This window comes from Marmota flaviventris, chromosome 19 (assembly GCF_047511675.1).
Source record: "Marmota flaviventris isolate mMarFla1 chromosome 19, mMarFla1.hap1, whole genome shotgun sequence".
Classification (NCBI taxonomy): domain Eukaryota; kingdom Metazoa; phylum Chordata; class Mammalia; order Rodentia; family Sciuridae; genus Marmota; species Marmota flaviventris.
The window spans coordinates 22,077,981-22,217,853 of record NC_092516.1 but is presented as its reverse complement, the minus strand read 5'-3'; the positions used below and the strand labels follow the sequence as shown (position 1 = coordinate 22,217,853).

At 45.9% G+C, this 139,873-nt stretch overlaps 7 protein-coding genes, 1 long non-coding RNA gene, 1 other non-coding gene and 2 pseudogenes across 13 annotated transcripts; 5 read left to right on the top strand and 6 right to left on the bottom strand.

Moving 5' to 3' along the window:
* Positions 1 to 20,459: 20,459 nt before the first annotated feature.
* On the bottom strand, positions 20,460 to 21,104 carry LOC139702877 (uncharacterized). Its single transcript, XR_011705447.1, has 2 exons — positions 21,031 to 21,104; positions 20,460 to 20,644 (listed from the first exon to the last, which is right to left on the bottom strand). It is a non-coding gene; the product is annotated as an uncharacterized lncRNA (long non-coding RNA).
* Positions 21,105 to 25,633: 4,529 nt separating this feature from the next.
* LOC114103041 (S-formylglutathione hydrolase pseudogene) lies at positions 25,634 to 26,615 on the top strand (annotated as a pseudogene).
* Positions 26,616 to 26,786: 171 nt separating this feature from the next.
* Positions 26,787 to 27,796, top strand: LOC114103042 (forkhead box protein I3-like; annotated as a pseudogene).
* A 5,844-nt stretch (positions 27,797 to 33,640) lies between these two features.
* On the bottom strand, positions 33,641 to 34,580 carry Ahsp (alpha hemoglobin stabilizing protein). Its single transcript, XM_027948617.2, has 3 exons — positions 34,473 to 34,580; positions 34,225 to 34,303; positions 33,641 to 33,991 (listed from the first exon to the last, which is right to left on the bottom strand). Exons 2-3 carry the CDS (start codon positions 34,297 to 34,299, stop codon positions 33,758 to 33,760), a joined length of 309 nt encoding a protein of 102 aa, XP_027804418.1. The 5' UTR covers positions 34,300 to 34,303; positions 34,473 to 34,580; the 3' UTR covers positions 33,641 to 33,757.
* Positions 34,581 to 41,496: 6,916 nt separating this feature from the next.
* Rusf1 (RUS family member 1) lies at positions 41,497 to 54,164 on the top strand. Its single transcript, XM_027948480.3, has 13 exons — positions 41,497 to 41,842; positions 42,247 to 42,361; positions 45,973 to 46,018; positions 47,125 to 47,157; positions 47,248 to 47,353; positions 48,338 to 48,439; positions 50,311 to 50,381; positions 50,461 to 50,645; positions 50,727 to 50,784; positions 51,213 to 51,283; positions 51,911 to 52,054; positions 52,150 to 52,227; positions 52,708 to 54,164. Exons 1-13 carry the CDS (start codon positions 41,546 to 41,548, stop codon positions 52,803 to 52,805), a joined length of 1,404 nt encoding a protein of 467 aa, XP_027804281.1. The 5' UTR covers positions 41,497 to 41,545; the 3' UTR covers positions 52,806 to 54,164.
* Positions 53,130 to 59,606, bottom strand: Slc5a2 (solute carrier family 5 member 2). Its single transcript, XM_071605775.1, has 14 exons — positions 59,481 to 59,606; positions 58,873 to 58,944; positions 58,688 to 58,792; positions 57,663 to 57,827; positions 57,248 to 57,353; positions 56,411 to 56,491; positions 56,041 to 56,270; positions 55,583 to 55,718; positions 55,243 to 55,350; positions 54,946 to 55,096; positions 54,640 to 54,808; positions 54,352 to 54,567; positions 53,443 to 53,572; positions 53,130 to 53,356 (listed from the first exon to the last, which is right to left on the bottom strand). The coding sequence occupies exons 1-14, from the start codon at positions 59,604 to 59,606 to the stop codon at positions 53,130 to 53,132; spliced, it is 2,022 nt and encodes a 673-aa protein (XP_071461876.1).
* A 4,032-nt stretch (positions 59,607 to 63,638) lies between these two features.
* On the bottom strand, positions 63,639 to 69,455 carry Tgfb1i1 (transforming growth factor beta 1 induced transcript 1). Of its 3 annotated transcripts, none has more exons than XM_027948752.2 (11): positions 69,192 to 69,339; positions 67,827 to 67,942; positions 67,661 to 67,713; positions 67,410 to 67,552; positions 67,158 to 67,245; positions 66,936 to 67,041; positions 66,631 to 66,825; positions 65,310 to 65,483; positions 64,934 to 65,015; positions 64,483 to 64,631; positions 63,639 to 64,313 (listed from the first exon to the last, which is right to left on the bottom strand). In XM_027948752.2, exons 1-11 carry the CDS (start codon positions 69,307 to 69,309, stop codon positions 64,047 to 64,049), a joined length of 1,491 nt encoding a protein of 496 aa, XP_027804553.2. In that variant the 5' UTR covers positions 69,310 to 69,339; the 3' UTR covers positions 63,639 to 64,046. The 3 variants fall into 3 exon arrangements, with proteins under 3 accessions (XP_027804553.2, XP_071461500.1, XP_027804554.1); XM_071605399.1 differs by lacking the exon at positions 69,192 to 69,339 and adding an exon at positions 68,852 to 69,177; XM_027948753.2 differs by lacking the exon at positions 67,827 to 67,942 and having other exon boundaries at positions 69,192 to 69,455.
* Positions 69,456 to 71,105: 1,650 nt separating this feature from the next.
* Positions 71,106 to 77,640, bottom strand: Armc5 (armadillo repeat containing 5). Its single transcript, XM_027948373.3, has 6 exons — positions 77,066 to 77,640; positions 75,602 to 75,709; positions 74,716 to 75,502; positions 73,113 to 73,612; positions 72,292 to 72,424; positions 71,106 to 72,191 (listed from the first exon to the last, which is right to left on the bottom strand). The coding sequence occupies exons 1-6, from the start codon at positions 77,532 to 77,534 to the stop codon at positions 71,372 to 71,374; spliced, it is 2,817 nt and encodes a 938-aa protein (XP_027804174.1). The 5' UTR covers positions 77,535 to 77,640; the 3' UTR covers positions 71,106 to 71,371.
* Positions 77,641 to 78,005: 365 nt separating this feature from the next.
* On the top strand, positions 78,006 to 97,073 carry LOC114103099 (uncharacterized). Of its 2 annotated transcripts, XR_011705496.1 has the most exons (3): positions 78,014 to 78,094; positions 87,387 to 87,608; positions 92,387 to 97,073. It is a non-coding gene; the product is annotated as an uncharacterized protein (transcript). The 2 variants fall into 2 exon arrangements; XR_011705495.1 differs by lacking the exon at positions 87,387 to 87,608 and having other exon boundaries at positions 78,006 to 78,094.
* A 4,395-nt stretch (positions 97,074 to 101,468) lies between these two features.
* Positions 101,469 to 102,490, top strand: Cox6a2 (cytochrome c oxidase subunit 6A2). Of its 2 annotated transcripts, XM_071605571.1 has the most exons (4): positions 101,469 to 101,574; positions 101,795 to 101,931; positions 102,048 to 102,163; positions 102,464 to 102,490. In XM_071605571.1, exons 1-3 carry the CDS (start codon positions 101,502 to 101,504, stop codon positions 102,129 to 102,131), a joined length of 294 nt encoding a protein of 97 aa, XP_071461672.1. In that variant the 5' UTR covers positions 101,469 to 101,501; the 3' UTR covers positions 102,132 to 102,163; positions 102,464 to 102,490. The 2 variants fall into 2 exon arrangements, with proteins under 2 accessions (XP_071461672.1, XP_027804175.1); XM_027948374.3 differs by lacking the exon at positions 102,464 to 102,490 and having other exon boundaries at positions 102,048 to 102,175.
* A 474-nt stretch (positions 102,491 to 102,964) lies between these two features.
* Positions 102,965 to 130,237, bottom strand: Itgad (integrin subunit alpha D). Its single transcript, XM_027948706.2, has 29 exons — positions 130,083 to 130,237; positions 127,416 to 127,519; positions 127,210 to 127,280; positions 126,971 to 127,085; positions 123,867 to 123,997; positions 122,449 to 122,594; positions 117,783 to 117,936; positions 117,547 to 117,697; positions 117,290 to 117,363; positions 115,978 to 116,107; positions 115,747 to 115,889; positions 115,439 to 115,582; positions 115,139 to 115,348; positions 114,186 to 114,316; positions 113,906 to 114,063; positions 112,629 to 112,783; positions 112,283 to 112,411; positions 111,067 to 111,140; positions 110,701 to 110,842; positions 108,536 to 108,652; positions 108,346 to 108,425; positions 108,181 to 108,264; positions 105,381 to 105,459; positions 105,114 to 105,221; positions 104,919 to 104,996; positions 104,595 to 104,708; positions 104,357 to 104,458; positions 103,983 to 104,093; positions 102,965 to 103,418 (listed from the first exon to the last, which is right to left on the bottom strand). Exons 1-29 carry the CDS (start codon positions 130,235 to 130,237, stop codon positions 103,305 to 103,307), a joined length of 3,504 nt encoding a protein of 1,167 aa, XP_027804507.2. The 3' UTR covers positions 102,965 to 103,304.
* Positions 130,238 to 139,873: the final 9,636 nt, after the last annotated feature.

Sequence of the window (139,873 nt, the reverse complement as noted above, 5' to 3'; positions counted from 1 at the left end):
TCTCCTATACAGCAACAGACAGGGTAGAGGAAACTTGCCCCTCCAGGCGGGAGACCCTTCCCACCTGGGTTTCCGAGGGAGCTCCTATTACAACCGCAGGCAGTGTAAAGGGGACTCTACCCACCAGGCGGGACTCCTCAAATCTGGTTGTCATGGGAACTCCTAAACTGCAGCAGCCAGGGTAGAGGGGACTCGCCCCTCCTGGAAAGAGACTCCTCCCACCTGGGTGTCAGAGGCGGCTTTTATACACCTGCAGCCAAGGTAGAGGGAACTAGCAACTCCAGGAGACACCCCCCCATATGGGTGTGGGAGGTGGAGCTCCTATAACACTGCAGCCAGGTTACTGGGGACTTGCCCCTCCAAGCAGGAGACTCCTCCCACCTGGGTTTCGCGGGGAGCTTGTATACCACCTTAACCAAGGTAGAGGGTACTCGTTTGTCCATGCAGAAGACCACTCCCACCTGCGTGTAGGCAGGCGCTTGTATAGCGCCTTAGCCAGGATAGAAAAAGACTTGCCCCTCCAGGCGTGAGACCCCTCCCACCTGGTTGTCAGGGAAAGCTAGTGTATCACTGCAGCCAGCATAGAGGGGACTCCCCCCTTGGGGAGAACCCTCCCATCTGGGTGAGGGAGGGGGGAGCTCGTATAACACAACAGCCAGAATAGAGGGGACTTGCCCCCCCAAGCAGGAGACCCCTCCCATCTGGGTGCCTAGGAGAGCTGGTACACCCCTTCAGCCAGGATAGAGGTGAGTCACCCCTCTAGGCAGGACACCCCTCCTACCTGGGTGTAAAGTGGAGCTGGTATACCACTGCAGCCAGGGTAGAGTGGAATTGCCCCACCAGGCGGAAGTCCCCTCCCACCCGGGTGTCAGGTGGAACACATATACCCCAACAGCCAGGGTAGAGGCAACTCGAACCTGTAGGTGAGAGACACCACCCACCTGGGAATGGGGGTAACTCCTATACCACCTTAGCCAGGGTAGAGGGGACTCGCCCCTCCAGGGGGAAGACCCCTCCTACCTGGGTGTGCCAGGTGGAACTCGTGTACCCCTGCAGCCAGGGTATTGGGTACTCGCACCTCTAGGCAGGAGACCCCTCCCACCTGGGTATAAGGGGGAGCTCTTATACCACAGCAGCTATGGTAGAGGGTACTTTCCCCTTCAGGTGGGAGACCCCTCTCACCTGGGTATGGGGGGGGGGGCGGGGGAGCTCGTATATAGCAGCAGCCAGGGAAGAGTGGACTCCTCCCTCCAGGCTGGTGACCCCTCCTAACCTGGGTGTCAGTGGAGCTCCTATACCGCCACAGGCGGTGTAGAGAGAACTCTACCCTCCAGAAGGGAGACCCCTTCCACCTGGGTGTCCTAGGGAGCTCCTATACCGCTGCATCAAGGTAGAGAGGACTCTAGCCTCCTGGCAAGAGACTCCTCCCAATGGGGTGTCAGGGGAGTTCCTATACCGAAGCAGCCAGGGTAGAGGGGACTCCCACGTCTAGGCGGGAGACCCCTCCCTTCTGCGTGTCAGGGGGAGTTCCTCTACCGCTGCAGCAAGGGTAGAGCGGACTTGCCCCTCCAAGGGGAGACCCCTCCCACCTGGGTGTCTGGGTAAGCTCCTATACCTCTGCAGCCAGGGTAGAGAGGACTCGCCCCTTCAAACAGGAGACCCTTCCCACCTGGGTGTCCGGGGGAGCTTGATTACTGCAGCAGCCATGGTAGAGGGGACTAGCCCCTACAGGCGGGAGACCCCTCCCACCTGGGTGTCAGGTGGAGCTCATATACCCCAGCAGCCAGGGTAGAGACAACTCGCACCTCCAGGCTGCAGACACCTTCCACCTGATAATGGGGGTAACTCCTATATCGTCTTAGCCAGGGTACAGGGGACTCGACACTTCAGGCGGGAGACCCCTCCTATCTGGGTATGGGGGGGGGGGGATCTCATATATCACAGCAGCCAGAATAGAGGGGACTCGCCCCTCCAGGCAGGAGACCCCTCCCACCTGGGTTTCGCGGGTAGCTGGTACATACACACCCTCAGCCAGTGTAGAGGGGACTCATCTTTCCAGGCGGAAAACCCTTCCCACCTGGGTGTTGGGGGAGCTCCTATATCGCTGCAGCCAGGGAGAGGTGACTCGCCCCTCCAGGGGGGAGACCCCTCTCACCTGTGTGTCCGGAGGAACTCAATACTGCAGCAGACAAGGAATACGGGACTCACCCTTCCAGTCAAGAGACCCCTCTAACCTGGGTGTCGGGAGGGGCTCCTATACCACCTTAGCCAGAATAGAGGGTACTCGCCCCTCCATGCTTGAGACCTCTGGCACCTGCGTTTCTGGGGGAGTTTATACACCGCCAAAGCCAGGGTAGAGGTGACTCACCACTCTAGGCGGGAGACCCCTCCCACCTGGGTTTCAAGGGGAGCTCCTACACTGCTGCTGCCAGGGTAGAGTGGACTCGCTCCTCCAGTGGGAAGACCCCTCCCACGTGGGTGTCTTTTGGAGCTTATGTTCAGCTTGAGCCATGGTAGAGGGGACACGAACCTCCAGGCAAGGGACACCTCCACCTGGGTGTCAAGGGAGCTCATATACTCCAGCAGCCATGGTAAAGGCGGGTCACCCTTCCAGGCGACAGACCCCTCCCACCTGGGAATCGGAGAGAACTGGTGCACTGCAGCCAGCTTAGAGACCCCTCCCACCTGGGTGTCCTGTGGTGGGGGCTCCTATACCGCTCCAGCCAGGGTAGCAGGGATTCGCCTCTCCAGGGGAGAGACCCCTCCCACTTGGGTTCCGGAGAGCTCCTATACCTTTGCAGCCAGGATAGAGGGGATTCGTCCTACAGGCGGGAGACCCCTCCCACCAGGGTGTTGGGGGAAGCTCCTATACTACTAGAGACAGGGTAGAGGTGTTAACCACTGCAGGCGGGACACACCTCCCACCTGGGTGTCCAGGGAGCTCTTATAGGGCACCAGCCAAAGTAGAGGGGACTCCCCCCTCCAGGCAGGAGACCCCTCCCACCTGGGTGTCAGGGGGAGCTTGTATATCACCAAAGCCGGGGTAGAGGGGACTTGCCCCTCAATGTGGGAGACTCCTCCCACGTGGGTGTCCGGTGGAGCTCCTATACCACTGCAGCCACCATAGAGGGGACTCGCCTGACCAGGCGGAAGATCCCTCCCACCTAGGTGTCGGGAAAGCTTGAATTCGACCAAAACAGGGTAGAGGGGACACCTCTACCTCCAGTCAAGATACCCCTCCCACCTGGGTGTAGGAGGGAGCTCAAATACTGCCGCAGCCAGGGTAGAGGGGACTCGCCCCTCCAGTCGGGAAACCCCTCCCACTGGGTGTCCAGTGGAAGCTTGTACACCACTGCAGTCAAAGTAGAGCGGACTTGCCCCTCCAGGCGGGAGACCCCTCCCACCTGAGTGTCAGGGAGAGTTATTATATTGCCAAAGCCAGGGTAGAGGAAACTAGCCCCTCCAGGCAGGATACCCTCCCACCTAGGTATGGGGGGGAGCTCCTATACAGCTGCAGCCAAGGTAGAAGGGACTCGCCCCTCCAGTTGAGACACCCACCTGGATGTCGGGGGGGAGCTCCTATACCGCCCCAGCCAAGGTAGAGAGGACTCACCAGTCTAGGCAGGAGACCCCTCCCACCTGGGTGTCAGAGGGGACTTGTATACCATGACAGCCAGGGTAGCAGGGACTCTCCCTTCCAGAGGAGAGACCCTTCCCCTCCTGGTTGTCTGGGGGAGCTCATACACCGCCAAAGCCACGGTAGAGAAAACTTGCCCCTCCAGGCGGGGGACCCCTCCCACCTGGGAGTCATGGGAGCTCATATACCCTAGCAGCCATGATAGAGGCAACTCCCCTCTCCAAGCGGGAGACCCCTCCCACCTTCATGGGGGGGGGGGGGCTCCTATACTGCTGCAACCAGGGTAGCAGGGACTCGCCCCTCCAGGGGAAAGACCCCTCCCACTGGGTGTTGGGGAAGCTCCTGTACCTCCGCAGCCAGGGTAGAGGGGACTTGCCCCTCCAGTCAGTAGAACCCTCCCACCCGGTTGACAAGGGGAGCTAGTACCGCCACAGCCAGCGTAGAGGAAACTCGCCCCTATAGGCGGAAGACCCCTCCCACCTGGGTGTCCAGGGAGCCCTTAAAGTCACCAGCCAAAGTAGAGGGGACTCGTCCTTCCAGGCAGGAGACCCCTCCCACCTGGGTGTCAGGGAAATCTGCAATACTCCTGCAGCCAGGATAGAGGGGACTCACCCCTCCAGTCAAGAGAACCCTCTAACCTGGGTGTGGGGAAGCTCCTATACCGCGCAGCCAGGGTAGAGGGGACTCGCCCATGCAAGCGAAAGACCCCTCCCACCTGTGCTTTTGGGTGGGGCAAGCTTGTATACAGCCTTAGCCAGGGTAGAGGGTACTTGCGGGAGGGGTATACGCCTGGGTATACACCTGGGGGAGCTTGTATACCGCTGCAGCCAGGGTAGAGGGGACTTGTTGCTCCAGACCTGAGACCCCTCTTACCTGGGTATCAGGGGAGCTTGTATACCGCCTTAGCCAGGGGAGGGGGGACTCGCCCCTCCAGATGGGAGACCCCTCCCACCTGGGTGTTGGGGCAAGCTTGAATACTGCCACAGCCAGAGTAGAGGGTACTTGCCCCTCCAGTCAAGAGACCCCTCTAATCTGGGTGTAGGGGTAGGTCCTATACTGCCTCAGCCAGAATAGAGGGGACTCGCCCATCCATGCGGGAGACCCCTCCCACCTGGGTGTCTGGGGGAGATCATACACAGCCACAGCCAGGGTAGAGGGAACTCACCACTGAAGGCGGGAGACCCCTCCCACGTGGGTGTCAGGGGAAGCTTTTATACTGCTGCAGCCAGGGTACAGCGTACTTGCCCTTCCAAGCGGAAGACCCCTTTCACGTGGGTGTCGGGTGGAGCTCTTATACCTCTGAGTCACAGTAGAGGGGACTCGCCCCTCCAGGGAGGGACCCCTCCCACCTGGGTGTCATGGGAGTTTGTATACCCCAGCAGCCATGGTAGAGGCAACTTGCCTTTCCTGGCGGAAGACCCATCCCACCTGGGAATCAGCGGGAACTTGTATACCACCACAGCCAGGGTAGAGGGGACTACCCCTCCAGGCGGGAGACTCCTCCCACCTGGGTGTTGGTGGGGGGATGTTGGGGGAGCTTCTATACCTTCGCGGCCAGGGTAGAGGGGACTCACCCCTCCAGTTGGAGAATCTTCCCACCTGGTTGTGGGGGGAGCTCAAATACTGCTGCAGCCAGGGTAGAGGGGACTCGCCCCTACAGGCGGGAGACCCCTTTCACCAGGGTGTGTGGGGGGCGGGGGGAACTCCTATACTGCCATAGCTAGGGTAGAGCAGTTCGCCCCTGCAGGCGGGAGACCCCTCCCACCTGGGTGTCCAGGGAGCTCTTATAGGACACCAGCCAAAGTAGAGAGGACACGCCCCTGCAGGCGGGAGACCCCTCCCACCTGTGGCTCATGGCGAAGTTGTATATCGCCTTAGCCAGGGTGGAGGGAAATTACCCCTCCATGCGGGAGACCCCTCCCACCTGGTTGTCTTGGGGGAGCTCGAATACCGCCTTAGCCAGGGAGACCCCTCCCACCAGTGTGACCAGGGAGCTCTTATATGCCACCACCAAAGTAGAGGAGACTCGCCCCTCAAGGCAGGAGACCCCTCCCACCTGGGTGTCCTGGGAGTTCTTATCTGGCACCAGCCAAAGTAGAGGAGAATCGCCCCACCAGGCGGTAGACCCCTCCCACCTGGGTATCTGAGTGAGCTTGTATACCTCCTCATCCATGGTACAGGGGACTCGCAGGAGACCCCTCCCACCTGGGTGTCGCGGGGTGGGGGTGGGGGCGGCGGGGAGCTCCTATACCACTGCAGCTAGGGTTGAGGGGAATCGCCCTTCCAGGAGAGAAACCCCTTCCGCCTGGGTGTTCAGGGGGAGGTCCTTTACCGCCGCAGCCACTGTGGAAGGGACTCGCCCCTCCAGTCAAGAGACCACTCTAACCTGGGTGTCAGGGGAGCTCCTATACTGCAACATCCATGGTAGAAAGGACTCACCACTCTAGGCGGGAAACCCCTCCCATCTGGGTGTAAGGGGGGGGGAGGCTAATATACCTCAGCAACCAGGGTAACAGGGACTCGCCCCTCCATGGGAGATACCCCTCCCACCTGGGTGTTGGGGGAGCTCCTACACCTTCGCAGCCAGGGTAAAGGGGAATCGCCCCTCCAGTTGGGAGACCCTCCCACCAGGGTTCTGGAGGAGCTCATACACCGCTGCAGCCAGGGTAGAGGGGACTCACCCCCCCCCCAGTCAAGAGACCCTTCTAATGTGAGTGTCGGGGGTGCTCCTATACCTCCTCAGCTAGAAAAGAGGGGACTTGCCCCTCCACGCGGGAGACCCTCCCACCTGGGTGTCTGGAGGAGCTCATACACCGCTGCAGCCAGGGTAGAGGGGACTCGCCACTCTAGGCGGGAGACCCCTCCCACATGGGTGTTTAGGGGAGCTTGTATACTGCTGCAGCTAGGGTAGAGCGGTCATCCCTCCAGGCGGAAGACCCCTCCCACATGGGTGTCCAGTGGAGCTCCTATACCACCACAGCCAAGGTAGAGTGGACTGAACGCTCCAAGAGGGGGACCCCTCCCACCTGGGTTTTATGGGAGCTGGTATACTCCAGCAGCCCTAGTAGAGGCAATTCGTTCCTCCAGGCAGGAGTCCCCTCCAACATGGGGGGTGGGGGCTCATATACTGCTGCAGCCAGGGTAGCAGGGACTCGTCCCTCCAGTTGGGAGACCCCTCCCACCAGGGGGAGCTTGAATACCGCTGCAGCCAGGGTAGAGGAAACTCGCCCCTATAGGAGGGAGACCCCTCCCACCAGGGTGTCTGGGGGAGCTCCTATACTGCCACAGCCAGGGTAGAGGGGTTCGCTCCTGCAGGCAGAAAACTCCTCCCACCTGGGTGTCCAGAGAGCCCTTGTAGGGCACCAGCCAAAGTAGAGGGGACTCGTCCTTCCAAGCGGGAGACCCCTCCCACCTGGGTGTCAGGGGAAGCTCCAATACTGCTGCAGCCAGGGTAGAGGGGACTCGCCCCTCCAGTCAAGAGACCCCTCTAACCTGGGTGTTGGGGGGAGCACCTATACCGCCACAGCCAAGGTAGCAGAGACTTGCCCATCCAGGCAGGACACCTTCCCACCTGGGTATCGTGGGGAGCTTATATACAAACTTAGCCAGCTTAGAAGGGAATCGCCTCTCCTGGCGGCAGACGCCTTCCACCTGATTGGGGGGGGGGGGGCTCTAATACCACCAAAACTAGGATAGAGGGTACTTGCCTTACTAGGCAGGAGACCCCTCCCACCAGGTGTCAGGGGGAGCTCATATAGCAACACCCATAGTAGAGGGGACTCACCTCTCCGGTTGGGAGACCCCTCCCACCTGGGTGGGGGGGGGGGGCTCATATACCGCTGCAGCCAGGGTAGTAGGGACTCGCCCCTCCATGCAGGAGACCCCTCCCACCTGGGTGTCGCTGGGAGCATGTATACCACCTTAGCCAGGTTAGAAGGGACTCGCCCCTCTAGGCTGGGGACCCCTCCCATATTGGTGTCTGGGGGAGCATGTATTCCGCTGCAGCAAGGGTAGAGGGAACTCGCCCCTCCAGGTGGGAGACCCCTCTCACCTGGGTGTCGGGGAAGCTCAATTACCACCGCAGCTAAGGTAGAGGAGACTCGGCTCTCCACGCGGGAGACCCCTTCCACCTGGGTATCAGGGGGAGCTCCTATACCGCTACAGCCAGGTAGAGCGGACTCCCCGCACCAGGCGAAAGACCCCTCTCACCTGGGTGTCGGGGGAGCTCGATTACCGCTGCAGCCATGATAGAGGAGACTCACCCCTCCAGGCGGGAGACCCCTCCCACCAGGGTGTCAGGGGGAGCTCTTATACCTCTGCAGCCAGGGTAGAGGGGACTTGCTCCTCCAGGCGAGAGACCCCTCCCACAGTGGTGTCAGGGCGAGCTTGTATTCTGCCTTAGCCAGGGTATAGGGGACTCACCCCTCCAGGCGGGAGACCCCTGCCCACCCAGGCTCGTATACAACTGCAGCCGGGTACCAGGGACTGGACCCTCCAGGCGGGAGAACACTTTCACCTGGGTTTTGGGGGGAGCTCGTATCCCGCTGCAACCTGGATAGAGGGAAATCGCCCCTTCAGGCGCGAGACCCCTCTCATCTGGGTATGGGGGGCAGCTTGTATACCGCCACAGCCAGGGTAGAGGGGACTCACCCCTGCACGCGGAAGACCCCTCCCACCTGGTTGTCTTATAAGACATCAGCCAAAGTAGAGGGGACTCGCCCCTCCAAGCGGGAGACCCATCCCACGTGGTGTCTGGAGGAGCTTGTATTCCTCTGAAGCCAGGGTAGAGGGGACTTGCACCTCCAATCGGGGGACCCCTCTCACCTGTGTTTTGGAGGAGCTTGTATACCGCCAGGGTGGAGGGGAATCGCCCCTCCAGGCATGAGACCCTCCCATCTGAGTCTTGAAGGGGGAGCTCGTGTACCACCACATCCAGGATAGCAGGGACTCGCCCGGCTAGGCGGGAGACCCCTCACACCTGGTTGTCACGGGAGCTCCTATGCCACCTCAGGCAGGGTAGAGGGGACTCACTACTCCAGGAAGGAGACACCACCCACCTGGGTGTACAGGGGAGCTTGCATACTGTCGCAGCCAGGGTAGAGGGGAATCGCGCCTCCAAGCGGGCGACCCCTCCCACCTGGAGGGGGAGTTCATATACCGCTACAGCCAGGAGAGTGGGGACTGACCCCTACAGGCGGGAGACCCCTCCCACCTGGGTGTCCAGCAGAGTTCCTATACCTCCGCAGTCAGGGTAGAGGGGACTCGCCCCTCCACTCGGGTGACCCATCCCACATGGGTGTTGGGGGGAACTCGAATAACTCCACAGTCAGGGTACAGGGGACTCGCCCCTACAGGAGGGAGTCCCTCCCACTTGGGTGCCAGGGAGAGCTCATATAATGCCCAGCCAGGGTAGAGGGGTTTGCCTCTTTAGGTGGGAGACTCCTCCAACCTGGGTGTTTCTGGAGCTCTTATAGAACACCAGCCAGGGTAGAAGGGACTCGTGACCCCAGCCGAAGACCCCTCTCACCTGAGTGTGTGTGTGTGTCGGGGGGGGGGGGGGTGTGCTTGCATACCGCCTTAGCCAGGGTAGAGGTGACTTGCCCCTCCAGGCGAAAGTTCCCTCCCACCTGGGTGTCTGGGAGAGCATGTACACAGCAGCAGCCAGGGTAGGGGGGGACTCTTCCCTCCAGCCAAGACACCCCTCCCACTGGAGTGTCAGGGGAGCTCCTTTACCGCCACAGCCAGGGTAGAGGGGATTCACCCCTCCAAGAGACAGAGACCTCTCCCACCTAGGTGTAAGGTGGGGGGGCTCCCTCCCAAGCCAGGGTAGAAGGGACTCGCCCCTCCATGAGGGAGACACCTCCGACTTGGGTGTCTGGGGGAAGCTCTTAACCCCCGAATCCAGAGTAGGGGGGCTCGCCCCTCTGGACGGGACACCCCTAGGCGGGCATTCCTCCCAACTGGGTGTCGAGGAGAGCTCATATACCACTGCAGGCAGGTTAGAGTGGACTCGCCCCTCCAGGGGGGAGACCCCTCCCACCTGAGTGTGTGGGAGGGGAGCTCCTATACCCCGGCAACCATGGTAAAGGTGCTCGCCCCTCCAGGCAAGAGACCCCTCCCTCCTGGGTTTGGGGGGGCTCGTATACCACAGCAGACAAGATAGAGTGGACACGCCCCTCAAGGCGGAAGACCCCTCCCACCTGTGTGTCGCGGGGAGCTTGTATACCACCTTAGCCAGGGTAGAGCCGACTTGCCCCTCCAAACAGGAGATTTCTCCCACCTAGGTGTCAGGGAAAGCTCCTATACCGCAGCAGCCAGGGTACCAGGGACTCGCCCCTCCAGGCGGAGACCTCTCCCACCTGGGTGTCTTGGGGAGCTCCAATACTGCTGCAGCAGAATAGAGGGGATTCTAGCCTCCTGGCGGGAGACTCTTCCCAACTGAGTGTCAGGAGAGCTCCTGTACCACCGCAGCCAGGGTATAGGGGACTCTCCCCTCCAGGCGGAACGCATGTCTCACCAGTTTTTCAGGGAGAGCTCTTATACCGCTGCAGCCAGGGTAGAGGGGACTCGCCCCTCCAGGTGGGAGACCCCTCCCTCCAAGTGTCAGGGAGAGCTCTTATACCACAGCAGCCAGTGTAGAGGGGAATCCCTCTCCGGGCGGAAGACCCCTCCCACCTAGGTGTCCGGCGAGGGGTGGGGGGGGGCTCTTATACAGCCCTAGCCAGGGTAGAGGGGACTCACCCCTCCAGGAAGGAGACCCCTCCCTCCTGGGAGTTGCAGGGAGCTTGTAAACCAAGTTAGCCAGGGTGGAGGGGACTAGAGGTACAAATCCCCTCAACCCTGGCTGTGGTGGTATATGAGCTTCCCCCTGAAAGAGTGGGGTCTCCCGCCTGGAAGGGCAAGTCACCTCTACCCTGGCTGTGGCTGTTTTGAGTTCCCCCCAACACTCAGGTGTGAGGGGTCTCCCACCTATAGGGGAGAGTGCCCTCTACTCTTGCTGCTGAAGTATAGGAGCTCCCCACAAAACCCAGGTGGGAAGTGTCTCCCACATAGAGGAGGGAGTCCCTCTACCCTGGCTGCTGGGCTATAGGAGCTCCCCTGAAACCCAGGTAGGAGTGGTCTTCTGTCTGGAAGGGCGAGTCCTCTCTCTACTGGCTGAGGCAGTATATGGGTATACCCATATACCCATAGGAAAGGGAAGTAAGGGAAAAGGGTAGTGCAGGAAGAGGAGGGATCATGGCCCAGATTCACTGCAGGGTGTCAGGATTGAAGAGCAGAGCCCAGGCTGAAGGAGGCCAAAGCCGACAGGCAAGGGGCACTGCTACATTTTCCCAAAGGAAGACCACAGGGCCAAACATCCCAGTTCCAGCCCCTGGCTCTGGTGAGCATCCTGGGAAAGGGATCTAGAAAAGGAGCCCAGCGGGGACAAGGACAACAGGAGGACCAAATGAGGGCACAGCGTGAAGTGCTGGAAGAAGGGTGTTTGTGGGGTGCACGTCAGGACCACGAAAGGATCCCAGGCCAGGGACCTATGTGGGGCCCAGGCTAGGGGAGAGCAGGGAAGGGCGGGGAGGTCAGGCAGGGGCTGCACTAGGGTTCTGAGATGCAGGGAAGACAAGGGGAGGGAGGAAGCAGCCCCAGCGAGGCCCACAGTTCAAGCCCAGGGAAGCACAGAGCCAGAAGGAACCCCAGAGGCTCAAGAGAGGAGCCAGTCCAGGGAATGGAGAGCCAAGGGCCAGCACTGGGGCAGAGGGCTCAGGACAATGGACAGGGCTGGGGAGGGAAGGCAGGGGATACAGCAGGGTGGAGGCAGGCTCGAGGCCCAACACCACTGCCAGGTGTCAGGGTTCCTGGTGCTGCCCCAAGGGCCTAGAGAAAGCAAGTAGCCCAGTTGAGGGGTTCTGTTTCCCATAAGGCGCCCTGGCCCAGATGAGGATCAAGGGCCAGGGACCAGACCAAAGGGCCTGACAAGGGACAGGGGCCAGGAGGAGTGCAATGTGAGGGCACAGTGGAGGGTCGCGGTGGGTGCAGAGAGGGGCAAGAGCCAGGACCCAATCAAGAAGCCCACGTAAGGGACTGACCCTACCAAAATGTATTAGGGACCCAATGATCAGGAAAAAGCGGTAGGAGGAGAGTTAGGATTGGCGCTAGGATAAGGAGACAGAGGCCTGCACAAAGGGCACAGATGGGAGAAGCTTGCGGGCCAAATCAAAGGGCGCCCAGGTCGGACACGAAGAGACACACAGAAAGCAATGCAACCCGAGTAATGCAGTAAGGAGCTCAGGCTGGCAGCCAGGCCAGGGGACTGTAGGGTGAAGGGTCAGGGTGAGTAATAGCTGGGTTTGCTTAGGGACAGCTTGCAAGGCTAGAGGGCAGGAGAGGGAAGGCAGGGGATCACCCAGGGCAAGGTCATCACTCGGCCCATGTCCACTGCCAGTTGTCAAGTTTGGACAGCAAAGGGGGCCCAGGCATGGGGCAGGGCTGTATTGCCCATAGAGATCCTTCAGGGCCCAGAGGCCAGCCAATTCCACTCCTCTGCCCCAGGTGAGTAGATCCTCAGAGAGAGACCACGACCAAAGGAGGGCAATGAGAGGGATACCTTTGGTCCGGGATTGGGGGTTGTCAGTGGGGAGCCAGCAACCATTGGAGGAGACCAGGCTAGGGAGAAGCAGGGGGAGGGCAGGGTCCTGGTAATGACAAAATATCACACTACAAGGGGAACAGAGGGGAAGAACAGGAGAGGGGGGCAAGCAAGGGGCCTGAAATCAAGGAACAGGGACAGGGTCCTCAAGAAGGGTGACCGGGGGCTCCATTCAAGAAGCCAGGCCCAAGAATGGGGAGCCAAGTGCCAGGACCCGGTCCTGGGTCCTATGAAAACAGACGGGGCTGGGGAGGGGAGAAAGGGGAGCAAGCGTAGTGGCTGGTGCAGGGAGAGGAGGGCTCAAGGTCCAGGATCACTGCTGGGTGTCAGGATCCAGGAGCAGGGCCTGGGCAGAGAGAGTCCAAAGTCCCAGGCAAGGGGCACAGCTATTTTTTCCCAAAGGGAGCCCACAGGGCCAAATGCCCAGTTCCAGTCCCCTGGACCTTGTGAGCATGCTGGGAAAGGGATCTTAAAAAGGGGCCCAGCAGGGACAGGGACAACAGGAGGGATGAAGGAGGGTACAGCGTGAAAGGCCAGAGGAAGGGTGCTGATGGGGTGCAGGCCAGGACTCCAGAAAGGAGCCCAGGCTAGGTTCCAACAGGAGGGCCCAGGCCAGGAAAGGGCAGGGAGGGGCGGGCTGGGCAGGCGGGTGACAGTAGGATTCTGAGGTTCAGGGAAGCCAAGGGGAGTAGGGTACTGGCCCCAGAGAGGCCCGCAGTCCAAGCCCAGGGAAGCACGGAGCAAGAAGGACCCCCAGAGGCTCAAGCGAGGAGGCAGCCCAGGGAATGGAGATCCAAGGGCCAGGGCTTGGGCAGGGGGCTCAGGGCAGTGGACAAGACTTTGGAGGGATGGCAGGGGATATGGCAGGGGGCAGGCAGGCTCCTGGCCCACGTGACTGCCTGGTGTCCAGGTTCCAGGTGCAGGACCAAAGGCCCAGAGAGAGCAAGGGGCCCAGGCAAGGGACAGGACTCAGTTTCCCATAAGGTGCCCAGGCCCAGGTGAGAATCCAGGGACAGGGACCTGGCAAAGGAGGCCTGGCAAATGAAGGGGGCCAGGAGAAGGGCGATGAAAGGGCACGGTGGGGGGTCGTGGTGGGTACACTGTAGGGCTAGAGCCATGACCCAAGACAGACCCCCAGGCAAGGGACCCAGCCAACGGATTGTGATGAGGGACCCAAGGAGCAGGAGACCTGCAAGCGCCAGGAAAAAGCGCAAGAGGAAGGGAGGTAGGGGCTGCGTGAGGACCAGGAGACAGAGGGAAGCGCAAGGGGCACCTAGGTGAGCCCACTGGGGGGCCCAAGTTAGGGGCCCCCAGGTCAGACCCAACACCAAGAGACTCCATGCTATGCCATGGGACATGAGGAACATGGTCAGGGGCTCAGGAGAGCGCCCAGGCCGGGAGACTGGAGCACAAAGGGTCAGGGTTAGGGAGGGCTGGGTTGGGGTAGGGGCAGCATGCAAGGCCAGAGGGCGGGGGAGGGAAGGGAGGAGATGGCTCAGGGCTGGGTTGGAGCAAGTCCCATGTTAACTGCCAGGCCTCAAGGTACAGGCAGTGAAGGGACTCAGGTGACTGGCAGGGCTGTGTTTCTCCTAGGGAGCATTCAGGGTGCAGAGACCAGCCAATGCCAATCCTCTGCCCCAGGTGAGCAGATCCTCAGAGAGGGACCTGGACCAATGAAGGGTAAAAGAGGGTACTGTTTGGGGATACCTGGCTTGTGCAGGTTGGGGGGAGTTCTTATATGGCACCAGTAGAGTGGACCCTCGCCCTTCCAAGTGGGAGACCCCTTTCACCTGGGTGTGGGGAGCTTGTATACCGCTGCAGCCAGGATACAGGGACATGCCTGGCAAGGTGAGAGACCCCTCCTACCTGTGTGTCAGGGTAGCTTGTATACAGCCACAGCCAGGGTAGAGTGGACTCGCCCCTTCAGGCGGGAGACCCCCCCACACACACGTGGGTGTCAGGGGGAGCTCTTATACTGCCTCAGCCAGGGTAGAGGGGACTGGCCCCTCCAGGCATGAGACTCTTCAACCTGGGTGTCCAGGGGAGCACCTATACAGCCACAGGCAGGGTAGAGGGGACTCTACCCTCCAGGCTGGAGACTCCTCACACCTGGTTGTCAGGGGAACTCCTATTCCTCAGCAGCCAGAGTAGAGGGGACTCGCCCCTCCAGGCGAGAGACCCTTGCCACCTGGATTGAGGGGTGAAGCTTTTATACCCCTGCAGCCAGAGTAGTGGGGACTTGCTCCTCCAGGCAGGAGACCCCTCCCACCTGGGTGTCAGGGGGAGATCTTATACCACCGCAGCCATGGTAAAGGGTACTTTCCCCTTCAAGCGGGAGACCCCTCCCACCTGGGTGACTGGGGAGCTCCTATGACGCTGCAGCCAGGGTAAAGCGGACTTGCCCTTCCAGTCGGGAGACCCCTCCCACGTGAGCTCTTATACCTCCTAAGCCAGGGTAGAGGGGCTCGCCCCTCCAATCACGAGACCCCTCCCACCTGGGTGTCCAGGGGAGCTTGATCACTTCAGCAGCCAGGGTAGAGGGTACTCGCTTCTATAGGCGGGAGTCCCCTCCCACCTGGGTGTCAGAGGGAGCTCCAATACTGCCACAGCCATGGTAGAGGGTACACGCCCCTACAGGCGGAAGACCCCTCCCACCTGGGTGTACTAGGAGCTCTTATATGGCAAGAGCAAAATAGAGGGGACTCGCCAGTCCAGGTGGCATACCCCTTCCACCTAGGTGTCAGGAGAGCTTGTATACCACTCCCACCTGTGTGTAGGGGGGTGCTTGTATACCATCTTAGCCAAGGTAGAGAAGACTTGCCCCTCCAGGCGTTAGAACCTTCCCACCTGGGTGTCTGGGAGAGCTTGTATACCACTATAGCCAGGGAAGAGGGGACTCATTGCTCCAGGAGGGAGACCCCTCCCACCTGTGTGTCGTGGGGAGCTTCTATACCCCCGCAGCCAGTGTAGAGGGGACTCAACTCTCCAGTCGGGAGGACCCCATATTCTGGGTGTCAGGGGAGCTCCTATACAGCCAGAGCTAAGGGAGTGGGGACTCGACCCTACAGGTGGAAGATCCCTTCCTCCTGGTTGTCAGCGGAGTTCATATACTGCCATATCAGGGTAGAGGGGCCTCGCCACTGGAGGCAGGAGACCCCTCCCTTCTGGGTGTAGGGGGGACCTCCTATACCACAGCAGCCAGGGTAGAGGGGACTCGCCTCTCCAGGATGGAGACCCTCCCACCTGGGTGTCAGGGGGAGATCCTTTACTTCCGCAGCCAGAGTGGAGAGGACTGACCCTCCAGGAGAGAGACACATCCAACCTGGTTGTCAGGGAAAGCTAGTAAATCACTACAGCCACACTGGGGAGAAGCCATCAGTGTGGAAAGGCCTTCATTCACAGTGCAAACCTTATTGTGCCTCAGAGAATCCACACTAGACAGAGACCATAAGTTTGCACAAAATGAGGGAAAGCTTCCACACTCAGCTCAAATCTGATTGTACACCAAAAATATCCACTCCTTAGAAAAAATCTTTAAGTGCAGTGAATATAAGAAAGCCTTCAGTTAGGGCTGACAACTCTCCAAGCACCAGAAAGTCCACATCACAGAAAAGTGCTACTTCTACACTGGGGAGAAGTCCTTTGTTTGTACTGATTGTGGTAAAGCCTTCACCCTTAGTGCAAGTCTTATTGTCCATCAGCAAAGCCATACTGATGAGAAGCCATATGAGTGAAAAGCATGTGGGAAAGCCTTCAATTGTTTTTCACACCTTATTGTGCACCTGGAAATTCACACTGCAGAGAAACATCTTATGACTGCCATGAATATGGGAAAGCCTTCAGTCAGCTCTCTTGCCTTATTGTCCATCAGAGATTTCAGAGTGGTGATCTTCCTTGTGTGTGTAATGAGTGGGAAGGCCTTCATGCGTACTTCATATCTTCACATGTAGTTCATATCTATCTTCAAATGGATTCATCAGAGAATCCATAATGGGGGAAAATTTTACACATGTAACTAATGTGGCAAGGCTTTCATGCAAAGGTCAAGACTTACTGTGCATCAGAGAATCTACACTGGGGAGAAGCTCTATGACTGTGAGAAGTGTGGTGCAGGTTTCATTTCAAACTCAGTCCTCATGTGACACCAAAAAAATTAACATATGAACCCATCTTGTTGCATAATGTTATGGACCAAACTATATGTGCCTTGACAAAACTCCATTTTACCCTGAGACTCCATTTGGTATAAGAATTCTTCTCCTATGGGAAAACCCCACCTCTGCCATCTTCTGCTAAACGCACTGTTTCTCAATGCATGGTAGTTGAAAAATGTTTCTTTCATTCTAATACAACATATTATTAAGAAATGCATTTGTAAGATATTCTCACTTTAATTCCCATTTTTCTTGGGCAGGGGACCGTACCCTGACATGGGTCATTCTGACTCACTTCCTACATCACTATGGTTTTGACTTACTGGTGACTTATAGTTTGGGGCTATAAAAGTGATATCCTACATTCTGCAAGGGGTCAAGGGATGCAGAGGTGACTTTCTTGCTGCCCCTTGTCCTGCCAACAAATAAAACTTCCATGTCTTGCTTCAAGACTGACCTGGTGATTTATTTCAAATGCACCACAACAATAAGAAAGGGTGAGGAAGACCTTCAGCTGCTTGTCATAACATACTACCTGCCAAATTAGACACCTCTTTGCAATTTTCTTTCTTCTTTGTAAAAACATGGTACAGTTTTCAGGAAGGCAGCACAAATAAGAATTTCATAGGTTAATTTAAAGAAATTAAGCAAAGGAAAACTCAGCACACAAAGGCAAGGATTGTGTTTTAACTCCATCCTAAGCAGTTGTTTTGTCTGAAATGGAATGTGGCTTTCTTAGGAATGGGTCATACAAAGGTAGTTGAGCCTATTTGGGAAAAGGTCTTTTTTGCTTAATTTTGTTTTTTAAAACTCTGGTAATTGCTTGAGCAACAGGCAACTTGTTTTCCTTTTTGAATTCTGGAGCTCTGACCTTTGTATTGTAGGATTCTGAGTTAAGTGATGACTCATTAAAGAAACCATTTGGGGTAGGCATTCAACAGTGACTCATCTATGAATATAAGCTTTACATTCCCTAGGTAATTTTTTTTAAAAAGAAAAGAAAACTATCTACAGCTCCTAAAATGGGTAAAAATGTAAAACAGCCTTTTCCTTTGTTGTTTATGCCTCCTGAACCTTGGTATAGTAAAGCTCTGGGCACTTCCTAGGAGTCTCTTCTGAACATTCCCCAGGCTGCAAGGCCAGGTGCTCAAGGATTGATGGAGACAATACACCAGCTACATTCATTTGCTAGGGTTGACAACTCCCATCAAATATTTCCGCCTGCAACCTCCCCACAATTCCCATAGCATTCCTTTTAGGTGAGATGCAACTAGCATGCCCCTTCTCTGATAGAGGAGTCAAAGAATAAAACTCACCTAGAGACATCTTTAAAAAACAAAACAGTCTTATTTGTGCTGCTCATCAATCTGCTATCTGCAGTAATTGGAATCACAGCTGGTTGTAATAGCACCCCACTTCCCTTCTTACCAGTATAAGGTAGGATAGAATTGGAAGTACTAACAATCACAGTTTTGTCCAGACAGATTAGACTGATGCACTCCCAGGAGAGACTAATGTAGAGTTCTAAGTGGGAAGTTCCCAAGACTGGCAGCTGGCAGCTAGCTCTGATCAGAACTTTATAACCTTACCTGGTGGTATGTGCTCCTGAGAGATTTTATCAGCACACTCTAGGGCCAGGAAAATGCAATCTCTGCTGGGTATCTATATCTTAAGACTTCCAAAGAAATCCTTCCACAGGGTGAGGCAACTAACCCTCCACAGATCCACTCCTAGGGTGAGATAACTAACGCCCCACAAGTCTCACCCACCTCAGCATCCACAAATGTGATCTTCTTTGGATCAGATACCAGATGCAATTGCACACACCTGACCAAATTCTGGGCTCTCCCCAGCTGGTCCCATGTGCTGCCAGACCCAAGGGGAAAGCAAGCCACAATCCCTTCCATATCTCCAACCTGAATCTCCTTGGGCACAATCTCCTCTATGCCCATTTTTGTTGGGCCCCACCAGAGACACTCTAGGTCCTGTTGCTGGTGCTTACTGGGACTGTCTAGTAAGACTCTTTATGATCTCCTGGGCAGCTTCAGCAGAAAGTGACAGTTCAGCAACTTCAGGATGGTTTCCACCTCAGCCCTGCACTGGGAAACTGAAAAACAGAGATTTTCAAACACCAGCTCACCACACAGCCTCTGATTCAGTTAAGATTAGACTGCTTTTCTGTTTCACAGGACTACCAAATTTTTTCACTGTGTTTCTCTCCTTTTATGCATGTGTCACCCCTCCTCTCTTAGATAAACTGGAGCCACTGGCACCACTGGCCTGGCTCCAAGTACTTTTTCTTGTCCTATGTACAATGCAATTGGATTTCTGTGTCTCTTCAATTCTTTTACTGTCTGATATTGAATTTCAGTGAATCCCCTCTGTCATCCACCTCACTGAGAAGGTGTACTCCTGCTGCATGAATTCTGAGCCATGAAGCAGCTGTAAAATACACCCTTCCTCTGTTCCACCATTTTTCCTTCTCCCTAAATACAAGTTTCTAAAAATATGTCTTTGAGCACTTATATCATTTTTGCTGCTTGATCGAGTCTATTGTTGAGGCCTTTGGCTGAATTTATTTAACTTATTGAGCTCTTGTTTTCAAGATTTCTGTTTGGTTATTTTCCAAAATCTCTTTTTGTTGAATTTCTTTCATTATCTTTCTTCTAATTTCATCTGTTTGTATATATTCTCTAGATCTCATTGAGCTTTTCTAAAATCATTATTTTACATTGTTTATCAGACATTTCATTCACTTCAGTATTTTGGGGACTATTATTAAAGAGTTATGATCTTTCAGAGGTGCTATGATACCTTGTTGTGGGAAGCCACAATAAATGACCACACCCTTCCAGTCCTGATGCCTCAGATTCTGACCAACCACTGCATTTGCTGTGGCTTGGGTGGGGTCTAGCTCGGATAGTAAGGGGTCTTCCTTGTGGGTATGCCCCTAAGGTTGAGTTACACTCACCCATCCCTTGTAGTCCTGCCCCTTCTGCCCTTTTTTGGATAGAACTTTCTAAGAACAAGAGTTCCCCCAATAAAAGCTCACTTCTGAACGTGTCCCCTCTCTCTCACCAGCCTCTCGTGATTTTCTCTTGCTCTCCCATTTCAGGAGCCTGAGGCCGAGAGTGGGCAAGCTGTCCTGAAGCTTATGTAAAGGCAAATTGTGTCTGTGTTTTATTTGGTGTCCCTGCAAATTCACAAGAGCGATCTTAAGTTCAGCTGTCCGCATGGGGGCAGCACCTTGTTTTTCCATATTTCTTGCATCCCTATGTTGAGATTTGTGCTTCTGGTACAATGGATATTTCTACCATTTTTATAGAATGGCCTTCTTAGTAAGTAGCTTTCTCCTGAAGTTGTGTCTTAGGGTATTGCAATGTTATGTAATGTTGACTTTATTTGTAACTGAACACAGTAATGTAATATCCCTGTATCTTCCTTGACTGTAATCAGTGAGTTTGGACACAATGATTACCATATCAGAATCACCGAGGCCCACTGACTCTGCAGGTCAACAGTAGTACACACCAGAGGTTGAACAGGAGTAAGGTATAGTTGGAGCTGGGCAAGGTTTCTCTCAGCTGGTGTTCTCATGGAAGCAAGTAAAAAGCACAAGGCAAAGCTTATCTCCAGACTTTCTTAAGCTACATACTCTGGGGACATGCCAATAGGCATAGCCACAGTATTGCTCAAGACAGCCCCATAATACCCCTACAGGTGGGGGCAGCAGCAGAACCACAGAGTTTATTCCCTGCCTTATAAGTGACAGGTACCTGGGCACAGTGCTGGAAACAGGAATGAATGGACTTGTGTGGGTAATTGCCCTCAATTCTAGTCACACTCCTGGTCTTGAAGGGCAGGATCCCCAAGCATCCAATTCTTGAGGGTGTCAGCCTCTGTTCCCCTCCCTGTGGCAACACTCATCCCCTACAGTGCTGTACTTTCACTGAGTTTGTGTCAGAGTTGTTCTACTAAGCCAAGTGTATTAGTCAGTGTTCTCTAGAGTAACTAAATCAACAGGTAGTATAATTATAAAAAGGGGATTTATTAGTTGGCTTACACAGTCAGTAGCTGGATAGTCCCCAATGGCTGTCTGCAGACTGGAGAGCTGGAAGAACCAGTCCAAGAGGCTGAAGTCTCAGAACAAGAGGGATCACTGATGCTACCTTGGTCCAAGACCAAAGGCTTCTAGAGAATCACTGGCAGAGTCTGCTTTGGAAGAATGAAGAAGCATGAGTCTGATATCCTCAGATGATCACAGCAGCTATCAAGAACTCTATCAACAAGAATCGAATTTGCATCTGCTGCTGCTTCCAACTTGTTATTTCAACTTTTATTCCATCCAAGCCATCCTGCTATTGGGTGGTGAGGCCCATGCTAAGGAGGGTCTCCATTTCAATTGACTATCCCACATGCCAATCATTCTTAGACACACCCTCATTGATAAACCCATAAACCTCTTAATCATTGGCTTCTCTTAATCAAATCAAGTTGACAATTCAAATTGACCATTGTTGGGTTCCATGAATAAACACTCAATGTCACTTCAGGTGAACTGGGCTGCATGAAATAGTCACACAGAGATAGAGAAATACCTTTTTCTTTGGGTCCTGTGATGGCTCCTTTGACCTTAGAAGTCCATGGAAAGAGAGAGAGGAGCACGTGCTGAACCTTTTATTGGGAAGAAGCCATTCAAATGAGGCAAGGAGTAGGGTTACAAAGGAACAGGTGAGTATAGCTCAACCCCAGCAGGTGGCAGGTGACACTTACACTTGAAGACCCTTCTTGCTACCTGAGCTGGGACAACACCCAAGTCACCACAAAGTATAGTGCTTCAGGACTGGAAGGCATTGTCATTCAGAGTGGCTCCCCACAAACCATTACACCAAGTTTTGTTCATGAAGCAGTTACTCACTAAGCCAGTGCAGCAGAATGTCAGTGGGGCCAGAGCTTCTGAACCCTAGAGCAATCCAAATTCATACAAAAAGTCGTTTCTCAATTTAGTTCTGCTACAAAATCCTGGGGGTTTAATGGGAGATTATGTGAATTCCTTTATCAATTTCGGTAACTTATCAAGTTAAGGTTGTGAAACTTTCCCAATAGTTAGGATTGATAGTGTTTCTGCTGAAAATTTTTGTTGGAGCTATCTCTTTCATTTTTAAAAAAAATATTTTTTAGTTGTAGTTGGACAAAATACCTTTATTTTATTTATGTATTTTTATGTGGTGCTGAGGATTGAACCCAGTGCCTCGAACATGCCAGGCAAGTGCTCTACCACTGAGCCACAACCCCAGCCCTATCTCTTTCATTTTTTGTTTTTGTTTTGTTTTGTTCTGTTGTACCAGGAATTGAACCCAGGGGCACTTAACCATTGAGCCACATCCGCAGCCCTTTTGATTTATTATTTTGGGGGGAGGAGGAGTGGGAGTACCAGGAATTGAACTCAGGGGCACTCAACCACTGACCCACATCCCCAGCCCTATTTTATATTTTATTTAGAGACAGGGTCTCATTGAGTTGCTTAGTACCTTGCTTTTGCTGAGACTGGCTTTGAACTCACAATCCTCCTGCCTCATCCTCCCAACCGGCTGGAATTATGGCATGTGCCACCACACCTGGCTTGATTTTTTATTTAGAGACAGGGTTTCGCTAAGTTGCTAAGGCTCGCTAAGTTGTGATTCTCCTGCCTCAGCCTCCCAAGTTGACGGGATTACAGGTGTGGGCCACCATATCTGGCTCTCTATCATTCATACCCCTGCAAAGGGGAGAATTCCCCTCTCCCAGTTATGGAGCCAGGCAGGGCAGCAAGTTCTAGGAAATTTTATTTCTCTTGCTATTGTCCCAGGACTCTGGATCTTACAAGGTTCCCATTTTCCTCCTGTTGATTTCCAGTTTTCTCCAATGATCACTTATCTCATTATGCTATATACATGACGCTTTGGTTCTTATTTGTGGAGGAGAGGTGTGTGCTAGGTGCCTGTATTCAGCCACCTTGCTTCTCCAAATTACTCCTTTCCACTAGCCTATTTCTCCCTTTTGGATAGAGAATGTTTGTACTGTGCATGTCACACTACTGTAATTTGAAAGCAAAAACTTGTTTTGATTTTACATTCTCAAAACTAAGGTATTTGTCTTAAGTCTCAGATGAGACTTCAGGTTTTTTAATTAATATTCAGTGGGGTGAGCATTAATAGTTAATAGTCTGTGATTACTGTGGAGGCAAATTATTGTATTCTTTATTTTAAGAAGTACCTGAAACCTTGGGGGTCAGAGGTAGAATTTTATGGTTTAGACATGATTTGAGTTCCCCTAAGATTTCATGTGTTGAAATCTGATGAGCTAGAGAAGATCATCTGAGACATGTAGAAAGTAATCTGACTGAATGAATAAGAAAATGTGGTATATATACACAATGGAATATTACTCAGCCATAAGAAGAATGAAATAATGATATTTGCTGGTAAATGGATGGAACTGGAGATGATCATGCTAAATGAAATAAATCAGTCTCAAAAAAATCAAAGGCTGAATGTTTTCTCTGACATAGACATGCTAGCACATAATAAGTGGGGAGAGAAGAACAGAAGTTCATTGGATTAGATAAAGGGAAATGAAGAGAAGGGACAGAGATGGGATTAGGAAAGACAGTAGAATGAATTATGAGACATAACTTTCCTATGCTCATATACGAATACACAACCAGTGAAACTCCACATCATGCACAACCACAAATGGGATCCTAATTAGAGTAAGTTATAGTCTATCTATGTATAATATGTCAAAACACACTATACATTCATGTATATCTAAAAAGAACAAATAAAAAATTCTTGCATTAAAAGCTTAAATTAATGATATTAATTTAAAAAAGAAAGTAATATGACTATGGTATTTGGAGATGATGTTGTTAGGAAGTTATTAGATTAGATAAGGTCATTGGGATGTGTGCTAAGAGCCTTTATAAGAAGAGAGGTAGATGAAGCAGATATAATATACAAACATGATCCCTCTTCTTTGTCATGAGATACCCTGTGCTAATTTAGGGTTCTGCCATCATCAGATGAGACACACAGATGATGCACCTCCAGAACTTAAGCCAAAAAAACTGGGTTCTTTTTCCTTATAAAGTAGCTTACTTTGGGTATCTCATTATAGAAAAAAAAACATATTATACTCTACCCAAAGTGATTGACAGCTTTAATGCAATCACTATGAAAAATTTCAAGGGCATTGTGTTAGTTAGCTTTTCATCATTGTGACCAAAAAACTTGACATTAACCACTTAAAAAAGGAAAAGTTCATTTTTGGCTCAGGGTTTCAGAGGTTTCATTCCATGGTTGGCTGGCTGCAAAGCAAAAACATGGTAGAAACGCATGGCAGAGGAAGGCCACTTAGCTCACATCAGCTGGGAAGCAGACAGAAAGAGAAAGAGAGGAAGATGAAGGGGCTAGGAATAAGATATCACCCCCAGTGACATATTTCCTCCAGCCATGCCCACCTGCCTACAGTTTCCACCTTCTCCCAGGAATTCATTCAAATTATTAATCCACCAAATGGATCAATCCACTGATGAGGTTATAGTCCTCAAGATACAATTACTTCTCAAAAGCCCACCTCTGGACATTGCTGCATTGGGGACCAAGTCTTCAATATGTGAGCTTTGGGGGCACATTCCAGATCCAAATCATAACAGGCTTTTTCTTTTTTTTTTTTCAGAAAAAAATAACAGCAAAAGCAATCCTAAAATTCATGTGAAACTGCCAAAGACCTAAATAGCCAAAGCAACCTCCAGAATGAAAAACAAATCTGGAGGCATAATAATACTTCCTGATTTCAAAATATACTACAAAGCTATAGTAATCAAAACAGTAGGGCACTGGCATAAGACAGACATAGAGAACACTGCAACATAGTAGAGATCCTAGAAATAAACCTACATATGTGCTATCAAGTTATCTTCAACAAAGAGGCCAAGAAAACACAATATGGAAAGCACAGTCTCTATAATAAATGGCACTGGGAAAACTAGATATCTACAGACAGAAGAATGAAATTGGATCCTTCTCTCACACCATATATAAAAATCAACTCAAGTCAGGTATGGTGGCTCACTCCTATAATCCAAGCAAATCAAAAGGCTGAGGCAGGAGGACCACAAGTTCAAAGCCAGTGTCAGCAGATTAGCAAGGGCCTACCTCAAAATAAAAATTAAAAGGGCTTGGCATGTTGCTCAGTGGTTAAGCACCCTTGGGTTGAATCCCCAGTACAAAAAAAAAAAAAAAGAAAGAAATCGACTCAAAATTAATTAAAGACTTCAATGTAAGACCCGAAGCTGTAAAACTCTGGGAGAAAATATAGAGAGGAAAGCTCCTTGATACTGATCTAAGCAATGAGGTTTTGGATATGACTCCAAAAGGTCAGGCAACAAAAGCAGAAGCAGGACTACATCAAACTAAAATTGGAAGAATTTGCCTAGCATAATACATCAGCTAAGGGGTTAATATCCAAAATATATAAGTAACTCACACATCTTAATAACAAGAAAACAAACAACCCAATTTAAAAATAGGCAAATCATAATGGTCATTTCTCTTAAAAAGATATACAAATGGCCAATAAGTATATAAAAATTCTCAACACAACTAATCACAAGGGAAATTTGAAGCTAAACCACAGTGAGATGTCACTTCACACCAGTTGGAATGGCTATAATCAGATGCGAGATAACAAGGGTCAACAAAGACGTGAAGAAAAGAGAATAACTGAACACTGTTGGCAGCAATGTAAATTACTATAGATGTTATGGAAAACGTTAAAGAAGTTCCTCATAAAACTAAAATCAGGGTGGGCGGGGGCAGGCCGGGCCGGGTCCCCGTCGGCCATGTTGAGGCCCCGTCCTCCCCTCCCTGCCGGGTCTTGCGTCCCCACCGGCACCCTTGCCACGGCAAGAAACATGGAGGAATATATGTGTTCTGAAGCAGAAAGTGATTGAAAGTAAACCAAATTCCTATAAATTTGTGAACTTATGGATGAAAGGATATATCCTATGATGTCCATAAACTGAAGAAATAGTAATGTACCAGTGTTGAATAAAAATGAACTTCAAAATACACATCATGTCCCATAGGAATCTACTTGCATTGATGTTAAACTGGGTCAGTTACTGTAGAAATATTAGGATTTGTAAGCACCATCATCTGCCCTTCATTACAGACTAAAAAGCAAGTAGCAATTGGACAGGAAAAGAATGGCATTGAAACAGATTTCCAGCAACAAGTGCTTTGGAGGATTGCAGAACGTATTTGAACATGACAGTGTTGAGCTGAAGTGCAAAATGAAATTTGCTATCTACTTACCACCAAAGGCAGAAAGTGGAAAGTGCCCTGCACTGTATTGGTTGTCTGGTTTAACTTGCACAGAACAGAATTTTATATCAAAATCTGGTTATCATCAAGCTGCCTCAGAACATGGCCTTGTTGTCATTGCTCCAGACACCAGCCCTCGTGGCTGCAATATTAAAGGGGAAGATGAGAGCTGGGACTTTGGCACTGGTGCTGGGTTTTATGTGAATGCCACTGAAGATCCTTGGAAGACTAACTACAGAATGTACTCTTACGTAACGGAGGAGCTTCCATAACTCATAAATGCCAATTTTCCAGTGGACCCCCAAAAGATGTCTATTTTTGGCCACTCTATGGGAGGTCATGGAGCTCTGATTTGTGCTTTGAAAAATCCTGGAAAATATAAATCTGTGTCAGCATTTGCACCAATTTGCAATCCAGTGCATTGTCCTTGGGGCAAAAAAAGCCTTTAGCGGATATTTGGGAACAGATGAAAATAAATGGAAGGCATATGATGCAACGTATCTTGTAAAGTCCTATCCAGATTCTCAGCTTGACATACTAATTGATCAAGGGAAAGATGACCAATTTTTGCTAGATGGACAGCTACTTCCTGAACATTTCATTTCTGCCTCTTCAGAAAAGAAAATCCCTGTTGTTTTTAGATTACAGGAGGGTTATGATCATAGCTACTACTTCATTGCAACCTTTATTGCTGATCACATTAGACATCATGCAAAATACCTGAATGCATGAAAACCTTCTGATAAGAGAATCTCTTCAAGATTATAAAAATTATAATAAAGAGAATTGCAGAGGGAAAATATTTCAAAACATTGGATTTCATAATGCTTAGAACTTCGTTGTACAATTGCATTACCTGAATACATATAAATAAAAGTAAAAAAAAAAAAAAAACTAAAATCAGGCACCTGCCGGACCCAGCCCGGGAGCGGGACTGGTGGAGGCGGGCCGCAAGGTGACCTGCAGACGGATGCTCTCACCTGAGACGCGCTCGCCAGTCCCCGGCCGCCGACATGGACCTCTACTGCGGTGACAACTTCGGTGTGTACTCGCAGGCCACCTGCCCCAACCACCGCCGCCCGGGACACGCCCGGGGCTGCCAGGGCGCCCTACGCGCTGCCGACCGCTGCCGCCAACACCTACTTGTGGCTCTACTGGCCCGACTTTTGCTGTCCGCCTCCGGGGCAGCCGCCTGGGGCAGCGGCCAGACCCTACTTGCAGTCGCCGCCCAAAGCGTCCCTTAGCGCAGGCGTGCGGTCACCCTACTCAACGATCGTCGCCATGGCCCTCCAGAGCGCTCCACGGCCATACCAACGCATCGAGGCTGGCCGGCAGAACTTCATTCGCCACAACCTGTCGCTCAACTGCTTTAAGATGGTGCCCCGCGATGAGGACGACCCAGGGAAAGGTGACTACTAACTCTGGATCCAAACTGCGAGAAGATGTTTGACAACGGAAACGAAGCGAAAGCGGCGCTTCAAGGCCAGCGGCAACTCTGCGGTGGTTGCAGGGACTTCCAAGTCAGAAGAAGGGCTGTCCTCGGGACTGGGAACCACAGTGTGTTGCACATCGGAGGGAGACAGCCCTTCCTCTATGCTTCTGCCAGCGCAGTCGCTTGAGCCTGAGGGCGCTAAGAGCCCAGTGTCCCCTCCGGGTGGCCCGGTGCTGGCCTCCGCCCCCTGCCTCAGCTCCTTCTTTAGTACCCTAAGCGTGGACTGCAGCGGGAGCATCCAGCATGCTGGCCCCACAGCCTCCACCTGGGGGTCCAGGGCCCTCAGCTGCCCTCCAGCAGCGCCTTCCCTGCCCCCTCCATCTCCGAGGCCTCGGCAGAAACCTTATCTCTGAGCACCAGCAGCGGCAGCAGCCAGCGATCTTTCTACTACAGCCCCTTCCTGGCCAGCACCGGCAAGGGCCAGTGCAGCCCTTCAGTAGCCCCTTCTAAAACCTTGGCATGGTCAAGAACCTGGTCTACCCGCGGGAGGGCTCTGAGGTGTAGGACCTTGCTTCTCAGACTTCCACAGCACACCTGAGTTCGGGGTTGTGCGGATTCCCAGTCCCGGGTATGGGGTTGGGCTGAGGTTCTGCATTTCTTTGAGCTCCCGGACGATCCAGTTACTACCGGGGAGGAACCAGGTGACAGGGAACTCCTAGACCCCAGCAAGCTTTACACATCTTCTAGAGATGGGCCTTTGGGGAGAAGTCCACCTGCATTCCAAGGCAGGTAGCCTTAGAGCTCTGTGAGGGCAGGGACAGGTCTGTGGGCTTGTCGCTCCATGCCAGGGGGTGGGCTCAAAAGTGCTCAGACAGCTGGAACAAGCCCTGAAGTGGCTAGGTGGTAAAGGTCAGCAGCTGGTACCTGGAGGTGGTGGCTGGACCCACCAGCCAAATGCTTCCCGAGCAGCTGGCTATCTCCGGTCCAGCAGCTTTCTGGTTTTTCTAGAAAAGCCAGGTAATTTGGCTTTTTATAGGAAATCTCCAACTTTGTGTCCTTGGCCTCCAGTTAAAGTTTCTATGAGTGTGCCAGGAAGCACTACAAATCCTTGAGCTGTGCCCAGCTCACTGTGCAGACAGTCCTAGGTAGCAAACATTGTTCTAGACTCAACAGTCATTAGCCCACAGAATCCTCACCTCACAGGAGTGGCAACAGAGCCTTGCTTTCAATGCAAGGGATGTGGGCTTTTAAGATGAGAGGTGATTTGCCCAAGGTCCCAAAGAAGGCATGGTGGAGCTGGGCCTGGCTCCAGAGCTGGTGCTGGTAACATGTATCCTGGCTGTTAAAACAAACTGCATCATGGGCAGACATAAGTAAATAGGCATAGCAGGAGCTGGATCTCACTTGACCAGAGATTCTGGTTGAAATGGAAGTCCCTGGCAATGCTCCCCCCAGAAGAAAGTGGGACCCCACCAGCTCTGCCTCACTCTCCCTGCCCAAATCCAAGGTCTGGGGTGACTGCTGAACCAATTGATGATGGCAGCCTGGCAGCCTGGCCCTCTTAGCTCCTGTCCTGGGTATTTCATTGCCTAACAAAGTATTGTTAGAATTTTATTAAAAAATAGTTTTAAAGTGGAATTTCATAGTTTTTAATATGATAAACCATTTATGGTCAAAATCTTTAAAACTAATGATTTTATGTATCCCTTTCACTTCCCTTGCATAACTCTTACACTCACTCTTACACCCAGCAGAGACCTGATACATAACATGGCAAACACTTGGTCATTATTTGTTGAATAGCAAATTATTTAAAAAGTACTAATCAAAAATGAATGGTTGTTGTATTCACGGGAACAGTGTTCCATTAATGAGTTGCCTTTCTGTCGTGTTTTTGAGTTTTAGTCAGGGTTTGGAATTTTCTAGAAACAGTACTACATGCACATTATTTTTTTAAAAAAGCTTTTTCCTGAGTATTCTTTAAGATACAATATTTTAAAAAAATTGTTATTTTGAAATAGAGCAAGTAGAAAAAAATATTAGCTTATTGAGGTAAAGATCATGCCACCATTACTTTTTAACCATTATGCAGAAAGACAACAAAAGAGATTACCTACTCTTTTACTCTGTGTACAGAAAACCATTTCTATGGATAATTTTGTATGTAAGCAAGCATATGAACTTTTATAAATATTGTTTCTAGCACAATTCTATATTTGTTGACTAATTTATAATGTGAACTAGGGCAGCAAAGAAAAAAAATCTTGGGAAAGTAAACTACATGATAAGAAGGATAACAAGAAATAAACTCTAAGTTGGATGGGGGAAAAAAACTGAACAAACTACAAAGGATCCAGCTATCCCACTACTGGCTATATACCCAAAGAATATGAAATCGGTATGCTGAAGAGATATCTGAATTCCCATGTTCGTTTCAGCATTATTCACAATAGTCAACATATGAAATCAATTTAATTGTCTATCAATGGTTGAATGGATAAGGAAATGTGGTTCTGATACAGAGTAGAATACTATTTAGCCTTTAAAAAAAAAAAGGAAATCTTGCCTTTGGGGACAATGTGAATGAACCAGGAAGACATTATGTTATGTGAAATAAGCCCATTCCTGAAAGATGCATGCTAAATGATCTCACTAATACATGGAATCTAAAAAATTCAAACTCACAGAAGCAGAGAGTAAATTGCTAGTTACCATAATCTGGGTGAGAGAGGGTGGTTATTGGTGAGATGTAGGTCAAAGGACATAAAATCCCAGTTAGACCAAAGGAATATGTTCAAGAGATTTATGATATGCATCATAATGATTATAGTTAACAACTATGTAGTGTACTCTGGAAATTGCTGAGAGTAGATTTTAAATATTCATACCACAAAAAAATTATGTGTGAGGTAATACATATGGTAGTTAGCTTCATTTATCCATTCCATAATGTATACATATTTCAAAACATTTTGTATATGATACTTTTAAATTTTTGTTATAAAAAATAAGTTTTTTAAAATAATAGTGTTCAGTGTCAGAATCAGTATGATACAGTTTCCAAGGTCAGGGTGAGAAGAAGAATTAGAATCAAGGTTAAAATGAGCTTTGTGGTCAGAGTCAGAGTTTGTGGTCAGGGTGATGGTCAGAGTTAAGGTCAGATTGGGATCAGGATTGTAACATAGTGAGGTACAAGAGTATAAAAAACAGAGTTAGTGTCAGTTAAGGTCAGAATAAGGAGAAGGGTAAGAACCAGGATAAGGGTCACAGCCAGGGTCAGAGTCTGGTGGATTTTCTTTGGAAGGGTCAGTGTTAAAGTCAAAGTTAGAATTATGTTCAGTGTAAGGGACATCCATGAAAGTGAGTGAGCATATGAGTTGGTATCAGGGTCAGGTTGAGGGCCTGAGTGAAAGGTAAGTGTGTTCATCAGCTTTTTGTCACTGTGACCAAAACAAGAACAACTTAGAGGAGGAAAAGTGTATTTGGACTTGCAGTTTAAGAGGTCTCCATCCATGTTTGGCTGGAAGGAAGTGGCAGAGGAAAGCTTCCAGCTCATAGCAGCCAGGAAGCAGAGAGAGAGAGAGAGAAATCAGGGACAAAATATAATCCCCAAGGCTATGTCCCCAATGGCCTACTTCCTCCAGCCACACCCCACTGACCTACAATTACAACCCCAGTAACTCATTTAAATTATTAATCGACAAGTGGTTGATGATATTACAGACATTCCTACATTTCCTAACATATGAGCTTTTCAGGGGACGCCTTATATCCAAATCATAACAGTAACTGGGTGAGAGGGAGAGTCAGGGAAGTATCAGGGTGTAGGTCAGGTTCATGATAAAGTTCAAATCACCAACAAGGTGAATGAGGCTGATGTTCAGGTTCATAGTGTTGCTATGTTGAGCATAAGATTCATGATCAAGGTCAAGTTCTGGAATCAAGATGAGTCATTTGCAGTGTCCTTGCTAGGGTGAGGTTCTGGTTCATGCTCATGGACATAATGAAGGTCAGAGATAAAGGTCAAGGTAATATTCAGGTAGGTGTCAGGATCACAGTCAGGATTAAAGTTAGGGTCTAGTTCAGCATGAGGAGCAGTGTGAGGGTGAAAATAACATCTGTGATGTTCAGGTTCATTGAGGGTAAGGTGTCTATCCTGTTCAGGGTTAAGATCAGGTAGGACACAGGGTGTGAGAGTTGAAGGTGAGGTTAAAAGTGAGTTCAAGTTCAGGGTCAGCCCTAAAGTGAGAGTCAACATCAAAATAAGAATAAAGAAGAGTTATGGCTGTATTAATTCACCTATTATTTACAATCTTATTTCTAGAATTGATTCAGGCACTGCTGTCAAACAAAATAAGCATTATTCTTTTTGCTATTTCTGGTTAATTTTTCAGAAATAATAATGGATTGGGGGTATTCACTGCTTCAGTAACTTTATTTTTATTCTCATGGATCATCAGATCCTGATGATTCATACCACCATTTCTGAAAAGTCAAAATATTCCAAATTTTACTTCTAAATAGGCTTCTAAATAGACACAAAAATAATATGAATGCTAGAATACGCAGAGTCATCAAAAGGTTTTCTGTCAAAAAAGAAACTTTTTGCAATTTCTCCAATTCACACAGCTTACAAACTGTTGAAATAGAGGTTAGATGTTGAATTTCCCACCCGCTGTAAGAATCTTTTGTACCAAACCATTATACTTTATATGTCACTATAAGAAATATAAAATATAAAATTTCATTCCCAAACAAAATATTTTCAAATAATAATTTTTTAAAAAGTATTTCTTGGTCATCTTTCTCTGAACACTTGAGGAATGGTCATCTAAATAGTTCCCAAGGTTACATAGTTCTAAATTTAAGAGCATCTTTGCGAATTGAACCAAAGTAGCTTCCAACTATTCCTTTCAGCTACTCTGCACACAGCAACAGTGTAACTCCAATAACTTTTTTCATATAGTTTCTCCATCGTTTTCTTCCACTCATGCACACTAGTCCAAAGAAGAGGATGTTGACTACGGTCCCAATGAGTGAGCACCAGGTCCCAGTTAACAGACTGAGATTTTTCTGAGGGGTACAGTAGATAGGCATTGGCCCCTGCCTAGGGCACCTCAGAGGTGCTGGCAGCCTCTTTCCATTGGAGGCGAGCATTTTCTGGCAGAGTCTGAGGCCCCCACACATCCACACTTTGGAAGAATGGCTAGGGGCACTGAGCTGAGGTTTGGTTCAGGGTAAACCAAACTGCAAAGGAAAAGAAAAAAAAGAGAGAGATGGGGGTGCACAGATCCGAGAAAGCCTGCTAGTGACAGGAACTGGGGAAGGACGACTCAGCGCGGAAACTTTCCCCACCCAAGAAGAAACACAGAAAACCGAGTGAAAAGCTCTAGGCGGCGCCAAGCGGGATCTGATTGACGTGACCCGCCTCCTCGCCCCGCCTCTCTGCCCCCCACCCCCACCCCGCAGTCCCTAAGGCCTCGGGGCTTTCAGACAAGTTAGCGCTGCAATCCAAAACCTTCATTTCGTATTCGTTTTGTTTTTATTCTTTTTAATTATACACAACATTAGGATTCATTTTGACATAATAATAAAAGCATGGAATATAATTTGTTCTAATGCAGTCCCCAGTACTTCCCACTTCCTTTTCCCTCCTATCCTCCCTCCCCCTTCCCTTCCCTGTACCTTACTGATCTATTTACTTAGAGTTTTGATACTTTTTTTTTTTCATTTCGTTTTTCAAAAGTAATGACCCTGACCCAATTCTGGTTTCACCCCAGAGCTCTAATAGGAGTCAGAAGGTCTGACAGAAAGGAGGAAAGTGACTGAGATGGCTTAAGCAGTGGGAAAGGCTGGCTTCTGATTTTTCCTTCCTGGGATCTGGGTCTGAAGGATGGTGGAGCCAAAGGGTAAAGATTTGGCCATCTGAAAAATACCAGACGTATTGAATGGTTCCCAATATCCTTTCAAACTCTGAGCTCCTGAGGTACTCTGGGGAGTACCCTCAAAGGTATTCTGTAGTAGCCTTGGAATCAGAAAATCCTAGAATATTGTTCAAGTAGGAGCTAAGGGCAGGTGATTGGATAATCGTGGCAGTAAACCTGGCTCTGGTTGAACCAAGGAGACTTGCAACAGCTTTCTGCTAGAGTAACATATCACTGGACCATAATTTCTGGAAGGCTTTTATCTCACTTTTTCTACCACCCATTTCCTCCCAGCACTTTCTCTTTAGTCCCTACCTTCCTGGCCCTTAGTTCAGCGTATTTTAGTATTGCCCAGTGGTTACTTAAAGCTGCTAACCTCTATTACTAAATTAAGTCTCCAAGATCATATCTAAGAAGGATTGAAGAAAAAGAAACCAACTGCCCTCATAAGCCAGGGCCAGACAATGGAAAAAGAGCCAGGAAGTCCAGCAAAACCAGTACTGGTATTTATTGGGGTATCATGAAGAAGCACATCCTGAGTACATGATCTACAAAGCCAGAATTTAAGGGCTTCTTGAAGATTAAGGCCTGGATCTCTGGGCTAGAAGGAAGGAAGCTTATGGTTTGGGTGCTCCTGGGATTTCAGGAAGTCCTTATATTTAACCAGAAAAGATTTTGCCAGAATGTCCAACTGTTGCTGGAGTTCCTGCAGAGCCCCAACTTGTTCTTGCTGCTCCCCTTTCATATGCTGCTTGTAATAGTTGACATAGAAGTTCACCCAGTCATCCACCACAGTCATCATGTCTTCTTCAGAAATAAGAGGATCATTAAAGACCTGGGAAAAGTAGAGAGAGAGTTAGCAAGGAAGAATGTGGTCAGCAATGTGATTCAGGAACACCAGAATAGTCTCACAAACTCTCACATCTCTTTTCTTGGATTTATATTCCCTCTCTTTAGTTCATTCCATTAACCACCATCACCCTCAAGTTTCAAATTATTCTCCCTTCTCTGTCCCCGCCCCAACACACGTACTTCAGGCCTGTCCTTTAAAACAGTGCCTGGGCTTACCTGCTGATTCAGCAGAACATTAAATTCCTTCATTCCCGTAGAAATAAGATCCTTATTAGACTGAAGATGGGCCATCTGCCTGTATAGAGAAAGAGGTAGAATTTAAATATCCCTTTCCCTCACCCTTGGTTATTTCCCTCAGTTCTCTCACTGCCTTTAAAGGTCCCTGGTGCTTTACAGGTACACCTTCTTTCCAAAACTTTTCAAATCTTGCTCTGAAGTCACATTTTTTCCCAAGTTGGACTCACCTTCAGGTCTAACAGAGTCCCTATGTCCTTTGTGCTGAGCTAGATGCAGGCACGAAGTCAAGTGTTCACTTCAGAAGAAAACCCCACATATCTAGGTTCTGAGGGAGGGTGATAGGTCAGCCTAGGGTGGAGAAGGAGGGTGAGGCTTCCCTGAAGTTAGAGAGATAGACAGCCCAAGAAAAATAGATAAACGAAGAGACCCAAAAATTGCAAAAACTAAACCAGGAACATATGTTTGCCCTCTGCCCCTCAACCCAATATCCAATATCCCATCCAAGTACTCAAGAAACTAACATTAACTGAGTCCTTGTTACATGACAAGCACCTTTACATCATCAGCACAATGTGAGGGCAATCCTTCTCCCTATCTATAGATGACATACTAATAGCAGCTACATTACATTTATTCATTTGTGCCAGGCACTATTTCAAACATGTACTATTTATCTTTATTTTGAGGATCCTTTTAGACATATTTTGCAGATGAGCCATCCATAAGATGTGGATCGGGATATGTTCCACAAAAATGGAGATGTATTTATCTTGTTCTCAGACATATCATCAAGTATTCAATAAAGCAGAAATACTTTTTCTTATTTTTAAATTTTTTCCTAATGTTTTCCATTCTAACAGATTATTTGCAAATTTCAAAATCACTACATACTAATCAAAATAATCAAAGAAATACAAAAGTGTACACTGAAAATTTTGATCATTTTGCTGTCCACACAGAAGTAACCAGCATTAAAGATATATGTATTTCCTGTTGTAGTTTTTGCCATTCAAACACCAACATTCAGGGGCTGCTGTTATAGCTCAGTGGTAGAGTGCTTGCCTAGCATGTGTGAGGCACTGGGTTCAATCCTCAGCACCACATAAAAACTAATAAATAAATAAATGCATAAGTATTTCTTAAAAAACAACATTCATAGGCACTTATATATTTATAATGACTTGTTAACTTGCTTTTTGATTACAGTAGTTTCTTAATAAACATTTAACAATATTGACTTCTTTTTGATAAACAGTTTATTAATTTTAAGACTTATATAGGGCTGGGGATGTGGCTCAAGTGGTAGCACGCTCTCCTGGCATGCGTGCGGCCCGGGTTCGATCCTCAGCGCCACATACAAAACAAGGATGTTGTGTCCGCCGATAACTAAAAAAAATAAATAAATATTTTAAAAAGTTAAAAAAAAAAAAGACTTATATAAATTCACATCACTGTCGCCACGATCAGGATATATAACATTTCAATCATCCAAAAAAAACTTCTTTGTGATACTCCTTCGCTTTGTAGTCACCTCCATTCCACTCCTGAACCTGGCAAAAACTAAACATCCTCCATCACTACAGTTCAGTCTTTTTAAAGATGTCATGTCAATGGAATCAATCATAAAAAATGCATAACCTTTGAGACCCACACTTCTTTCTCCTAGTATAATGCCTTTGAGGTTCAACCAAATTGTTGCAAATATCTATAAGTTGTTCTTTTTCATTGCTGAGTGTACGTTGTATGGATGCACCACAATTTATTTATTCAGCCACTGAAGGACATATCAATTGTTTGCAGTTTTGGCAAATATGAATAGAAATTCTATAAACATTTGTGTACAGGTTTTTGTGTGAATATGTTTTCATTTATCTAGAGCAGAAAATATGTTAACCACTAGGAGGAATAGTTACACTACAACTTAACAAAATACATATATATATATACATATATATAGAAACAATAACAAACTCTGACAGTTCAATAATAAAACAAATAACCCAATCTTTCAAATAGTCAAAATATTAGAACACATGTCATAAAGAAAATATGCAAAAAGATAATAATCAAATGAAAAGATGTTCAATATCATTACTCATCAGGAAAATGCAAATTAAATCCACAATGTGTTATCACTTCATGCCCATTTCAATGACTAAAATTAAAAAGACTGGCTAATGTAATTATCATACATTACTGTTGGGAGTGTAAAATGGTACTACCACTTTGAAAAACAGCATACAGCAAAACCAAGTGCCTTCTGGTATAGTTCATTAATTTCAACACACATATAAATTCACATAATTACTACCATAATAAGATACAGACATTTCCATCACCCCCCAAAAAAACTCCTTTGTGTTACTCTTTTATAGTTACCACCATTCCCATTTGGCAATTTCTTTTAAAAAGTTCAATATACACTTATCACATGACCCAGCAATACCCTCATAGGTATTTTATCCATGATAAACGAATATACATGTCTACAAAATTCTTAAATGCAAATGCACGTGTTCATAGCACCTTTATTCATCATTGCCCCAAACTGAACACATTCTAAATATTCACAAACCAAAGAATGGATATACAGATTGCAGTTCATTCATGCAATGGAATACTCCTCAGCAATTTTTTTAAAAGAATAGACTAATGTTTGATAATATGATAATATGAATTAATCTCATAAACATGCTGACCAAAGATGACAGCTATAAAACTACATATAGCATACTATAATTCTATTTGTATGCAGTTCTAGAATAGGCACTATTAATCTGTAATGGAAGAAAGCAAATTTGGTTACATGGAGTCAGAATAAAGTGTGAGAATTAAAATGCAGAAGTGGCTGATTGCCCTTTTTACACACACACACAAACATCTTGATTATGACAAGCAACTTCATATACTTTTAGAAGGAGTATAAATTGGTAAAACTTTTTAAAGGATAATTTTACAATTCTTTGAATTAAAAGACATATGTGCTTCAACCCAATGATTCTGCTTTGGATTCTACCTTGGACTCTACTTTTACAACACATAGATATGCTTGTACAAGGAATTTGCCATCCCAGTTTGTAAAGATGAAAAGGTAGAAATAATATAAAATTTTATCAATAGAGAGAATCTTGAAAGAAACTATGGCATGATGTGGAGCTATTAAAATAAATGAAAGCCAGACAAAGGCACATGCCTGTGATCCCAGTGACTTGGAAGGATAAGGCAGGAGGATTGCAAGTTCAAGACCAGACTCTGGCAAATTATTAAGGCCCTAAGCAACTTAGAGAGACCCTGTCCCAAAATAAAAAGGGCTGGGGATGTGGCTTTGTGATTAAGTGTCCTTGGGGTCAATTCCCCTGTCCCCCCAAAAAATAAAAAATAAAATAAAAAAGTGTAGATACATATGTGCTAGTATGAAATATCTTTAAGACAATATTAAATGAACTATAGTTTGAATAAATTAAACCAGGCCAGGATTACTGGAGTAGGAATTAATTTCAAAACTATTTATGTGTATAATGATAGACTGTTAACTTCTAGAGAGGGACTATTATTGGCTGGGAAAATGGAAAGAGTAATTCTTGCAAGGGAGAATTTGACCTTACCTCTTATTATTATTTGAATTATTTTATAGCAAAAATTTATCTGTTTTTTTAGGGGCTGGGTTTGTGGCTCAGTGGTAGAGCACTTGCTTAGCATGTGTGAGGCACTGGGTTCAATCCTCAGCAGCACATATAAATAAATTAATAAAACAAAGGTCCATCAACATCTAAAAAAATCTTTTAATTTTTTTAAAATTCTTAAAAGTAATGTAAAACAAGAAAGTAAAAGAGGGTATTTTAAAAATTGTTCATTTCAGGTTTGAATACTGCTTCATTTCCTAGCAGATTAATAGCTGTTCACTAAATATTTGTTGAATGAATAAATGAATAATTTTGCCACTTTTCAGCTCTGTGATGTTGATGAATTCACTTTAAATATATGTGTCAGATTTTATTCTGTGAAGGAAGAATAAAATAATAATATGTCTATCTTATAAGAATTATTGGAAAAAAATTCATTCATTCCACAAGTAGATATTTGGCATCTACCTTGTGCCAGGCACTGATATGAAGCAACAAAATATATTGACACCAAAGATAAAGTTCCTGTCTTCTTGAAGCTTACATCTAGGGGACTTGAAGGAATGAATTATAAGGGGCAAACTGTGAGAGGCCCAAACTACAAAGCTTTCTGGGCCATCAAAAGAAGTTTGGGTTTATTTTCAAATGTGAAGAAAAGTCATTGAAGAGCTTCAATACTGAAATCTCCTTCTATAAAAATAATGGAAAGCCACTGAAAGATTTTAAGCAAGGGAATTATAAGTTATGAGGTCTTTGGAATATATATATATATATATATATATATATATATATATATATATATGCAGGAGAAGAATTGGAGAGATCAATGAGGGTAAAACCAATAATATGAGGAGTTTGGGCTATTCTGCCCAGTGCATAATATACTACTTGGTGCCAGGATTTAGGGGCAGGCTACCAAAAGGTAAAGGAAGTGAAATTATTTATTTTTCAAGTCACTGATCTGCACCCTTGGGTCAGGGGAGGTGTATGATGGGTCCTTGTCCTCAAAGACTTAAAGTCCACCTGGGACATGACAGAGATACCTAATAAAAAGAAATACAAAGTGGCTCAAGGCAGCATTTTAAGGGCCAAACATGTATTACAATTAATAAGGACTGCCATGGTCTCTGAGCAGGGATAGGTCAATGTGACATTGGTAGTCAGTAAAGCTGCAGAAGGCCTATAAATAATGCGACCATATCAGTTAACCCAGGACAGCTCCACTTTAGACCTGTTATACCAACATAATTACTAATAGTGATTCTTTCATGACACTCTCAAAAGTCCTGGTTTAGACAATAAATTATACAATGAAACTAATTATGAGTGTCACTTGACCTGCCTCACATGAGGCTAAGGGCCTCACATTGAAACACTTAAATAATGGCTAATGCTTAAATAGTATGTACTATGTGCCATGTACAGTTCAAGAGCTTTACACATGTGACTCACTTAACCCTCATCTTAACCATATGTTGTAAGCACTAATATTGTTCCCATGTTTCAGATGAAGAAACTAAAGAGCAGAAAATTAGTAACTTGTCTAAGATCTCACAGGTACAACCATAGTGGAACAGAACCTGGATTCAAGGTAAGGCCTTTGGATGGAATTCATTCATAGAAGTTGGTCTCAGAGTTAGGTACACTCACAGAAATTAACATTTTAAAAATTAATGAAGCATTTATAACCTTTCAATTTTTCACCAGGAAACTCAATTTTTAAAAAATTAAGTACTTGGGTTTATCTCAGCCTCAGAGAGACTCTATGTAGGTGTTAGATAAGGTGAGATGTGGTAGAAAGGTTTCCATGAGAAGGTGATAATTTGGGAGAACCAGAAGTTTTAGGGAGAGAATTTTCAACTGGGACCAAACTGGATTGAGGGGAGTCCAAGAATGTCAGGTTAAGGAACCAGGATATTTTATTTTCTGACTTAAAACAAAGAGAATGCTCCTGGCAAATTTCTACTTCGTGGAGAAGACACTGCATTAGAAGATAAAAAAGGGAGCATATAATATGAGTTGGAAGGGAAAGAAATATTCTGTCTTTGGACTCTCCTCCCAATTTCATGGACCTTCTCCCCAAATGAACACACAAAAACTTCCTGTTTATCTTGTTATCTGACACTATTGTTGCAATCCCTTGATATTTTTCATCCCTTCAACTCCTTAGGAGGCTTTCAGAAATAATATTCTCCTAGTCTTAGAGATGTCTGAAGGGCAGAGAATTTCTAGTCAAGTCTAGGTGCTACTGAAGCAAATTCATCTACTCACTTGAAAAGTCCCTCTAAAAGACTAATGACTTGAAGACAAATTATTGGGGGCAATGAAAGAGATTTATTTGGAAATCCAGCAAACCCAAGTGAATGGGAGGCTATCTCTAACCAAGACCATCTTACGGAACTCAAGTATGCAAAGAGGCTTTCTAGGGAAGAAAAGCAAGGCAAGGGGAGCATTGTTCAAGAAAGAACTGATGACTAAAGACTTCTAGGTGCTGCTCCAGTGGCCTGGAAACCAACATTATCTTAGTTACTCTTACCTTGGTGTCTTAAGTCTCAAAGACAAAGAGAAAGATTAGGTAAATTTAGATAAAATCAATCTTGTATTATTGTTCCAGAAAAAACATTTCTTAAATGATTAATATGTCAACATGCAGAGTTGAGCAGAAACATTCTAATCCAAAAGTTAAGGTAGCAAGGAGATATACAGTATGAAGGCAGAGAAGCCAAGCCTTTTCATCCTATTTTAGTTGCCAGTCAGATATCTGCAGGCCTAAGTGAAGAGTCAGTGCCTTCAGCAAAAGCAGCCTTCAAGTCTCTGAAGAATAACCTAGGTAGAACTGTTATCATCATAACCAACAGGTCTAAAAGTGTTATCTACAGCAAAGTTAGTGGGAGACTAATTATATATTGCTCAGCTACTGTGACCTCCAAAATTTTTTATTTTTAAGGACAACTAAAAGCAAGTAAAGCTAAAGGGCTTATTTAGGTTTTCCCTGAGTTACACAGGGACACCAGAAGAGGGTAGGGCAACTGGGTGGCTCAATAGGGCCTCAGGGATCATCTTGTGAAATTTCTTCTCTTCATGCATTCATTCATTCATTCATAAGTATCTTTTAGCATCTACTGTGAGTTAGGTAGAACTGACAACAAAAGAGAGAGAGAGAGAGACAGAGACAGAGACAGAGAGAATATTGTCTTTACCCTCACAGCAAAGGAGATCAATTGGAAGGGATTTGAATCTGAAGCCTGTACATCCTTCAAGATGCAGAGAGAGAGAGACACTGATTAACCCAAAGCCACACAGCTAAAAATTGTGCAGCCCCACAAAGTCTAACGATTAAAACCGTTTCCCTAGAGATGACTTGTTTCCTTTTCCCCAAAAGTGAAAGTTCAGGTCACAAGGAATTAAAATGTCTTTCAGGGCCAAAAGCCCCCATTGCTTCTGTGTCCAAATACAATTTGCTACCTCGCCCCCGACACCCCCCCACCCCCACCCCCCACCCCCCACCCCCGCCAAAAAAAAAAAAAATTTCCGGATCAATCCTGCAGTATTCAAGTAGGGTTGCAGAAGCCCGCTGTCAATTAGCGAAAGAATGTTGCCCCTCCGCAGCCGCCGTAGCCGAGCCGGAAGTGTAGCCTGGCCTGTCTTCTAGCAGGATTCCGACAAAGAGGGTAGAGATGGCTGACGTGGCGAGTCTTGAAACCCCACTGTGCTCGGAACAGTTTGGCTCCGGAGCTGCACGGGGCTGCCGCGCCGCCCCTGACGGCAGCCTGCAATGGGAAGCGGAGGAAAGGCGCTGGTGGAGATTCCCCGCCTTCGCGGTGAAACCCAGAGGACGAGAAGGGGACGGAGAGGGGTCTCCTGGGGCCGCTTTACTGCCTCTGTCGGGTCTGCAGGCAGTTTTCCTGCCTCAAGGCTTCCCCGATAGCGTCAGCCCCGATTATCTGCCTTACCAGATATGGGACTCCGTGCAGGTCAGCCCAGCCGTCCGGGGCAGATGTAGGCATATGACTGGAGGTTAGGGAACGGAGCAGGCCACCTCCCTGCTCATTTATAAACAGGAGACTGGCCGAGCCTTGGCGCACACCTGTAATCCCAGCAGCTGTGGACGCTGAGGCTAGAGGATCACGAGTTGAAGCCAGCCTAAGCAACTTAGCGAGCCCATGTCTCTAAATAAAATATAAAAAAGGACTGAGGATGTGACTCATTGGTTAAGCCTGGGTTCAATCCCTGATTCCAATAAATAAATAAACGCGAGACTGGATCCCAGAGCGTAACTATGACATGTACTAGGCCATACACCAAGAAGAATTGATAATAGAACGTAGACCGCCTTACTCCTGCGACCACTTATCACACCCCTTCTTTTCTTCCTCAGGCCTTTGCTTCCAGCCTGTCCGGCTCCCTGGCCACGCATGCAGTCTTGTTGGGCATAGGTGTGGGGAACGCAAAAGCCTCTGTTTCAGCTGCCACGGCCACCTGGCTTGTGAAAGGTGAGCAGGACCCCTGGAGCCTCACCTGTTGCTCTCAGCCATGCCTTTTCTTTGGCCTCCTTTTCCTCCACTGCAAAACCCAGCCCTGCTTTCCCACTTGATCGTGTTTGGACCTCCAGCTCTGGGCTCTGACATGTGTATGCTGCAGGTAGCATACAAAAGCCAAGTATCCCCAGTGCTTAGAACAGCGTTTTATACCTTCATCCCTTACACCAGCCCGGCCCCTGCACTAGTTGCCCATACAAACTGCAGAGTCCCTAAATCATTTGGATCCCAAATCCCCAAATTAACTGCCCCCTCCCCTTTACACCAAGTCTCTGTAGAGATTTGCATGAAAATGTAATTTTTTAAATCAAACCAACCACCTAGGATTGATTTTTTTTAATGGAAATTGGTTAGTTCGTGGGGGGAGAAGGATGTAGTTGGTCCTGAGTAAAAGAAGGTTCTGGAAAGGATAAATGGTATCCTGTATCCTCTAAGATACTAGATGCTGCTGTAGGTGGTAACTATAGTGACCATCTGCTGAGTGTGTACAATTTTTTTAAAAAATCACTGAGGGGGAAAAAAAGATATAGTTTGGTACTGTGTAACCTACAAAGTGAAGTATAGAATAAAAGGGAAACTACCACTCATTCTTCAGGAGTACACATTGGCCACTGTCCTTTGTCCCTCACCTCTATTCCTAATGGATGTTTAAATCAAATCTAAGGGGAAGTGCATTCTCTTCTAGCTTCTGTCTGACCACACCTCTGGTGAGCCTTTCTATATCTTTTGGAGAATCAGGAGGCTTCTGCTAATATCTTATTAATAAGGCTGAGCAAACTGTCTAGATAAGAGTCACCTCTGAAAAACTTTCTCTGATAGTGCATGCTAGTGGAGAGGTGATGGTAATCTGGCTTGTTGTCCTGATTGTCTCTTTGTTTAATGAAAACAGTAAGCTAACAGTGCTTACTGTCAGTCTTTGTATGCTGATTCAGTTTTCACAGTAGCTCTGACATAGATATAGCCATTATCCCCATTTTATAGATGAGAAACCCATTGCTCACATCCAATTTAAGTGGAGTTAAATACTTAGGTTCAAGTGGTAGGGCATGGACTTGAACCTAAATGATTTACCTCCAGAGTCTATTTTCATGTTACCATATCCTGTTGAATTTGAATCTTTTCCAATACTCTCCTGTTGGCTAAGTTTTTGGAAAGCAGTTGGAATTTGGGTCAGTAGTTGATTTTTTTTTAATATGTCATTTCTTAGCACCCCAGTCTCATCCCCTAGTATGTTGCCTATGTATGTCTTCAACTCAGATAAGTTATTAAGAAAAAATAAGACAATTTGAAGGTATGAAAAAAATATCCACTTATTTTACAATCAGTTTTCATGTTAAAAGAAGCCCTGTTAATTAGGATTTTACAAGCTTGTTTCCATCAAACATAAGAAATTTGTATGCAGAGGATCATATAAGAAACTCCCTTGTAATTTTTTGATGTGAACATTTTCAGCTACAGACCTCATGCAATGAGGTTAATTGTTACAATTAGTAATAGTACTACTACTAGAAGCTAATACTTTGACAGCCTACTGCAAGCCAGGTGTTTTGCCCACGTACATGTAAATGTGTCTTAATCCCTGCAGCAGCCTTGGATACCATTATTCATTTTTCAGGTTGGAGAAACTGAGGCACATAAAAGTTAAGTAACTTGTCTAAGTTCACTTAGGGCCAGGATTTGGATCCAGGCTGACTGACGCCTGTGTTCCACTCTTCACTATCACACTGTGCCAGTTAGTATTTTAGAGTAGAGTCAAATATAGTTTGCAGACAGCTGATTCCTACTAGACTCAGACGTTTCTAGATTTTACAGCTCTGCTAATTGTGAGATGAGGAAGAGTAGGTGGGAATTAAGTTTCCTTTTCTGGTGGACAATATTGACTTTCACATATTAAGGGAGGTATTATTATATTATTAATGCATCCTTATGCCAATCTGCAGGTGCTGATGGGTGCCCTGCAAACTGCCTCAAAGAAAGGTAGAGTAGGCTCCCTTTGTGTTAAGTGGCTGAGGAAGATAATACACAATTTGTTGACTGTATAGTCAAAGGAAAGATAAATGGAGTCTGGCCCAGTGGGCTCCCCTCCCTCTCAACCAATAAAAGTGGTTTTGCCATTTTTTAAGTCACTAAGTTGATCCAGTATAAGAATTTAAATGGAACAATGAGAATTTTATTTAGAATGTAATATACTTCAGGGAAGAGGATAAGGTGAGTGACAGAAAAGAGGAAGCCTATAAAGCCATCTTGATGGGTATTACTTCCAGGGTCAGAAAGGGGACAGAAATGAAGTAGAACAGGCTGGATGGGAATGGGTTATATACATGCATCCTCTGAATGAGGTAGCTACTGCTCAGCCCCAGCTGATTGTGATAGTAAGGGAAGTAAGTCTTCCAGAAAATAAGTCATGTCCTCAAAGTCTTCCAGAAAAGCTAGAAATTCAATTTTTCTTATAAAGATATCCCAATTTTGTTCATGAGTCTTCTCTGAACTTCAATGGCTTTGTCTGTGAAAGAGAATGATCCTTCCCAAGTTTATAGGATGAGTGAAAATTGATAGGTGTAGGTATGTCAGGTGTCCACCAGAGTGCTTAACAGTCTCCCTCAAGTCCATAGTTGGTGAAGCATGTCCATTAAAAGACCTCAGTGCCCAAGAACAGAAGTTACTGCACATCTGTTTTCATTGGCAAATGGGGAGGATTGGCCTATGTCACCACCTTTGTATATTTTAGGATGCTCCTAACCTTCATTCCCACAACCTAGTTTCCTTTCTCGCTGGATCCTTCTCTTGAGGGTCTGTCACCTCAAGCTCAAGCAAATTGGAGTTCTCTGCCTATCCTACCTGTCCTTTCCAGTGCCCACCATGTGAGTACCTCCCGGTTATCTGGTTCTCAAACATTCCTTCCTTGTGATCCCCTTGCTGGGCTTAATGGGTGCTATCTCAGTATAAGATATGACCTGAATTAAAAATATTTTCTATAAAGAGCCAGGTGATAAATATTTTACCCATTGCAGGGTGTGTAGTCATAGCCACTCAGTTCAATCATTGTGTCACAAAAACAATCACAACAATCCATAAACAGATCTTTTGAAGAGTTTTACCAAATAGATATATATTCCTAAGCACTATGTGGTTTTAGTTTTAAAATTCTCTGAAAAATTATCTTGTGCTATCTAGGCTTCATGCAAGATTTTAATACTAGTATTCATCTATGTTGATGTGAGGAGTTGGGGTTCATTGTGCATTATTCATATGCCACTGAGTGAACACACCAGAATTTATACATTCTTTTCTCAGTGAGCATTTGCGTATCCCAGTTTCTTGATGTTTTTAACAATGCTGCAAAGAATATTTCTTGTCTGTGTCTTTCAGTGTACATGTGTACATAGTTCTCTTGGGCACTTCTGACCACATCAGACAGCTATGTCTGTTCAGAACTTATCATACTACATGCACCTCCTAAGGACAGTGTGACCCAGGGTGAATTAGCCAGTTCCATGCTAGAGTCTGCCAGGCTCTGCAGCTCCTAAATCTCTTCCTTGTTCCTTACCAATGCCTTTCTTCCCCAGATTCAACTGGCATGCTGGGCCGTATCATCTTTGCCTGGTGGAAGGGGTGAGTTTCTCTTCCTAGGCAGCAGACCTAAAGCAATACTCCCCAGTTGTGGTAGTCATGATAGTAATAATGTCACCTTCAATGATGATTGCAAAGGTCAATGCAATAGTCTGAATGTGCTTAGCACATTGCATGGCACATAATAAGGACTCAACTGTGTCCCATAAGCACTGTATATATTTCTCGAATCCTTATAACAACTTTATAGGGTAGGATTGAATGTGTACATTTTAAAGATGTGAATCATGCCTAGAAGAGGCTTGTTACCTAAGCCATATGATCTGTATTAGTGAAATAGGATTTGAACCCAAAGCATGTACTCTTTCCATGGTATCAACTGGTTTATTGGGCAGAACCCCCGGTCAGGCACATATATTCAGAAGTTCCACTCTGTATTTGCTGTATACCCTACCCAAGAATGCTCTCCCTTTTCCTCCAGGAGATTTCAAATTAAGGTTTGGGACTAATGCTGTAAATTCTGAACTGGACTGAGGGCTGCAGCATTTCCTGCCACTGGGATTTTAGAGAAATGGTATCCAGGTGTTTATGCACAGGCCAGGGACACAAGGACAGAAGAGGTAGCCATCTGTGGTGTCATATAACAGAAATATCCTCTATGTATGTTAGACCCCAGCTCTTTTCTTGGCCTTTCTCCCATCTCCACCCACTGTGGATGTGATCCAAGAGAATTTGTATCAGATATCAGTAACATGCAGAATTATACTGAATTTAGTGTTTACCAGTTTGAAATATATGGACTTTTTTCTGGATATCCTCAATGAAGCAGGAAGGAGAGAGGTGAAGAACCCAGGAACAGCCTCACTCAAAGGATGGCAAAGGTTAGGGGTCAGCCACAAAACAGATTTTTCCCTTGGTAAGTCATGGATTAGTAAGGGGAAAACAGTTGCCTGAAGGTTCTCCCACTTAATGGTCACATTTTAGGCAGCAGTGACAAGATATGAGAACAGATATGTGGCTAGAGGTATGTGTTTTCCCTGAACTCTTTAGATCTTGTCATGGCCTAGGACTCCCCACACTACCCACAGGATGTTTTTTCTCCTTTTTCTCCTTCATTTTAAATTGCAACAACATTTTATTCCCTGCAGGGGCAAATTGGACTGCAACGCAAAGCAGTGGAGGTGAGGAAGGGACTGGGACAGAGAGGAGGAGTTGTCTTCTACTATGAAGGTCTCTTGTCTCTGACTTCTAACCTCTGATCCTTCCACCAGGCTTTTTGCTGACATTCTCAACGATTTAGCCATGTTCCTCGAGATTATGGCTCCCATTTACCCAATCTGTTTCACCATGACCGTCAGCACCAGCAACCTGGCCAAGGTATCCACCTCTAGGGCACCCCTTTGCCCAAGATCCATCTGCCTTGGTAGTGCTCTATGTGGGCTCATCTGGGCCTGTGCTCAAGGTATTTCTAAAAGAATAGAAAGTTAAGATGTTTCTACTCAGACCCAGCCAAGTTTTCTGATCTGTCTCTAGCCAGATAGCCCTACTCAGTCATCAGTCCAAGGCAGTGTTCAGAACCACTGGTGAGGGAGCTCTAAGCTGAGGGAAAGTACTAGTCTTCTGTCAACATTTGGAGACAAGCTTCCTGGCCATTTTCCATTCTTTGAGTAAAATATCTATTGAGGGCTGGGGTTGTGGCTCAGTGGTAGAGTGCTCACCTAGCACACATGAGGCACTGGGTTCTATCCTCAGCACCACATAAAATAAAATAAAGGTATTGTGTCCACCTACAACTAAAAATATATACATTAAAAAATCTATTGAACATTTTCTGTGTGTTTGGCATCTAAAAGGGGCTAAATTTATAGTGAATATAAACATAAAGTGAATGAAGGTGATGAGAGGTCAGGGCCTCTGGTGTAGGTTTTGAATTATCCTGAAAGACTAAAGAGGGCTTAACTGGGACAGAAAGAGTTGAAATGTTACAGGCAGGCATAAAGTTGGAAACCAGACTTGTCTTGGTTGCTTAGCAAGATGGAGGATGTAGCCAAAGTAGGAGTTGGAGGTTGGGGAATATCTGAGCCAAGAATGATCTTTAAGCTTCCATCTTGAAGAAGGAAATTGATGTTCCTGGGGCCAGGTTCACAGGGAGATATTGGCAGGCAGGACTTTAGTTTTCTCCTAGAACAGTACAGGAAAGGTGTACCTAGGAAGAGTGCAGGGTGAGAACTGGATACCAGGGCAGCCTTCAGTGCTTTGCTGGGGGGTCACTTCAGGACTTGTTTTCTCAAACTGGTATGAGTCATTTACTTGGTTTACCCACAGAAAGGGTGACCTTCATTCTTTCCTTTCCCCACCCAGTGCATTGTGAGTGTGGCTGGTGGGGCCACTCGAGCTGCACTGACTGTGCACCAGGCTCGGAGAAACAACATGGCCGATGTATCAGCCAAGGATAGCAGCCAGGTAAGCAACCAGGATTGGAGGGCCTGGGGAGGGCAGGGGAGAAGTCAGACCAGAACACAAGTTGGGAGTATGGAGAGAAGTACCTGAGTGCCCCTGGGAAAGGAACAGATGGAAGACACCAAGGAAGTGTTGCCTACTGTGACTGTCAGGATATACACACACACACATACACACAGGTCTGAGGACACCACTCTGGTGTCAACAAAGCCAAACTGATCTCAGCCCTTGCCCATTGCCTTTATGACTAAGAGTGAGCCCTCACCCTTGCTTTCTAGGCCATATCCCACTTCGGGAGCTAGATGTTCTGATCACAGGAGGTCCAGCATACAAAGACACTTGGCAAGTCAAAATGTACTCAACATGGGGCTGTTAGGATCACAAACCAGAGACCTCCACTTAGCAGTTTAGCAGGCCCTGACCAATGAAGCCTGGAGAAGGGGGATAGGGACATTCTTAAAACTGAATCCTGTAGGTATTAGATTTTCCCCAAACTCCTGAGCTCAGTGCTCATGTGCATTGTATCATTTAACTCTCAAACACACTCTAAGGTAGATACTATTATTATCCCTGTCTTAACAGATGACAAAAATAAGGCCCAGGGAAGCTCCAGAGATGTGAGGTGGTTTTCTTTGACACTGAAGCAATTTAAGAACTTCTTTTCTATCCAGTCCTACTTTCCTGCCTTCTCCCATATTGTTTTGTTCAATAATACTAACACAAACTAACATGTTTAAAGCACTAATCACATGCCAAGTATTTCTTTTCTAAAAACTCCTTAAATCCTTAGTGTTATTTTGTAGTAAATATTCATTAGGACCATTGTACAGATGAGGAAGTAAAGAATATAGAGTTCTAATCCATGTAAGTGCCCCTAGGCAAGTCCTTTCTCTCAAGAAATGGTTGAACTAGTTCTTCTGTAGGGTCTCTTTCAGTTCTAATTCTACAAGGTTGTAAAAGTGGAAAAAATAAATACTGGGCCCTTCTCTTTAGGATCACCCAGCTTCTTGACCTGGTCTCTCACTGGCTCCCAGCCCTGCCTCATCCCAAGCAATTTTTTTCCAAGGTTCCAGGGCTTCCTCAGTGAGGCAGGAATACACACAGGCAACATGCACCAGGTTGTAGATCCACAGCAGACCCTGCTTTCTGATGATGTTGTTTTGTTGCCACTCCATGTGGCACTACTAGAAATGACTATTTTGCCTACAAAAGAGGAGTTTCCTCTGTTCCTGTACTCCAAGGGCCCTGATCCCTCATGCACAGCCTTCATTCCACAGCCCACACCTTACCAGGAAGGCTAGATAAAAAGAGCCCTCCAGCTTCTGCACCCTGTGTGCCAGGATCAACTCTCCCTGGAACTCCAGCTAGTCAGGAATACCAATCCAGACTCCTCCTCCTCCCTCATGATGATTTGGAGTCAGGCAGTCTGGGATCTTTTCACATATTGTATCCTCCATCTGGCCATCAGCATATTCTGATAACGTGAGTTCACAAGGGAAGAGGTTTGGGCCCTTTTGTTCCTTTCCTGCAGTGTGGTTTCCTGACCCTTTTGCAGATTTGTCAGTTATTGCATACCAAGAGATTTGAGAGTCATTTGCCTTTTTAAATGACTATTTAAAAGTAGTTCTTCACACAGCAGGGAGTGCCTAAGTATGGATGACTTGCAAACAAAGAAGACATGTTCCAGGGCAGTTCTAAGGGTATTGAATGTACATGGGCAGAGTAGTAGCTGTCCAGATTCACTCACCAAAAATGTTAGCAATTTATTCAGTACCCCTATTAGAGTAGGAAGGCATGCAGTGAAAGGTACTTAAAACTGGAAGACTGGCCTGGATGGGAGCCTTCCAACTCCTGACACCTCTGCCATTTTCCAGGAGACGCTGGTGAACCTAGCAGGGCTCCTGGTCAGCCTCTTGATGCTTCCTCTGGTGTCAGATTGCCCTAGGTAAGCCAGGAGCAAGACTGGGGAGCAGATGCCCAACTGGGTCTCTACCCACATTGGCCTTTTCACTCTGTTGCCCCAGCCTCAGCCTTGGATGTTTCTTCCTCCTCACTACTCTCCACATCTATGCCAACTACCGGGCAGTCCGTGCCCTTGTCATAGAGACTTTGAATGAAAGCCGGCTTCAGCTGGTCCTGAAGCACTTCCTTCAGAGGGGAGAGATACTTGACCCCACTTCAGCCAATCAGATGGAGCCATTGTGGACAGGTGACCCAACCCTTTGGTCTCAAAACCAGTGTTTCCCAGCCTCTCCCCATGCCTGGGAATATTAACTCCAGCTTCCTGCAGGTTTCTGGCCATCTCTGTCTCTTTCCCTGGGTGTTCCATTGCACCGCCTGATCTCCAGGTGAGTCGCCCAGATATCCCACTCAATGCTGCTTCTTCCCACAATTCCCAGACATGCTTCTTGTTCAACTTACACATTGCCTCTCCTCACCAGGTTCCACTTTGCTATTCTATGTTTTTCATTTTCACTGAACAGACTTGAGGGTCAGCATGAGATCTAGAGAGCAGCAGGGTATATAATATAGTGTATAAAAGAAATACGGTTTATTGAATGAAGGAAAGCTGGTGGGAAAATGGGTGATTTCATACAGGAAGAAAGGAAGGATGGATCTGGGGTGTATAGGTTATGGCTAAGGAATAGATGGGAAGTGAGTGAAAGACAGATAAAGTATGGACAGTTATGTGAAGGACCCACCCTTAACAGTTTGACCAGATGAGGACTCCTCCCTTCACTTTCCCCTCCCCCCACTGCATTCCTCTCTCCACCAGTGTCTTTGAGCTGCAGCAGCTGGTTGAGGGGCATCAAGAACCCTACCTCCTTTGCTGGAACCAGTCACGAAGTGAGTGTGCCACATTCTCCTAGCCTTAAACCCACCTTCATTACTCCTCTGTGGACAGTTTAGAGATAGCCTGTGTCCTTGAGGGCACCCTAAACTAAAACTTTGATGCATTCAATTTATAACTACATGCCCCTATGAAATTAATTTTATCACTCTGTAAAATGGAGCCATAGTAGTTGCCTTATTACCTTTAGCATTTTTCTGAAAGTCAAATAAGGTGATGACATAAAAACACTTTGTATATTGCCATGCACTCAAATAAGTTTATGATCTTTGCCTCTCCCTGGGGAATCATTCTTCTCTCCCATCCTGAGTCACCTCTTGGAGAAACAAGTCCTCGAGATTGCTGATATGTTGATATGTGTGTTAAAAGGTGTTAATCCTCACTAGCAAAATAAACCCACTTCAATGGGCTGCTGTGAAATTGCATTGTGAATTGAGCATTTCAGTTTGACCATTGGGAAGCAACAGGAGATGTAGTCAGATTGGGAAAGGGTGGGAAGAGAGCCTTCCATATTTGGTTAAGGCCTCTGGAGGAACACAGGTGAAGCATAAGTGGTGTAGGGTTAAGGGCATTTGGGTCAGTGGCCCTTCCCTAATACCCATCTTTCCCCTGGGTCTCTCCAGACCAAGTACAGGTAGTTCTGAGCCAGATGGCAGGCCCTGAGACAATCCTAAGGGCTGCCACACATGGGCTGGTACTTGGAGCCCTTCAAGAAGATGGACCACTTCCTGAAGAGCTGGAAGAGCTAAGAAACCGAGTGCGGGCAGGTAAGCACCTCATGGTCTAGACTACTGATGACTCAGAGAGGGGTGGAACATCTGTCCTGGTAAGGTATGAGAGCTGGTTCTGCATCCCACCCCAGGTGCTGAGAAAGATAGCTGGGTCATCATCAGAGAGACACATCAAGTGTTGAACAAGCTGTTCCCAAAGTTCTTGAAAGGTAACATTGACCCTGTGGCTTCTTAGACCCTAAAGCCCTCTCCTGTGGTGCTTGCCTATCCTTACCCCATGCTTTTTACCTGGGACATAAAAGACCTGACTTCTCTCTGTAATCTTAAGTCTGGGAATCAGTTTCCCTATCGATAAGATAAGATAAGGAAATTAGGATGAGGCTGTGTTGATGTTGAATGTCTGTGTAATCCCAGTTGGAATTTAGGAAACGGGAGAGAAGAGGGCTCACCTTTACTTATGATGTCCTTTTATCCAGTACTTACTCCATCCTGCCCCTTTTCCATGTGCTGTCTCTGAATTCTGCTGCAACCAGATAAGGTTTCAGCCTCATTTCAACCTCCCCCAGTAGAGGAGCCCAAGTAGTGCATAGAGTCTGCATCTGGCCTGTGCCTCTCCTTACCCATCTTCTAAGGGTCAGCCCAGATTCTCCTCCCACCATTTGTAGCCTCATCCTGTGACCTTTCCCCAGGATTACAGACAGCTGGCTGGAAGACTGAGAAGCACCAGCTAGAGGTGGATGAGTGGAGGGCCACGTGGCTCCTGTCTCCAGAAAAGAAGGTCTTGTGAGCAGTCCAGATGAAGGCCCAGGGCCCAGGACAGGAGCGTGGAGCAAGAACACTTAGACCACAACAGAACATAGAAAAAGCAACTTTATTTTTGCTTTAGGTGAATTGCTATGGCAGGTTGGCCAAGGCCTCATAGGAAGTGACTGCCAATCAGATGGACTGGACCCCAGGCAGAGATAAGGCAGGAAGAACGAAGACCTTCCCATTCTACTTTTGCCCCTTCTCCTCTCCCTTCCCTGGGAACTACTATAGGTTCTCCATCCCCAATTATTGTGAGGATGAGCCCTACCCTAGTTATGGCTCATGGTATCCAACACACTTGATGTTATGCATAAAAACCCCAGAAGAATGTGGCCACAGTCATCATAAGAAGGGCATTGAGGTTGACTACACGAGCCCAACTTGGGTCCTCACTGATATCCTCCAGCTGCCTGGCTGCTGCAGCCACCTCCTCCTGGGTAGGGGGTGGAGGACCACCTGCACGACCCCTACTCATTCCACAGAACCAGAGCAGGCACTGGCGGGATAAACCTGGTGCCACGGACTGAGGTTCTAAGAGAAATTGAGGTACTACAGTTAGTTTGAAGGAAATTCGCCCCCCAAGTTCCCAGGGCCCACCTCCCTAGGCAATTCCTTACCCTCCATCTCCACTGCATGCTCTGGATACCCATTCTGTACAGGGGGAGAGGTTGGACCTTCTAGCTCATCAGCATCCAGGTCCTCTCGTTCCTCCTTGCTGTGCCGGAGACTGAAAACCAGGCGATGGAGCTGGGAAGGGGTGGGAACAGAGACCAAGTGGGAGTTTCATTCTCCCACTTCTGTCCCTAAGACCTCTTGCCTACAGTGGCATACCAGCCTTGTCACTGCCCTCCCTCACATATCCTTGTCCAGTCTACATATCTAACCCAGGCTTAGCTCACTCAAACTCTAAGCTGCTCAGCTAGGTACTTAAAACCATTGACCTTGCTCACCCCCTGCTTCTACACGCCAAGTCTCCTGTACCCACCCAGAACTGTAGTACTATAGACTGGTCTTATAGTTCTGTTCACAGTGTTCCTTTCCTATGGGCATTTGCTCACAGTTTTCCTGCTGCTGAGGAAACTTTCCCATCCTTGCAGGCCCAGCCCTTTTGTCTTGCCTGCCTCAATCAGCCCTGCTCTGGAGTACCTGCCTTGGTTCAGCATAAGACCAAACTCTTACAAGATGATACTCTGTCCCTCTCAGCTACTAGTTGTATTCTGCATTTGAGTTCCAAAGGCCATACCCAGAATTGGCTTTGGGAAACTTTAATTGCCAACCCTCCAAAATGTTCAGCTCACCCTCCCCCCATTACTTCAAATAAATATCATTTAAATAAAAATGTGCTTGCTCTACAAATGCAACTTCAAACTGGTCTCCCAGCCAGCTCCTACTAATCCTTAGCATAGAAATTCAGGTCCTCCCCCACTGGGTATTTCTTGAATCAGACTGACAGATGGGGATGAAGATGGTTCTGGCTCAGACAGTGCAAGTCTGGTCACCCAGCCTGTCCAGAGGCCAACACTTACATGCTTTTGAGGAATAGGCTCAGTGCACAGGGAGACTATGAGAGTGAGGAGGCCAGAGCAGACGAAGAGCATGATGGCAAAGTACAGGTAGTGCACCCGGCAAATGAGTGCTGGGCATGCTGAGGGTCTCACACAGCTGCCAGACCCAAAGGAGAACTCAGGAATAAGGCGTGCCAGGCCCATCAGCAGGCCTCCAATCAGTCCCCAGAAGGCACCCTGTGGAAGAAACATCATTAGCCTGCTCAGGATACCCAAGCCCTGCCCCACATTCACAAGTACACTGCTTACCTTCTCATTAACACGGGGCACAAAGAGGGCAAGCACAAAGACTGCAGATACAGGTGGTGCCAAGTAGCTGGAGACTGACTGGATATAATCGAAGAGCTGCCCGCCCTGTGCTGCCTGCACTACTGGTAGCCAGGCCACTGACACTGCCACAATGAACACTACCCAGATCCTGCAGTTGGGAGCCATCAAAAGATTTTTACCCAGTTCCCTCCTGTCTCCCATAACCTTGCAGGTGCTTTATGCCCCCACCCCAGGCTCATTTGTGGGGCAGGAGTTGGGGGAGGGTAGAGGGAACCTAGGCCGCACCGTCCAACTATCAGCAACTCCCCTTCGCCTGCTCGAGGCCGCAAGCGTGTATAGATGTCCATGGTGAAAAGTGTGCTACTGCTGTTAAAGATTGACGCCAGCGAGGACATGAGTGCAGCCAGCATGACAGCCAACATAAGTCCACGAAGACCTGTGCATCAACAGGAGCTGTGAGGATGGAGCTTCCAGTGTGTCGCAAGGTGGGTGCAGGCTTGGCAATGAGTGACCCTTTACATTGGCAGTCTCCTGGCCTCCCTGCACATGTGGGCGGGGAGCATCCCAGGCACCTGTCCTCACCATTGGGCATGAGTTTCACAACAAGCCGTGGGTAGGCGATGTTGGAGCAGCCCACCTCAGTCCCACATATGCGTTTACACACCTCCGGTACCACACAGGCTACTTCGTCTGCAAAAAGAAGTCACAACAGGCTAGGACAGAGAATCTGCCTCCCTAGCAGATACTGGGAATACCAGCAGAGGAGAGAGATGGGGTCCCTGGTGGAAGGTGGGACTGGGATACTGGATTCCCAAAATTTAAAAAAGTAGCAAGAAATAGGACATAGGCACTTGAATCCTTGCATAAGAAGGGAGCTGGATGGGGCACAGACTGTTGGGCAGGACAGGAATGCAGATATTACCTGGGTAAAGAATGCGACTGATCATGCCTGGCATGACCATGAGAAACATGGGCAAAAGCTTCAGGTAGCCGCATAAGATGCAGCCCGCCTTGATGTGGGTCAGGTTCTTTCCAGCCAAACAGCGCTGCACTATGACCTATGAGAGGTGCATTCAACTACCATGTACTGTCCCCACACCCCACCCCTCAGGCCTTGCCACCCCCTCCCAGCTCTAATTTGCGCCCTGCTTCTGGTTCTGAGATGCCCCTTGTAGGTTTCCATCTTCAGATCCTGCCACCTGGTTCTATCTTAGCTCCACCAGGGCATGGCTCTTGCCCCATTAAACCATGCCTTCTACATAATTCCAGGGGCAGAGGTGAGGTGTGAGGGCATGGGGTCAGGCACCACCCATCTCAGCTCTGCTCAGGCATTTAGGATTCTACCCCAAATCCACTTCGGTCCATGCCCTGACCTCACACCTGGTCACTGCACCAGTACCAGCCTGAGACGATGGTAAGCCCCACGAGCAGTGCAGGCCAAGGCAAGTCCCCTGTCACAGGGTCCCGGAGCAGGTGGTAAGAGTCAGGCCGTGGCTGATAGCAGGAGCTGGAGATGTTGCCCACAGCCGGATCCTTGGACACCGTCAACGAAGTCATTGCTCCCAGGTATTTGTCGAAGAGCCCTGAATAGCCACCCACTTCGTGGAAAGCTGTGCAGACAAGGCCATCAGGGGACTAACACCAATACGAATACCATCCTTAGGACCCACATACTAGTGACTTGCAATATCCTGTCCCTGATTCTGGGTTGAGATCTCCATGCCCCTCCCCCATTGGCTGAGCCCCATACCGTAACCCGAGAGAACGATGGCACCCCCCAGAATGACGAAGGTCTGCACAGTATCCGTGTACATCAGTGCTGCCAGTCCTCCTGCAACAGGCCTGAATTAGTGGAGACTGCCCAGCTCCTGATCCCTAGCATATACGGTGTCTTTTTGAGAATTTGACAAGGAACCCCTCTCTGAAGAATATATCTCAAAATGATGGCCCATTCTCCAGGCTCATGCACTAGAGTACAGAGAAGCAGGGCTTGGACCAAGCAGAGGGTGGCTGAGTTTTAGGGCCCACTGATGCACTTCTTGGAAAAGCACCCACATGCAGTATCCCAGCTATTGATCCCTCTTGGCTGTTTTCTTGTCTAGGTAGTAAAAGGGAGTGATTCTCTAAGGTCTAATTCTGTTCCATCCCATCCCCAGAGACTGCCTGACAAGCCTGCCTTGGCACCAGATACCACCTACTTTATTCTGTTTCTGACCTGGGTCTCCACCCTGGGATCCTCAGAACTGCACTGAGTTTGGCTAGAGGTATTAGAGAATAGCCAAGCCACTATGTCCATTCAAGAAGAGCAAGAGCTGCAAAATTTTCATTTATCCTCAGTCCCCACTCTTAAGCCCAGCACCAACTAGGCACCCAAACCTCCAGGCCAAATCCAAGGGACAGAAGGGACAGAATATGACCTTGTTTTCCAAAGAGTTATTTCCTTCTGACTGGACCATATCACACTTCCAAACCTCTTTGTCCCACTTTCCTCTAGTGGCTTTCCTAAACCCCAACCACAGTTCCCAGCACATTTTAAAGCCAACTCCCAACCCCATGCCCACTCCACCTAAGGCCTTGCTGTAACTACCTGTCACAGTGTAAATCATGGTGATACCCAAGAGGGCAATGACAGAAGCATAGATGTTCCAGCCCAGAGCTTGCTGAATGAATACTGCACCAGAGAACATGTCCACCTTGGGGAAGAAGAGCAAGCATACAGGTCAGGACCCAGGGGCAAGGGCAATGACCAAGATCACCTCCTGCTTAGGCCACAATTTTATGTGGCCAAACCTTAAAGGTTCCCCCTTTTTTCAAAGCCCCGGCCTTCTCAGGTCCTACCCAGTGTGGTCACAGCCCCTGAAACCTATTCCTTTCAGACCCTGCCCCTATCATGATTCTTAAAATGATTTCTCCTAGGTCCCGCACCCTCCTGAGATCTGTAAGACCTCCACTAGGTGGCCCCTCCCTTCTAGGAGCTAGTACTGCCCGCCGCGCATGCGCACCGAAATCTTGGTGAAGATGTACAGAAATAGTGAGAGCACAGACAGGTAGAGGCGGATACGATGGCCACCGAAGCGCTTGCGCAGATACTGCGGCATCGTAATGACACCTGCGGTCAGGTACACAGGAGCGAAGAGCCAGCCGAGCAGCAGCACCACAAACAGCGCCTGTGGGTGCAGCGTAACAGTAAAGGGTGACTTCTTGTCTAGCATCCTGTCATGAGTCTTGCCTCGCCCCTAAAGGACCAGAGAGACCTTCTCTTCCAGAACAAGAAGGTCCCAGGAAGGTCTGCACCTGGGGCCCAGAGGACAACTGCAAAAGATGACCTTCGACCCTAGGCATTAAGGAAAGGAATTTTGACACCTTACTGGATCCTTAACTAGAGCCCTTTAGTCCCTCTCAGGCTACCACCACCACCCCCTCCACCCCATGCCCTGTCAGTCCCTCCCAGGAGGATCCTTATGTTCCTCCATGCCTTCTCAAGCATATGAACCCAAGCACAGAACCTGCAGACTGACCTCAGCATCTGTCAGGCATGGCTGTCTCCCCTCTCTTCTTAACCCACTCAGACCTTTTGTCTGTCCAGCCTCAGCTCAGAGGAAGGAAGCCCTGAGTTCAAAGCCCTGATTTTCCCCAATCCTCTAAGGTCAGCCCTAGTCCCAGAGCTTTGTCTCTTCATCAACTTCGACAAAGGGCTTTAATTTGAACCAGAGATCCTCACAGAGCCCAGCTTCAGATAGCATCAAAACATGTGCCTCTCCACCTCTGAGCTGCTTGGGCCATTTCAGAGAGGAGTGTATCAACACCTAGATAGGGTAGAGGCTGGTACCTGCTCATATATAGAAAGTCAGGAGCAGGACATACCCCTGCCCTGAAAGCGATCATCTTATGCATACCTCCAAACCAACTTCAACCCGTGACTGGATATCCCACCCCAGTCTCATATGCCCCCCTACCAGGAGCTTCCCCAAGGACTCTTCCAGGGGTTCCTGCTGGGATGGGGTTATTGTGGAAAAGGAAACCTCACGTTCCACTCAAATCCAGCCACAGCCAAGCCGCTTGCAGCACCAGTCCCTGCCAGGCCCACAAAGTGGCCACTGCCGATGTTGCTGGCGAAGAGAGAGGCTCCAACCTTGGTGATCAGAGATGGGGATGAGCCAGGCGGCTTCTCTAGAGTCCCTCCTCCCCATCCCATGGCTGAGCCGCTCTCACCGGCCACCAAATCATGCTTCGTCCTGCCAAGAAGTAGCCACCAATGGTGCCCCTGTTGGTTCTGCACATAGACTGGGGGACAAAATTGGGGGAAACCTGGGTTCAGGGCACATCTTTGGACTTCTTTAGCCTCCTCAACACATTCCTCAGCCTTGTTCCAGGCTGAAGATTAACCAGCACTCGGCTCCCCTGTTTGTTCATACCCCCACCCCCAACCTCCTCCCAGACATCCAGAGTGACCCAGGCCCCAATCCTGGTGTCCAACTACTCAAGCCTGAGTGTGGCTGGATTCTTTAACCTGACTTTTCTGAGGACCTGGGATATGGGCTGATAGTCAGCCATAATGTAGACAAAGGAACAGAGGCCTCAGAGTGCTAAACTTAATGAAAATCCATTGATCCCCCCTCATCTAGCACAATCCGAAGATTGAAAGACAAGGGGTTAATGTTGGCTAGGCATCACTGAGGCTTTCAAAAGATTTGATTGTCTTCCCAACCCTGCCTTTCTCCCTCAAAGATCTAGGCATCCTTCCCCCACACCTATTCAGGGTATCCAATAAGACCTTTTCCCCCAGGCCCCAGAAACCCAATACCCCTTCAACTTCTCACCCACAAGCCAACACCAATGACCAGCAAGAAATAAGCGGCAATGACCAAGATGTCAGCAGGATTGTCGATTAGGACCCTCTGGTCCCCTGGTCCTTGTTCAGAGCCTGCTTCTATATATTCCTCCATTCTGCCCAGGATCTGCTCCTCAAGGGACCAGTATCTGGATTCCCCTAGGGGAGGGATTAATGGTTACCTCAGGGGCAATGAGCCGACAAGTCTCCTAGGTCTTGTCCCCCCTCTGCAGATTTATTTAGCTGAATCAGGCCATATCAAGGCCGAAGGCTGGTCCTGGGGAGCTGAGCCCTTTCAAGTTCAGAAGCACTCCTCTCTGGGCCTTAGCCTCCACCCCCTCCTCAGTGTCCCAGGCTCAAAGTAACCTCATTCACCCCCTAAAAATATTATCTCCTTCAGCCTTAACCTAGGAAGACTTGTTGATCCAGGTTCTGTTAATCCAGAGAGATCTTGGGTAGTGGGGGTTACCAGGGATTGAACATGGGGGTGCTTTACCACTGAGCCACACCCCCAGCCCTAAAATTTTTTTGAGATAGGGTCTCCCTAAGTTGCTTAGGAACTTGCTAAATTGCTGAAGCTGGCCTCGAGCTAGCAATCCTCCTGCCTCAGCCTACAGAGCTGCTGGGGTTACAGACATGCACCACCATGCCAGGTGAGAAATTATTTTTAACCCAAATCTGTTAGGATCACTCCCCTGCTCAGAAATCCTCCATAGCTCCCCAAGACACTCAGGAGAAGTACAAGCTCCTTGGCTCAATTTTCCAGGTCTGCCAAGCCCTGATTCCTACCTAGCCCCATAGCTTCTCCATACCAAAACTAGAATGAAGTCACAATTTCCTTACCACTTTCTTGCCCTATCCAACCCAGACTTTCTTTTATCTTTGTTTTCCTCTTTTTATTCCTGAACTGGAAATTTTCATGCCCCTCTAACTTTGCTGTGCCTTCTGCTTAGAGCACCTCCCTGCTTCCCAAATGGCCAGCTCTTCTTCAGCCCTTGGTATCTAGTCTATGACACCTCTTGAAGAAAGACTTCTCTGATTTTTCTGATAGAGTTCTGAGCACATTGTGTGACCCTTGTACAGGTCTGTCTCCCCAACAAACTAGAGACTCCTCAAGAGCAGGGACTGATCCAATTCATCCCTGGACTCCCACTGCTCAGCATAGGACCAGATGTAAGAAAAGATGGTGATTATTTGCACATCTGCCTTTCTAGGACAGACCAGACTTGGAAGTCAGGAAATGGAGGCGGGGGACTCCTATCTGATTATGGCAACTACAATCACCCTTGCTATAGGAAACAGAGAAAAATATTTTCGGGAATATGATGAATTTGCTTAAGAAATGCTTTAATATAGTTTCCTTATAAATAAATCCCTCAGATAAGAAAAGTCTGAAACCAAAATAGGCAGGGAACTGGGAGCAAATCACACTTATTTCAAGATATGGGGAGCTGAAGAGGGAGGAATGGAGGTGGGAAGATTCACTGGGTGTAAGGAATTTGGCTGTGGATATGTACAAGGCAGCGTTCCTCTGGTGAGAAAACTCCTGGAAGGTAACAGGTGCTGAGATTTGGATATTCTACAGTTTCTCCCTGGAACTAGTAAGATGACTAATACATGCTCAGTGCCTAGCTGCTATGGTAATGTCCTTTGGTAGGAGGCTCTGTACTAGAGTCTTATCAGTCTCAACCTTAATCTCAAACACTCAGCTTCTGGGAATAAAGGAACTCTCTTAGACAACACCAATGTGTCACTGCACCTAATCCTGCCCACAGAACAGTAACTTTATACAATGAGCAATATGTACTAATGACGTCAATGACCTAATATAACCTATGGAGATTATATATATATATATATATATATATATATACACACACACACACACACATATATAATATAGCTGGCAGCTCAGAGGAGCAGCCCTTTAACTTGACCCCTGCACCTTGCTTGCTTCTCTCTCTTTCTCTCTCTCTCTCTCTCTCTCTCTCTCCAACTGGGGCGCCAGCTTGAGTTCCTGTCCTGGCTTCACCACTATCTGTATAGTCTTGCACAGGTCACCAGCTTTCCAGCCTGTGGCTTATCTAATATTTGATGTACACTCATCTCTTGGTATTTGTGTGGAATTGGTTTCAGGAGGCCCCTGAAGATGCTAAAAACTGGAGACAATCAACTCCCTTGGATTTAATGGCATAATATTTGCATATAACCTACTCACATCCTCCCATATACTTTAAATCACCTCTAGATTATAACACCTAATGCAATGTAAACGTTGTATAAATAGTTGTTGTACCTTATTGTTTAAGGAATAATGACATATTCCTTAAACAAGGGCCTACAAGGCCCTTCATGATGTAACATATATTTTCTCTTCCATCTCATCTCCTGCTACTCTTGGCATAGCTCACTCTAACCCAGACACACTGGCTTTCTTTCCTTTCTTCCAATATGCCAAGCTCTTTCCTACCCCCTGGCCTTTGCATTTGCTGTTTCTTCTGCCTTGAGTGCATGTTCTTAGGCTCTTTGCTTGGCTAGCATCTTCTCAATCTTCAAGTCTCAGCCTAGACATTACATTTCACAGAGGTTTTCTCCAACCCCCTGGCTCTTTCCCCACCTCCTCTTAGTTCTCTTTTTTCCCTTTTCACTCTCCCTCCTTTCCTTTCTTCCCTGTTCCTTCCTTCATTGACAAACATTTATTGAGCACTCATTATTTACTAGACACCATCCCAGACACTGGAGAAACAATGGTCAGCCAAACAAACAGGTTGCCTGCTCTCAGGAGCTTTCGTTCCAGATTCAGAAACAGACAAAAACAGGTAACAAACACCTATTCACAAATGATAAGTGCTATGAGGAAGCTAGGGAGGTGCCATGAGATGGAAACTGGGGGAAGAGCTGACAGGGAAGGTCCTCTTCCTTCATTACACTTGTCACTCGTGTACTTGTTTGTCAGCTGTCTTCCCTACTACATTTTAGTTCCCTGAGGAGAAGGAGCCACATCTGCTAGGTTACCCATTTTCCCTCACCCCCACCCAAGTCTGGCCCAGTAAGGACTCAGTAAAAATTTGGTGGATTAATGAATCAAGACTGGAGATGGCCAGTTTGGGCATCCTCAAGAGAGCGAGGTAGTTGACACTAGAGAATGGACAGCATTCCCCAGGGAGGACATGTGGTAGGGATAAAGCAGAACTGGGAGGAACCAGGAAGACTTGGAAAAGAAAAGATCTGAATATCTGCCAGAGGCCAGCATGTATTCCTAGGGGTCTAGGCGCTCTCCCTAAGGAACTGCAGGATCCAAGGTAAAGGTTCTAAGACTCATAAAGGTCTCTGGGATTTGGGGACTTCCAAGGAGTCAGAACTCCTCCAGACCTGAAAACCCCTGATCCCACCCTTTTCTGCTCTGACTTATCTCAGGCATCACTTCCTCCAGGAAGCCCTCATTGACTCCTGCTCTAATTTAGAAGTCTCCTTCCATCTCCAACAGCCTCCAGTGCTTCCCCCAGTCACTCTCCTGGCCACACCACGTGTTATCTATCTCTTCCACCAGCCTGGGAAGCTGTGCCTAGGCATGACTTATCTCTGTGTACTCAGCACCACCCAGCATGCCTGATGGAGTTACTGATGAACCAGCAGGGAAAGTAAATAATGAGTCTGAACGTGCTGACTTCCCTGCCATGTCTACATGACACCTACAGGGGGTAGAACATATGGGGGTGGGGGAGTTAATACTAGTAAGAGGCAAAGAGCACAGATCCAAACGGTGGATATAACTTGGCACTTATGGAAGGAGCACAATCTCTGAGGTTACTTTAAGGGGATAAAAATCTGGAAACCAAAGAAAGAACAGCAATTTCCTTATTTCAAGGATAGAGGAAGCTGAGGAAAGGAGGAATGAGGGCAGGAAGATTCAATAGGGCCCCAGGCTGCTGTCCTGGTTCTGCCACTATCTGTACAATCCTGCGCAGGTGGCTGCCCTTTTCAGCCTGGGGCTCAACTGATAATTTGAAATACCCAAGTTAAGATCTGAGGTTGTAGTTCCTGCTCTGGCCACAGGGTTGCGGCCTAGAACTTAACTCCCGACCGAGCCGCACAAGGGGCGGGGACTTTGATGGCAAGGTTCTTCGGCGCAGAGACACAGCACCACTGAGACGTGGAATGTGTATTTATGTACGTAGAAAAAAAGTGCACAGAATGGTGAGGAAGCGGGAAGCAGGGATGTCCTGATCTGGCCTCTGACTGGTCGGAATTGCAAGGACGCTTCCTCCAGTCAGGGGGCTGTTTCAAGGGTGGGAATAGAGTGAAGGATTCACTCGGGATCTCTGTTGAGCCTAAGATCCTCTTGGGGCGTGTGGGTTAGGATGGGTGGGGCCTTTTCTGAACTTGGCCACCGGGGGACGTAGTGTACTTTAGGGACGGCTCTCTTCAGCAGGTGGGGCTACAAAGATCGGGAGTTGGGAACAGCCATAAGTTCAGAAAGCAAGACCTTGGGGTCTGGAGGACTCGCTCTTTTTCTTTGCGGGAGCATGGCCTCACGAACGGGGAGCTCTGCGGATCAGCCGAAGAGCTTAAGGAAGCAGGGCTGGCAGTAAGGCTTGCCGGCGCGCTCCTGGAAGGAGCCCTTGGTGAGGGGGCGCAGGCAGAAGGTGCAAGTGAAGTGATCCGGGTGGAAGCGGCGGCCCAGGGCCGAGACGCAGCGGCCAGTCACTGGGAGGCCACACGTGGCGCACAGCGAGCCGCGCCGCGCATGGAAATGGTTTTCGCATAGCGGACGGCCCTCGTGCTCAAAAAAGCTGCCTCCCGAGAAGGGCGCGAAGCATTCCTGGGGAAGAAAGGCCGCGAAAGAATGAGTCAGCAGCCAAAGCCCGGACCTGATAACTAGTACTGGAATAATTCACCCGTGACCCCTGCTAAGCCTCGCCCCGCCCTGGGCTCCTAGTCCTGCCTCCCGCTGACCCTTCCCTGCAAAGTCGGGTCCCACATCACCGCACCCTGCAGACGAAGCAGTCAGGGTGCCAGAGCGCGCTGAGGGCTGAAATGTAGTTATCCAGAATGGGGCCTTGGCAGCCCTGGCAGCGCGGCGCGAACAGCTGCAGGAAGTCCCGGCGGCAGTAGGGGCGGCCCTCACGCTCGTGGAAACCTAGGAGCGAGAATCGAATGGAATGAAAAAACAAAAACAAAAAAAAAAAAAAAAAACATGGTGCGGTCAGGACTGAAGACCTGTAAAGATCTGAGACTGCAGCACCAGCAGAGGGGCAGTGAGAGTGAGTGGTAGGGACTCAGGGATGGGTCTGGCGAGAGCAGAATGGGAGGGGATGGGATGAGATGAGAACCCGTGTGAGAGAAGATAGGGCCAGGAGAAAAGTCATGGTCCTCAGAAGTCCGGGAGGGACAAGATAGCCAGTGAATCTAGGGCTGTTAAGGTGGGTGCGCAGCTCTCACCCTCATCTCCGAAGGGCTCCCCGCAGCTGACGCAGCAGAAATGCTCTGGATGCCAATGGGTGCCCAAGGCGGTAACCATCTTCTACGGGGAAGGAAAGGGAACACTCAGCGAGGCCCTCGGTCCCTTTTCCCCTCCTGCTCCCGCCTGGAACCTGGGTGACTGGGCTGAGGAATTAGTCTAACGGGCATAAGATCTAACACGGAACTCTAGAGAGTCAAAGAGAGAAAGCCAAGTCCAAGGGGCCACGGAGGTTGTGGAGTGATAGAGTTGCGGTGGAGGTGCAGGTGGGTAGGTGGAACCAATCAGGGCGACACCCACCTCACAGGCGCTCTAGATGAGACAAATATGCAATCTAAAGGGCCAGGCGGGGCTTACGTGTCGGATAGGTTGGTTGCAGAAGCCACATCGTGGAGAGAAGCGCTCGAAGTAGCACTCGGGGCAGAAGGGGGCTCCATCTTTCTCGAAGAAACTGCTACCTCCCAGGGTGGTGGAGCAGCCACCGCAAACGAAGTGCTCCGGGTGCCAGGCGCGGCCCAGGGCTGTCACCACCTGAGATTGGGCGAGAGGTCTGGGACCGAGTGGCCCTAAGACTGCCATATGCCCATTGAGCACTGGGCACTTTACAAGGCACTTTTCAAGTCTTATCTCTGAAAGACTAGGATGAAAAAATCTAACGTTCAAGGTCCTGCAACCTGTAATTGATGGAGATTCAACTCAGTTCTTCCAACTTTGCCCCAGGATTGACTTATCCACAAGGTATGCCAGGCACAGTGCATACAGCCCACAATACTTTTAGGGGCCCATGGAAGGTTTTAATTTCTTTCAAAATCAGAAAAACAAAAAATGAACTAAAAGAAAAGTATTTAAGGGGCCGAGGTTGTGGCTCAGCAGTAGAGTGCTGGCCTAGCATGTGCAGGGCCCTGGGTTCCATCCTCAGTACCACATAAAAATAAATAAACAAAATAAAGATATTTGTCCATCTACAACAAATATATATATATATATATAATTATTTCATATATAATGTCAATATTTTCATCTTTATACCAACACAGCAGCACAGGCATGATTTCTTTAAATAGCCGAAGGGACCCATAAAGATGAAAATGCCTAGAGCCCATGAAAGTCAATGCCACCCAACTTTGCTGAGACTGGCAATTCTGGGATAGAAATCAAGCACATTATCAGGAGACTCTAGGTCAACCAGTGGGCACAGCTGTTGTTAGCCACATCTGCTCAGTCCATAAGCCAAGAATCAGAGCTCCCAGACCAGACCAGACTCTAAATGGGAAAAGAAAGTCTATGGGTGCCTGAGAGATGCTGGATAAAGCAGTGAGCCTTTTGTGAGATGGGGATTTGAAAGGAGCTAGCACAGTTTCTGGCAGACAGTAAGACCACAATTGTAACTAGATTGGAATTCTCTACCACTTATATGCTGTGTGAGTCAGAGATTCAGTTCACCCACAGAACATAAATAGTGGGCTAGGAGTATAGCACAGTGGTAGAGTACATGCTTAGCATGTGCAAGGCCCTGGGTTCAATCCCCAGCACCAAAAAAAATCAGAAAAATAAAAATTATAAATAAATAATATCCCCTTTACAATGTTATTTATTTAAAGGGAACAACCCTGAGCCTGATTCTCAATAAGGATGGGTCTGTGGATATTTATCTCCTTTCTCACAGGAATCCACTTACCTGCCCAGCAATAGGTTTACTGCAGGAACCACAGAGACCCTTGGCCTGGGTGGGAACACCACGGCGGCTGAGGTCAGACTGGAGCAGCCCTAGCATGGTGTCCAGGCTGCCCTTGTTAGTTGGCTCTGGAGGGGATGGGGAACCTTCATTAGTGGAGCTCACCACTGGTGGCTGGGTTGGCCCAGAGGCTGGAAGCTGCAGTAGGGAGGACATAAGAGTTGAGTCACCAAGGCAGTAGATGTGGAAGGGTCTAAAATAGGTCAAGGAGTCAAAGTTCACACTAGCCCACACCTGGCCTGACTCACATGGTTCTGGACACGGAAGTCAGAGAGTGAGGCCATCAGTCTATCCAGCTCCAGAGTGGCCGAGGTGGCTGAAGGCTTTGGGAGAACAGGTGATGGGCTGGGAGGACTGCAAAATCATATTTGGTGTCATCTCAGAGCCTCCCAGAGAAATTTCCCTCTAATAACTCAAACATCCAAGACCCATCACTTCTCTCCCAGCTCTCCCAACTATGCCAAACTCACAGGCTGGGTCTTTTCTTGTCTTCAGATTGTTCCTCCTTCTGTTCCCCTGCAGTCACCTTGCTAGATGGGAACTGAGACATTATTTCATCTGGAGAGATAAGAGATAAGTAGTGGGCATGGGGCCATGTTCAAGCCACCCTCCCATTCAAAGGTTTGTGTCCCTTTAACTGGACATTTAGAAAGTCTGTGCCCCTTAGTCTCTACCCTGCCCTGCCCCCATCCCATCAAAGTCTGTTTCAGTAACCCTGGTACCTGTGATGTTGAATTGGGTGGCATTAAGTTCCTGAAGCAAACGGTCTAGCTCACAGAGTCCAGTGCCCAGGACACCACTGGAAGAAGAGAATGGAGGGGCCACAGGGGCCGCAGGCTTTGGCGATCGAGGCTTGCATACCGTGCTGAGAAACAGGGTAGGAGCTTGAGTTTAGGAGTGGGTAATCCAAGCCTCCTCACCTGAGCCTCAAGTGGCTTCCCCTTCTCAGTGCCCTATTTCCTAGGACCCTCACCTGTATAGATGGTCCTTGTCCCCAGAGGCTCCTGAAGATTCCCCAGACCCTGTCTACAGAGAGAAGAGACACCATGTGTGGAATGACAGGTCTGTGCTTTGCCCCACACATGCTCAAATTCTCCTAGGCCAGAGTGGCTGCCCCAGACCCCCATATCTTATCTCACCTGCGGCTGGTGGCCATAGGGTGGGGGAGGTGTGAGTGGCTCTGGGGGCCGCTCTTTTGGAGCCCCTGACCTTGGCATGTGTGAGGTGGTGGTCTCCAGGTCAGAGAGCAGGGCATCTGCAGGGAGAGGCCCTCCGGGTGAGAGATTAAGGAGTTAAGGTTAAGGGCAGAGACAGGGCCTTAATTGATTAGAGGATAATAGTTCCAAGTAGGCATTATTTGGAAAGGGCAGAAGCCAATATTAAGAACAGAGATCAAAACGCATAAACATGGGGCCAGACCAAGGCAGAGAAGTGGAAGGGTAGCAAGGAGTATTTATGAGCAGACATCCAGACTAGCTAACCCAGAGTCCAGCACAAACCCAGCCACCTGCTTCATTTACTCTCCACATCTTTCCCAATGCAGTCAAAATTGACTCTACTTGAGCCAAATCTGGATCCACTTTAAATTGCTCAATTGGCTGTTTGCCTGGCACCCAACTTCCGGATACTTACTAATTCCTCCTTCTATCTAAACAGGCCCCCACCCAGCCTGGTCTGCTTCCCAGCCCCACTGAGTCCCACCCTAAACTCCTCATTGGTGAATTTTCTGGGACCAGCTTTCTGATTCCCTTCTTCTCCCAGGTACCAATACCAGTTCCCTCTACTGAGGAGCAGCCTCTACTGCAGGGTGCCTGAACATCTTGTCTCACATGGAAGACACAGCCTTTCTGCCCCAGTTCAGCAAAGAGAGGACAAGATACCTGGGTCCTTCTTCTTGCCCCCAAACATCCCACACTAGATCCAGGTGCCTTGAACCCTTTCCCTTCCAGAATCTAGAAGCCCCTGCCCCTTCACTCTTCCTCTCTGGACATCTTAGTGGAACCCTTTACTTTTCTGTAGCATCTTGGCACTCCTCAATTATTATTCTCTATCCTGCCCCAAGGACTTGACCTTTACCATACTTAGGAGCCCTTAACTCTTTCCTTCCCAAAATCCTGGCGCAGGCCCGCTGGTCACTTTTATTTCCAAAATTGATGTCACACACCTCTCCGGTTTCCTTTCCCAGTCCCTGGAACCTAAGGCTCCTTTAACCCCTCCCTTCCCAGAGTCTCTTAGTCCAGGCGCTGCACTTCCCTGACCATCCAAAGTCAGAACTGAAGGAGCCGAGCGAAGGCAAAGGGAGGGAGCGGCCAGCCCAGGAAAGGCAGGAAGGGAGAGGCAGGAAGGGGGACGTGGAGTGGAGTCGGAAAGGAGTCTCGAGCAGACAGAGAAAGAAGCAGGAGTGAGAAGACAGGGATGGGGAGATGTGCGGACTGCAAGGGTGGGGAAGCGTTTTCAAGGCAGTGGTGAGAAGCTGGGGACCCCGGGTTCCGGGCCCCACTCACCCAGATCCTCCATGGCGGGGCGCGGGCAGGCGGCGCGGGGCGAGCAGGGCGGGGGCCGTGTCCGGTGGGGGCGGGGGGCGGGGGGACGTCCGGGAGCTGAAAGCCGGGCCGTGACCATGTAAGGAAGCTGGGACCCGTTGGGATGGGGATGGGGGGAGTGACGATGAACCGGGGAACCCGGGGTGGGGGCGTGGACGAAAAGGGAGCACCGGGGCCCACCCAAACCCAGCCCGCTGGTCTGCCGCGGAGACGGCCACACCCCGGGACTGGCCTAAACTGAACAGAGAGCCCAGGGCGGCCAGAGCCAGAGCCCCAAGTGGCTCTTCCAGCTCAGGCTGTAGAGCCCCTGTCTAATGAAACTCATAACCACAGACTACTCTCGGCCCAAAGCCAGTATTAAGTCCTAGACAGAGGCCCCTCCACCCAGGGCATTCCTGAGAGGCTTGTCAGCTGACAGAATTTTTGAGCTGGGGACAGGAGTGCTGTTCTAAGGATCTGTCAGATCCCAGATTCAGAGACCTTCCCTTGGAGACCCTGACAGACAATCAAATACAGAGATTCCAAGAGGTATACATTACTAGACCCCCCCCCAAAAAAAAAAAAAAAATATCAGAGACAGAGGACACCGAACCCAACTAGACTCTAAGGTAGAAACCTGGAAAATGATATACAAATGAACAAGGAAAATGAAACCCAGGCCCAAGCCCCAAACAGACTCAGCACTCCCAGTCAGTCTGCAAGACTAAGCCCTTCCCCAACCCTGAGGTGCCCCAGGCTATTCCAAAGTAGCCCCTTCCCAAGATTCTGATGAAAGAGAAGAAAGCAAGACAGAGACTCCAGCCCCAAACTAACCAAAAGCTTTCCCCTGACCAACACCCTGAGAACTCAAGGTAGAAAAGCGACACTCAGGGCTGCTCGCCTGGCATGTGAGCGGCCTGGGTTCGATCCTCAGCACCACATACAAACAAAGATGTTGTGTCCGCCGAGAACTAAAAAATAAATATTAAGAAATTTTCTCTCTCTCTCTCTCTCTCTCTTAAAAAAAAAAAAAAAAAAAGTAACACTCAGAGATGGGCAAGGACAGCTGTCCTGCAGCCACTCTGGTAGATAGACCTGAGAACTGAACTGTGGGTCTTAACCCAGGAGCAAGTCAGAAGCTGGGAAACTTTTTTTAAAAAAGTACTGATGCCCAGGGCAGCCCTCCAGTCCAATTCCATCCGAAAGGGCACAGGCATCATATTTTTTAAAAAAGCTCTCTGCACAGCCTGACAACCAGAGACCTAGACTAATATCCAAAGAGGCAACAGCATATGCCAACCTTAGTTTCCCCAAAGCAGACCCAGGCAGGCCCAATCCAGAATTCTCCTGAGAGTCAGGCTGTCAAGTAATCAAGGATCTGGAAGTCAGATGATAGAGACCTTGGAGACCAAAGCAATGTAAGTCCTTCCCTCACCTGAATGCAAGCACAAGGCTGTGGCTCTCTCTGGACATGATTAAAACAGTACCTTGAAATATATAGAACACAGCAGGCCTTCCCTCACCCAGAAAGCATTAAGAAACTTGGTCCAGGAGACAAAAATGGACTCTGAGACTAAGGGCCCAACAGAAAAAAGTGATGCCAAGGAATTAAACTCTACTTCACAGCATTCTTTCAGCCCTGACCAAGTTATGTGTCCAGGTGGTTGACTCTAAGCAATGAGATCTTTCCCATGGGGCCCAAAAACCACATCCCAGGGAGGAAACTGGCAACTCCACCCTATTTCAGGGCACCAGGAACCACTAGAAAGTTACTTATAAACTTCTACATGCTTGGGTGGCCTGTATCAAGACAGAGAGATCTAGACAAGACCATGCTTGGTGTGTGAAGGGGTGGGAGTACTCCCACAGGAAAGTAAGCAGAAACACAGACAATAATAATATTCAATTGCAAAGTTTTAATCTCAACCCCATAGTGCTGGGCCAAGTCAGATGCCCGGGTCCCTGGGCTCTTCTCCTTCCTCTGGGCCCCATGCCCAGACCCTGGCCTTGACTTCTCACTTCTGGGTCTTCAGACCATACTGAGGCCCAGGTCCATCCTCTCTTCAGTCCTCGATGATAACTCTGCTCAGGCTTCTCTTGTGATACTCTGAGGGAGGCCTCCTGCACAGCCAATCCATCTTTAGGTCCTCTCCCAAGAGACATCAACAGTCTAGGCTGGGTCCCTTGCCATTTGACTCAATCCCCATCACCACAGCTAGTAAAGCCTCAGTCAAGAGCCCTGCTTCCTCACCTGCTGCCTCCACAAGCCCCACAAGGGCCAGGGCCCGCTTCCTTGGGCACTGCCCTGGCCCCAGTGTCCAGCGTGCACAGTGGGCAGCCAATCGGGGCCGACCCAGGCGGAATACCTCTCCCACTGACTGTGGGCCACCCTGAGGACCCAGATGGATGCGGCCCACAGCCTCTTCCAGCTCCTCCTCCAGCCCAGGCAGCAAGAATCTGCCAGCAGCCTCCAGGGCTTCCTCAGCCTCTGAGCCCAGCAAGGGTTGGCCTGGTGGGGGCACAGGTCCCAGGGCAGCCCCACAGCCCCGGCAACCATGCAAGTGATGCAGGATAGGCCAGGCTGCACTGGGTGACAGACCTCGCAGCGGCACCAGGTTCATTTGGGCTTCGGCAAAGCTGCCAGACAGCAGGGCCCGGAAGAAAGGGGAGGCCATAGCTGAGGCAGCTCTCTGAGCAGGGAGCTGTAGGCCTGAGTCCAGTAGGAAGTGCAGGTCAGGAGCTGGGACTGGGGCTGGGCCCAGCATAGGTTCATAGAGGCAGGGGGAGGGTGGCTCTAGATCCAAGGGGATTGCAGGTGGAAAGGCTGGGCTCGCAGTGGGAGACACCAGGCCTTGGAGACAGGAAAGGGAGTCCGCAGCAAAGAAGAGGAAGAGTGGATGTGGAGCTGGCCGAGTAAGTGCTGTGAGGAGGAGACGGAGGCCACCCTGGTCCAGAAGTAGCCGGCGCCACAGAGAGGGCTTCCTAAAGGGAGAAAGGGGGTCTTTCAGAAGGTGGACAAGGTTAGGACTTGGAACAGCAACCCTCTTCCCCAACCCCTACAAGACACCCACATCCCCCTCACCGACAGATGAAGGGCAGGGTCAGTGCACAGGCTACACGTTCCTCAGAGCTCCCAGAGAGCAGCAGGTGAGTGAGGGCACCAACTCCAAAGGGCGATTCAGCCTGTACGGTCAGGTTCTGAAGCAGCATCTCACCTGCAGGGACCAGCAGACCAGGTCAGATTGGGAGTTAATGTCAAAGACTAGGGTAAGATGGATAAGACAGGGACTCTGGGCTCTTGAAAGGAAGGGGTAAAACCTCAGGACAAGAAATCGAGGTAGAGAAGAGGGGGATGACTTTGGGCCCTGGAGAGATAGAGACGCTAGGGATTAGAAATCAAGGGCAAGAACAGAAAAAAGCTTTCCCCTGACCAACAGGGGATGTGATTCTTGGCCTTCAAGGACTAAAAGAATCTACCATAAGGGCACAGAAGACAGGGAACTTCCTGGCAGTGCTGAAAATGGTGGCAGGGTCTGGGTTCACAAGTCAGTATGTCCAGGGCAGAAGCAGTAAGGACAACACAGAACCTATTGAGTAAAGAAATGCAGACAGGCAAGATTCTAGGTTGTTGGGAGCCAAGCCTGAGGTCAGGTTATCTGAGCTCCAAGATTTAAATAGATGGTAGAACAGAACTCTTTCTACATGCTACGGAGCAGAAGGGATAGTCCCAAGACCTCCTGTTCTCTTTAACTCCCCCAACACCTGGTGTCTAGGGTTGCTTGGACGGTGGGCTAGAGAGGACAGTGAGAGGGCTGATGAGCAGTAAAGTCAAGGTTCTGGGCCCACAGAAGGCACAGGAGGAAGATGGGGTCACTAATGTAAGCAGAAAGACAGAAGTCATACCCAGTTCCCGGTGCTGGCTTTGGAGTGCAGGCCGGGCACGTGGTGCAGGCCAATCGTCTGGTGCAACACCGAGCACTAGCCAGGCTCGCAGCAGCGCTGCACCGTAGCTGCGCACGAAGGCCTCAAGACAGGCAGGGTTGCAGGTGAGACGTGCCAGGATGCGTAGTGCACGTGGGCTTGGTGGGCCTGGTGCACCTGTCACATAGGCAAGCAAGCCACACAGTGCCGGACCAGTCACAAGTGCACCACTTGGGTCAGGAGCCTGGGAGAAGCGTGACAACAGCAGTAGTGCCGGCCCCTCACGTCCCCAAGGCTCCTCTGCAGCAGAAGCAGCAGGGCTACGACCCTGCATGCGTAGTGTACGCGGTGTCTGCAGCGAGGTCTGGCCAGGGGTGGGACTGACTGGCTCTGCTGGCTCTGGCAATGGACAACGCTCAGGAGACCAGTCTGGAGAAATGTCTCCGGGGCCTGCAGCATAGCCCTCAGAGATCAGCCATGACCTGCAGAGGGCAAAAAGAAAAGAAGACTGAACCCAGAGCCAAGGCATGGAAATAGAGTCAAAAGAACTGTGAAAAGAAGGTGAAGCCAGTAGGGGAAGAAGAGGGTATATTAAAGGAAGATGAGGACAAACAGAAGTGGGAGGGGGGATAAATCCTCATTCAGTAATTACTGATATTAATCATGTGCCTAGTCCTTTTTAAGTGCTGGGGAGAAGCACTGAATAAAACAAAGTTCCTGCCCTCCTGAAGTTTATGTTCTACTGAAGGGAAACAGACAACCTAAGTAAGTAAACCGTATGGTAGATTAGTGTCATGTTAGTGTGGTGTTAAGTAATAATAGTGAAAAGAAAAGGGTATTAAAAGATCCAAGACAGGCAAAAGTTGAAATTTAAAATAGAGTGGTGATGGATCCCCCACGAATGTGGCAAGAGTTGAACAAAGACTTGAAGGTGGTGAGAGATGAAGGCATGCAAGAGGAAAAGTATTCTAAGCAGACAGAACAGCAACCAGAGAGGTCCTCAGATAACACCTTCCTGTCATGTTCAAAAATAAGGAGGAGACCAGTTCTAAGAGTGCAACAGGCACCACGGACAATGATCAGAGATGAATCACAGAATTCACAAGGCTGACATTTACTGAACATTGCTTAGTGCCATTAATCTTTACAATAACCCTGTAAGGTATGTTGTTATCCTCCATTGTATGCACAAAGAATCAGAGACCCAGAGAAGTTAATTAGCCTTCCCCTGATGTCTCAGTTTGTAAGTGATGGTGACAGAATAAGAACTTGTATTCCAGAACATACCACTATAAATAATCAGTGTACGTACTACCTCCCAATGAATTTGTCTGGGGCCCAAAGTTCAAGGTGATGAGATAGAACCAATATTAAAAAGCAGATCCAAGGATAGACGCTGTGTTTAACAGGACTGGAAAGTAGTCGTGTCAGAGAACAAGAAGGAATCAGGAGTTAGAAACAACAACAACAAAATCTTATTGAGACAGAATGGAGGGTGGAGGTGTAAAGAAGGCCAAAGCAGACAAGCCCCCATCCCAAAATATATCACCTACCCTCCCTCCTAGGCCCTGTGGTGAGGACTCACCTGAGGCTTCGGAAGCTTCCAGCCTCAGGCCGCTCAGGGGTCCGTTCCTCAGGGAAGTCCCAAGAAGCCGCTTCTGTTCCCTCCTCTTCCTCATCACCAGCCTCTCCACACAGCTGCCCAGCCAGGAGAGGGACAAGTCCCAGAGCCTGTAGCCGGCCCAGGGCCCCAGTATCATAAAGAAAGCCCACAAGAGCAGCTACAACACGTGGATGCCAGGCACTGGCACGAGGGTCCCGCAGTAGGCCCATGAGCAGCTCTAAACCACCAGCATCCCGAAGCCGGGCACGGTTGATAGCCTCCCGGCACAGAAGGCACACAGCCCGCACCAACGGTTGCTGGGAAGCCGAGCTGGCTCCATTGGTGCTTCGACGCCGCCGGAGCTCACCTAGTAACACCTCCACACCACCAGCATTGCCTAGCGCAGGCCGTACTAGGCCCTGGGCACACAGGTTGGCAAGGATCAGGATGGTTGCTTCACGTACTGCCCGTTTTGGGTGAGAAGTCAGGCTGACAAGTGGGCCCAGTCCCCCACCCAGACTTAGCTGCTCAGCACAGGCCCGGGAACAGCCTCGGCTGAGTTCCAGGAGGGCACGGACTAGGGCTGAGGTTAGCGTAGGGTCTGGGGCAGCAGCCAGGAGCTCAGCCAGTGGGCGTACTGCTCCCTGCTGTGCCAGGGCCAGGCGGTGCTGGGGTGAGTCTGCTAGGTTGCGAAGGGCACGCACCACACTCTGTAGGCACTGAGAGTCCTGGCAAGCTGTCAGGCTCTCAACGAGCAAAGGAACAGCACCTGGAGAGGAAAGGGGAGGACAAAGGGTGAGCAAAGGCATCTACCTAAGCCCTTATCCCACCCTAATTCCCAGTTAACCCCACCTCATAGCCTTCTTACCAGCAGAGTGGATATCCCCACAGCTCTCAGGTTCCATGGCTAAGTTCCCCAGAGCACGGGCTGTTCGGTTCTGGATGCTATCTGTCTTCACACACTGAAGAATGGTCACTGAAAAGAGAGTTTAGCCTTTTATTTCTCTATCAGTCACCTCCAGAATATGGCTTGAGAGAGTCAGGGACAGTCTCTGAAAGAAGCTAACACGTGAGCTGGGTCTAGAGGGTATTTACTAGAAGGATGGTGGATGGGGATATTACAAGGCATTTTGGGTTTGGAAGCAGCCTTTGCAAGAGCCCAGAGGTAACACCGAGGATCTGTGCCATGATCTTATGAAGGGCCTCAAATGCCAGATAAAGAGCTCAGGACACACAGGAGCCACACAGGATTTTAAGAAGGGAAGCAATACAATACAATCTGGCAACCATGGAGGGGGATGTATTATAGGAGAAAGGAATAGAGTCTGAGATCGACAAAGTGACCAGGTGAGACTGGACAGTGGTCTGAACCAAATAAGTTACTGCACTGCTGAAAACAAGCAGTCTCTGATCACATGGTAGAAACACAGGAGGAGATAGATTTCAGAGATATTTAAAATGCAAAATAGTGACTGAATGATGGGAGTGATAACAAAATCTATTGCTTACTGAGGGGCTTATTAATCTTCCAGGCTCTTGTCAAACTCATTATAGTCCACATATGTTTTATGAGAGTTTTAAATATATTAATGCTTCCCTTTATCCAAAAAATTGAGCTTACATCAAAACTGGAATAATTTCAGAAGACAGGCATGACGTGTATAATGCATTTGCATGGTGTACTGTATACGGGTATACTGCGTTTGCATGCCACTAGGAGGCACCAATTTATCTGGGAAACAGAAAAGCTTTTGTTGGGTTCTTTTTTATTGTATGAGTTTTTAATTACTCAAAATTCCCTGCCTGTGCATAGAGTCTATGCATTCTATCTTTGCATTAAGTTTTCTCCATACTCCAATTATGCAAGGTGGCTATTATTATTTCATTTTACAAGGAATCCTAGTTTTGGAGGTGTAAGGTACCTTTATTGGTATAGCTAACTACACCAATTTCTGAACTTCACCTTTTTGCCTGCAGCTCATCCAAGGGGGGTTTCAGTCCATCGCACAAGCTCAGACTATTAATTTCATAAATGCAAGACAAGAATCATCTGAAGTATCATTAATAACCCTTTAGTCTCCAACTGCCTAGATGCGGGAGAGGTGCCAACACCTACATTATGGTTGTAATTATCTGGTCTGAGCTCGGGTATAACCTACAGAAAAAGTAGTGACGTCATGGGAGAGTAGTGACAGCTTGAGAGATAGGTGGGCGGCGCCGTCATAAAGCACGTTATTCCAGGGTTTGACACAAAGTATTCAAACCAGCCTAGGACTAGACAAGAGGGAAGGGCGGGTGAAATCATTCTAGGAAATGGAGGCGGAGCACTTACCCAAAGGGAGAATGCCTCCGAGTCTGCGCACTTCAGCCCGGCACGCCCCTTCCGTACAGCAGTTGGCTAGGATGCTGAGAGCCAAGTCCAGCGTCTTGCGCAGGCGCACTGGCGGCGAAGGCGTCGACCCAACAGAGTGGGTGGAGTCAGAGGAAGGGGCGGAACCAGAAGCCGCTGACGCAACCGACGAGGGGGCGGAGCCAGGACCTGCCTCGGACGGGGCGGGGTCCGCTGCAGCCGCTCGCCGTAGCAGCGCGAGAAGGGGGCGGAGCCCGCCGCGTGCCCGGAAGCGTTCGATTCCCCCCGCTGCCTTGATGTGGCGCGTGCGGAGAGCTAAGAGCGCGCGGCCCAGGGGTGTCTCGTTGCTAGCTAGGTCCTTTTCCCCACCCTGACCCTCCCCTGCTGCCGCCGTGAGCTGCGCGAGGCAAAACGAGAGCGAGTCCGTAAGGGTTGGTTTCGCAGCCGCCATCTTGGCTCGGGCCTAGGGCTCCGCCCCGCTTCTCGCCGCTTATCTGAGACAGCGGAACTGGAAGAGAGGGGCGTGGCCAGACTATCCTTGCTGACGCTTCTTAAATAGCGCCGCCGCAGTTATCATGCGAGTCGGAAACCGTAGTTCTCTTTTCCGGAACTCTGGTTCTTGCACAGCCGCAGAAGGCACGTGGGAATGGTAGTTATGTTATGCGAGTCTAAGAGACGCGTGAGGTGTATGCTGGGATATGTAGTCAGCACCAAGCTTAACACGCCTCTTTTAAGATGGAAGGGAAACTTTCTTCCTAGGGCCTCGAAGTGTGCTGGTGCTTTGGAGAACCCAGACGTCCGACCATGGAGTCTTTGTGCTGTGCTGCTCTGAATGACTTTGTTAACTCTTCTCCCGGTATGTCCTTGGCAGCGACCGCCCTTCTTCCTTTAGCCCTGCTTTGATAGTCGGGGCCCCGAAGTCCGGGCTGATGGACTCCTGGAACCCCGAGCCAGGCCGACAGTGTGACGTTCCTGACAGCGGCTGCGGATGGAAAGCTCTCGCTCGACCAGGTGAATGAGAGGGTTAAACCTACCGAGAAGGTTCGCAGCCTCTTCCTAGAGGGGCACAGGCTTGTGGACCTTTCCGTTTCCGGTGCTGGACCCCTATATCTTACCCTTGCTCTGGGTTTGCTTGTGAGCAAAGTAACTGACGTCTAGGAAACGGGCACTCTTCACTCGCGATGGAATTGACGGCGCCTTATGTGGCTAGGGATAATCCGGACGTGGTGGAGCTTCAGGGGAATAGAACATCAGGCTACCGGGGAGCCCTCCGGTTGCCCCTGCGTTGCGAAATTGTGCAGCCTGAACAGCCCTTTCTGGTGTGGCCGGAGCAGCCAGCCGCTCAGGAAATGCTGCTAGGCCTGCAGTACTTATATAGGTCAAGCTCTGCCGCTGGGGAGGAAGAAGCTTCTGCCAAGACCAAATGGCCCTACAATCTCAAAAATCCTCCAATGCCAAAATTGTGGCATTTGAAGGCAAAATTCATCATCAAAGCAGTTACAGAGTGACAAATATGGTAAAAGCTTCCGATGTGACTCAGATTGGCTTAAGCAACCCTTTTGTATGGCACGGAGGAAGGTTGCCCACACAAATCTCTTTCTGCTAGTAAAACAGTGTGTACTGGAGCCAGGAGGTAGGCTTCTCAAAGCACTCCGGTACTCTGTGCTCAAGCAGAGAGTCCATTTTCTTCTCATAGCTACTTGTGTTCCTGGACTAGGCACAAAATGGCCCTTTTGAGGTTGAGAAGGGTTATCTGTCTCGAGGACCTAATGCCTACTCCTATAGGATAGTCCTTATATCATCCCCAGGCCTCTGGTCCCCTACCCCCAAATTTTGGCACTTTTAATCAGGCTTGCAGCATCTAGTTCTGTGCCCACAAAGAAGAGGCTGGAGGGAAGGAATATGAAGTGATCCACCCTCAGCTTCTAGCACAGAGGGCCCAGGTTTGCCTCTTCCCTGCTGTGTGATCTGTACCTCTTCTGGGCCTCGGTTTTTTTTGTTTTGTTTTGTTTTGTTTTTTCCCCTTAATCTGTAAAATGGATGATGAGGGCTACCTCACAAGGTTGTAGTGAAGATTCCATGGGTATACCTATCTCCAGTGCATACCTAATAGGCTCTCAATAAATAGTTGCTATGATCTGGTCCTGTTTATACTACTTACTAGTAATCTTTGGGCCTCGGCTTCCTCAGAATTGCATTGAGCAAGTGTCAAGTATTATAAATGTACCTACATACAAATATTGTGGATATGGTACAGGGGAGCATGGAAACAGGATTTGTTTACAAAATCCCTTTCAGAGAACTGAAAGCTAATCTCTCACATTAGGGTAAATATCCCTGGGCCCCCTCTCCTCTCCAGTGGCAGAAAACAGGTCCTGACCAGAAAAGGAAACAGACCTCAGAAGCAGGAGGTACAGCTTGATCCAACAGCATTTATCCAGCATTTACTGTTCTCTGAGCTGGGAGTAGGACCATGTGACCGGTACTTAGACCACAGATGGCAAATACATCTATTTGGTCCCTCACTGTGTGTGTTATTTAAATAACATTTAAATCAGGAGACTTCACAATCTATATTTCTGCGGGAGGGGATTGTTTCTTTGTGTGTTTTTTTTCTTTTAAGTAAAAGATTCAGCAACATTTGATCATAACACATAATCTGTCGAGTTATGTCTATTCCACACAGTCCCAACCACTCCTTATATCCCTGACTCAACATATTTCCTTTGTGTTACTCATCTGACCTCTACAGAAGACATTTGGGGTTACAGTCCCCAAACACTATCACGGGTGAGAAAGATCTTCTATCACTTCTTGCTCCCTATCCTCCTATTTCCTTTCCCCTTCCCCTCACCGCCCCCTCCCCCAGTGACAGACTTGAACCTGTCTGTCTTCCTGCTCCCCATCCATAGTTGTCCCCTAAATTGAGCCCTGTATGGTGATTTCAGTCTATTATTAAAGCTCCTTTCCCAATTTAAAAGATGGCAGAGCAGACTCATGTGCTTTGGTCAGAGGTCAGAGTACTGGGCCCTGTAGGCCTCAAGGAGATGTACCTGCCACATCCCAGACCGTCCTCACTGATCCACCATGCGGGCTGCGCAATGGTTTCATTAATGAGGTTCTTGGCATAAAGTTAGCTAGAAGAGATCGAAATAAAACACACAGTCTCAGTTACCTTATTCTATTGCCAGGTCCAAGACGGCTCCCCTCTCTGGCTCCAACCTCTAACCGCCCAGCAGGGCAGCAAGGATTACTCAGGGCTAGCAGGAGAGAGAGAGAGTGAACACACCAGGGAGTAGCCTTTTATTGGGGAACAAGAAATTCAGGGGATAATTCCATCCAATGAAGGTTGAGGGGGGACTGCACTCCAAGGTCAGGGTCAGTGATTGGGCCCCCGGGGTCAGTGGTCAGTCACACCCCCACGCGGACGGGTTCTCTCATCAGGAAAGGGCCGGGGAAGTTCCGACACAGCCAGAACGCCTCAGACCCTTAACGGGAGCTGCCCAGTCACGTGTCAGGATGGCTTCCCACATATTCCCCCTTTCTAAAAAATGAGGCGGCGGTTCACTCTTTGGAGTTTCTGTATTCTTGTTCCGAAGACTCGCCATCCTATAATTACAACACAAAAGAGAATTAACAGCAAAGAGAATAATCCAATAATGTACCAGGCCGAGTGTTTAAGAATATTTCCAGGGTTGAATCCATTCAACTCCTTTAATATTTGGTTTGCCAGAGAAGAAGGATCTGAAAATTCAGCTCTATTATTTTGAATGTCTTGGATATGGTGATGAAGTTCCAGAATATCCAAGCTATTATTACTATTTTGCCAAATACCTAACAAATGGTTTTTAACCTTCTCCCAATCCCAGAGAGAAGCATTGTACTTGGCAGCTGTAACACAAACATACTTATAATTGGCATGGCATTTAAGCCTTTCCTTAAATTTTAAGGCTGAAAGTTCATTACCTATGTCTATAACAGTCGCTTCTAAGGCATTTAATTTAGTCTCAATCCTTTCATCAATATTTACTTGATTACGCAGAGCCTTGGAAGTATTTTGAGCTAAATTATTAAGAAATTTTGCATGCTGAATATTCTGAGACAATGTCAGAGACGCAGAGACAGTTGAGGCAATAAAGGAGACTAGCGCCAAAACACCAACAATTATAACTCCAATAGCACGTTTAGGTCTTGCTAACTGGGCATGAATTTGCTGCAAGACTTGTAAACCAGTATCAGCATACCATGGCTCTGAAATATTAGCAGGTAATAAAACGAAAGAGGGCTGATGAAGTATCAGCACTCCTTTTCCTCCATTATACCTAGTAATACAATTGGTTAGGTTGCATTTATTACAAGTAGCAATATATCTGTCATCTATCCATTTAACTTTTACATTTCCAATAATTAAAACATAAGGAGATTGGACACAGGCTCGTAAGCCATAGCAAGATCCCTCTTTACAGTTCTTGCCAACAAATTTTGGTAAAGGTTTGTCTGTAAAATGTAAGAATTCTGAGGCAGCAACTAAATGCCAAATATCTTTCTGAACACCTCCTTTACTATAAGTCAAAATATTACTAACAAATCCTGTAGGAGTCATAGCAGAATTTCTTCGTAATTGTCTTTTATCAATTTTTGGAGACCAGTCTAAAATATACCCACTATCTTTAGACACCTTATATTGTACAGGAAAGGTATTTACACAATCCATCCATCTAGGAAAGGTGCCAATCTCAATTGTAGAACTATTTGGACAGTGGGGTATCCGTGGAGGTTTTGCAGAAATGACTGGCTTGTTATGGGAAAGTCCCATCTTAATTACTGATCTAGTATAAGGTCTTAAGTCCCCATAAAAAGAATTATTTGTCAGTCTAGGTCTACCAATCGCTGTCTTTTCTTCGAATGATACTTTCAGACAGCCAGCATGTTTATCGTGTGACCAACACAAAGGTAATTGGGCACTGTAGCCAGAATAATTAAATCTAGTCACATGATTGGGAGTAATATGAGTATCTGTAAATCCTCCCATCATGAATGAGTCATTAGTAAATACTGGAATAGATTCTCCAGTCCACACAGCTGGGTGTACCAGGGGTGGATCTGGGAAATATGTCCAGTAAGTGTCTACTTGATCCCCCTTTACCTGACAGCCCAACAGGGCAATTACTGTTGCTACCATCATCACTGGGGTCCTGTTCTCTCCTAGGTGTCGAAGTATTCGGGAAGCCTGGGTTGTTAGCTTCTTCACGTCTTCCCATGAAATCAGCTTTTCGGCTGGGTCAATCTGGTCTTTCTTCATCCTTTTCCGATATCTCCTCCTTCTGGATAGGGGCTCCTATTTTGGGGAGTCACAAACCTATCCCCCCCCCTTTAATTTTTGTAATTGAAGCTTAATAGATAAATGAGCTCGTTCCACAATGGCTTGGCCTTGAGGGTTATAAGGAATTCCTGTTTTATGATTAATTTTAAACTCTTGGCAAAATTGTTGAAAAGAAGAGCTTACATAAGCTGGAGCATTATCTGTTTTAATCTGCATAGGGCACCCTAAAACAGAAAAAGCTGCTAAGCAATGAGAAATTACATGTTGAGTATTTTCCTTAGTACGTGCTGTGGCAAAAATAAATCTAGAATAAGTGTCCACTATGACATGCACATAACATTGTTTACCAAATTGAGGAATATGAGTTACATCCATTTGCCATATTTGATTTGGTTTTAACCCACGGGGATTTACCCCTGATGGCAGAGATGGAGTGTGAATAACACACTTAGGGCATTGGCTTACAATCTGACGAGCTTGTTCTCTAGTAATATTAAATTTTTTACGTAAGCTAGAAGCATTTTGATGATGCAAGGAATGGGAAGCTAGTGCACAGTCATATGAAGACATCTGTTGACAAAAAGTTACTAATTTATCAATCTTGTTATTACCTGAAACTAAGGGTCCTGGAAGATTAGTATGAGCCCGTATGTGCCCTATGAAACATGGGTACTTTCGCATTAGCACTGTCTTTTGTAAATTATGAAATAACTCAAATAACTCTTGTGATGAAGTATACCCAATAACTGAAGTTTCAATATTTTTAGTAACTCTGACTGCATATAAGCTGTCAGAATAAATATTAATAGGCTCATTAGAAAAGTAATTTAAGGCACAAATCAGAGCTTGAAGCTCTGCTCTTTGGGCAGAAGTATAAGAAGTTTGTATTACCTCTGTGTGAACATGACTATAAAAACCTGCTTTACCTGAGTTAGAACCATCCGTGAACACTGATAAAGCTTCATCTATAGGATGTGCACGTACAATCTTTGGAAAAATAAGTGACGTTAATGATGCAAATTGTATAATCTTATCACGAGGATAATGGCTATCTGGGCGCCAATTCCACCATGCGGGCTGCGCAATGGTTTCATTAATGAGGTTCTTGGCATAAAGTTAGCTAGAAGAGATCGAAATAAAACACACAGACTCAGTTACCTTATTCTATTGCCAGGTCCGAGACGGCTCCCCTCTCTGGCTCCAACCTCTAACCGCCCAGCAGGGCAGCAAGGATTACTCAGAGCTAGCAGGAGAGAGAGAGAGTGAACACACCAGGGAGTAGCCTTTTATTGGGGAACAAGAAATTCAGGGGATAATTCCATCCAATGAAGGTTGAGGGGGGACTGCACTCCAAGGTCAGGGTCAGTGATTGGGCCCCTGGGGTCAGTGGTCAGTCACACCCCCACACGGACGGGTTCTCTCATCAGGAAAGGGCCGGGAAAGTTCCGACACAGCCAGAACGCCTCAGACCCTTAACGGGAGCCGCCCAGTCACGTGTCAGGATGGCTTCCCACAACTGAGTTATTTTGGGAATCAACAAGCAAACAAGTGTGGAAGCACTCTTAAATGCTAAGGCCTGAGTGGAGTGGGAAGGGTTGGGAGTGAGTAACATTGTCTTCCTAGGATGGCTGGTCATCTGTCTAGTTCTGGACATAAGAATGATTGTGGTACAGTTATAATTCTGTTGATCTCATAAAGATCTGGAATCTAGGTTCCCCCATGTGAGTCTAGTGGATCATGCAAAAGCTGGTGCTGTGGGGTTGCATGTGGCCATGGTCTGACAACAGGAGTCCTACTTATCACTAAGCTGAACTGGTAAGGCAGGTACTTTTGGAGTACTAGCGAGTGTTATTGTGGTGTTATAGGATGCTGGAGCAGTGCCCCCTTACCCCAGGACAACTCCCTTCTCAGGACTTGGCCATAAACATACTCCAGGAGCATAGGGACTGTGTATACATTGTATCTGCTAAGTCCCAGCATCCATATGGGCAGGCACAGAGAGTCCTGAGAAAGGCCTAATTGCTGCCTAGCAGCTTCTCTTCCCTGGGATGTGGGTCTGATGAAGAAAAAGTTAATCCTCCCACTCCCCAATGTCAGCTTCTCTTCAGGGAACCTAACCATGGATCCCTACCTATAGGATTGTAAATAGGTTTCTCTAGGAGTCTCCCTCTCTTGGGATGTTTATATCCCTGTGGTAGGCTTTCAAGGCCAGACAGGTTCCTTTAAAAAGAGTTGTTTCTTATATTTTGAAACTTTCTGAACTCTGTAGAATGTAACTACACACTTAATTGCTATGCCAATTAACTACTGTCTAAACTATAACCTCTTAGGCTTTGTTCTTAGAAATATAGTTCTTAGGGAGAAAAACTCAAGTCATCTTGAGTTGCTGCTGCCTGTGTTGAAGGTCATATCGCAATAACACTCACTAGTGTTTTACTGTCTTGTTCTACACCTCTGAACTTCTTATCATAAATTTCCTTTGCATGGTCTTTGGTCTCACAGGCCAAGAATTCAACCCCCCTAATCTTGTAATAGTTAAGAAATGATGTCAATTTTCCTATAAAAGCCCTATGTAACCTCACCTCTGGTCCCAGAACTTAAGAGCACTAGCTCCTCTCAGTCTACAGGCAACTCTCTGAGAGGTGCTTGGTCTCTTGCTGAGTGCAATTTCCATAACAAGTCTATTTCCCAAGGGTGTAGAAGAAGAGGGGAAGACTGTACCAGGAATGGATGAGCTGGCTTAAGACCTGCCCACCTCCTACCCCAGCCCAGCCAAAAGGCTGAAGTTCCCAGAGCAGTTAACTTCTGCATGGGGGGCAGGGGAATGCCTAGGAAAGGGCAAAGACAAAGGGAAAGGGCAAAGGGGATCATTTGGAAATAGTATTGTGGGCAAGAGGATTGCTGACCAGATTCAAGGCCAACAAAAGAGGAGTTTGGGGATTTTCTGACCCCTCAGCAACCCATGAAGGGTAGGGGAGAAGTCCTTAGCAAGAAGTCCAGGAATGTGACAACCCCTTCTGACCTAATAAGATGCTTCCCTCCCTACCCTGGCCAAGTTTAATCCTAGGAGTGTGAAGATCTTTGAGAATGTCTAAGGTAAGTCCAGGTTTGGGGGCTGGAACTCAAAAGTTATGACTCTACTTCTGGGAAATGTCCCCTCCTCTTTCCTTCCACTGCTTCCCCACACTGTCTTCTTCAGATCAAGGACATGCTGCCTGTCACCTTCCTTGACTCCCAGACCCACTTCAGCCCTTGTGTTATAGTTGCTCAGAGTTGGAAGGGAGGAGGCAAGAAACAGAAGCTCCATCTGGGGTCATGATGGTGAAGAACTTGATGATGAGGACTTTCATGTATTGAAGCCAGAATTAAAAACAGTCAGTCAGTACAGGTAGGTAGATGATCCTGATTGGATCTGGAGTGAAGGCCACTTGGGTCTGGCAAGTTGGAGACCACCCCTGTGAAATTGAAATGTTAATGCCTTGAGAGCTCTTTCTCCACCTTTATCAAAATTACCTGCTCCTGCTCCAACCTGTTGCTAAGGTAACCTGTTCCAGGGATTATTCCTCCCTACAGGGAGTTGTAAAAGTTGTTAATTAATGCATGGGCCCCCCTTCCTGCCTGGATCACTCTACTTTGGCCCATCCAACCCATCTGCTTCTCACCTTTTGGCCATTCCATAGGAGCATCTCCTGAACCTAGTATGCTCCTGAGCCTAGTCATGTATACAGGAAGGAGAGAGATAAGAAGGAAGAGAGCAGGAGAACAAAGAAAATCTAGGATGTATAAAAGGCAGTATGCTCTCATTTCTTGGGATACCAGCTCTGGCCTCTTCATCCATCCCAGAAGAAGTCTGTATTACCTCTTTTTAAATAAACCTTGCTTTGTATGCTTGCCTCTGCATGCTTCTCTAATGTTATACTTAAACACGTGAGGAAGCAGAACTTGTCATCAATACCAGTGATATCAGTGTGACCTCTCCAAGACTTGCCAGCCTTCCCCATCCAGAATCCAGCTAAGCTCCAGGAGTGATGTCAAGGAGGCCTCTGGGAAATCAAAAATCAGAGTTCTCCAAGCACATGTACTCAAACTCATACACTCAACTCCCAGAAAAGGTCTTAATCCCATTAAACATTTTGTATTATGAGGGCTGGAGACAACTCAGTTGGTAGAGTACTTGCCTAGCATGCATGAAGCCCTGGTTTCATTCATACCCAGTCACAACAACAACAAAAAAACAACCTCTTTTTTATGAAAGAGTACCTGTAAAAATCATTAAGAATACAATTAGAACTGAAGTTGTGGCAGTGGGGACTTAAAAGTCTGATGTCATCCTGCTGTCAGTCAAAAGTCAAGAGGTGGACCTGGGCAGGACTCTGGAAATGTTTCTGGGATCCCTAATAAAATTGGAGTGTAGGGGAGGCACATTGTCCCTTTTCTGAGAGGATTCACTCTCTCCCCTTGAGAGTGTTCCCTTTAATAAACTCATTCCTGTTACTTTGATCGACATGTCTGAAATCTTTCTGAATTGATTCCAAAAATTGGGGTTTGAAGTAGGGTCTTCATGCTGCCCCAGTTTCCTGGAAGGCCCCAGTTCTGTAACAAAAGTAAAGGTTGAAGGGTTGCACACCCCACTCTCCTTGTGGCTAATAGCCAAGGAAGTTAAGACAGGTTTCTGATTAACATAGCCTGGCTAAATCTACTTAGGTATATTACCTGACTTCCCCTGGCTCCACAACACCTTTATTCTATTTATTTATTTTTTTGTGGTGCTGGGGATCGAACCCAGGGCCTCACACATGCTAAGCAAGCATTCTACCACTGAGCTACAGCCCCAGCCCCATTACCTGGTTTTTGTTTCTATTAATTGTAATTGCTTTTATAGGACTGGCAGAGAAGCAATCTAGCTGTTTCTCCCCAGTTTAATCAAACTGCATAAAATTCATTTTTTCCCTTTCCATCCTTTGCCTATTTCCTATGCAGGCATGTGGAGGAATCTGGCCAACTGGAAACCAAGCAGGATTCCTAGGCTAAGCTGCTGATAACAGACTGAGGCTGGTGTGGGGCACAACTGGCCCAAAGTATCTTAGAATGGGTGGCAAAATTCAGACTATAAGAGTGCTGCCCATTTGAAACCCAATTCCTGATTCCAGGACTGAGATGTGGCTCCCAGAGCTGAGGGTACTTGGCAGATGCAGGAATAAGGTAAAAGTGAAGCACTAATCTCTCGTGCAAAATTTAAGTGGCTGCCAAAATAGCAGTCAAGAGAAATAATACTTTAATGCAAATTTTAAACAATCAGCAAACCACAGCCTGTGCACTTATTTTGGTAAATAAATTTTATTGGATGTAGGGCCAGCCAGGCATTATAGTGAGGCCAGTAAGTCAGGGTCATGAAAATGCAGGGTAGAATAGTCTCTTAGAATTTAGGTATTTTATTCATTATTGGTTTTTTTTTTTGTTGTTGTTGTTTTGTGTTTTTTTTTTTTGCAATAATTTTTGAGCTATTGAAATTAAAATGCTGTTTATATTGATTACTAAGTCTCCTTACTCCCAGACTGAGGGACTCCAGGGACACTCTACTCCTAATCTAATCCCCACCACTTCTTATTTTTTGAGACAAGGTCTCACTAAGTTGCCCAGGGTGGCCTCAAACTTGTGATCCTCCTGCCTCAACCTCCCAAGTTGCTGGGATTACAGGCATGGGCCTCTTTGCCCACATTAATTACTTAAGCTTTTTTTGGCGCCTCCTTAAATTCTGTGCCAGAAGTCCATGTGCCAAGTGCCAAAGGTCAATGCCTCATCTCACCAAGAGATTACATTCCAGCAACCCAGTGTTCCCCTTCAACCTGGGCAAACCTTCTCTGCTTCCTGGAAGGCTTTTCTGTCTGGTGCCTCGCACTTGTCCTGATTCCCTGGTGAACCAACCCTCTAGAAGCTCAGTGGCAGCAGCGCACTCCGGGAGGGGCGGAGCTGTCGCGTGCGCATAGCTCAGACTCCACTTCCCGGCGCCCGTGCGTCACTTGTGTGTGATGTGACCTGCTCAGTGCAGCTGGGAGGATCCCTAACTGACGTGGCCTAATGTGGTGCCCAGGGATCTACAATTTTTCCCTTGAGGAAAGATGGCTCCTAGTTCTCCCTCTTCTTGTTAGGGGTTGGAACAGGGCGGGTCTTAGGCAGCTCTTCGCGGTGGTGGTGCACGGACTGCCCTGAACACTTCGTCCAACTTGGGAATCCAGTGGGAAAGGAGGGGAAAGTTCTTGGGGGAAAAGAGATGAAAGCAAGGCGGCCGGAAATGGAGCTCCCCTGCCTGGGGCTAACTGAGGATGCTCAGGACTCTCTGTGGGGCTGTGGGGACCTCCACAAGGTTGGCCTTAAGACGCCCCAGTCAACCTCCCGCTCCCAGGGCCCTTTGTGGTGACTCCCTTCCCAGTAAGCCCACGAAGGCTGCCGCCAAGGGTCCTTCGCCTTGTTCTCTCCCCTCTTGGCACTGCTAGGGTGCGGAGCTAGGGTCCGATCCTCTCAGGAGAGAGAGGGTGACTAGCTCCCGCTTGACTACAACTCCAGGAGGCAGGCAGCCATGGGTAAGAGTGAAGGGCAGCCGCCTGGGCTTGATGCCTGCTACCTGAAGAAAGGGGGCATTTGTGAACACGTGCCTTTGCCAAGGCCCCAAGTCCTACCACAAGAACGTTTAGAATCTGCGCAAACACATTGGAGTGTTTCAGCTTACCATCTACATGCTCTTCCTGGAGCCCAGTTATCCCATGATCTTGTCCGTTCCCCGCTGTAACATATCCTAAATGGTAACCTGCTGCAACGCACCCCCACCTGGCCTTGGAATCACGACCTCCTACTACTGGCCCAAGTCCTTCATGGGATTCAGCCCTTAGCCCCACCACTGCCAGCCCCTGCATATATAGAGGCCTAGACCCCCACTTTCTGACACGCGTAGCTTTTTCTCAAAACTTCCACCACATCATTGTGACCAAAAGTTTGTTACCTATGGTAAGGTTAAGTTTTGCCAAATGTGGCATTTATACACAATGGAGTATTACTCAGCACTAAAAAAATGACAAAATCATGGCATTTGCAGGGAAATGGATGGCATTAGAGCAGATTATGCTAAGCGAAGCTAGCCAATCCCTAAAAAACAAATGTCAAATGTCTTCTTTGATATAAGGAGAGAGACTAAGAACAGAGCAGGGAGGAAGAGCATGAGAAAAAGATTAACATTAAACAGGGATGAGAGGTGGGAGGGGAAAGGGAGAGAGAAGGGGTATTGCACAGAAGATGGAAGGAGACCCTCATTGTTATACAAAATTACATATAAGAGGATGTGAGGGGAAAGGGGAAAAAACAAAACAAGGGAGAGAAATGAATTACAGTAGACGGGGTAGAGAGAGAAGATGGGAGGGGAGGGGGGATAGTAGAGGATAGGAAAGATAGCAGAATACAACAGTCACTAGTATGGCAATATGTAAAAACGTGGATGTGTAACTGATGTGATTCTGCAATCTGTATACCGGGTAAAAATGGGAGTTCATAACCCACTTGAATCAAATGTATGAAATATGATATGTCAAGAGCTTTGTAATGTTTTGAACAACCAATAATAAAAAATAAATAAATTTAATTTAATTTAATTTAAAAAAAAGTTTTGCCATTATCTTATGGTTGAGTCCAGCCTTAATATCCTGGACCAATCCATTTTGCATGATACCATTTATATGAAATTCAACAATAGGCGAAACTAAATTTACCCTGACGTAAAAGAAGAATAAGCTGTGGAGGTAACTGAGGATGAGCTTAGCCTTTTAACTCAAAATTTCTCAACCTTGGCAATTACTCCTGGTGCATCCTGGGTAAAATAATTTTTTAAAGGTCCTGGGTAAAAATTCTAACGGGCACCCAGGGTTGAGAAGCACTGCTTTAAACTTGGTCTGGAAGCAGCCTTAACATCCCAATGTACTGCTCAAATTGTAACATATTCTTTGTGTTCCCTGTAGGGAAAACAGGAAGCACTAACCTAACAATAACAAACATGTCTGATAACCTGTACAAGATAATTGAGAGAGGAAACAAACCAAAAAAGACCAACTTGAAAACTTGATAATCTAGGAACAAATGGGATAAATAAAGCCTGGTCTAGACTAGTGACAGTGAATATAGGAAGGGACAGCTATAATAATACAGAAAGAATGACAAGTTGTGATGGTTAACTAGATCAAAAATTTTGGCAGACAGTGGCACTGTAATTGTCACGAAGATTAATGTCACTATCATGTCCCTGCTGGTTTCCACAGGAGAGTTGCCAGGATTACTTTGGTCTTCCTAGGGGCTCTCAAAACCATGAAATGGGTCATGGTCATTGTGGCTAGATCAGTCTTGGATACTAGCAAACAGACCGGCAGTTCTTACTATTTTATAAAAGTTTCTGCTTTATGGAAGCCAGAGTCCCTTTCTCATATGGGGCGGCAGCTACACTCCTGGGAATAATTTCTACACAAAAGATTCAACAAGAGAAAAAATGACCTCTTCGCAGTGCCATGAAGATACTAATGACAGCATTCTCTGTGCTAATGATGTATTCCCACAATAATGGAAATGAATAAAATACAATACTCATGTTTGTTGCAGCACAATTCACAATCTCTAAATTATGGAATAAACCTGTGAATGGATAAAGAAAATGTGGCGTATGTATCCATAATGGAGTTTTTCTCAGCCATAAAGAATGAAATTATTACAGAATTATATGTATAAATATGAAAAAATACAATAATCAGAAAATGTTCATAAGTTAAAAAAAAAGAAAGAAAGTACACATCATTTTGGAGAGTTGTGAAGTTTAATCAATGTGGAAACTCTTAGGACAGTACCTGGCACATAAGTACTTTATAAGTATTAGTGTTTTAAACTGTTGGTTTTATTTATAATTTAATAAAATCTTTCAAAATAATTGATTAGTCAGCACTGATACTCCTGTCCACTATATATCTCAGAAAAGTTTACCACATCTTTGCTCACAGCTTTAATGAAATATAAATTTCATATAAAGGGCACCCATTTTGAGTGTATGATTTCATCATTTTGATGAGTGTATATATTTGTGTAACCACCATCTCAACTCCTCAAAAGAACCATCAAAGTTCTTTTCTGCAGTCCGCTGCTCCCTCCCGACCCAGCTCTTAGATAACAACCATTGGTCCTGCTTTCTGCCTCTATAAATTTAGTTTTGTCAAATTTCATATAAATGGAATCATAAAAAATGGAACACATTATATACTAGAAATCTGATAACCCCAGTTGATACATTAAAATAAATCCTACAATCAAGAAGCATTGATTCCCAGTTCTCAGGAGGCTAGCCTCAGTGATTTAGTGAGGCCCTAGTAACTTAGCGAGACCCTGTCTCAAAATAAAAATTAAAAAGGGCCCGGAGATCAGGGCTGGGGATATAGCTCATTTGGTAGAGTGTTTGCCTTGCATGCACAAGGCCCTGGGTTCAATCCCCAGCACCAAAAAAAGGGGGTAGTGGGAATGTATCTCAGTGGTTAAGCACCCCTGGGTTCAGTTTTCAGTACCAAAAAAAAAAAAAAAAAAAAAGCCACATTGATTATATGATTCTGAAAGCAAAGCCTCCTTTGCAGCAGCTTTTTTGTTTTGTTGCTTTGGGGTTTTATTGTTGTTTGGAGAGGGCTACTAAGGATTGAACCCAGGGGTGCTTTGGTGCTACAGCACTTTTAATTTTTTATTTTAAGATAGAATCTTGCTAAGTTGCTGAGAGTTATGCTAAATTGCTGAGGCTGTCCTCCAACTTGCTATTATCTTGCCTCAGTCTCCCAAATTGCTGAGATTACAGGCATGTACCACCATGCTCAAATCCTTTGCAGATTTATAGTAAAACTGCCTTATATAGTTTACTTTCCCTCTCTGAAGAGAATTATGGTGCGGGAATCTGAAATCTCTATTTTCTTCCACAGGAATTGGGAACAACAATGAGGACAAGCTTATTCATGAGGAAGGACACTGTGATGGAGAATATCAAGGGATATGCCCAAGAACAGTGTTACCTATTTGGGGACTCAGTCTCAAGAAACACATTCAGAATCTTAAATTAGGAAAATCTCAAGGCAACTGCTTGGTGCCATAGACTGCCAAAACTTTTGGGGCTGGGTACTACTCCCAGACTGTGAACTCACTGGCCACAGGAAACCTATGCCTGGTGAGAAATGTTACAGCTGCACTGATTGTAGCAAGAGTTTCCTGAACTCTTAACCCATCATCTTAACCCATGGGTTACTCTCTAACCCATCATCTTCAAAGTCATGTTTGTGAGAAGGCTTAATCCTGTTCCAACTGTGGAAAACATTTCAGCCAACATTCCAACCTGTTCCAGCATCAGCGGATTCACTAGAGAGATAAGCCCTACAAGTGCAGGTCCTATGAGATTTTGCTTAGAATGCATCCTTCATCCAGCACAGAAGGGTCCACACTGGCAAAAGGCCCTACCACTGTCCCTAGTATAGTAAGACTTTCAGTGAAGCTTCAAACTCATTAAGCACCAGAAAATCCACTCTGGAGAGAAACCTTATATCTGTGGGGAACATGACAAGGGCTTTATGGGCAGCTCTCTGCTGCTGGCTCAACAGGGAATGCATACTGGGTTGAAGTCCTATGTCTGTCCCCAGTTGAAGCTGATATGCCACCAGAGTCCATATAAGTCATGTATTTTCTGCTGCTCCATCTGGGGAGACAGCTTTAGTCAGAAGACCTCCCTTACTCAGCATATCTGCCTGCATACAGGGGAGAAGCCTTTTAAGTGTGGGGAGTGAGGGGAGAGCTTCAGCCTCCATACCATGCTCAACTACCATATTGCTTGGCACCAGCCTCAGGCACCCCCAGCCCAGGGCTCCAGCCACACCAGTCCTCCCCTTGCTCCAGCCCAGCAGAAGTTCAGGTCCTTCTATTTCCATCTCTTCCTATTCATACCCCTACTGCAACCTCCCTTTATCCTGCCCCCTCAAACACACTGACTGATTCTGCCGCCCACCCTACTCAGTCTCCAACCTCTGATCAGATCCATTTTCCTCAGATTCCTTACCTCACCCCATCCTTACACCTTCACTTATGTACCCATTTCCACTGCCCGGTATACATCAGATTTCCCCCATTCCTCCTCTACTCTCCTTTCCCAGTGCTGCATCTACCCCAAGGACACATGCAGAATCCAGATTCCAAGTTTATTCCTGTGGTGAACCAGAAGCAATGGCTGCCAAGTTTACCTGTTCTCAGTGTGGGAAGAGTTTCCCAGGCAATGCACCCATACAGATAAGCAGCCTTACATCTACTCTGAGTGTGGGAAGCGCTTTACCCAGAGTTCCTTCCTAATGCATCACAGAAAGATGCACTTTAGCCGAAAAACCACATCTTCGTGTGGAGTGTGGCTGGAGCTTCAATTCAGCAGTGTTCTCCTGATCAACCACAGGAGCATGCATTCAGGGGAATGGCCTTTTACCTGCCCCAGGTGCCAAGAGTGCTTCCAGGAGGCCTAGAAGTTGACCATGCACCATCAGACTACCCACCTAGCTACTCAGGAGGCTGGGGGTGATGAGACCCAGAAGCTATACAAGTGTGAAACTTGTGGGAAGAGGTTAGGCAACAGGCTACTCTGAATCAAAACTAGAGGACTCAATGCAGACTAATCCTATCCATTCTAACAACTGTGGGTGTGGCTTTAGAGCGCCAAACTCCACCACCATGGAACACACACTGGAGAGAAGCCCTACCAGTGCCTCCAGTGTGGGAAGACTTCCAACCAACCATCTAACCTTGCCAGACACCAAAGAACCCATGCAGTGCAGGTCTGAGTGAGACCTTGTATAGCTTCTCAGGTACACCTGTGGAACAGGCATACATTTCCTTTCCTCCACCCATACTAGATTCTAAAGGATTTTCTTTTACGTATCAGTTGTCCTCAGAAATGCTGGGGGTTTTGTATATTGGTGAGTTTTTTTTTCTTGTCATTGTTTTTGGGGTTCTCCCCCCTTTGAATTCTTTGCTCTCCTTTTTCTTAAATCTCACAGTCTATAGAGTAAAGGAATTAGGCAGATGGTAGACAAAGGTATATTATTGAAATATGTTCTTGGTATGGACATGAGCAATATAAAGTGATGTATTAATAATAATGGCTAATAGTAAATTATTTCTCTTATACCTTTCTTTTGGGGGGGGCTAAGAGCAGATTGAACCTAGAGGCACTGAGCTAAATCCCCAGCTCTTTTTATTTTTTCGAGACAAGGTCTCTGCTAAATTGCTGAGGCTGGTCTTGAACTCGTGCTCTTCTTGCCTCAGTCTCCCAAGCCACAGGGATTACAGCCACTGCACCCAGCTTCCTTTTGCCTAATTTCTCTGGCTAAAATTTCAAGTACTGTATTGAATAGGAGTGCTGAGAGTAGACATCCTGTCTTGTTCCTGACTTCAGAGGAAATTCTTCCTTTAGTTTTTTTTCATTTGGTATGATGTTGGCTTTTGAGTTTGTTATATATAGACTTTGTTATGTTTAGGCAAGTTCCTTCCTACTTTCTTCAGATTTTTTTTACATCATAAAAGGGTGTTGAATTTTGTCAAAAGCTTTTTCAGTATATATTAAGATGATCATGTTACTTTTGTCCTTGATTCTACATATGTGATGATTCACATTTATTGATTTGCATATGTTGAACCGTCTTTGCATCCCTGGAATTAAACCAACTTGATCACGACATATGATCTTTTTAATGTATTGTTGAATTCAGTTTGAAAGTATTAAGGATTTTTGCATCTATGTTCATCAGTAATTTTCTTTCCTTGATGTATCATCATCCAGTTCTAGAATCATCATGATACTGGTTTCATAGAATGAGTTTGGAAGTGCTCCTTCCCCTTCTACAACATGGAATAATTTGAGGAGCATTGGTATTAGTTCGTTTTTTAAAGGTCTTGTAAAAGGTATCTACAAATCCATCTGGTCCTGAGATCTTCTTTGTCAGCAGATTTTATTTTTAAAAAATATTTTTGTTTTAGTTGTAGTTGGACACAATACCTTTAATCTTATTTATTTACTTTTATGTGGTGTTGAGGATCGAATCCAGCGCCTCACATGTACTAGGCAAGTGCTCTACCACTGAGCCACAACCCCAGCCTCTGTCAGGAGACTTTATTATTGTTTTAATTTCACTGCCTGTTATTGGCTTGTTTAGGTTTTTGGTAGGTCATAGAATTTTATCCATTTCTTCTGTATTTTTCCAATTTATTAGAATTTAAACTTTCAAAATAGTTCCTAATGATCCTCTGGATTTCAGTTGTGTCTGTTGTATTTGTCTCTAATTATATTAATTAGGGTCTTCTCTCTCTTTTGCTTAGTTTGACCACAGGTTTATCAACCTTGGTTTTTATCTTACCTTTTCAAAGAACCAACTCTTTGTTTCATTGGTCCTTAGTGTTGTTCTTTTATACTCTAATTAATTTACCAGGTGGTCAAGTTTGTAAGGATTCTGGCTGTGGATATGTATAAGGCAGCATTCCTCTGGTGAGAAAACTCTTGGAGGGTAACAGGGGCTCTGTTATCTACATTTGGATATTCTACAGTTTCTCCCTGGAACTAGTAAGATGACTAATACATGCTCAGTGCCTAGCTGCTATGGTAATGTCCTTTGGGAGGAGGCTCTGTACTAGAGTCTTATCAATCTCAACCTTAATCTCAAACACTCAGCTTCTGGGAATAAAGGAACTCTCTTAGACAACACCAATGTGTCACTGCACCTAAATCTGCCCACAGAACAGTAACTATACAATGAGCAATATGTACTAATGACGTCAATGATCTAATGAAACCTATGGATATAGATAAAGCTGGCAGCTCAGATGAACAGCCCTTTTTATTTTGCCCCTGTTCCTTGCTTGCTTCTCTCTCTTTTTGTTTTTCTTTACACAAATTTTTATGCTAAGACACAGGTTTCTTTTATCATTATTGTCCTCCTGTGATACAAAGTGAACCTACTTAAAAGGTTAACTAAGGTGATTATGAAGGTGATGATACCCAATCTATGTCTTCCTGGTTACCCTGCCTGTCATTCAATGATTCTATGGTTATTCTACAGTGATAATAGAGAAAAGCAACTAAAAACAATGTTCTTTACTTGGGTCAGGTGCATTTCATCCACCAACTTGGAGTAATGAGATTACCACAAATTGCCAGATGGTCACATCAAATTTTTAGCAGCATCAGTGATAATAGAAAAAGGCCTTCAAAATATCTCTTTAATAATCAGCACTTGCTAATGCTGGTTTAGAAAATATCTGAGATTAATAAGCCATGATCTCAGGGCCCCTTTTATAATGTCTGGTCTAATGCACACAGCACATAGGATGTGAGACAAAAGTCTCACATGGAAATAGCCACTTCAACCTCTGTCCCATGGTTAATTCTAGTTCTGGCTTGAGTTCTACCAGTCATGAAATCAACTGAGCACAAGTGTGCAAATGTAGCCAGCTCAGCCAAAACCCTGAGTCCTCAGCATTAGATATAGATTTGAGGGAAACCAGGTTGTAGCATGTGAATTTATTTTGTAATGTAACATTATACTATTATGAAATGGAAAAAATAAAAGTATAAAGCCTCAACCATTACATATTTTGCAATTTAGGCTATCTCCCAATGTGTAATTTGTTTGACTAACTTTATTTTAATGAATATTAAATTCCCTCAAGTGCCCATTACATTTAATTCATTAAAGTCATACATACCCCAGAACATTTATCTATCTCCAAAAGAAGGCAAAAAATCCTCAATAAAACATGGATCACAGTACAGGGAACAAATTAGAAATTTGCTGATAAAAGTTTAGAGATATGCTGTAGTTTCACAGACTTTAGCAATAAACTAAGACTTAAAACCTCAACTCAAATTTATTTATTTTTGTGGTACTGGGGATGGAACCCAAGAGTGCTCTATCACTGAGCTACATCCCCAGCCCTTTTAAAATTTTATTTTTTTAAAAAATGTTTTTAGTTATAGATGGACACAATACCTTTACTTTATTTGTTTATTTTTCTTCATGTGTGTGCTGAGGATCAAACCCAGTGCCTCACTTGTGTTAGGCGAGTGCTCTACCACTGAGCCACAACCCCAGCCCTTAAATTTTATTTTGAGACAGGGTCTTGCTAAGTTGTCCAGGCTGGCCTCAAAATTGTAGTTCTCCTGCTTTAACCTCCTGAGTTGCTGGGATTACAGGCAGGCACTCCCATGCCTGACCCCATCTCAAATTGAGTTTTAAAAATGGAAGATTTGTTATTTTACATAACTGAAAATTCAGGGTACCGAAGTTTATCAATTCTGGCACATCTTTATTTAGGACCCAAAAAACAAGGCAAAATCTTTCCCCATCTTTTGGTCTGCTATTAAAAATGGTCTCAATATTGGCTTCAGTCTACTGCTCCAGTCTGAGGTTCCAGCAGCTCCATGTCTCAATAGTATAAGAAAGAAGTCCCAAAATTCATGACCCATAGACTTCAGTTCCTCCCTAAACCAATCACTCATAACCAAGAGAACAAAATGTTCTAATTGCCTAGGCCTGGATCATATGTCCCCTCATAGAGCTTGAGAAGGAAGTCAACCACAAATGGACTGTGAACTTGAAATAAAAGGTAGTAGTTTCACAAAGAGACTCTTTGGTATTATTATCAGAAGAAGAAGACATGGATATGTTAAATACAATAAATAAGAGTCCATTGGCCTGAGACTATTCCATTCTACCCAACAAACTACAATCGAATTTAATACGAAAACTACCAAAATCTAAATTGGGAGTGTTGTTGTTATTTGTAACAGCAAAATCTCACCCCTCCATAAGCAACCCAAATCCAGTCAATCACAGGCAACCAACTGTCAGGCAATGTTGAATAAAGGCAAATGCCTAACTATAACCAGTTAAGTTGTTTCTGTACTTCACTTTGCTATTCAGCCGATGAAAGCTCAAGGCCTACACTGCACAGGAGAGCTCTCAACACCTTTCAGTTTAGAGTGCTGCCCTATTCATGAATCATTCTTTGTCCAAATAAACTCTGTTATGTTTAATTTGTTTAAAGTTTTTCTTTTACAGATATATTGAGCACATGATACAAAATAATAGATGTCCATTATAACATGATTATAGGCCCTCCCTATGGTAGAGGGAGCTAACAACCCCTCTTGAGGCCTGTAATGTTTACAGCCCAGTTGTGCTAGGGTAGTGGGGTAGGTTGCTGAGAGACCAAAGAAGACACCTAAAGATGGGATGTGAGATATAAGGTTTACTAAGAAACACTTATGGGGAAGATCCAGTGGCAACAGTCTAGGTGCCTGGCCAGAAAGCTCAATGGCAATGGGGTGGACAGGTGCTTCTATTTCACAAGGTGCCTCCAGTGCTTCACCATAAAATAGTGCCTCTGACCCCCTTCGACACTTTGTAAAGTGAGGGCCAGCACTCCTTCTCCACAGCGCTCTGATACCACAAGAAGAGGGGTTGTATATATTATGCTACAGACATAGTGACATCATCAATTTAGCTTGCTTTTACCTGTGACCAGCATCCCAAGGAACTTGTTGTGAATACAAAAAAGCCACTTTGTACTGATAACACTAACTTGCCCTAATTTCCAGCATAAGAGAGAAAGCCAGTGTCCCTCAGGATAATTTATATCTGGATATTTGAGCCTAGACTCACTCTCATTGTTCCCTTAACCTGGCTAGGTTTTGGGGTATGGGGAGGGTCCCTTCAGGGACATAGTATTTTTATTGTCCTTTTCTTCAAAGATGACACAAGACCCTATCATTCTATTGTCATTATTGATTCTGTCTTGTTTCCAACTCTCTTTACTGTTCATCCTAGTTAACCCATGTTCTGTGTCATCATATAATTGTTTTTGTGGGACATTTCCAATTTCGAGTATTCCATTCTAGGACACCACACACAAAATTTATATTTAATAGATCATATGTTGTGGTTGATCTTGGCTTTGGAAAATCTAGTCATAGTATGAGTTGTCCCCAGGAAGAGGCATAAAAGAAACTGACAGAGTTGTCCCTCTGCCTTCACCACCAGTAGCTGAAGTATGTCTCACAAAGGATGGGAATGCTACTCACTGGGGTCTATTTAAAAACTGGAAAGTTTGTTCTTCCCTCTACCTAAAATAAAGAACAAATGAAACCTCTAGAACTTGGAAGCTTTGGCAGAAAACCAATTAATTTATGTGAGAGCGAACTTAAGAAATAATGGTGGGTACAAAGACTGCTGCCTAGAAAAGCTCAAACTACCTAAGTACAAGTCTTTGGGTACTTGGTCAAATGCACCACACGATGGCGACAGCAGCAGAGGAAAGTAGCAGCCCTTGGGGCATTAACCAAAGGGGTTGGAATTTCCAGTGAAGTGTTTGGTAACCATCAGCAAACAAACCTGAGGGGCTATTCAGGGAAGAAAGAGAACCTTCAAGCCTCCCCATTAAACACACCCCCTTGTCATTTCTGTTTCTTCAGGAGCTACAGTTGGCATATCTGAAGAGAAGGGATTTGATGGATTGTGAATAGAGGGAGATGCCAGGGAAATTTAAAGTCCCATCTCCACAGCTACTCCAAAGTCACTGGGAAAAGGCAACTGAAAGAATTCTATAGATCAGTGAGGGCTCAGGAATAATTTAGCCACACTATGTAACATTTGACCATTCAACAAGATTGAAGAAGAGAAGGGGTGGAGGGAGGGAGGACAAGAAGGAAGAAGGTGGTTCAGCTTAGAACCAACAGGAGGTACAGTTATAGAGCCCCTTCTTGAAATTGTACCTTCTTCATTTTTCTTAAATTCATATTCAGCATATCAGCTTTTGATAAATGTTGGAGGCATCCTGTTAAATTCTGAAAAGACATTTCTATAGGGTTAACCAAAAGAAGAAGGTTTAAACATTCATTAAATACATATTTTTAGAACATCTACTTCATGCCAGGTTCCATGCTGGGTGCTGAGGATATGACAGTGAACAAAGCAGATGTCATCCCTGCCTGGTCCGGTAGCTTTCTGGTGACCTGCCTTGATACAAGCTGCGTGCAGGCCTGCCTATGCTTTCTTTTTTCTCTCCAAAAAAGTCAGAGTGAAATAACGCACTTTGCAGAAGACATTTGTTAGATTTGTGGCTACTCAGAATTTTCTGAATAATTTTCCCATTTTTGAGGATTTTCCCCACAGTATAATTCCTGCCTGCCTAAGACAGAAGCCAGGACTCACCTTCCCAGACTTTCTTGCAACTAGATCACAAGCAAAATGACCAGGTATTGCCAATTGGTGCACCCACAGGATTTATTGATTAAAAAGAGAGCAACCTCTGGAAACAAACTTCACAAGGAAACCGTTTTCAAAACAGGGTGAGGATGGACAAATTTAGCTTCCCAAGGCTGTGTAAATGGAAGTTTTTGGCATCCAGGGTTCAGCAGTGGCCTTCAAAACGGTTCATTTCTCACTGTGCAGATTGAGGCCTCTCTGGCTGTACCAGAAATACCCTGAGCTAACTAAGATTGTCAGCTGCTTATCTTTCAAAACTAGTTAAGAGTTCTGTTCCTTGCAAGGAACTGTGATTAAAACATATATTAAATGACTGTTTTGTGTCAGACTTTAAACTGGCACACTTCTATTTTACTTAAACTTCATTAGAAAAAATAATTTAAGTACAAATTATAGATTTTACAGTTGGAAAAAAGGATTCAAAAAGACCCTTGATCTATTCTACAAATACTTATTAAAGGCCTACTGTGTGCCAGCCACTGGGAATATGGAATAAATTAGTTCTCCGCAACTATTTTAAAAGCAGCATATTGTACTTTACATGTCCCCTTGTCAAAATAAAAGACACAGTAAACCACCGCCTGGAGAGGATCTCCTTCCAGTCAGGCCCCACTTTAAATATAGAAGACCCCTAAAAATAGCCACCCAAGTTCGGACTCAACAGGTGATTGGCTCAAAAAAGGGGAGGAGAGCGTAAGCCTCAGTGAAGGAGAGTGGAAGGACAGTGCCATTCCCAGCTTCTCTTGCCACAATGGCTCTGCCTCTGAGGTCCTTGAGTAGGGGTTTGGCCAGCACAGCCAAGGGAGACCACGGAGGGGCAGGAGGTGAGTGGAGCCAGCGTGCCTGACCCTCTTGCTTACTGGTTTTGCCCACCTGGTTCCTATACACACACACACACACACACACACACACACACGCACGCTACTCACACCCCCCTAGCCTCCGGGCAACCCCCTACTCGGGCTAAGCGACCCCAGACCTTCCAAGGGCCTCCGCGCAGAGGCCTTGACCTTCTCTCTCACCCTCGCCTTTCCTCTCACCCAGCCGGCACCTGGCGCCTCCTGACCTTCGTGCTGGCGCTCCCCAGTGTGGCTCTGTGCACCGTCAACTGCTGGCTGCACGCAGGCCACCGCGAGCGCCCAGAGTTCATCCCCTACCACCACCTCCGCATTCGCACCAAGGTATGCGGGACCCAGAGGGCGGGCAAAGGGGGTGCGGGGACCCCCCCCCCGGGGGACCCCCCCCCCTGGCCGGGGCCGCTCTGACACTCTCTGTCCCTTCTCGGCTCTCTCTACAGCCCTTCGCCTGGGGGGACGGCAACCACACTCTTTTCCACAATCCCCACTTCAACCCTCTGCCCACGGGCTACGAAGACCCCTGAAGCCCCAGCGGACAATCCCAAGCACAATAAAAGTGTGAAAGTTTTGTGTCCTTAGGCTTTTTGGGGACAGCGGGAGCGAAGGGTTGGGTGGGGCCCCGCTGGGCTGCACCGATTGTCCTTGGCTCGGCCTGTCGGCTAGGCGCATACGCGGGCTGCGTGGTTGCTCTCGCGTGTTACTCCCAAGTTGCTGATAATGGCAGGTGCTCGAGGGTCCTGCGTGAGCAGGTAGGCAATCTCCGTCCCCCTCTCTTACCCATTAATATTTAGGTCTCTAGGCTGTACAGGGTTTTCACATAACTGAATCCAGATATAATTTTGTTCCTCTTCTCTAGAGGAGGAGCCTAAGATTCTCAGCGACTTCATTGTCTGCAGCTGATCAAAGGGAACCCAGGAGTGCAGACCTGAAGTAACTCTCCCCTGACACACCCAGGCCAAACTGACAGCATCTGTGAATCCTGGCTATCTACAGATAGCCCCAATTTCAAATGTGGGCCCTGCCTTCCTCTGTGTGAGGTGTCATGACCTAATTCTGGATTTGAAATATTTTGGTCATTCTCTATGATGCTTTTCTGTATTAGTCTGGAAATGAGATAGTCCTTTCTGGAAGCCTGGCTCTCCTGGATTTTGGGGCCCCATTCAAGGGAAACTTGGGTTCAAATGAGCTCTGACTGAACATTCCACCGCTTTTCCCACTTTTCATGACTAAAGATCCTGAAGCCTGTGCATAGCCCATGACAGACCAATATGCTCCTGGCACACGCGCGCGCGCGCACACACACACACACACACACACACACACACTTCCTTTAAATCTCTCCCCTGATACTCCCAGGTACCAGAGAAAGTGAGAGGACATTTTTAATCCCACAATTTGGTTTCCCTACCTATTTCTAGAACCTCATCCCTGGGTTAGAACTCTTCCATACAAGGAAAATGTGATAAACATTCTCAGTTTGTATGACAAATATCCATATGAAAATTTATGCTGGCATCATATCTGATCCTGAAAAAGTCCAAGAGATATGTACAGGTATAAAAACCTTTCAACTCCTCAGAAAGGTGGCTTAATACCTGATAGGTTGCTCAGGCAAGTCCAGATCCATGTGAAAGTAGATTCATAGGTAGGGACAAAACTAGCCCATGGAAGTAGAGATAAATTTTAAAAGTGGATTATTAAGACAAAGATAAATTTGGTGCCTCACAGGTGAAATTCTCCCCTCCTAATGTAGGAGTGTCTTCAGGCTTTCCATCTAACATTTCTTTGTATTGACGTTTGAAGAAGCCAAGCTGTGAAAAGAAATAAATCAGAAATACTTGGTATGAGAATAGGAAGAAACTGAGAGAGAATAAGAGAACTAAGTAAGATTATGTTTTTGTGTCAGAACATTTATATGAACAACAGCTGTCATATATTGAATATCTGTTGTATGCTGAGCACAGTATCATACACATAATCTAGAATAGAAAAGCATAGATTCTGCAGGCAGGCAGATTTATACATATACCCTGGCCTCATTTCTGCCTAATTTCATGTAATCTATGAGGTAAGCCTTATTATCATTTAAAAAAATGAGAAACAAGGGGCTTGGGTTGTAACTCAGTGGTAAAGAGCACTTGCCTAGCATGTATGAGGCACTGGGTTCAATTCTCAGCACCACATATAAATAAACAAAATGAGAAACAGATTCAGAGAGGTTGAGCAACTTGCTAACATACAGTAAGTAAATTCTAGAGGCAAAATGTGTGCCTAGTCCTGTCTGGCACTATAGTCAGATTCTCATGCTATTATCCTGTCTGTGACAGGGCTGGGTTTGGCTGCTGGTAGTGTTAGGAGTGGAATAAAGTACTTGCCTTATACAATGTGGCTGTGATAAGAGCCAGCAGCAGCAGACCTCCCACAGAGCTGCCCACAATGAGGGAGATGGGATTATAGACCTCAAATTCTTCTAGCAGTGTCTCCATCTGATTTGGAGATCAGAAAGCATGAGGTTTCATGTTGCTTCAGACTTCCCCAGGGTTCTCCAACCTTTAGCTCCCTTCCCTCCTTCCCTAGGCCCTGCTCCAAGAGGTGAGATCCAGGAGCACTCATACTCTTCAAGACTTTTGTCTTGCCCAGGGACTTTCCTCCCTCCTCCCTCTAAGCTTTCAACCCCCCACCCAGCAGCACAGATTTAGTATCAGGAGCCTCTTACCAGCCTGGCCACTGCCTACCCCACAGTCACTACCTGGGCTCTCAAAAATGCCTCCTGTCCTGGAAGCTGGGCATACACAGATCTATCAAATGTGATTTCAGCCACACTCATGATCAACACCTTCTTCTGCAATGTCTGCAAGACAGTGTTAGGGTGAGGAGAGCTAGGGAATTGTCTCTGAGGGAAACTCAGAGTTCAGCAAATGACCTGGCCTAAGGCTTGGTGCAGACCCATCAGATACCATGTGAATCTGGGGGAAGGGCCTACACACCTGGCTGACCCAGCCAAAGCTGAGGTTGCCTTTCAGGATGAAGTCAAGCTCCTCCTGGATGCCGAAGGAGGGGATGTCACAGCGGAACCTCATGCAGTCAGCAATGGAACAGTTCTTGAGACAGGAGAGGAAAGAAGTTGAGGAAGATCTTCACTTAGGGTGTGGGGGGGGGACCATAAAACGAAATAAAGGATGCAGAGTTTGGGTGGAAAATAGATGAAAAATTACAAGATAAATGCATAATTCTATAATCTAGCAATACATTTTTGCTGTATCTCCCAATATGGGCTGGTCTGATAGTGGGGGACTCAGGGTCTTTCTTACCAGCACAGAACTCCTTGGAATCTGGGTCAGGAAGTCAGAATGCTGGGGAGGTTCCCTCTCTGACACGCAGGGGAGACTCTAGTTGACAAAAAAAAAAAAATTCTTAGCAGCATAAGGATCAACATTTCCCTGATAAGAGGGTGTGCAGTACCTGTGGGATCAGTTCCTGGAGAGAGAGGAAAGACAGGCAAGCACCTGTGAAGGGGCCATCACAGTTACATCCCACACAGGCACATCATTCAGCAAGATGGGAACCCAGAATATTATGCTGATGGCCAGATCCCGCTGACTTAGGTTATTCACCTGCAGAAAATTGAGACCAAATGACATTGTAGTCCCTGGCACATACCAAATCCCACTTCTTTCCTAGCGATAGCCCTGGGGTCTTTTGCATCTTTCCCACCAACTTCCAACTCCACGAACACCAGGAAGGACAGACATGAATATGTCCCAGCCTCTTACGCGGTATCGATGTTCTGCCTCTTTCCTGCTGCTCTCATCAGAAATAGAAAAGCTGAAGTACTTGGTGGATTCTTCCTGTCTGGAGAGAAAGGGCCTGTTGGTGAAAAAACAGCCCTACACTCATCCCCAGTTGTGCCCTAGCTTGCTGCAGAGAGCAATGTTGGGCCCAGAAAGTGACCTAGGCAAACACCAAGGTCCCACATACCTTTGCAGCTCAGCTTCAGCTTAGTCCTCCCTCATTGCCTTTTGCCTCAGTCACCCAAAACTACCAGCTCTTCCCTTGATACTTGTGGCTCTTTCACATCCCCATGACTTTGCACAAGTTCTTTCTTCTGCCTAGAATGTCCTTACCCACTCCTCTTCTGGAAATTTTCACTTAAACGCTCAACTTGAACATCACCTCTCAGAATATCTAAACATTTTCCTCTGGGAAAAGGCATTCACATTGCTTTCTTTAGTAGATACAGGACTGGCCTCAGATGATGCTTGCAGAGGCTGCTGCCAGAACAAATAACTCTAAGGGGACTCCAGGGAGTGACAGCTGGATCACTCAAGAAAAAACAAAATAATGGCCCCTCTGTGGTGGCAACAAAGAAGATAAATGTGGTTATCTTGGGGAAGGATAGTAAATGTGAAGGAAGATAGTAAGTGAACTCAAGCCTACAGAGGGGACATAAGTGTTTCAGGCTACAGGAGGATTTCCATCCATCTCTCCATCCATCCATCCCTCCACTTATGGCTTCTTTCAGGAAATATTTATCATATACCAGGCGATATGGATGGCCATGGAGATTCAACAGTTAAGCCACAATCTCTGCCTTCTCAGAGCTTTAATATCTCAGCAGAATCAAACAGTCAAGATTAAAGACCTGCACTTTTCCCTAGCACCCAGAGCACAAAAGCCAAACCAGCCACACAGAAACTTTGTGGGCCCCAGCAATTTTCCTATTATTAGCTTGCTAAGTAAGAACACAGGAACTGGGGTTGTAGTCTAGGGTAGAGCGATTGCTTAGCATGTGCAAGGCCCTGAGTCCTATCCTCAGAATACAGAGGAGCTGCCTGAGTTCACATCTAGATTAGCACTTCCTACTCAAGTAACATGAGGCAAGAGAGTTAGCCTCTCCAGAGACCTATAGTTTTTTCCTCCTTAAAATAAGGATGCTTATAATATTGCCTATTTGTAGCAGAGTTGTGATGGGGGTTATAGCAGCACCTAGCACCTGTGAGTCCTCCATAAGTGTGAGCATTTACTTTTCTCTCACTGTGCTAGCCTTTCTCTCTGCTCCCCTGCCTCCTATGCTTTAGTTTTCTTATTTTAAATTTTCTTGTTCTAAACCTCTTTTTTTTTTTAATTTAAGGAAATCATCCGACTTTCCTGAGTTTTCAGAGAAGCATATAGCATATGGCCTTGGACACAGGCCCTGGAATCAAACCATCTGGGCTCACTAACTTGTATTGGCCCTCACGAGCAAAAAACCTGTCTCCCAGGGTATCCTTGTAAGGCATCCAACATGATTTACCTGGTGAATGATGGGAGCAAGTTATTTAACCTCTTAATTTTTCATTGATAAAATGGAGATAACAATACAATTATTGGGAGGATTAAATGAATATAAAAACAACACAAAAAACCCCACAATGATAACAAAAAAATGTTTGTCATAAGTATATATAACTATAAACTTTTATCATAAGTATTTTACTGTGGATAAAAGGGGAAACTGACAAATGTGGTCCATGAGTCCTAGATGGACAATAAGACTGCCTGATCCCCTTCCCTAGTTCCTCTATAAATTTAACAGCAACAGCAGCAAGCTCTGTCCCATGTCACACTTTAACCCTCTGGAGTATAATTCAGTGTGTGGAGTCCCTTGCTTTCCTTCCAGCTTGGCCGGCCCAGCTCCTTCACCCACCTTCAGAACCCATAGTTGTGGCCCTACATTTGCCTCTCCTATGGCCTTCCTCGGCTTTGAGTTTTTAGAGACCTTCCCAACAGTCTCTCACACCTTTACCCTCCTCTCAGTTTTGTAGAAACCTGACCTTTCCTTTCCTCTATGTGGTGACAGACCATATCCTGTTGGTTACCCAATTCAGAGTGCTTACAGTGATCTCAATCTAGTAGCTTTACTTTAGCATGTTCATGTTTGGCGCAAAGGAAAGGATTGCCTTCATGTTAAAAGAAGCCTGAATTTTTGAGGGAGAGGAGAAAATGGACAGTGTTGATAAGGCATATGTGTGTCCCACCAGCAGGCCAGTTCATCAGAGAAGAAGCAAGAATTTGTGTGGCCCATCATGTTGTACTATAAACATGGCTGGCCACCCACACAATCATTCCCATAGGAGAAATCAGAGGACATAATTTAGGTACGCTGTAATTTAGATATGAGTTTATGCTACAAGGGTTCATGTGTTGGGTGCTTGGGCCTCAGGGTAGCAATGTTGAGATGTGCTGGGACCTTTAAGAGGCAAGTCCCAGTGAAATGTAAGATCAGCCCCTCCCCCTTTCACAGGCTTCCTATCTCATGGTGCAATCTCATCCTCTGGCACACATTTTGGTGTTATCTGCCACAATATAGTCAAGGGGGTCCTCACCAGAACTGTCACTACACTGTTTGACAATCAGCATTCGCAACTGTGAGCTAAATAAACCTCTCTTCTTTATATGTACTTTGCCTCAGGTAGCCCATTATAGTAACATGGATTAACACGGATGCCCATCACCAAAAGGCTGGCCTGCAGCAGAAAAAACTAGGCTTGAAGGAAGGTTAAAGATCTAAGGGGAGGGATAGGGATTAAGCACCTGCTGATCATTGTGTACACTGCATATTTCACTGGGATCCCCAGCTGGAAGGTAGTCTTGTTGGTTGCAGGCTTATTATTCTCACTGGAGAAAGAGAGGGGAACCCAATTGGAAAGGAATCCAGGAGAGGAGTCTCCAGCTGACCAGAGAGTGGCCTGAGCTCACCTGCTTGCATTGGCCCTCACAAGCAACCTGTCTCCCAGAGTGGCCTTGTAGGAAACATCAAATGTGATAATGAAGGTGCCCTGAGGGAAGAAGAAATAAGGAAGAGGGATAGGGAAGGAGCAGGGAGTAAGGGAAGGTAGTGGGTCAGGACAAGGAAGAACAGTGATGAGGTTTTGGGGGCAGCACTGACCGTAGTACCCTCTCTGAAGATGGGGTGGTTGATGCTGCAGCTGCTGCTCCTCAGGCCTTCATTCCCAGTGGGATTTGCCTCACATGCCAGGCGCAGTGGACGCTGATGGGGTTGCTTCTAGGGAAGGAAAATGAATTCTGAAAAGTTACCCTTATGCATATACAGTCTTGATATATCACAGTAGTGGCATTGGATAGCAGTAGGAGAAAGAACAGACGTTTCAACAAAAGGTGCTAGGAAAATTGACCTATACCAAAAAAGAGAAAAGGTGGGACTCCTACCTCATTCCATACATTAAAATAAATTACAACTGTATGAAAGACTCAAATGTGAAAAAAACCAAACTAAAGATTTTAAAAGATAATATAGATGACTATTTTTGTAACCTTGGGGTATCAAAGTATTACTTAACACAAAAACATGAAGTACAAAAGAAAACATTGACACAAATCAACAACAAATTAAGACATTGTTTTTTAAAAGAAATTATAAAAGACAGGCAATGGGAAAGATATTTGAACACATAAAATTGGAATAGGATTAATAACCAGAATATGTGAAGAGCTTTTATAAATCAATAGGAAAAATACAGGCAACTCACTTGAAGAATAGAATAAAGATGGGAACAGACACTTTCCAAAAGAAAAGATCCAAATGACAAGGAAATATATGCAAATTTGCTCAACCTCTACAGAATTAAGACTGTAAGGAAAGAGTATTACTCATTTACCAGACTGACAGAAATTTAAAAGTCTGATGATGTTAAGTGTTAAAGAAAGCCACAGGACCTCTCACATACTGCTGATGGAAGTGAAAATACTTTTAAAAATGGTTTGACTTTACTTGTTAATTGAAGATATATATATATATATATAAAATACACATTTTATTATATATATTATATATACATTATATGATATATAAATATATAATTATATATAAATTATATATTATATATTCATATATTTAATGTAAATTATATTTATATAATTATTTTTAAATATATAAATTATATAAATATATTGTATATTGCATGATATATATTATATATAATATATAATGTATATATATTTTATATAATGCGTGTCATTTTATATATGTATATAGTAATAATATACTCAGTAATTCTGTGTCTTCAAAATATTATGTATAGGTACACCAGGATTTACTCAATTATGGCCAAAATCAGGAAACAATTCAATGGCTATTAATTGTAGAATGGAAAAATAAATTGTGGTACATTTCATACAAAGAAATTCTGTATAACAATGAAAATATTCTACCCCCACATGCAACAGCATGGATGGATCTCACAAACATAATATTGAGGTAAAGAAGCAAGGCACAAAAGAGTACATATAACATGTTTTCATTCATATAAAGTTCAAATAGCAGCAAAACTGAAGAATGTTATCTAGGGATACACCCATGGATTGGTAAAATTATTTAAAAATACAAGGAAATTATTATCGCAAAGTTGGAATAGTGATTACCCTTGGGGAAAGGTTGTGATTGTGATAGGATAAGGTACATGGTAAGAAGACTTTGAGAAAACTAGCAGTGTTTTATTTCTTGACCCAGGTGTTAAATTTATGAACTTTTGCTTAATATAATTTATTAAACTATACATAGGCTTAATGACTTCTCTGTCTCCCTCTATGTGTATGTGTGTGTGTGTGTGTGTGTGATCACTTAGAAAGTATAGGACAGTGGAGGAGCCTGCTTTGTTTTGGATACAGTTTGAATGTTCCATGCTTTTAAATATAATCTCCATTGTTATGTATTAAGAGTGTGGAAACTTAATCTGACTATGGTATTTAGAGGCAAGGCCTTGGGAAAGCAATTAGGATTAGATAAAGTTATTGGGGTGGGGTGTCCCACAATTGCATCCTGGTGACTTTATAGGAAACAGAAGAGAGACTAGACCAACACACATACACACATTTACTTTCTGTCTCTTGCCATATGATGGCTTGCGTTATCTTAGGATTCTTCCAACAAGAAAACCATCATCAGATGTGGCCCCTTGACCATGCACCTCCAGAATAGTGAGCCAAAATAAACAGTTCTTTGTAATTTACCCAGTGTGTGGCATTTTGTTTCAGGCAACAGAAAACAGACTAATACAAGACCCCAGTCAGCTAGAGCCCAAGGAAGGTGTTTACCTGTGTTGCTGACACCCGGCGATAGGATAGTCCTGCTGGGTAGTAGAAGTTGACTACAGTTCCATAGGAATCCTCACCCTCATTCCATACAGTCACTATCAGATTGAGCTCCAGGGAGCTTCCTACCATCAATGTCTGTAGGCTGAAGGGAAGGACAAGATTGGGAGTGTGACTCCTCTGGAAGTAGGTTGTAATTGGATCGAGGGGCAGGAACAGGATTTGGGGAACTCATGAATCATGCACCAATAACATTCCTGTCAGAATCATTTTTGTTAGACAAACACCCGAAGAGAAGCACAAATCATCCTAGGAGTTTAGTAAACTCAGAAACTTGAATATCTGGATATGAAAGGAGATGGAGCTCACCCTAAGAAGCTAAAGTTGACACGCAGGTCCCCCTCACAGATGTGATCCTGCCCACAGTTCTTCTCAAAGGGAAGCTGCAGAAAATCAGTATATATTCTCTTCTCATTCCATGTTTTAATCTTTCTTCAGCCCCCTCATTAAACATGCTTATCAACATTGACTCTTACTGAACCTCTGCACCCAGTACTCTACTGATACTAGCAAGAGTAGAGATTGGGTGTGGAGGTTAGAATATAAAAAAAGACAAGGGCTGGGGTTCTGGCTCAGTGGTAGAGCACTTGCCTTAGCACGTGTGAGGCACAGGGTTCAATCCTCAGCACCACATTAAAATAAATAAATAAAGTTATTGTGTTCATCTACAACTAAACTTAAAAAAAAAAGACAATATCCTTGGCTTCAAGGACAATAAAGTCCAGTTGTATCAAATCAGATTATTCAACAAACATTAAGTGCCAGTACCAGGACAGGCTTTGGCAGTTTGGAGGAAATGAAAACTTCAGGCAAATTAGATGTGGTTCTTGTACTCAAGGAACATACAATCCCCAAGACAGATGCAAATGTATATGCAGATGGTTATGATTCCCCTGATGTGTATATTTGGGATGTTTTTGTAATCATGGAGTAATTGGGGGCCAGAGAAGTGAGAACTGTTGAGTGCAGGTTTTCAAAAGAGAATGAGTCTCTGGGCGTGGTGTCACATGCCTGTAAACCCCAACAGCTTGAGAAGCTGAGGCAGGAGGATCACGAGTTCAAGGCCAGCCTCAGCAACCGCAAGGCACTAAGCAACTCAGTGAGACCCTGTCTTTAAATAAAATACAAAATAGGGCTGGGGATGTGGCTCAGTGGTTGAATGCCCCTGAGTTCAATCCTCAATAATCACCCTCCCCCCAAAAAAGAGAAGGTGTCAAGATCAGAGCTTGGAGAATTCGAGAAGATCCTTTAGATAGAAGGAGGAAATGTTTTTCAAATTGGGGATAGAATACAAAGTCTGACAGGGAGGGCTGAAAAAAGTTGGGAAGGATCAGTAGAATGAGAACAAGAGAGTTTATGTCATGGTAAAGTAGGTAACCAACTGGGATATGTTTCAGGGTCCAAACGTGGCAGGGTTTTCCTTTGCTGGGTGGAGGCTAGGAAATGTGGTGGGTGGGCTATTGTGGGCTCTTAAGAAAGCCATCACATCTCTGGGACTTCATTGGGACTTCATTGGAAGACTCACAGAAGCAGTGAACAGGTCTTGTGAGCCTGCAGCCAACACAGGGTGAAGATTCCGGGATAAGGTGGAGTCTCTCGCCAGGGAGAAGTTGAAGCGCAGGATGATGGGGTTCACCACATCTTCCACACAGTCCTGAAAGAGAATGGGTTTTCAAGAACCCACCATCCTTCCTACTTTCCACCACTGGGGATTTTTCACTGCATCTAGACAGTAGCCCAACCAAGCTGTGAAGCCAAGTCCTCCCGCCCCAACCTTCCTCTCTCCAGACCCAGTGTCCTCACCCATGGATTCTATAGGCTAGCCTTGAGATCCTCCTCCCTCTCCCTTTTCCAAAACCCAAAGTCCTTACTGGCAAAAGCAACTTCACGGTTTCACAGTGATCCCCAAGCCCCAAGGTTTTTTTTCGAGTCAAAGTCGAGTTCTTGGTCTCATTAAAAATGGCACGAGAAATCAGACGACCCGGATCCAAAGCCAGATCATACCTGACAGAGCTTTGGACATCACCTGAAGTGAAAGAAGTAGAAAAAGGAAAGGCAGAGAAAACCTACAATGTTCTCTTTTCATTTATTTGTTCATGAGATGAATATTTGTAGAGCACTTTCTATGGGCCATGAACTGTACCAAGTGCTGGGGATACACACTGAGAAGAAGATGGATATGACCCTGCCCTCATAAAGCTTATATTCCAGGAAAAGAGCCAAACATATGTCATATGTTGTCATATGGCCATAATGTCACAGCATGAGTAGTATCTTGGTCAGGGATGCTGTCCTAGATAGACCATATCTAAGCTACAACCCAGAGGGTGAAGCACAGAGAGGAGAATGTCCCAGACTGTGGCTAGAGTAGCTAAGTCTCCAAGGGAGAGGGAGGCTGGCACATTTACCAAAAATGTATAGAGAAAGGAGGAGTGAGCCAGATGTGGTGGCGCACACCTGTAATCCCAACTGCTCAGAAGACTAAGGAAGGAAGATCACTAGTTCAAAGCCAACCTCAGCAATTTAAGTAGGCCCTAAGCAACTCAGTGAGACCCTGAGTTATATTTATTTAATAAAATAAAATATAAGAAGGGCTGGGTATGTTTTTCACCCCTGGGTACAAAAAAAAGAGAGAGAGAGAGAGAGAGAGAGAGAGAAAAGTGGAATGAGGTGAGAGAAGATTGAGGGAGGGACCAAGTCAGAGAGGACATTGCAGGGAAGGATTCAGGTCTTTATAGATTCAAGTGGGAGCAATTTAGGGGTCTTAAGAGATAGGGTTGAGGAGCCCAGATTTGCATATTAGGACCAAATGAGTTCTAATATCCCCTCATCTGTGAAGAATGAGTGAGGGTGCAAAAATAGACAGAGGAACTGCTCAAAGTGTCTTTATTTTGGTGTAGGTGGGAAGGAGAAGTGGTGGCTTACAGGAAGGCAGTGTCTAGGGCCAGGAGAAAGAAGTGGGCAGACTCTATACCTACCCTGGGGATGGAACCCCAGGTGTAGGTGTGAGAAGAAGGGAGGGAAAGGACCCAGGTTTCTGACACACAGGTAGCTGAGCAGATACGGGGATGAGATTTGGATTCCTGAGCCCATTCTGTTCTTAGAATAGCCTTGGAGTCCTCTAATGGGACAAGGAACTGGGCCTTACCTAACTGGTCAAGTGAGCTCTTGTGGATAGTGAGACAGATCATGGCCTCCACAGCTTCCAGGGAGGTGGACACCTCTTCCCAGCACTGGTACGCAGCCTTTGCCACCTCCATGGGTGTGAATCTCATAGTTACTCCCACTTTCAGCACTGGCAGGCTCCTGAGGGGCATAAGTAGGTGCTGAGGGCAGGACACTGGCCTCTGAGAGGGGACTAAGGTAGGGGAGAGCACTGGTTAATCAGACACATAGCAGGCGAGGGCAGCATGTTGGGGAGTTGTCACCTGAAGAGTAGTACGTGCCCTTGGGCCCCCACAGCCAGGTCCACCAGTCCATCCTGAGTGAGGTCCTGACCACCGCTTAGCGACTGCCCAAAATACTGGAGCTTTAAGGAGAACTGGGAGCCAGTGATCCGCTGGCCATAGAGGGAAAGAAAAAGTGGAATTCAAGGGAGGTGATTGCAAAGATTTGATAAGCAGATTTGGAAACAGCTTGTAGTGAAAGCAGACCTGAATACAGAAATTGAAAAGGAGAGATGAAGGGGCGTGAGTTGAAAGAAAACAGGGTGAGGACCTCAGGGACCCCCAGATGGAAGGGAGAGCTTTTGGTTCAACTCATCATGAGTCTACAGGCTAACAATAAAATAGGAGCCTAAAAATAGCAAAATAATCAATTTGCTTATTCATCATTTGCTATGTTCATTCATAAATATTTGATGAATGGCGTGCTTAGTGCATCCATTGTATTTTCTTTACAAGAAGCCCGGGGAGTTGGTTTGATGGTTGTCACGTTCCACAGAAGGACACTAAAGCTCCCAGAGGCTAAGCTAGCCACTTGCCTGAGGCCATACAGCTACTGATGGCTGGTAAGGCCAGGAATTTGACAAGGGGCCTGACCTCAAAGTCTGATCTCTTACCATTAAGCTGTTCACAATAGATTGAAGGCTGTTTGGAACCAAGACAGATGATTGTTTAGCTGGGTCTGGTGAAATTCAAGAAAATAAACTACTGAGCTGGGGATGTAGCTCAGTAGTAGAGTGCTTGCCTGGCATGTGCGAGGTAAACTGAGTTTGAACTGAGTTCAATCCCCCATGCTGCAAAAGAAAAGGAATGAAAGGGCAACCAAAAGAAGAAGGGAAATGACAACTCCTAAGGCTTGTGACAGGAGGCTGTGCTCAGTAAATACACGTCATTGAAAGGGAGGAGGACCATAAGAGGCTGAAAAAAGGGGCTCTTACCTGGCTGTGGGAGGAACTGATGTCTAATCCTGAGGTTCCATGAAATAAGTAAACAGCACCCTGGTTCTCCTTCTCTCCAGGGGCCCCAATGGCCACATCTACCAGATGGTCTCCATTGATATCCCCCAGCACTGTCAGAGCTGCTCCAAAGCGACCCCAGGGATGGCCCTGCTCCCCACGGAGAATGATCTCACACTGCCATCTGCTCCTCTACAGAACAAAAACCAGTGCCAGGTCCAATCCAGGCAATCCACACCTCACACCCGGGCCCCACCCAGCCCAGGTCCCATCATCACTCACCCCCTTGGGCATGGGGCACACGGACACCTGCCCTCCTCCTCGGGTCTGCTCGTAGTAATGGGGAGCCCCAATGAGGACCACATCGGTGTTGCCATCGCTGTCCACATCCACAGAGCAGAGGGAGGCCCCAAAATAGGAGCCGACCTGGGAGGAGAGTTTGAAGTCATCTTGCCTGCCCCTGCCAGAGGCACCTCCTTTCTGGGCCAGGTCCTGCCTCTCCCCAGGTACCAGGACCTGCCCTATCAGCTCCCTGCTCCTAGCCACCCTGCCCGCCCTCATGTTCAACCAACATGGTCTTCCACACCAACCTGGGTCCCTGTGACTTCAGCCTTTGGCCTCCATTGCCTGGATATCTGGGTGAAGATGACAACCTTCCCAGTGTGCTGGTGGCGAGGGGCCCCCAAGACCAGGCTGTGTACCCCTTTCCAAAGGGCCAGCTCACTGGAGTAACCTGAGGGGGCCCAGCGTCAACACTAAGGCTTCTCCTCCCCTTCCCACAGCTTGTCACCCACCTGTCCCCCACCACAGCCTTTTCTCACCTAGGTAAGAGTCCCTCATGTCCACATTCTCCTGAGACATGTTGATGAAGGTGGAGTTCATATGTGGGGGGTACAGGAAGGCACCTCCAGACCAGCTAAAGCTCCCCACAGCCCCCAGTACTGGTCCATCCTGGGAGGAAAAGATTCCAGGTCTGAGCAGAAGAAGGCAGCCTAAGCCAAAGAAATGCCCTCCCCTAACTCCTCTGATCATTTCAAGTTTTCTTCTTTAGTGCTCACCAGCACCCTCTGTACCCCAACCACTAGTATCTCTAAGTCCATCCCCACTGCCACTGTTCCCACCTTCACCCCTGCCCTTTCTGCTTCCTACTTTGCTCTTGTCTGCTCTACCTTCTCTTACCCAAGCAATCGACATCCCCAAACCCAAATGTGCAGGCATCATTCTGCTGGAAAACCATTGCCAAGCCCTTAGAATGGCATCTGGGACTCCTTGAAAGCAAACCCTTGAAGTTATTCTCTGTTCTGAACCCCACTAAACTTTTGACCTAGCCACTTCTCTCCCTTATTCTCCGCTCCTCTCTCTCTCCAACCGTCAACCTCAAAACCATCTCCTCTGTGACTAATTCCTTAGCACCCTCAGGAAACAATTCTTATTTTCTCCTCAGTGAACTTAGTTTATTGCTTTTTTGAACTTTTGATTTCATTAACCTCTAATAATCCTGACCTAGCTTCAGTGATCAATTCATGACCAACCTTGTTTAATGTCTACCACTCCCTGCTCACTGCAAATTATTCTGAAACCAATCCTTCTGGATAATTTGAACACACATCTATTTTCAGACAAGTCTCGCTGTATTGTCAACTCTCTGGTCTGCCCTGTCTGGTATTTCCCATTTCTCTAGTCCTCTCCTTGCTTGCTGTCTCTTGTTCCCTCTGCTCCTGCTATGCTGGCCCTTCTGATTGCTCCATCACAGTAACTTTGTCTCTGCCTGAAGACTTTTGCACTTGCTTTTGCCTCTACCTAAAGCAATCTTTCCCCAGATTTTCCATAGGCTTGTTCTTTTTTTTTTAATCATTCAGCCTCTTCTGACCACCTTTCTTTTCCTACCCCAACAGCACAGTCCAAAACTCTTTTGTCTGTATTCTCTGCCCACAAGAATATGCCCTCCAAGAGTATAGAAGCCCTGAATTTCCTCTTCTAGCACCAAATGCACTGCCTGATGTTCTCCCTGATCTGACAGTGAACTTGAGGACCAGATCTGCTTCTTATTTACTTTTGGGTTCCAGCTCCCAGCCCAGGGCTGGCCCAGAGCTGATGCTTGAGACCTGTTTATCAAGTACACACTGTACCCACCATTGTGAGCACTGAACTGAAGCCTTCTTGTGACATCTCATGCTGAAAGGAGCTACTTGTCCTCGATTGGGTTCCTGTAGGGAAACAGGTTCTTCAAAGCCATGAGATCATGAAGCTTCAAAGCAGAAGGAAGAGATCATAGGCTTGTGACTCAGGTTCTAGGGATTAATTTGGGGTTAGTTGTAAACAGGGATGCACTGTCAAGACTACAAGGGACAACTGGGTGGGGAACCCCTTCAACTCCAATGCTCAAGTACCTTCGACTGCAAAGATCTTCTCCTGAAGCTGCTTCTGGATGCTGCTGAGTGCTGCAAAGTTGTCCACCTCAAACACATGTTCCTGAGGGGGTACTGAGCCAATGGTGCTCAGTTCTTGTCTGGCACTGGGCTCCTGGAAAGCATCTCCCACCTGCAGCAGAGAGGTAGCTGAGGAGGAGGAACCCACTGGCCTTTACTAGGCTGAGTCTGAGGGAGCAATGTAGAAGAGGCCATACCCCAATGGCATAGCGGATAATGCCAGCTTTCTCTGCCTGGGGAATGACATCATGGTATTCCAGGGGGTCTCTATACTTCTGCCCATCTGTGATGACAATGAGGATCTTCTTGGCACGTTTTCGGGCCCCATTCTTGCTATGAAATAGCTCTCTCCTGTCAGGAAGGAAAGGGAAATGACTCTACTGAGATATGATTGATTATGAAAAGATATCATTAGCACAAGAAGCTCATCTGGAAAAACTGGGGAGTCCTGACCCCAGGACATGCCAGACTCCATCAGGCATGTTAAGGAAATGATTCAGTCTTTTTTTAAAAAAAATACTGGCAATAATTAGTAAGCCCAATAATAAGAGTACTCATATAATTTTTTTCTTAAAATTCTATTACTGAACTTCAGTCCCAGCAGGCAGTATGGTTCAAAGTGGAAGCTCTGGAATCAGACATGTTTTGAGTAAATTGTTGAACCTCTGAACCTCTGCTTCTTTCTGTACCAGATGAGAGTACAGAACCACAGCTGGTTCTCCTCCCACAGTGAACCTGGCCTGGCTTGTGACTCACTTTCAATAGTAGCATGCAGTAAGAGTAACACTATGACATTGGTGAGCCTAAAAATCCTTCATATCTTTTGCTTTTGCACTTTGGGGAGTCCTGAGCCACAGTGAGAGAAGTCTGGCTACCCTTTTGGAGGTACCTTATGGAGTGGTCACAAGGAAGGAGACCACAGAAGGGACCCACTTGCCCCAACTGAACCCAACTGTCCCACCAATCCTTCCCTAGGCACCAGACATATGAATGAAGCTCTCAAGAGCCCAGTCTCAGACATCTGACCACAGCCCCACAAGAGACCCTAAACAAGAGCAGCAGAGGAGGCAGCCAGCCTCATCCCTGGGATTGTGAAAAATCATAAAAGGGTTGTTACTGAAGCCACTATATTTGTTAATGTATTGTTAAGCAACAGTAGATAACTGAAGGAAATAGTGTCAGGTTTTTTGGAAGTATAAAGGAGGTCAGCCTTTATAACAGTGAATGGCTTACAGGTAACCATTAGTTAGATAATAGCTATAAAAATGTTAAAAATGTACATATATGTTCATATAGCTTTATAAGCTCAGAACGAACACACCCACACGCACATGCACACACAGGCTAAACAATAAACACATGCTAAATGTAATACTGGAAACCATCTAAATGCCCAACATTAGGGAAAGGATTTAGGAGATCATGACCTAGTTCCTTTTTTGAAAGATAAACATCCTTTTCAAATGAAAACTGTGATAAAATGTGAAACCGGTTATATGACCTGGATTTTTTTAAAAACAAGATGAAAATAGTTTCTGGGGCTGGGGTTGTGGCTCAGTGGTAAAGCGCTTGCTTTATAAAGGAGGTCAGCCTTTACAAGAGTGTGAGACACTGGGTTCGATTCTCAGGACTGCATATAAATAAGTAAATGAAATAAAGGTCCATCAACAACTAAAAAAAAAAAAAAAGAAAATAGTTTCTTCCCTTATTGGAACTAAATAGAAAAATTCTGAATAAAGACAAGGATGGAAATTACCCTTTGCCAGGCAGGTGGGATTTATTTATCCCTCTCATTGCTAAAAAAAAAAGAAATAAAAATTAAAAAAAAAAAACTATAAGGTGGTCAACTAGAGAGACTGTGGATAAAAATTCTTTAAAAAATTTTCTTAATCTTATCCTCATTTTGTCTTTTTTGTAATGAAACTTACTCCTTGGTATTTATCCAAAAAAACTAAAATCATCATACTATAGTGACACAGGCACATCAATGTTTACAGCAGTGCAGTTCGCAATAGCCAAGTGATGAACCAGCCCGGGTGCCCTTCAACAGGGGAATGCATTAAAAAAAATGGCATTTATATACAATGGAGTTTAACTCAGCCATAAAGAAGAATGAAATTGGGGCATTTGCTGGTAAATGGATGGAACAGGAGAACATCTTACTAAGTGAAATAAACCAGTCTCAGAAAGTCAAGCATTAATATTTTCTTTCATATGCAGAAGTTAGACAAAATAAGGGAAAAGTGAGTGATTCGGTAGAGGAAAGGGATTGAAGGACAGGGAGGAGGGATGGGAGAAGGGGGAACTGCAAAATGAAATTAATCAAATTATACTATGTACACATATGAATATACCATAGTGAATTCTACCTTTATGCATATATACAAAGCATCAATTAATAAAACAGTAAGTGAATAGAAAGAATTGCAGTCGAGTAGAAGAAGGAGAACAGGGAGAGGGAGGAGGAGAGGGAAAGAGGAAGACCTGGGAACTGCAATGTAGCAAATCATATTGCATGCATGTGTGATTATATCAAAATGAACCCCACTGTTACGTATAACTATGTCACAGTCATAAGAACATTTTAAAAGATAAAAAATTAAAAGTAGAAATGAAAAATTCTGTTTATAAAGAGTATTGATGGAGATTATATGGGGGATATTAAGCATTTTTAAGAAAAAGCAGAATACAGAAGAGTTTTTAGGATAAATTTTATGTAATAAAATGTGTTTAGCGGGCACGGTGGTGCACACCTGTAATCCCAGTGGCTCGGGAGGCTGAGGCAGGAGGATCACAAGCTCAAAGCCAGCCTCAGCAACTATAAGGCACTAAGCAACTCAGCGAGACCCTGTCTAAATAAAATACAAAATAGGGCTGAGGATGTGGCTCAATGGTCAAGTGCCCTTGAGTTAATCCCTGGTACCAAAAAATAAAAAATGTTTTTTAAAAAGACTTTGAAGTTACAACTGTAGCCCGTCACCTATAAAACTTGTTTTACTTTTCTGAATTTCCACTTTATTATTTGTAAATGGTATTTTTAAAAAATATGAAACTGTCAGGTTTATATGTAGTGTGACTGGTAACAATATAATGTTTCTTTCAGTAAATGGTGGATGGTAAATATGGTGGTAGCATTAATTGCAGTAGTGGTAATATAAAGTTGTTAATATAATACACAGCTATGACCGGAAACAATATCAAAAAGAAATAGACTTTAGATGTCTTTGGTGACACAATTATATTTTTTTATTTCTACCATATTTATAGTTTTCTAGAATGGCCACACATCCTATATTAAAAAGCCTTTGACTTAAAATGTAAATTATGAATAGGAACTATATCATGAGAAAAATAAAAAATAATCTATTGCTCATTTAAAAAAAAAAAAAACAGTTAATATCAGGGAGGACCCAGCAGTAGCTGATCCAGCTCTGAGATGGACTTGGCTCTGGGGAGCAGAAAAACTGCTAGGAAATGCAGTGCACTCTGGGACATGGGGAAGAGGGCTGGACTTGGTTAGAACCATGTCACCTCTGCCTCTTTTACCTTTCCTCCCAGGCCCCACCACTGGAAGAACTTTGAGTGTTAAGGAAGGAACTCAGGGAGGGGACTATTCCTGTGTGACTTTAAATTCACAGAAGTTTGCCTCTTGGTTGTCCAGTTCCAAAGGGTCAGTGTCCAAGGCAGAAGAACCACCCATAAGCAAAGAGGTTACATTTGTCTGCAGCATATCTTATTTGGGATGATTCCCACCACATTCCAGCACCAAACCCAGCACAGCACTCAGAGGTGTGCAGGAAACCAAGGACTCAAAACATTCAGACCAGCTCCTTCCCACAAGAACCACATCCTCTTCTTTCTAGCTCCACCTTTTAAGTCATTTTCAACATGGACCACCTGACTCCTGTGTGGGCAGGTACAGAATAAGTGTCCTGTTAACACAGGGCATGCATGGATGAGAAGAGAGGAGATGGAAGGAGGTTAGTGGGAAGAAAGATACAAAAAAGACACTTGTCACTGCCTGTTAGGTAAAGAGGAGCGGTGCCATTCTCTGGATTAAAAACCTCAGCCATTTATTTAGCACCTCCTTGTATACCCAGGACCAAGACGCTAACATTAGGATCTCATTTAATTCTTGCAGACTAGTTGTGAGTTTATGCCGTAGTCCGGCTGGGTTAAATAACCGAGAGGTGACAAGCAACTTGAAGGTTGAATCGGGAACTACTTTATTGCGAGTGAACTCAGCAGGAACTTAGCGAGAACTCAAAGTAGCGGCACCTGAGATAGCAGGAGCCGCTTCTCTGCCGGACAGCAGAGGTATATATACTTAACTAATTACACACAGCTTAACTCAATTAACATAAACTAGATACAGCAGTCAACCAATAAGGAATCCTCATCATCTTAATGGCTGGCTGGCGTTGCTTCACAGACCACTCCTCCTGGCAAAGTGCCAGGCACCATCTTGACTTGATTTCAGCCCTCAACAAGTTTACCCTTTTTTTAACATTTTATTGGTAGTTAGAGTCAGTGACTCCCAAATCAGACAAGTAGCAAGCAAGGGAATCCAGATGTATCTGAATCAAAGCCCATGCCCCTGGATGCCCCAGGTGGGCTGCCAGAGTTCAGCATCTCCAAAACCAGACAAAGGGGAAACTCAGCTATAGAGAAATCTAGTCCCATATCGGGGAAACCTAGCACTGAGGGGCCAGGGGCACTCCAGGGAGGACTCTGCTACAGCCCCCACACTCTCCTTTAACCTCTTTCTTCAGAGCTTCCCACAGCCTGAGGTGAGCTGTGCTGACTCAGCATTAGGAAGTGATATGGCAGCCACATCCAGGGACAGCAAGGGGGGTTGCTTACACCACTTTCTGGATGCCCGTCGCCGTGAACGTCAGGCCTTTCTTTTGGATGATGGGATCCACCAGGCTCCGAGGGCTCAAACCATTCTGGAATTCGGTGAAGGTGAAGTGAGTCTCCATGAGGTTTGAGTACTGCATCAGAGAAAACTGCAAAGACCAGAGGGCCCAGGGATCAGAGCTTGTTGTGGGTTACCCTTGGTGTTATTTTTAGTGAATGACTTTTTATCTCAGAAAAACTTTGGATTTACAAATCGTTCCCATATATTTTAGGCCCTACAAATAATGTAATGAAACACAGGGTAGGAGGACAATTGCTCTAAAGACACAAAAAGAAAACTGGGAAAATCAAAATTAAATAATGCTTCTTTCATGATTTACAAAGAATAGCCATGCCAAAGATAATATTTGTTAAACTTACATTAAAAAATGTATAACACGTGAAATCAATTTAGATATTTCCTCTCTTTCTAAGAATTTGTATTTACATACAAATTAGTTACTAGAAAGTAATAAAGAAGTCATGAGTTATACATAAAACATAATGAAGAAAGTACCACTCACTTGGCTGAGTTACCTTCAGCCAAACTTCACAGCAGAATTATTTTTGTTTTATTTTATTTCCTTTATTTTTACAGTACCAGGGATTGAACTGAGGGCTTCTCACATGCTAGGTGATCACTCTACCTCTGAACTACATTTCCAGCCCTTTTTCAAGTTTAGTTTGAAACAGGTCCTTGCTAAATTGACCAGGCTGGCCTCAAACTTGCCATCCTCCTACCTTAGCCTCCTGAGTAGCTGGGATTATAGACACATGCCACCATGCACAGCTCAAAATTATTATTTTTATGTTCTTTAAATGTTTTTTTTTTCTTGGGTTTTTGTTTGTTTGTTGATACTAGGAATTGAACCCAGAGGTACTTTACTGCTAGACTATATCCCCAGTTGGTTTTCATTTTTTATTTTTGAGACAGAGTCTCACTAAGTTGTTAAGGGTCTTTCTAAGTTGCCAAGTTTGGCCTAGAACTTGTGATCCTCCTGTCTCAGCATCTCAAATCACTGGGATTTCAGACATGCACCACTGTACCCAGCTTCCTTTCAATGATTTATTTTTTCTTTTAAAAAAATTTGTTCTTTTTAGATACACCTGACAGTAGAGTATATTTTGACATATTATACATGTATGGAGTATGTCTTATTCTAGTTAGGATCTCATTCTTGTAGTTTTTAAACAACATGTGGTATACAGATACATATTAAATGCCATTGGTCAGACTCAAATTGGCCCTGCACTGGGACCTTGACCCTGGCCCTAGCCTCATCATGACACAGCTCCATGAGCCATCCCACCCCCAGTGATGCCAGGCCCACTTCCCAGGTCTGTCTTGCTCCCCTAATCAGGTCTCAGTGCCCAGTATTTACCAGAGTGTTGGTGCCCTGAAACTGGTCCATCACAGCTCTGACAAAGTCCTTCATCTGGTTAAAGTCACTTTCATGAATGCTACCAGAGCCGTCAATTAGGAAGACAATGTCCATCTCTTGATTTGGACACTCTGCAGAGAGGGAAGAGGAATCAAAGATACTTGTGCAAGCCCCTTAATCTCCTGGGGCCCAGAATCCCTTCCCACTCAACAGAGTCAGGAGGCTGGGCATGGCATTCCCACCCAGTTTCCAACCCCTCCTCCGAAAAGATCCCAATCTGTTACTCCAGTTTCTTCTCCCCTCAATGGAGCCCCTGTTGCTCCCCTCCTTCCACATGACCTGGAAAAGAGGAGGTAGAGAGGATAGAGCTCCACATTCATTCAGTCAGTAAACACATGCTCTAGGGATGTCATTAGAGAACATGGGGAGGCAGTTTATCAAAGTGGTTCAAAGTACACATTCTGGAGCCAGGGCACCTGCCTGGCCCTGCATCCCTGCTCTCCTGCTTATTAGTAGGTGATTCAGGCAAATTGGTTCATCTCTCTGGGCTTCCAATTTTCCTGTCTGTAAATACTGCCTATCACATGTGATAACTGCAAGAATAAAACTAATTACTATGTATATAAAGTGCTTAAGATAGGGTCTGGCCCTCTGTAAGTGTTGCTGTTATTGCTGTCATCACTGTGTGCTGGGCATTTTCAAGGCCTGTTGGATACACTTATGGTGGATCCTGCTGTGTGCCACCCAGGCCCACCCCACTTCAAGACTGAAGCACTCCTTTCTAGCTACGGGGCTGCCAATTCTCTCAGCTGAGGTCCTTCCCAGGAATCACCTGAGCAGAAGGGAATGGCCTTGCCTGGGATTACACCTTCCTACACTGGGGGCAACCCACATCCATGCTCTCCAGGAGTGGGCTAAGGCCTCTGTTAGAATTGCATCGCTCTCCATCCTGTCTCAACCCAGTCCTTTCACAGGTATTGCTCCAGAACATTCCCAAATGAAACTTAGGAGTCTATTTCTGGGGAAATCTGACCTTGAGATCCTAGTTTAAAAGGCATCATCTATGCTCTAGTGGAGTTCACACTATAACGGGAAAGACATGCCACACGCAGAGAAACAAATAAGACATTTTAGATTGCCCTGCACTCATGCAGGGGTTCATGTCCTGTGTGTAAGACCCAGTTGGTGCCTCCACCAACACCCACATCCTGTGTCTCTATTGGGGTGTTAGAAGAGTGGGCTATCACAGCACTGAGGTGTGAAGCCTGTACCACAGAGCAGCAGTAACTGCCTCCTGCCCTCTACTGTAAAACAGTCTTTTCTTCTCTCCCTGCCCTGCCCCTACCCCACCTGCTCCACTGCCTGTTGCTTTAAGGATGCTGAAGAGAAGTGGAAGATCACTTCCCTTCCTGCTTCTTTGATTACTAGAAAATCTAATCATCCACACAGCAAACTGAGAATCCCTCAGGTGACCCCTCCTTCACCCATACCTTGCAATCATCACCCTTGTCCTTTATCAAACAAGCAAGCTTTAATCACAATATCTCTCCTGTTTCCTGCTCCTCCTACTGTATCCACAGGGCTTCCAACAGCTGGTTGGATGGAGCTGAGCACCTTTTGAAAAAGGTCTAAGGCAGTCAGCAATGTTGGCTCAAGCTCTGAGCTCTGCCTCTTTCTACTGGTGGGAACTCATCTCTCTGAATCTGTGTTTTTACCTGTTAAATGGGAATCATCCAGTCTACCACCCAGGGATCTTGTAAGGATGTAATAAGATGATGTCTATCAGGCACCATGGACTTCCTGGTACTCTGGTGGTACTCAGTGGACCTCAGTGAACCTTTCCATCTCTACCCAAACCTGCCTTGCTGTGCCAGGTTTCTGATCCTATGTTCATTTTCATTAGGTATCTCACACTAGGAGTTCCAGAAACATCTGTGAGAAGACAGCTATTTCCTCATGTTTAAATGCCACATGACCTATCCCTGGCTTCACAGACATCTCAGACTGGACATGGTCCCCCTCCCCAAGGCCCCTGGACAACCCTCTTCCATTCTGTCTCCTGTATAGATTTTTTTTCTCACAATTTGGTTTCAGTATATTTCTTCTGTTGCTTAATTTTTGGTGAAAAGCCCACCACAAAACCATGCCTGGCTTTGTGTCTTCTCTAATCTCTAAAGCATTGTTCTCAGTCAGCATCCTGAGTAGCCGCTGGAATTCCTAATTGTATCACAGATGAGGAAGTTTATCTGTATCCTCCTCTTAGTCCTAAGATAAGAGTCCTCAGCTTGAAGATGATCATAAGAGCTATTACATATTTATTATGTGCCAGGCAGGGATCTAGGTACCTTATATACATTAAATCCTTTAATCTTTATAATCAACATGATTATTATATTTTAATATTTATTTATTTATGTGGTGCTGAGGATTGAACCCAGTGCCTCATGCATGCTAGGCAAGTGCTCTACCACTGAGCCATGACCTTATCCCTACAATCACCATGATTATTAAGCATCATTTTACCAGTGAGGAAACTGAAGCATAGAAATTAAACTGTTGCACATGGACGTGGAAAATTTAAACTTGGTTACCACCATTAAGCAGACTGACTCTCAGAGAGATGCTGCTGTCATGGCCAAGGTCCCACTCTGTGGAAGACATTGACACTGATAAAATTGTCCATCACACTTCTCAAAACTCTGACATTTGCTCCCCTTACAGGGGAAGAGTTCCTTTGGAGAATCCTGGCAGTGCAGCAGGGAACCATCCAGAACTGCCTCTTCATGTATTTCTCATCCTTACTGCATGTTTTTACCATCTAAGGCCTTTTATCTGAAATCCAAGAAGTGTCCATACACCTGTCGGCAACTGTAAGACCCTCAGACCTCCCACAGTCAATGCATGGGCTTCTCTCCCTTCATTAGACCTTTTCCCCCTCTACCAGCTGAGGCCTCCCACCCTCTTGGACCTGCTGAGCCTCTGCTTAGCCACACACAGTCCTCCAGGAGAGGAACATGGGCACAGAGGGCTAAGAAGGCTTCATGCTCCACCCACTCCTCAATGCCAGCATGTCTTCAGAGAATCCCTGTCTCCAAGAGACCTACCTGGCAGGGCAACTGGGACTGTCCGGATGATCTGCATATGGGAGCCCAAAAGGAGGCAGGAGCCTTTTGCATACATGTTCTCCCCACAAGCTCTGTGCACAGTTGGGCCACAGGCCTGGAGATAGAGACCTGTGAGTAGCAGGCCTCCAGTCCCCCTCCTTCTCCCCTCCTCTCTGCCCCAGCCTCCCCCAGCCCCTGCTTCTCCCTTCGTAACCCTCCTGTGACCCAGAGCAACTCACCAGCAGCCAGGAGCCATTACTGGAGGCTGCCAAGGAGAGGCCCAAGGACATGTTCACAGCCTCTGGTGCGACTGAGAGGACAGATACACATGGTTACACTCAACAGCATACCTTCATTTAGGGGGAGAGCCTGGGCTGGAAGCTGCTGAGGGGGGATGCTTGGGCCTAGGAGAGTGGAGGGTCCCGATATCAGGGTCATCACTCACTGTGTAATGAGATGGGTTGGCATGTGCCGTTGACAAACGTACAGTCGTATAACTGTCCTGTTTGGTTAACCGCCACCACCTCCAGGGGGGCTCCTACCACAAGCCTAGAGGTATAACCATGAAAGAGTAGAAGGAGGTGTGAGAATGGCAGATTGGAAGCAAGGAGGTATCTTGCAAAGAGGAAGTGAGACTTTGTGAGGGAAGTTCTTGGTATTTGCTTCTTGAGCGGCAGTTCAAAAATCAGGGCCTGAGTTTAACTACAAATGCTAAGGACCATGCTCGGGTTTTCGTTTGATTTTCAGTATGCACACATAAAAATATTTATGTATTTTGGATATATAAATGTTTTGGACTTTTACAACATTTACCTACCTGCCCCCCACCTGCCCCTTGAAAAACTATCTGAAAATAAAACTGACATTTCCCAAATACTGGTAAGTACATTGTGTTTTTGAGATGCTATCATTTTGAACCACCCCCCAAATAATCACCTCAAGTTAAATGGAACAATTTCATGAAGCCACACGTTTAAAAAAAAAAAAAAAGTTGATTTTTCAAACAATTGAACTAATTTAAACACAATGTAAACAATTTAGATTGGGTGCACAATTTATAGGAGCTATATCAGAATCCATATCCACATCTATTATCATATTCATGCAAATATTTTATTTGCAAAATTCCCTAAGAAAATTTTTTTAAATTTTGGAAACATCACTACCAACAACTTCCCCACCCAGAGGAGAAAACTAGACAAAATACTGGGGTATTTTAATTAGCTGAGCAAGGCTTAGTTAAATGGACAGTTTTAGGGTTCCTTTAGGAGAGCTGTTTCTTCACAGAAAGTCACAATTCCTTTGCATCATGACTCATTGAATATCTAAAACTTTTCAGATGAAAACCTAACAGATGGCCAGAGGAGTAGCAGCTTTGGATCCAAAGCTGCTGGCATAAATGCAGAACAAGCATTAGTCTAAACTGTCAACCTGCAAGTATTTTCTTTATCCAACCCATTCCTTACAGGTGCATTCAATTTTTTAAATATTTGGATTATAATTCAACAGAAGCCAGGAAGAACAATAACTTTGTAGTAATTAGAATATCATCAACTATTTAATGTTTATTGATATTGTTTGGTAAATAATAATATTGGTAATTAATATTGGTAAATAATAATCAGTGTTGTAATCCCTTTTTATTAATAGGGTCTGAAAACAATTTAATGGTGATGAAAGCTGGAACAGTGATTACATTTGTTGAGTGGTTAGGAGGGGCAGGACCGGGGGAAGGCCAGATCTAAGTGGTAGTTACCCAAGTATACACAAGCATAAAAATATCATTGAGTTGGGGCCAGGCATGGTGGAGCATGCCGGTAATCCCAGTGGCTCGGGAGGCTAAGGCAGGAGAATCACAAGTTCAAAGCCTGCCTCAGCAACCGCAAGGTACTAAGCAACTCAGTGAGACCCTGTCTCTAAATAAAATACAAAATGGGGCTGGGGATGTAGTTTAGTGGTCAAGTGCCCCTGAGTTCAATCCCCAGTATCTCCCCCCAAAAAATATCATTGAATTGGAACCTTCAGATTTATGCACTTTGGTGTATGCATCACATCTCTAAGATAGATAGATATCTAGATAAATAAAATCCCTGTACCTAGCACCTGAAACTTGCTTCTATCTCCCCAGCCTTGTGGCTGGGTGAGGAAGCGGGAGGGATGTTCATTTAGAACCCAGTGACCTCTGAAACTCAATCAAAAACCTGTCCTCTCTGGCTCTCAGCCAACACCACCTCCTCTGTGGGCCTCCTGGAATTCCCCTCCTGGGTTTGCTCTCTCCCCTCTTGGCCTTCCCATGCTTTTGTCACACCTGCATCACATGGTGACTTGAACTCCTTGGGTCCCCATCTTTGGAACAAGAGAATGGAACTCCTGGGGGGCAGGGATAGTACATAATTTATGGGTCCCAATGCAAGATGAAAATGTGGAGCCTCTTGGGGTTGAGAAGAGCTTTGTCCATTTTTCTGTTTCTCTCCCCCCCACCCCCTTTTCTTCCTCCCTCCCTCTCTGGTACATTCTATTTTCTATTTAGTGTCACACTCCCTCAAGCTCCAGGATATTTACCAGGCGAAGGCACCCAATTCTGACCTTGTCCAGCTCATGCCAGGGGAGGAGGGCACCAGCAGTCACTGGACATGGGTAAGGGAGCAGGCAGCTGAAATTCCTTCCAAGGAGGTGGTGGAAGGTGGACTGCTCATAAGGTGAGGACCCTAAACCCCTAACACATCTCCACCCTCCCATCAGACTTTACTTAGAAAATATATATCTACAAACATAAAGTCATTAAGAATTTCAAGAGCCTGAGAGCAGATCATCAAACTCCCAGTTTAATGAGTATGGGCATTGTGCAACTACACAGTTTGCCCGCCAAGAAGCTGCCCTATCTGGACAGCAGGTTCAAGGCTTTCCTCTCAAGGATGGATCTTTCCTAAGGTTTTGTGGCCCTTCCTGGGATTGTGATAATACATATGGTGGTGTCAGAGGCCTCAGAAGAGACATGGGAAGACTCCTCACCCAGGCCACCCTTCCTCCAGGACAACTCTTAGGATGCCACGGGCAGCCATCTTCCTACAGGACCCAATGGAATGGCGGTGGGGAAGTGAGCAGGGCTTACCGAGATCCACCAAACTGCACCACGGTCTGCCCAAAGCCAGTTGCATTCTCGCTGAAGACTGTGGGCTTCTCCACATACAAGTTGAATCCATGATAAGAAGCCAGGACTGAGGAATACACGGAGTAGGGACTTGGAGGTGATTCTAAAAGCCTCATCCTCTCTGTCTTCCTGGACTCTTGATATCCCACCCCACTCCAACTTGGTTCTCACCTGCCCAGGAGGACCAAGCCACTCCTTCTACTGTGCCTACTGATTTGCCATCTGCGTGGTTCCCAACCCTCTCCCTACCTCAAAAATGATCAAACCTCGAAGCAAAGGACAACAATCTGAGGAAATACTCCCTCAAAGTTACTTCAAAGGGTATCCAGGATCTGAAATTGCCAATTGCTTCCTGGTACGTTAGATCACGAATGTCCCTTAAAAATAAGGTGCCCATAAAATTTATTGTCTAAAATGGGACCTTCTGAGAGTAAAAGAGACACCATTAACAACGTGACAGGGACTTCTCCAAGGCATATGGGCACCCTCCATAAAGACTATCCTGTTCTATCTTCTCATTACACAGAGACCCCAAGAACCAGATGGGGAACAGACTTAGAAGTTTGTGATTAATTATTTGTAATTGTGTGTTTCTCGTGTCCCCTCTCTCAGTGCCACATGAGGAAAAGATTTTTTTTCTTGTTTTTCAGTGTTTGGCATAGTGCCTTTCACAGCTGTCCAATTCCTATTTGTTCACTGATTCTATAGCACAAGTCACTGGCATAGCCAGGATCCCAACCTGCTCTCCCAATCCTCAACTGGTCACAATCCCTTTGCTGGTGGCTAAGCTCCAAAGCATCATGAGGTGACCCCTAGATCAATAGGTTTTTTCTTACTCCCAAGCAGCCATCTTTCTTTCCCATTTTTCTAGAATTTCCATTTGTCTCTGGATTGAGGAGTCAACTCCAATCCCAAGAATAGGGGAATTCTTAGAGGGATAAGTGTCTGGCGAGGTGGTGACAGAGAGATACCTGAACGCTGGGATTCTGGGAAGAGACCAAATGTTTAGGGAGTCAGGACACTACTGTGGCCACAGGCAAAGAAGCTTCACATTCCATACCTTCCTTCCTCAAGTTATTCTGTTTCTGAGCCTGAAAGAAGTTCTTAATATGTAACAAGTGGGAAGATATCAAGAGGCACAGAGTCGAGTGCCTCATGGATTAGGCAGGTAACTTCAGTAAGTGAAGTGAGGTAGAAGTGAGCACAAGGGAATAATGATCCTTTAGAGCTTGTGCCTTTTCTAAGGGGGGGGCAGCCATTACCAGGATCTAGTTACAAGAACTGCCAGGCCTTTCAATTTCTAAAGAGAAGATGGAAATCTTGAGTTTTTGTGTGAGATCTCATTTTTAAATGACATATGAATATGGTCCTGACAGTTGTCAAATTGCATACTATATTCTCAACAGGATAGCATGTCTGAAATCAGGACTTGGGGGAAAATCAGGCCCAGAGAGATAGTATCCTGACCACCTCCCTGGTGGTTTCTATGGCCTTTCTCTCCCAGAACTATGCTAGGGCAGACTTCTCTTCCTTACACACCACCCACACCAGGGCCTCCACAAATGGGGAGCAGAAAGGCCTTGGAAAATACGGCTAACTGGAGAGATGTTCATTCTCCACTGAGCATAACTCATAAGCCCATTTCCCCTCACCTTCATTCGGGTCATATTTCTCCAAATTCCAAGCAATCTCTCCTCCCAACACCATTCCCTTCGCAACTCATGTGAACTGTAAGAACTGTACGCCAGCCCCCAACCCGTCCTACAGGAGACACATACAGCTCCACAGAGTTTCTCCCCAGTCCTGAAAGCCCCAAACTCACCACTCAGGAGAAGCAAAACTCTGAAAACCATCACTGAACAGCACATTGACTGGGAAGTGAAGTGCAGGACAACAGAGCACTGAAGGGGTTCAGCCTCCTGGGGGGTTGTTAAAATAATGACTCAGGCCCTCAAAGGGGTGGGAGGAGGAGCAAGTGGGGAAGAGGATCTTGGTTAATCATAGAACAGACCTGGGGCAGAGGCCAAAGACAATCTGGGAAAAAAAAAATGCCTCTTACTCTCCCCACCACCACCACCTACAGGGTTCTGACTTCTTTCTTTCAGAAGACCACCCTCCCCTAGCTCTCTGGGGCTTCCTGGGGCTGCACATAAGTAGAAGGGAAGGAAGCTGGATAGGTAGCAGTAGAGGCCCCAACACAGCGATGGGAGCATGAAGTGTGGGGTACCACCCCAGAATGTCAAGGGCTTGGGGAGGTGGAGGTAGCCTCCCCTAGGTCAAGGTGTTGGTTAAAAAGCAGGCCCCCACAAGAGGAGGATGGATGACCAAAATGTTATATAACTTCATACAGTGGACTCAGCAGTAGTAGAAACAGACTAGAGAAGTAGGCAACCACATAAATGAACTCAGTTTCATCTTAAATGAAAGACAGAAGAATGCATAATGAACACCAGGCAAAAATTAATCTATGAAGAAGAGCTATTGACTCTGTTGGGATAGGGACTAGTTAACATTTCTTAAACTTATCATTCAACACTTCATATTTTAATATTTGCTTAATTGGGGAGGAGCTTGACAAGTAGATAAATGAGTGGTTGTTATTTATTCTGTATGATTTTATGCCTATTCAAAATATTCTGCAATTAAGCATAAATAAGTAAATGTTTCTCAAAAACATGAAAAAAGCATCCTATGTAGGAAAGCCCAGGAACATATGACCCAGAAAATAATACCAAGAATTGATAAATGGGATGGTGTCAAACTTAAAAACTTTTGCACAGCAAAGGAAACAACAGTGCAAAGAGAGAACCTACAGAATGAGAGAAAATCTTTGACAGCTACTCTTGTGACAGAGGATTACTAGCTAGAATATGTAAAAAACTCAAAAAAACTCAACACCAAAAAAAAAATTCATTCAATAAATGGGCAAATGAACTAAACAGATACTTCTCAAAAGAATAAGTATAAATAGCCAACAATTATATGGAAAAAAAATGTTCAACATCTCAACCCATCAGAAAAATCAAAACTCCAGTTAGAAATGAGAATCATGAGGCTGGGGTTGTGGCTCAGCAGTAAAGTGCTCACCTAGCATATGCGAGGCACTGGGTTCGATCCTCAGCACCACATAAAAATAAATAAATAAAATAAAGGTATTGAGTCCAACTACAACTAAAAAAATATTTTTTAAAAAATGTGAATCACTCCAGTTAGAATGGCAATCATCAAGAAGACAACAGTTAATGCTGGTGAGGCTATGGGGGGAAAGAAACACTAATATACTGTTGGTAGGATGATAAATTGTTTCAGCCACTGTGGAGACCAGTGGAGGCTCCTCAAAAGATCAGACACAGAAACCACCTTATGACCATGATACCATTCCTCAGTATTTAACCACAGAATTAAGGTCAGCATACATGCACACACAGGTTTATAATGGCACAATTCATAATAGCCAAGTCTGGAAAGTGCCTAAGTGTTTTTAAACTGATAAATGGGTAGAGAAAATGTGGTATATATACAAACTAGAGCTTTATTCAACCACAAAGAGGAACAAAATTATGTCATTTGCATGAAAATGGTTGAAAGAGGAGAGTACCATATTAAGAAAAATAAGCCAGATTCAGGTCAAGAGTCATATGTTTTCTCACATATGTGGAAACTAGAGATCTTGTGAAAATAGAAAGGAGACCAGTCCAGCAAAGTAAGGGGACCAGAGGAAGGGAGAAGGGGTAGGCAAGTGGAGGTAATGGGGATTGAAATTGATCAAACTATATTATGTGCATGTACAAATATGCCGTCTTGAAAAACAATGCACCAACTTGGAAAAAAAAAAGCTCAGAAACACACTAAAGATTAAAATATGACAGACCCTGGGTACAATCCCCAGCACAAAAGATTTATTAATTTATTTGTTTATACATAGACACACGCGCGCGCACACACACGACAGAATCTCCACCTATGGCATAAATTATTTTGTGTTATAAGTGACAGTTATTTAAAACATTTAAAACGTAGATTTTCAAGAATAAACAATATAAAACTTTTCTAAACAAAAAAAATTACTTAAATTTACTCAAGCTAATGCTTAATGGACAGAAAAAAAATAATTCTGACATATGGACAGTGCCCTTGGAGGACACTAGGCCAAGGACGGTGATTACTGACTTTGAGGCTGATTTACTTACTTCCTTGCAAAGGCTGTCAAGCCAGGTTGAAAGGCAGCTTTCTCCCTCTCGTACTGAGCGACCTGCAGCACCTTGTCTGTTCAGTGAGTTTGTGAACTTCTCTCTGTATTTGGAACCACAAAATAACTTTTTTGATGATTCTGTTTAATGCAAAAATTTAAAGGTCTTTTCGTTTCCTCCATTTTCTTCACATCTTATCTTTCAGACACAATCTTGAATGGTATCACGTTTCATACATAATCATTAATTTTGGACTTCCTTTCACAAATTGTGCTTGAGGCCAAAGTTTTGCTGATTTCAACAATTGCTAAAGCTTCCAACTTTGCCTCAATTTTATTATCACTTGTCTCAGCAAAAGTTATTTGTTTTCCCACTCATTTTTAGAGAACAATAAGGGCAGAATGCAATAAGATTCAAACTTATAAACACCATGCACTGCCATGAAGACATCTTCCTTCCAGGCCCAGTTTCAGAGCTGCCAAGGCTCCCAAAGCTGTGGTGATGTTTCCCAAGCTCAGGGCATCCTCAGAGGATTTCCCAGGATCTCTATAACTACAAGAATCACCAATTGTCAATAACTTTTTAAAAGTTATTTCTAAAAAATAATCAAACCACATATCTCATAATCTTAAATCAGTGTGAGGAAGTATATTTGTTTTTCATAACTTTTTACCAGAATGACCCAGGCCTGCCCCAGTAATGGAGAGCCTGAGTTACAGGTCCTCACAGCTTAAGTGACACTTTCAGTGCTTTGTTTTGCTTCTTTCCTCTTGTCTTTTTGTTTGTTCTTGTTTGTTTTTTAATTGACACATAGTAATTGTACATATTGCCAGATGGGATGATGCACACCTGTAATCACAGTGGCACGGGAGACTGAGGCAGGAGGATTATTAGTTCAAAGCCAGCCTCAGCAACTTAGTGAAGCCCTAAGTAATTTAGTAAGACTTTTCTCTAAATAAAATACAAAAAAGGGCTGGGGTTGTGGCTCAGTGATTAAATGCTCTTGGGTTCAATCGTTGGCACCAAAATACACACACACACATATATTTATGGGGTACAGTCCAATAGCTTGTACAGGTTTAAAATATGTAAATCAGGGAAATTAGCATTTCCATCCCATCAGATACTGTTCATTTCTATGTGTTGGGAACCTATGGAGTCTTCTTTCAGGCTATAGTTACCCTATTCTGCCATAGGACACCAGAATTAATTCCTTCTGTCTGTCTAACTGTGTTTTGGTACTTCTCTAATTCCTCTCTATCCCATTTTACCCCTTCCTTTCTCCATTTCTAATGACCACTACTTTTTATTTGTTATTTTTAGTTATACATGACAGTAGAATATATTTTGGCATATTATACATCCATTGAGTATAACTTATTCTAATTAGGATCCTATTCTTTTAAAAACTTTCCTTTTATTTGTTATAATATATTCATACATTCACACAATAAAACAGTATAATTTGATCAATTTAATTCCCAAGTCCCTCCCCTTTCCCTCTCCTCCCTCTCCCTGTTCCCCTTCTTCTATTCTACTGGTCTTCCTTCTTTTTTTTTTTTGTTCCAATCAGTCACACATGGCAGCTGAATGCATTTCTACATGTTGTATGCAAATAGAGCACAACTTCCCATTCTTCTGGCTGTCCACAGTGAAGAGTCACACCAATAGTGCAATCATACATGTACATAGGGTAACAATGGCTGTCTCACTCCACCATCCTACCCATGCCTACCACCCCACCCCTCCACTCACTCCCCTCTACACAATCCAAAGTTTCTTCATTCCTCCCCACCCTCCCCCTACGCTGCTCCACTATGGATCCGCATCCGCTTATCAGAGAAAACATTTGGCCTTTGGTTTTTGGGGATTGGCTATTTCACTTACATGAAATTAATATTTCATGATATTCTCCAGTTCCATCCATTTACCATCAAATGCCATAATTTCATTCTTCTTTATAACTGAGTAATATTTCATTGTATATATATATATATATACATATATATATATATATATATGTATATATATATATATATTACATTTTCTTTATCATTCATCTGTTGAAGGACACTGAGATTGGTTCCATAGCAGAAGAAATACAAATGGTTAAAAAATATATGAAACAATATTCAACATCTCTAGCAATTAAAGAAGTCAAATTAAAACTACACTGAAATTCCATCTCACTCCAGTCAGAATGGCAATTATAAAGAATACAAGTAACAATAAATGTTGGCAAGGATGTGGGGAGAAAGGTATTCTCATACATTGCTGTTGGGACTGCAAACTGATACAACCACTATGGAAAGCAGTATTAATATTCCTTAGAAAACTTGGAATGAAACTACCATTTGATCCAGTTATCCCACTCCTTGGTCTATACCCAAAGGACTTAAAGTCAGCATACTACCATGACATGGTCACTTCAGTGTTTATTGCAGCTCAATTCACAATAATGACCACTTATATTTTTACATGATCAATTATTTTTAGCTTCCATAAATGAATGAGAGTGCAGTATTTGTCTTTCTATGCCCAGCTTATTATTTTTAATCTGATGTCCACTTCCATCCACATTGTGACAAATGACAGGATTTCATTTTTATGACCAAATACACATTCCATTGTGTATATAAAGCACACTTTCTATTTTAATTCCTTGTCAATGGATACTTTAGATGATTCCATATTCTGGCTATTATAAATGGTGCTGCAATGAACATGGGAATGCAGGTATAATTATTTTATTTTCTCTGGATATTTACCTAGTAGCAGGGCTGCTACATCTTATGGTTCTCTTGTTAATTTTTTAAGGAACACCCATATTATTTTCAATGTAGCTGTACTGATTTACATTCCCACCAACAGTAAACAAGGGTTCCCCTTTCTCTAAATCCTTGCCAACATTTGTTAGCTTTGGGTTTTTTAAAATAATTATCCACTGTAACTAGAGTAAGAAGATATACCATTGTGATTGTGATTTGCATTTCCCTAATAATTAGTGATATTGAGCATTTTCCATATATTTGGTGGACAAATATCTCTTCAGATCATTTACCCACTTCCTAATCATATTGTGAGGTTTTTGCTATTGCATTCCATATATATTCTGTATATTAATATTTTGTCAGATGAATAATTTGCAAATATTGTCTCCCATTTGGCAGGTTGTCCGGTTACTCACTTATTCTTTGACTAAACATGAAAATCCTAACTTGCAATCAATCATAGGTCACCAGGAATGGTGCCATGTGTTGACAGCTGTGTATGATAGCTCTGGAGTTTCTGATAAACATGAATCCCTCAGTCATAGAGAAGTTTCTCATATTATATTCAGACCTTCATCAGGTACTAAGTCAATGAGCTTTCTAAAAGGGAGAGTTAAGTTCTGGATTTAGGGATAGTGGTAAATGGACCTTAATCCTGTCTTAGGTCACATTTGATTATGCCCAATGATGTATCATTTGTTATTTGTTTTCCTAATGAGTAAATAACAACTTCAAATCAGGAAAAAGTATGTAACATAATTTCATTTTAATTTAAATGAATTTTAATTTAAGAAATTTCAATAGCCAATCCTAACATCACACAATGCCCAAGCTCTTCTTTGCTGAAGAATTTTTGCCCATAGCTTATTCTTCAAGCAAAGTATTTGCCAGACACTGTGGGAAATCTATTCAACAACCACCAGCCTCACCTCAGCAATTCCTCCTGGCTGGCAGAGCTTCCTCTTATTATTAGGCCTACAAAAAGCAGAAAATCATGTTCTCATACAGTGAGGAAGTGGAATCAATCCTGGAGGAGGGAAACATGAGAATATATTTTTAAAAGTACCTCCTTGATAAAGAGATATGTGGGTAGAAACTCTCCCTCTTTCCTATCTGAGTTATCTGAAAGTATCTGAGAATATAATGCCCAGAGTTATGGCATCCCTCTTGAAACCAAAAGAGAATGGTAAGGACAAAAACCACACTAATTGCAAATATTGTCTCCCATTAGGCAGGTTGGATGGCTGATGGAAAATTGGATAGAATATGTATTTTTTTTTTAATTGAGACAGGGTTTCCCTGTATTACCCCAGCTGGTGCCGAACTCCTGAACTCAAGCAACTCTCCAGCCTCAGACTCCCTAGTAGCTAGGACTAACCACACCTGTCAGAATCTGCATCTTAATGTCATTGTCAAACCAATGAATTAAACAACCTGCACCTTGACCTCTTGTTAAGGAAAGGCCCTTTATATGTTCTTATGCATTTTTTTTCCTGTTACTTGCAGCCAAAAGCAATAATCCAATGTAGGCATTAACTTCACTGTTGTTTTTATAAGCATCTTGGAAATTATGTGACTTGTCCCACTTTTGCTATAAAAGCAACTTTGATTTATGTCACTGTAAGTCTGCTGTCTTTTCTGTAGTTGATAACATTGTCTGATTGTGGATGGGAACGCATCATGTTGCAGTTGTTTTAAGAAATCTTTGTTGCTTTACATCAGAGGTCATTTTGCTTTGATTGAAAATGACACAAAAACTCTGATAGCTCCGTGCTACTATAATTTGACAAAGTTTCAGAAAGGAAAACAGACTGGGAACAAATACACACCAAAACGAAGAAAATCCAATTTTTAGATGGTACAATAGTTTCTAGATATATTTTAGTTTTTGACTCAAAAATCACTCATGCCAGATTTCATATATTTCTTTTTTTAATATTTATTTTTTAGTTGTAGCTGGACACAATATCTTTATTTTTATTTATGTGGTGCTGAGGATCAAACCCAAGGCCTCGCACATGCTAGGCAAGCGCTCTACCACTGAGCCACAACCCAGTCCCGCATATATTTTTATTCTATGTGTGCATTGGACTCAAAGTCAATGCTGATTTTGATGACATTATTCTAAATTGTAGTAATTGTTATTTTTATTAAAAATTTCAGGGTTTTAATCCATTGGTTCATTTTTGTGATTTGGGGATATAGTACAACACAATAGCACCCCCCCAAAATGCAAATGTAATGGATATAAAAAATAACACATAATATTATATGAAATTTATGTCTTGTTGCCTGAATGTTAAACAAGAGCCCTTGCAGTCCTCGGAGCCCATGTGGAAGCTTTAAGAACAAGATTATCTTTTAAAAAAAGAACACAATTATTAAGGGGGCAGCACTATTTCTATTCAAATTGCCAGTTCCAAGTGTTTGAGATCTATGAGGATAAAATCATTTCTTGCTTTATTTTTTCTCCAAAATTTACTACTTAGGAGATCATCAATGGTTTTATGAAACACATTTGGGAAAACACAACTCTTGGCCAGGGGACATTGCACAATAATTGATCATTCTGGGGACTCAAAATTTCAAAATCCAAAGGAATTTTTGACCCTATTATGGTGAATGGAGGATATTTTTGGATGGAGGCAAACTTCCCTTCAGATCTTATGATCAACTGCCTCCTTGTTCTATTCCTATTTGAAACATATATGGCCCAAGTACCTTGGCGGTGGCAGCACCAGTAGGATCTCTTGAAAGCAGATAATGGCTTGCCATGTTTTGATCCCCAACT

What these genes read in the sequence shown, in the direction of transcription:
- Rusf1 (XM_027948480.3), top strand. Translation starts at nt 41,546, where the DNA reads ATGGCTGACGTGGCGAGTCTTGAAACCCCACTGTGCTCGGAACAGTTT. An exon ending in AGATATGGGACTCCGTGCAG is followed by an intron (nt 41,843 to 42,246) that starts GTCAGCCCAGCC and finishes TTTCTTCCTCAG; the next exon opens with GCCTTTGCTTCCAGCCTGTC. An exon ending in GATGGAGCCATTGTGGACAG is followed by an intron (nt 50,646 to 50,726) that starts GTGACCCAACCC and finishes AGCTTCCTGCAG; the next exon opens with GTTTCTGGCCATCTCTGTCT.
- Cox6a2 (XM_071605571.1), top strand. Translation starts at nt 101,502, where the DNA reads ATGGCTCTGCCTCTGAGGTCCTTGAGTAGGGGTTTGGCCAGCACAGCC. An exon ending in AGACCACGGAGGGGCAGGAG is followed by an intron (nt 101,575 to 101,794) that starts GTGAGTGGAGCC and finishes CCTCTCACCCAG; the next exon opens with CCGGCACCTGGCGCCTCCTG. An exon ending in ACCTCCGCATTCGCACCAAG is followed by an intron (nt 101,932 to 102,047) that starts GTATGCGGGACC and finishes CTCTCTCTACAG; the next exon opens with CCCTTCGCCTGGGGGGACGG.
- Tgfb1i1 (XM_027948752.2), bottom strand. Translation starts at nt 69,309, where the DNA reads ATGGTCACGGCCCGGCTTTCAGCTCCCGGACGTCCCCCCGCCCCCCGC. An exon ending in GACAAGGACCATCTATACAG is followed by an intron (nt 67,553 to 67,660) that starts GTGAGGGTCCTA and finishes CCTGTTTCTCAG; the next exon opens with CACGGTATGCAAGCCTCGAT. An exon ending in CACCCAATTCAACATCACAG is followed by an intron (nt 67,246 to 67,409) that starts GTACCAGGGTTA and finishes TTATCTCTCCAG; the next exon opens with ATGAAATAATGTCTCAGTTC.
- Armc5 (XM_027948373.3), bottom strand. Translation starts at nt 77,534, where the DNA reads ATGGCGGCTGCGAAACCAACCCTTACGGACTCGCTCTCGTTTTGCCTC. An exon ending in TGGGGATATCCACTCTGCTG is followed by an intron (nt 75,503 to 75,601) that starts GTAAGAAGGCTA and finishes TTTCCTCTCCAG; the next exon opens with GTGCTGTTCCTTTGCTCGTT. An exon ending in GGAAGCTTCCGAAGCCTCAG is followed by an intron (nt 73,613 to 74,715) that starts GTGAGTCCTCAC and finishes TGCCCTCTGCAG; the next exon opens with GTCATGGCTGATCTCTGAGG.
- Ahsp (XM_027948617.2), bottom strand. Translation starts at nt 34,299, where the DNA reads ATGGCCCATCTTCAGTCTAATAAGGATCTTATTTCTACGGGAATGAAG. An exon ending in ATGTTCTGCTGAATCAGCAG is followed by an intron (nt 33,992 to 34,224) that starts GTAAGCCCAGGC and finishes TACTTTTCCCAG; the next exon opens with GTCTTTAATGATCCTCTTAT.
- Itgad (XM_027948706.2), bottom strand. Translation starts at nt 130,237, where the DNA reads ATGAGGCTTTTAGAATCACCTCCAAGTCCCTACTCCGTGTATTCCTCA. An exon ending in GGGCACGTACTACTCTTCAG is followed by an intron (nt 114,064 to 114,185) that starts GTGACAACTCCC and finishes TATGCCCCTCAG; the next exon opens with GAGCCTGCCAGTGCTGAAAG. An exon ending in TTCCAAGGAGTTCTGTGCTG is followed by an intron (nt 104,709 to 104,918) that starts GTAAGAAAGACC and finishes TCCTGTCTCAAG; the next exon opens with AACTGTTCCATTGCTGACTG.
- Slc5a2 (XM_071605775.1), bottom strand. Translation starts at nt 59,606, where the DNA reads ATGGAGGAATATATAGAAGCAGGCTCTGAACAAGGACCAGGGGACCAG. An exon ending in CATCGTTCTCTCGGGTTACG is followed by an intron (nt 56,271 to 56,410) that starts GTATGGGGCTCA and finishes TTGTCTGCACAG; the next exon opens with CTTTCCACGAAGTGGGTGGC. An exon ending in GGTACTGGTGCAGTGACCAG is followed by an intron (nt 55,719 to 56,040) that starts GTGTGAGGTCAG and finishes CACCTCTCATAG; the next exon opens with GTCATAGTGCAGCGCTGTTT.